The 144,179-nt window shown below is 41.3% G+C and overlaps 3 long non-coding RNA genes across 5 annotated transcripts; 1 reads left to right on the forward strand and 2 right to left on the reverse strand.

Moving 5' to 3' along the window:
• Nucleotides 1-7,006: 7,006 nt before the first annotated feature.
• Nucleotides 7,007-15,939, reverse strand: LOC125751020 (uncharacterized). Its single transcript, XR_007400487.1, has 3 exons — nucleotides 15,888-15,939; nucleotides 9,615-9,696; nucleotides 7,007-7,732 (listed from the first exon to the last, which is right to left on the reverse strand). It is a non-coding gene; the product is annotated as an uncharacterized LOC125751020 (long non-coding RNA).
• Nucleotides 15,940-20,897: 4,958 nt separating this feature from the next.
• Nucleotides 20,898-63,194, forward strand: LOC125751021 (uncharacterized). The gene is made up of 5 exons (XR_007400488.1): nucleotides 20,898-20,989; nucleotides 22,818-22,929; nucleotides 23,225-23,408; nucleotides 28,476-28,558; nucleotides 62,879-63,194. It is a non-coding gene; the product is annotated as an uncharacterized LOC125751021 (long non-coding RNA).
• LOC125751018 (uncharacterized) lies at nucleotides 52,851-62,632 on the reverse strand. 3 transcript variants are annotated; one of them, XR_007400486.1, is made up of 3 exons: nucleotides 61,562-62,632; nucleotides 54,075-61,240; nucleotides 52,851-53,294 (listed from the first exon to the last, which is right to left on the reverse strand). It is a non-coding gene; the product is annotated as an uncharacterized LOC125751018 (long non-coding RNA). The 3 variants fall into 3 exon arrangements; XR_007400484.1 differs by having other exon boundaries at nucleotides 54,075-62,632; XR_007400485.1 differs by having other exon boundaries at nucleotides 53,478-62,632.
• Nucleotides 63,195-144,179: the final 80,985 nt, after the last annotated feature.

The raw sequence follows: 144,179 nt of genomic DNA on the forward strand, positions 1-144,179 counted from the left end.
ATATTGTACGTAAGTATGTATATTGCATTGACGTTGTTTTTCTGAACTGCAAATGTTCCCGGCGGCCTGCGTCAGGAGATCTCATTCTGCCCAAAACCCATAAACAACTAAATAGCTCTGGAGCTAAATATTTATAGAGCCAGCGATGAGTAGATCAAATTAAGGGTAAGGAACATAAAAAGCCATACACAGACTTCACAATATCTGCACATACCTTTACATTTGCCGAGCCATTCCTCTCAACATACAATCAGATGTTGGTGTTTACAGCTATTTATTACCTGCAACTTGATACTGTTTAACACATTTCCAAAATAAGATATTTTTCCCAGCGCGATCAAGTTTAAGAATCTTCTTTAATGCTATAGCAGCACATTGTATCTGGGATTTGAATCATGGACCACATTTAACCAGCGGTCTGTTACTGAATAACACACAGAATATTTGCAAATGTATATGTTTTAAGCTATATTTATCTGTAGCGAAACCATAGAAGCTAGACTGAGCCCTAAACTATTTATGTGACGTCCTTCCTGTTATGAATATGGTGGCCAAAAGTAGCCCGGAATTCCAGCTGAACCACCTATTATACAATAAAATCGTTGCTGCTTTTTACACCAGTAACTTATATAAGCAGTTCTAAGTCCGAATCATTGTCATTGACCTGACAGACGTATAGAGGTGTTTCAGCGCCAGTAACAGAGTTACACGAGGCAGCTGCATAAACAATGCCTTGTCTTTTACATCACAACACGGTTACTTGTTGCACTGGGGAAGGTCAAAGATCAGGCTCCTGGTACAACTTTATTTTTCTTTGTATGAATAGATCTACAGAGGACAGTATTTGCGAAGCAGTGGTTGGACAGGTGGCACGGATTCCGCAGAAATGTGTAATGATCAATCCCTTGGTACAAAGTGCACGAATGCATGAGTGGCAAACAAGCTCTTTCCTTGTCTCCCCAGACAATGTGGAACTCCCAGGCAAACATAGAGGAATGACGGCGAGGGCTGTGTCCCACTTTCGGGACTCCATGTTCTGAAGGACACGATGTCCGTGGCCCTTGTAGGCTGCCTGCTTCGAAGGTCCACAGAATGAATCTTGGGATGGATCCTTCGCGGGCCGAGAAAAGCAGGATGCATTTGAAGGAGCCTTCGGAATGGGGCAGCCTTGTTGTGCAGCTGTCATGCATTTGTCTTTCGATGCTGCCTTAAAAGGCTGCAGTCCCTGAACTGGGACATCGCCATAGTATGCATGATGTTCTGTCCTATTTCACTATGCACCCTGTAGTTTTGTTCTATCCAGCACTGTAGCATGTTATGAGGAGAGCGTCATCGACAAAACTCCAACACTAAACCCAGAGGGACCGGGCCGACTCTACGCATCGCTGCAAACCTCTTTTTTTTAGTCCCGCCCAACAAAATGTTTTCTTTTTTTTCAATATTTGTTTCCAGGATAGCGTCTCCGGAGGAGACAAACACTCTGCTTTTCACGTAAACACAAACCGTTTGTTTACCTGGCCTGTTACACTCTCATTGCAGTAAACAAAATCTTACAAGGAAGAAAGGGCCACGAGTTAAATTTAGTCATTTCAATGGCGCCACACAATGCATATTTATTGAACAATTTAGGGCAACCTTTCCTCATTAGCCTATCACTTTTGCCTATTACAGTTGTTAAGCTCAAACTTTCTGATTTTACCAGAGGTTCTAAGGAGGCACTGGAAAGCTGCATTAAAGCTTCCAGTTTCTGCCATGACGTATGACCACATTGCCACTTCTTCTACAACAGAGTACTTCAATGTTTGTGTAACTATAAAACACGACCAAATGAGACATCATAATGCAATTTACACTCATTGCCCTATACGGAATAGCAGAACCTGTTACAAGATTTACATGACATGTATATCAGTATATACTATATACTAGTGGTTGCAGCAGATGAAGATGTCAACATCAGCTTATGGTTTGGGAATGTTGATAGACAAGCAAGATTCCAGTCCCCCCATGATTCTGAGCATTGAGCAGATACCCAGTTAGAAAATGGATGGGTGAGTATTCTTATTGTACTTTTGATGCGACCAGAATTAAATTCTGTTAAACAAAGATGTGGTCAAATGAAAGTAAAATGAAGCAAAACAAAGAACAAACAACAAAAGAACTTCAGGAAATTGTTTAACCTCCAGGTTTCAGCTGAAATAACACAGTGTAACTTCTGCAATTTGATGTTTCGTTCAGCAAAGAAAGACTATGAAGAAACAGTCATGGAAACTGCATTTCAAAATGGTATTTTTCTTCTTAGTTGCACAGTCCTTAGTAGACATTTCTACATATTTCTTCTGTGAGAAAGTGAGCTTTGCAAGCACTTATGACCTTGTTTGTTCACCTCAAAGGTGACGCTGGTTTCCAGAGAGGCTCAGCTTCAGATTTGCAGACCAAATAAAACTGGAAGCCTTTTTGTGGAGGAGAACGTGATGTGTACCTAATTATAGCACACTAACATTATTACCTGAACATCTTTCAATCATAATTAATGCTGAAAAATATTGTTTTATAATAAAGCTATGGTTTTATAAAAGCCCTATATGTGCATATACACCATATCGCCGTGAACCCATGACCTTAGAGGTATAAAGCGACTGTATTATTATTAATATTCTTATTTGTAATTTTAGTAGTTGAATAATGTTCTGGGAAGATCAGGGAAACTGGACACTTTGAAAGTTTCCATACCTTGTAAACATTCGCAGAACTAAAAATTGGTAGCTGGGAAAGCAGATAATGTAGTTGCTGAGAAGAAACTTTTGTATCATGCGGTTTTACGCCTATTGTACTTATTATTATTTATTATTGCTTAGGGGTACAACAATATCAGTCGTTCTGAGTTTTATCTTTTTCTCAGGCCAGAATGGGTTAATAATGGGCTTGTACTCCGGCTCTTTTTTGCATGTCACCCTGCTCCGCTTAGGGATTTTGGATAATTGCCTGTGTTCTTACTGTAAGTGGGATATATTCCTTTTCCTGGGTATTCTGAGTAAGCTTCCGTGACCCAGCAGTACTGTACAAACTTGCCAGGCTGTATGTTCAGGGTGTGATATTTCATAATGGCTTCTGTCTCTTTACAGAGCATGTCGAGGAACAGACTGATTTTCAGTGTCTTTCTTGAACACTTTCATGTATAGTTGGGCTCCTAGTCCCAGAGAAATGTTTTGCTGGCCAATGTGAAAGTAAAATCGCTTTTCCTTTTTCTCTCTCTCTTCTTTTGAGCCTTTTCTTTAGCTTTCCCTCCTGAACATGAGTTCTGCGCCGGGAATTCATAGGGGACTTTCCTCAACAGGACAGGAAACACCTGCACCGGACGCCTGGCTTTGCAGACTGGGGTCTGCATTTACTCTTTGCCCCCTGATTCATTTAATGCACACAGAGGAGGTCAGCTAGGGGCATAACAGACAGGGTGGGGCATTTGGCAAATGCATCTTCACACTAAGAAAGTGTAGATGGTCACTTCCTGTGTGCTCTTCCTCCTCGACGCTCTTTGCATCAGTGACAGCTGAGAAACTTTGGAGACAATGTTACGTTATAATTCTCAGATCAAGCTGGATACTTGTGATGACTGTAGCGACGCAGGGCAAAGTAATTTCATCAGAAGCACCCCCAACACCTGCGAGCCTTTCCTGTGTGCGTGTTTAAGCACGAATGACATAAATGTTTCCATGAAGACAGCATCTGCTGAAAACAGACATTGTGTACATTTGACATTGTGTGAAACAGTGTTTTGTTCAGTTTCATGTCGAATTAGTAACAAATAATGGAAGGTTCAATTGGAATAACTTGCATTTTCCTTAACACACATATACATGCAGTTAACACAATTCAGAGGCACTGATTCACTTTAACCATGTGCCTTTGTACTATTTAAGGAAACAGGAGTACATGGAGGAAAAAGTATTTTCCTTATTGTTCAGACTGTAATTATTTACAGATCTCAGCTGCAAGTATCGTGAATATTTGTTCAGTGTTGCTGTCTTTCCAGGTCTGAGAACGTAGGGAACAGCATGAGAACAGCCTGGAATGTGGCCTTCAGCTAATACTGCAAAATAGTAACATTATTACCTGAACATCTTTCAACTTAAGCACATCCAGCCTAGCAAAGTGTTGGGTTCAGAAAGGCTGCAGCCACCTGTAATTCCTCAAACCATCCCCACAGGAATGACCAATCGCTCAGCACATTATTAGGGGAGAATTTGCTGGGAACTATGAGTATGATGACTTTGCCAATGTGAAATCATTACTCAATCTACCCGGGAACGTTTGCTTCTGCAAAAAATGCCGGCACCACTTCAAGACTTCACCCCTGTCTGGGAATTTGTCCAAGACCGTTAATCCCGCGCCAGACAAAATGAACATGGGCATCCTCAACTGCTGCTGAGTGGTGCTTTGTCAGCCTTTTACGTTCTACTGGAGGTTTCAACCAGAGAGGCCTTGGAACCAGGAGAGATCCGTACAGACTTTTTATTTCCTAATGAGTTTTATCCCATTTAAAAGGAAATAGGCTCTCACTGCTGAAATGCTTAGAGAGGGGAAACGTTTTTAGGCAGCATAAATGGGAGTAATGGTATATTAAATAGAAGTATTAATTTTCCACAGGCGTAGCACGTCATCTGGCCTGACTAGCCTTCACATGTAAGATTTTCTTAAGCACCATCAGCCTCCGTGCGGTAATGCTAATTATAATACCTGCAAGGAAAGTCACTCTCAGAATGACACCAATGCACCCAGATTACGCTATTGGGCTGAAAGTAATTCTGTGCTTGTACCTCGCCTCACCGATACAGAACCTTTGACTTACAGTAAGTCTCGCCAGCAGTGAATATTGAGGAAGACTATTTATCCTCACAACAAATAACTGATAGACCCGGGAGAATGTGACGAAACACTTGGGTTTTCACCTTCCAAAGTCTGGAAATACATTTCAGGCCCCATCTCTCTTTCTTGAAAGCTGCAGGCCTGCCTGGACCTTCCACCCTCTGTCTGTCATTAATTACTTACTGAACAGTCCCTGGTTTCACCATTTTGACATAATTACTGGTTCTGCACTGCAGCTGTAATAGTAAATTTACTTCATGGAAAAAAAGGGGGGGGGGTACACACGGCTTTCAGAGTCAGAGATGAATGTGGGTATACACCTTATGGCTTTCGGAGTCAGAGATGAATGTGGGTATACACCTTATGGCTTTCGGAGTCATAGATGAATGTGGGTATACACCTTATGGCTTTCGGAGTCATAGATGAATGTGGGTATACACCTTATGGCTTTCGGAGTCATAGATGAATGTGGGTATATACTTTATGGCTTTCGGAGTCAGAGATGAATGTGGGTATACACTTTATGGCTTTCGGAGTCAGAGATGAATGTGGGTATACACCTTATGGCTTTCGGAGTCATAGATGAATGTGGGTATACACCTTATGGCTTTCGGAGTCAGAGATGAATGTGGGTATACACCTTATGGCTTTCGGAGTCAGAGATGAATGTGGGTATACACCTTATGGCTTTCGGAGTCAGAGATGAATGTGGGTATACACCTTATGGCTTTCAGAGTCATAGATGAATGTGGGTATACACCTTATGGCTTTCGGAGTCAAAGATGAATGTGGGTATACACCTTATGGCTTTCGGAGTCATAGATGAATGTGGGTATATACCTTATGGCTTTCGGAGTCAGAGATGAATGTAGGTATACACTTTATGGCTTTCGGAGTCAGAGATGAATGTGGGTATACACCTTATGGCTTTCGGAGTCATAGATGAATGTGGGTATATACCTTATGGCTTTCGGAGTCAGAGATGAATGTAGGTATACACTTTATGGCTTTCGGAGTCAGAGATGAATGTGGGTATACACCTTATGGCTTTCGGAGTCATAGATGAATGTGGGTATACACCTTATGGCTTTCGGAGTCAGAGATGAATGTGGGTATACACCTTATGGCTTTCGGAGTCATACATGAATGTGGGTATACACCTTATGGCTTTCGGAGTCATAGATGAATGTGGGTATACACCTTATGGCTTTCGGAGTCATATATGAATGTGGGTATACACCTTATGGCTTTTGGAGTCAGAGATGAATATGGGTATACACCTTATGGCTTTCGGAGTCATAGATGAATGTGGGTATACACCTTATGGCTTTCGGAGTCAGAGATGAATATGGGTATACACCTTATGGCTTTCAGAGTCAGAGATGAATGTGGGTATACACCTTATGGCTTTCGGAGTCAGAGATGAATGTGGGTATACACCTTATGGCTTTCGGAGTCAGAGATGAATGTGGGTATACACCTTATGGCTTTCGGAGTCAGAGATGAATGTGGGTATACACCTTATGGCTTTCGGAGTCAGAGATGAATATGGGTATAAACCTTATGGCTTTCGGAGTCAGAGATGAATGTGGGTATACACCTTATGGCTTTCGGAGTCAGAGATGAATGTGGGTATACACCTTATGGCTTTCGGAGTCAGAGATGAATGTGGGTATACACCTTAAGCAGTTGCAGCAGAGATTTCAGGTAGGCAGTGCTCCTTCTCCACGGAGCCGTACAGTGCTGTCAAAGGTGCACATTTTAGGGACAGATACACGGTGTGCATTTTCCTATCAGTCTTCCTCCTTTATAACAGGTTCACTAGAAAGAAGATGCTCTTGTACTTTTTATCAAGGTGATAAAAACTAAAAGTAATTTGCATTTTACAAAAGAATATCTAACATACATAGGTAAAAGGGTAAAAATGTACATGACATAATTTATCTAAATTTAAGTAAATATAAGTAAAGACTATGTGAAATGTAAGAATGAGCAGCCCATGGCCTGACTTACTAAGCTGTTAACTTGATTTTTTCAGGTTTTAATGGACTCTGTTTACAGATTAAATTGCCAATAATTAATCATCTTGCTTTTGAGCTCATCATGGAATTTAATATCACCTCTCGTCAAAGTACCAGTCCATCGATGAAAAGCCTTGTGGTTCATATCGCTTTCAGCTAATGCCTTTAGTCTACCTCAATCATGACTACTAATAGTCAAGCGTCAGTTAATACCACCTCTGATTAAATCAGTAATTAATCAGTAATTATACCAAAGCTGTTAGGTCTGCAAGATTCCATAACTTAAAAAATACTCTCATGTGCTTTTTTGGACAGTTGACGGGGTATATTTATATACACAACAATGCACATATTACACACAATTAAACACACAGACACACTTATGTTAATATTTACTAAATATATTCTACTATTATTTACTGTATAAACTAATGACTAATAACACAATAAACACAACAGGAAAAAAGACTTTTTGTTTTGATATTCTTATAATCATAATTATGAGCTTTCAACAAAGTGAAATCCGTCTCCTCTGGCCACAAATGACATTTACTTGCAAATGCCTGAAGTATAAATCTTTAAAAACACTCCTTCTCCAGTGATTCCTCTGTTACCTCCAGGTTCTCTCCGATGTCTGAAGCACAGGAATCCTCTGTCTGAAAGCAGGAGCTGAAGTACTCTACACATTGATGGCCTTTTGAAGGAGTGTGTTCCTCAGGGAAGTAGCTGCCTGCCTTGTTTGTTTTGCCAGATCAAGGTGAAGAGGACTAGCAGTATCTCTAAGGTCATCCTGAACGTTCCTCATCGCAACCAAAAACTTCTGAAAGTGTGGAAACTTTCCGGGTCTATAAAATGAAAAGCACCATAATCAAGGCTAACACTGATTCAAAGGCTGATGCAAACATTAAAAGCATCGGTATTATAAGAACTAAAAACAGACCATTTCCTGTGACGTTTATCCTCTCTGTACTGTATGCCTACTCTGTGCTGAGAACTTTTCTTTTTCACGTGTATGGCATGATATTTATGAGCCTTTCATCCTGGGAATACCTTACCTCCAAGTGAAATAATCCCCTCTCTCACCCACTGTACCACCATCTAAGCCTCAGGCGAGGATAGACGCATGGGGGTCTCCAGTCTTCACGGCAGCCTTCTTTGGGCTCTTTTCATTCTGTTACTTAATTGCTTAATGTAGAGGGAGGATTGAAGACCTCGATATGCACGGTGTTTACATGCACATACAGACAAAGAGGCAGTGTACATAAACAGCTTCGGGGCTCTGTGATTTCCCAGGGACCACCTTAGCTCCTGAAGAGCTTTCTTCTTCAGCCTGCTTTTGAGAGAGGACGCCTTACGCACACAGCGAGGGAGGTCCGCTTTCTGGGAGTGCACTGTTTCCATTTGGCTGGGTAAAAATGTTTTCAGTAAGGTGCTTGGGAATGGGTTGTTTACATTCTTGTTGCTGGGTGTGGACGTTGGTGAGGGTTTTAAATGCTCATTTTCCTAACAAAATTGTGGTTGGGGCAACCCTGCAGCTCATTTTATAGACTAGGCTGCCCTGTCAGAAAAGGTTTTATTTTTGATTTTTTTTATTTTTTATATTTTTTGGATTAGAATAAAATATTTCAGAATGCTATTAGAATGCAATGTGCACCAATTTCACTTCAAGGCATGATATATAAACTCAATGCCAAAATTAAAAAAGGCAAAAGTTTAACAGATTTTTATGAAAATAAAATCTTAGGTCAATTGTCATTCTAAAAAGAAGCAAAGCTCGCTTACTATTAGAGTACATACAGATACACAGATACTGTCTATAATTATCATCAAAGTTGGTGAAAGTCTGCAATACCCAGGCCCAAAAACACAATTTATTTATTGTTATTTTTTTAACATGCCATTTTAAACATATAATTATGCGGATGGTTTCACGTACTGTTACATAATTCCAATCATACATTTCATACATGCACAGGAAATGCCAGTCAAACCTGTTCCAAGGGAGGCTGATATCAAATGTCCAATGAAAGTAATGCATTTTTTAATTATTCTTTCTGAAGTAAGTATTTATAGAATTAAGTTTCTACCAAAGACTACTTCTGTAGATTTACTATTGTTTGACATGTACTGTAAATCAAGTGAATCACAGAACATTCATTTGAAATGGAAGGTTCATGATTCTTGTATTTAGTATATTGCAGTGTTTCCCAACCTGGCCCTCGGGGACCTACAGATAGTCCACATTTATGCTCCCTCTCAACTCCCTACCAGACAGTTCACATTTATGCTCCCTCGCAGCTCCCTACCAGACAGTCCACATTTATGCTCCCTCTCAGCTCCCTGCCAGACAGTACACATTTATGCTCCCTCTCAGCTCCCTACTAGACAGTCCACATTTATGCTCCCTCTCAGCTCCCGACCAGTCCACATTTATGCTCCCTCTCAGCTCCCTACCAGACAGTCCACATTTTTTGCTGTCTGTCAGCTCCCTACCAGACAGTCCACATTTATGCTGTCTGTCAGCTCCCTACTAGACAGTCCCCATTTATGCTCCCTCTCAGCTCCCTGCCAGTCAGTCCACATTTTTGCGGGAGCAAGGAGGGAGCAGAAAATGAGACTGCCTATGGGTCGTGGAGGACCTGATTGGGCACCGCTGGTATATAGGGTTAAACAATTTCAAGATCTGCTGCTCACTTTTTTGCAGCCATTATGTTCAGTGTCCTTTACCTGAGAAAGAGGTGCAGCCCTTTGTGGATGGTGATTCATGACTGAACAGCATGCCTCAGGCCAGTGGAATTCTTTCATAATCCTATTCCAAAACAAAAAAAAAGAATATCTTCTACATTTTTTGTAGACTCTCCACATTTTGTGCTGTGAGTGTGTATTACAAAAGAATTCTCACAAAACCTTTGCTCTTGCGGCAATCTTTGTTCCTTTTATATCGAATGAAATGTAAAAATCGAGATATTTATATGAGAAATGTCTTATAATGTGGAAATGCATCTGAGTTGCTAATTTCTGGTATGGCCTCGTTCACGGCGGTTCACACATTTCATAAATGTCTAACCAGCAAAAAAAAAACACTGGATGAAGGACGAGGATTGAATTAGAAGTATTTTTCAGAGATGAAGAATGCTTGTGTTCATACATTCTCAAGTCTAACAGGAATGCTTATGTTCATGTTGAAGCCATACAAAAAAATTGCAAGTGCTTAAAAATGTGATCTTTTGAAATGTTGAATTGCCATTTTCACTGATTATTCAGAAACTGCTAGTGACTCTATGCTTATATAGATTTATAATAAATCACACATTTTGATGGCCATTCCAACTATGACCTTCCAGCTCTGTAGCGTAATATATAAAAATGCAAGAGCTTGTTCAAAGGAAAAACCTTCAGTATGAAACGTGAATGTGTCCAACCTGGTTCAAGCCAGTGATTATTTGCACATGCAGACTTTTTTTCAGATATTATATTGCCTTTCATACTGACTGAGGGCTTGATGTGTGTTTGGAGCTTAGAAGCAATGCATGACTTTGCTTGTTTATAGATGGTGGAACTGGGATAAAACTTGCCTGATGTGTGTCGGTTACAGAATTCTGAAGGTCCAATGATTCATTAACCTCCTCCACCCCAGTGCTAAATACTCCCAATGAAAACTTGCTTGTCTGACATTAGGAATCATCTGGGCTGTTTGCTTGTCGAGATGCCACATTTGACATCACATAATACACAAACCTAATCCTAACTATGGTTATGTATCGGTCCCAACCTAACAGACGTTAAATAAATTAATTGAGATATGAAATCATTGAGAGTGGTGTGTTTTTGGACAGACACATGAATACGGCATGAATAAAACTACTTTTGTAACCCAATGGCTGTAGCTAGAACTTCTGGGCCCCCTGACAAAATGTCACCTTATGACCTCCACCCAATATTAGGTATAATTTTATTCAAAAGCCCCTGACAAGTGCTGTGTCTCCTGAATCTGACAGGGGTTCTATACCTCCCCTCCCCCGCCGGTGCCCCTGGCAGCTCGTTTTAAAATAAGACACATTCTCTTCCTAAACACACCAGGCACATTAAGAACGGACCCAGTGAGAATAATTACTGATCTGATGACGTGTTTCCAAGAAGAAAGTTACACAGAAATTATGTACTTAATTATTCATGCCAGGTTCACTGGCTGGTCACTTCAGTTCTGTAATGTGCAGCTCACACAGATACCCTCTGGGCCAGCAGGCCTGCTGTTGGATTGCCAAGAATATTCCTATCGTTGTCTCGTAAGCTTAGAGCTGTCTGTCACCCTGAGTCACTCATTGGGTTCCAGGTTTGAGCAAAGTTGAAGTGCTACATGAGAAGGTCACTGTTCTCACTTGAGGAGAGGACGCAGTATAGCTATATTCCAACCAGTGTTCATGAATCTCCTTCAGAGATTTTCGTTATGCTTTTTAATTCAAAGAATTCCTTTCTACTCATTTGCACAGATGGTCATTTTACTGGGGCAGCATCATAACCAGTGGCTCACTGGTTGGGGTTTTGGCCTCAAAGGTTTGGGTATCGCATAACACCTCCTCATGTTTGCATAGGTGTACTCCATGTAGACCAGTTTCCTCCTGCAGGCCAGAAGCACAACCTTGGTCTGTGAGTTTGTCTACCCTACAATGGGCTCATTTCACATCTAGGTTGCGCGTCTTGGCTATGCTCCCTGGGTCAGTACACAGGTTTGCCATAACTATGCACTAAACAAGCAGTATAAAAGAAGGATGGATGGCCCCTCTGAACTAGCAGTCTAGTTACAGGTCTAGTCTTTACTGCTATGTCGCCTACAACCTATTGGGTTACAGGTACAATAATAAAAATAATTCCACTGTAATTAATATAAGAACATGTTCATAGTTTAGTTCAAATACGGTCAACTTTAATACTGAAACACTATGTCCTTGCAACATGTGACATACCTCCTACTGCAGTGTAATTATAACCTTTGCCAAGGACATAGTAATTGTAGCAGAATGATTGGTATGACGGAGCCTCATTTAAGTGATGGTTGAGGATAACGATGCAGTCAGTTCAGCGGCCCTGCATGCCATGTCATACGAGTCTGTAAACCGGGGCCATTTTAAGATGAGTTTAAAGTCAGGACGGAATGTTCATACGAGACTGCGCAGCTTGCCAGGCTGGCAGTGCAGTGGTCTGCCCCGAGGGCCTGAAGGCACAGCTTTGTAAGCTCTGTGCCCTGTAGCACTGCCAGGAAGGCCCCAGTGTCCTGACTGCCCTTTAGGTCTCAAGCGGATTGTGCAAGTGTGTTTGTAGTGCAGACATGATTTGCTCAGCAAACCTTTCCGTGATCCCCCCTAATGATCTCCATGCATGCGATGCTATTCTACCGCCTTCTAGCAACATGTTGCCAAAATTATATGCTACTGCTGTTTGTTTACTCCGTGTTATGCAACTTTTGGAGCTGACTGACAGCAGATGGAGGGAAATAAGCCGTCTCCAACTCAAGGAGACAAACAACATTTATTGCGAAGGACTTGGTTGAATTTGTGGGGAAGCAACGACACCGATTTTGACATCTCCTTGATACCAGCAATTATAAGTGAAGACTGCAAGGAAGCTAACTTGTTCTCCAGCCTGTGGGAATTACACATGGTGGGATAAAATGCAATTCACCACATAATACTTAAATATGGGATCACAAAGCTGATACAGCAAAATACTGAAAGTTTTGTGAGTAGGTTAAACAGGTTGTCAGAGCATATTTTACAACTGGCAATAGCTGTGTGAACTTTTGATTTCCAAACTCCCTAATACTGGGTCAACGATACTTTACCTGGTCAAGTGTGACTAGTTTGCAGTTGCTAGCTGTCCACTGGCTCTTCCGTGTTGGTGGATTTATTATGTTAGCTTCCTGCCTGCCAGTTGCAGTGAGCAGTATCTTGTTGGCAGCTTAAGGTGCCACAAACTCATTGATCCTGCAGACCTTTTGTAAAAGTTTGTTGCCAAAATATCCGTGCAGCAGTGCATAAGAAACATACCATACAATATAAACACATTTCATTAATTTAGCCAGTTTGAGACAAAACTGTAATCTGCGTGAAGACATTTTATTACCATGGACTGGCCAAGAAACAAAAATCTCTCCTGTTTTCATGACTTGTTAGACTATTTGGTAATGTAATTACAAATAATTAGAAGAAACCTGGCTTTTTAATTTGTATCAGCACCTCTAGCTAAAAAGCAGTTTAGTATTAACTACTGCAACGCGATCTCACAAAGTCATCTTTTAAAGGTGTGGCTCGGACTGAAAGTCTGACGTTCATTCCTGGAAAAAGCCACACACGCAATTCCACGAAATATTCACTCTGAACACTGCTGCAGGGCAGCCGCTGTAATAATTAAAACTGCTGTCTTTAAAAAATGAGTTGAAATGTGTGCAGTAGTCCATCATGCAAAAATAGAAGTAAAAACATAAGGAAAGACTGCAGAATCGGCTAAGCTTCTGTGTCTGTGACCAGAAGGTTGCTGGTTCAAACCCAGCCTCGGCACGTCTCTGGGTCCTTGAGCAAGGCCCCTAACCCCCAGCTCCCAGATTTCATTCCAGGTAAGTGATGAGAAAGAGCTTTACGTTTTTAAGCTTTTCTATTGCTCTTGTCTTAAATAAAATATGATCTGGATTTGATTGTGCAAAGCATGCAGAGATCACCATTTCATATACATTATAAACCTGAGAGATTTCTAAAGAGCAGAATTTATATATTCCTCTTATAGTCACATTCAGCATTCACGAGGGCAGAAGGTAAAAAAAATGCAAAAAATGCAATAATGAACTATTATGAAAGTATAATTAGCAAGATCACTTATGGCCAGTGCTGCACTCGTATCAAGCCTTGATACTTCACCAATCTATCCCGCACAGGAAATTCAGGTTCCTGACTGTGGGACCAAATGGTCACAATCACACCCTTTTCACTTTGGACCCAAAGGTCAAAGCATTGTTGTGTTTTTCACGAATCCTGTGAAGCTTTTTTGTCTGTTTGAGCTTCCCGATTGCACTAATCACAAAGACTCATCAATAACATAGATAATTAAAAAACATGAATGAATCAAGGTGCATGTGGTTGGTTTGGAATAGAAAGAATACAGGTGAAACATCTAGAGGTTCATTGTCCGAAACCTAGACAAACATTCATACTGGGCTTGCTATGAGTTTGCTCAGACTAACTGAACTTTAAGTGCAGATATTAGTATTATTGGGGGCAGATAATAGAGGAACTGCATGTACGTGGTTATTCTGTTCCACACTGATTACATTTAGTCAGAGTTAAATTATGTAAACAAATTTCATGACCCAGTGCCCTACACTAGAGGAATTAAACATTCATGTTACAAGGAAATTTACATCACCATCTCCCCATTAATTTGTATTCATTGCCATGTGAACTACTAGCAGCCCTCTTTGCTGTGTGCTCCCAGACGCCACACAAACAACCCAACTAGCCAAATCTAGTAAGTCGCATAATGGTTTGTTTCTGCCCAAAACAGAAGTTCTCACATAGGCTTGTTCTTAATGTAAGTCAGCTAGCGGTAAACATGGATGGATATTGAAAGGAATCTGACCGATTGCAGCATCTCCACTGCTTCTGCCACAACATGAGACTGCGGGAACCATTGTATTCTGTCGCTCATATATAATAATGATATTATAGTGGAGGGGCGGCATGGTGGTGCAGTGGTTAGCACTGTTGCCTCACACCTCTGGGACCCGGGTTCGAGTCTCTGCCTAGGTCACATGTGTGGAGTTTGCATGTTCTCCCTATGTCGTCGCGGGGTTTCCTCCGGGTACTCCGGTTTCCCCCCACAGTCCAAAGACATGCTGAGGCTAATTGGACTTGCTGCATTGCCTGTAGGAGTGAATGTTGTGTGAGTGAATGGTGTGTGAGTGTGCCCTGCGATGGGCTGGTCCCCCATCCTGGGTTGTTCCCTGCCTCGTGCCCATTGCTTCCAGGATAGGCTCTGGACCCCCTGCGACCCAGAAGGATAAGCGGTTTGGAAAATGGATGGATGGATGGATGGATGGATATTATAGTGGAAGTAACATCATAGTTGTTAAAAGACAGACACGGCAGCTGCAGCAGAAGAGTGTTACTGGGTAACAGGTTGAGTGGTTATTCGTTAACAGGAGTCACTTTGGCTTTTAGCAAAAGTATTAGATCTGATTCGGGCCCTAGAGCAGAGTGGATGCTGGCTCACTGAACACAAACAGTGTTATTAAATTCAGTGACCTAACCTGCACTTATAGAAACACATGGACGTCCACCTCTGAAGTGTCAGAAATGCACAAAAATAAATATTTGTAAGTCTAATTGGGGACGAATGCTCTATACAGAACAGAACTCATTAGAAAGACAGTGAAAAACAATAGCAGAAAGTATTATAGGCTATGGAAAATGGAGACACAAGTCAGATAAACGCAAATAAAGTAAGACCACATTCATATTTACTAAATATTTACAAGATGCAGATTGCCTGTGTCAAACGTTATTCTCTTTAGGATGGAAAATTAGTTGGTGCTGTTGAACATTAATATGATCAAATTCCAGGCATCACTTCTGGGTGTCCGTATCTTAAGAATGTCCTGAGAAATTACTGAAAGAGTAATAATGCAACAATAATTAACTCATCTGCTTGTGTGGACAGACACTCCCTGACTGTGGCCGGCTTGCCTGCCGCTGCCGGTGCACAGTGAGTTTTTCCCTGCCTCATTCTGCATGTAAAACATAGGAAAATTTGCAAGCATTGAGCCATTCAGATTCTTACCATGCGTTAATGGAGGCTAATCAAGAAAATTGTTTTGGTGTTTGTTTTGTATGATTAAAAGCTAAAGACTTCCAAGTACGAACATTAGTGGATCATTCGAACAATTGCGGAAAATGATAAACAACATTATTCCTCAGATCACTTTTGTCTACTTGCCCAGTTTTATTTACTCACAAACTCCTCCTACAGCAGTCTGTTGTCCTAGATCCTCAACCTTGCACTGCTGCTGAGAGAAGCAGAGAGACTGTTGGGTGCAACTGGAGAAACTTACGTAATCATCAAGGGAGTTGAGCAGACGGCCTGTTTCCATAGCAACAAGCAGTCACGCGGCTCAGAACTGCGAGGTGGGCGCATAGGTTAGTCTGGTGATGCCCTGCGGCAACTGTATTCCTAGATCTTTACACTGCAATGCAGGTGTGCATTTTTACCTGACTGGAAGTACATGTTAACGAATACAAGCCCTCGGTCACATTGCTGGGATCTCAATCACAGGATTACGCAAGGCACGAGAAGCACTTTGTTTGTCTATCTCAGACAGTAAATACCTGAAGGTTGTACATAGTCTTTCGAAGAAATATTTTATCACTGCTCAGTATGACAGTAACCTCCAGCACACACGTGACATGACCGTTTCCGAAAGTCTTAAATATCGTTATTGCAGAGTTTTCTAAATTGCAACAGAAAAGTCTAAAAGTTATTTGGTATTTAGAAACTGCAATTACATTTTCCACTGTAATAACCGAAGTACAATATTAGACAGTCTGCTAGTACAATTTGCATTATTCCATAAAACGCTTTGCAGTCTAATAAGAAGGGAAAACAATGGACTGTCCTGGAACCCTAGTATGAAGTTTCCTCCCAAGAAGCAATGGTCTCTTTTCAGTCACCATCTCTGTATATCCGATACCTTTGATGTCACCCGGAATCCCGTGACCTTTCATGATCTTCAGTCCCTAGTACTTTCCAACCACAAAACGAGGGGAACCCGGGGATGCACTTTACTCTAAGTTACATACATTCCTTCAAACTACACAATTAAACCGATTCTGCACAATACAACACAAGCCTGATTTCAAAGAAAACAATGTGTGCTTGAAAGTAGTCAGTAGTTTAGTGGATGGGTTTAGGCAATTCTGTCAGCTAAAGATCACTGCCATTCACACACAAACACACACATACACACATGCCTGTATACATATCTTTGTGGGGACTGTCCATTCATTCCTATTGGAAAAACCTCAATTATAACAACCCTATACCTTACCCAGCTCCAACATTACCCACAAGAAACCGACCAAAATACAAGACTTGGCATATTTACTTTTTTGATTGCATTCACAGATTTTATAAAATTGAGAATATCCAAATGGGGACCTGAAAAAGGTCCCCAAAAGTTTCAGGAAGTTTCAGGTTTTACCACAAATGTGATCTATGTAACCCCCCCCCCCCACACACACACACACACACACACAAACACACACACACACACATGCACGGCTTAAAGAGCGGATCTGTGGATTGAGCCACAGCTGCCATCTGGTGTGAATGAGCGTATGTGGAGGATGCGGCCAGGGCCGTGCATTCTGCCCCCCCAGACAGACACCCCCTCGGTGAGCCTGCACATTCCTTCTGTTCTCTCTGAAAGCTAAAGTGCTGAGCTCCTTAGCAGGCTGCTTTCTCACTGGGGGCACAAATGCCCAGTTACGTTGGGGTTTCCTCTTTTGTGGCTCCCCATCGCTTCTGTTAAGTGCTTTGGGAGTCCTGAAAAATGCTATAGAAATGTAACATTCATTCATTCATTCATTCATTCATTCATTCATTCATTCATTCAGTCATTCATGCAGTCACATATTTTGCAGTAGCAGCCCCCAAAATGACTGCTGTGGACCCTCTTCAGCTGGTAATTGTTGGAGAGGATGCTGAGGAATACAACTTAAGAATCATCTCTCAAAACACAATATACCAACATGTGTGGTGCCAGGAATGCAGACCCGGACCCAGCCAAAAGCACCATTAACGACCACTGTCCCTTTTCCAGATTTTCCAGGATCATTTAACACATTCAGAAGACATTAGCCAGAACACCTGACAGAACTTTTGGCAGGTTATCTATCACCGTAAATGATGGCAGCTGTTTGGCAGCTAGTTACACACCTTAGATTGAAATGTCATCTTTGAAGTCTATAATTATTTCAGACAGTGGGATCTAAATTTAGTTTCACAGGGTGGGGCATGTTTAAAATGCACTGGAACAGTGCCGACAGCTTAGAATCTGATAATTAAGGCAGTGTCAATACAAACTGTACCCTGAACTTTCCTAATGAGGTAATCAGGGCAGGCTGAAGAATTCATGTTAAATTTTCCACTTGAGACCCAAAGCTACAGTTAACACAGTCAATGGAATGCAAAGATCTAGGCTAACAGGATGACAACTACAGTAGTAGCTTCAGGCTAATTCTCAGAAGCAGTCAATTGTTAAAACGATTCAATCATGCACTGTCAGTGGATGGTGCCATCCTGGGGCTCGGCGTGTACGACATGCAGCGCCTACTGCACAAAATAAACACTGCCGTTATCACGAGTGTAAATTCACAGTAAACACAAATGTTCTGAGCCTAATCTCTCAGGTGCTGCCTTTCTAAATATTGATTGTGTGTTCTGAGCTGTTTTTGGTATTGCGATGGTGCTAATCGAGGAAAGGTGCAAAATCCACAGTTTTGTTTGGATTGGCTTATACGCCTGGGGAGGCTGAAGGGATGTTGAGTGGCACATGGGTGTAAAATGTGGAGCAGCCGTTGCATGCTGGGATGCAGGCTAAGCGTGCGTACGAATTTGGTGTGTCTGTGAGTTGGGGGAGCAGGCGAATTAGAAGACTTTGCATTTTTACGTGGAGTTTTACGCAGTGTTCGAGAGACCCTTGACAAAATGCCCCCATTGTCTGTTCAGGCCACTTTTCAGCTGCTCAGGCATGGGGGCCTGAAACAGCACGTTGACAATAATAAACTGCAAAAAGTCCATGTTAGAAAGATGTAGTGCTGACCTTATGACATTCATTAAGCATGCATGAAGACTCCAAGCCATGTGTGACGTTAGCCTTAGGCTGCCGGAAAAGAAGATGCGACAGGAGGCAGCTGACAAAGAGTGTTACACTACAACAGTGACGAACTAAATTATGGGCTGTCAGGGCAATGGTTCTCATTCAGTTTCATTTGCAGATACTTGGACTGGCTGTGAAATTACTTCATTATTGTGCTGTCATTCTGCATACAGCAGTAAGGCAGGTAAAATTCATACGAACAAAAATATATATGAAACACTTATTTGCAAGCATAATGGTGAGTATGTAAGACGCGATGGGGATTAGTGTTCCGAGGACACTTCACCCCAGGACAGGAACATTGATCCCAATCAATAGACATGGAACAGACTTATGAGCTTGAAATAAACATATGTACATATCTGTGAGGGTCATGGCCACAGTATATCTGACAACCAGCCCCAGATAAGAAGAGTGTGACCTGAGGTGAACTACATCCAGTCAGTGCCAAAGTTCTTAATAGGACAGAGATCAGGGTTCCATGAGAGTAACATCTCTGTCTTACTGCTATTAAACATATCTGTACTTTAGACATCAGAAGAGAAAAAAAACAATATATATCTGCAGGTCGGATTTAAAAAGCATTATATATTAAAAATAAACTGAGTTCATATTTTAGCTGTCATATTATTTTACATACTACATGTACTGGAAAATGCTATAATGACAGATAGGTGAAGGTAAAGGAGGAAGAGAACGACCAGCAACAAAATGAGTGGTTATACACTATGTTATACACTATGTAATACACTGTGTAACACACTATGTAATACACTATGTAACACACTATGTTATACACTATGTAATACACTGTGTAACACACTATGTAATACACTATGTAACACACTATGTTATACACTATGTTATACACTATGTTATTCACTATGTTATACACTATGTAACACACTATGTAAGACACTATCTTATACACTATGTAACACACTATGTTATACACTATGTAATATACTATGTTATACACTATGTAACACACTATGTTAAACACTATGTTATACACTATGTAACACACTATGTTATACACTATGTAACACACTATGTAATACACTATGTTATGCACTATGTTATGCACTATGTGACACACTATGTAATACACTATGTTATACACTATGTTATACACTATGTAATACACCATGTAATACACCATGTTATACACTATGTAATACACTATGTTATGCACTATGTAATACCCTATGTAACACACTATGTAACACACTATGTAATACACTATGTTATGCACTATGTAATACACTATGTAACACACTATGTAACATACTATGTAATACACTATGCAGAAGGCACCTTACTTTATGCAACAAACAGCTTTAATAGGCTGATTGGGTGCCTATTGTTGTAATACTGATGCTTCTATATCTTGCTTGTATATCTAAAAACTGGAATATTTCATTAATCATTTGTATGTCACATGTCCTACTTATTATAAATCAATGCTTATGACTGTAATTTTACAAGGGAAGGTGAAAAATTTGATTTCCAAAAGAATGTAGCTAATAGGTTTTACGCACCTTCTGTGGTCTTTAAGATCTTGAAATGGGAAAAGCATTTCATACTAGACCTTAAGTGCTCTATATTTGGACTTCATGGCTAAAATAAAAAGCCTGAGTTTTGTGAGAGACATCTGGAATTCTGAATGTTATATAAGAGGGTGCTTTAGTTCTGGAAAAAAATGTCATTTATGAATCAGGTCAAAAATATAACACAATTCTTAAAAGCAAACACTGAGTACAAGAATTTTTTAGTCAACATTAGGTTGTTTTTCTGAAGCAAGGAGATTATCACCATTTATCCTGCAAAACATATGATTAAAAGAGAGTAAACACTGCATATACCTCTGGGGAGACGCAGGAAAGCACAAGTAAGGTTCAGTGAACATGTTTTTGTGGCTCAAAAATGGAGCCATTCAGCATTTTTTTTTTCTTTCCTGGGCAAACTGCTCCCAGCTGATTATGCAAATAAGTGACGACTGAAAGACGGCAAACATTCGGGGGGAGGAGCACATACACAGCTGTTCGCTTCAGCGCCGGCTTCATCGCTCTCTCTCCACTGCTGATGCAAGCCATCAGACAACATCCCCATCTTTTAGGCATGGGGTGGTTTCAAGAAAGGAATGTCGGATTCATTTTTGGAGGGGGAATAAAATCAGGTGTGTAGAGCAGAGCACTTCACCCTTAATCCCAGGAGTCAGCACGTCAATGGCCGCCGTATACAGCTGCAAGCCCAGGTTTGACCAGGCAGATTCCTTTATGTTTTCTTCTATCCGAAAGCCCCCAACCCTGATGGGAAGCCTGCTGGAGATCTGCCTCACATGAGAGGCCTTTGCATGACTAATTTATTTGGACTAGCTACAGAGAGCAATTAGCTGGGACAGCACACCTTGTGATTAATTTTAATGATGTTAGAAGTACCACCATTTTTTTGTATCTGCTTGTCCTTTGGAGGGTTATGGTGGTCTGGAGCTTGTCCTGGAAGCTGTGGGTGCAAGACAAGGAATCACCTAGAACAGGGTGCCGTCCCATGGCACCATGGCCCATACAACCATTCACACCTACGGGCAATTTGGTAACTCCGGTTAACTTCAGCTGATTTTTGGACTGCAGGGGGAGACCGGAGTACCTGGAGAAAACCCCAGGATGACATGGGGAGAACATGCAAACTCCACACACGTAGCCAGGGCAAAGATTCAAATCTCAGTCCCAGAGGTGTGAGGCAACAGTGCTAACCACTGCACCACTCTCTATAAAGTACCTGCAGACATTATTTTATTTTTATTTCAATGTTCCAGCTGTATTTCTGTGGTTTTGGGGTAATTATAAAGCAAAAATTATGACTATAGAATTGTCCAAAATCCTTAGTCCATCTGACTGAGTGCTTGGAGGGACACAAGCAGTACTGGTTCTATGTCTGTGACTGTACTGCTGTTTCTCACTTCCTTACGCCTAACAGACAAGGTATGAAGTATAAAGACATGAGAAAAATGCTTCTCCTCCTTTTCTGTACGAGGGCCTTTGTGTTCAGTTTATAGAGGTTCAATTACCCCTCAAGCTTTGCTGACAAATTTAGATTTCAAACTAGCATTAAAGCGTTAGAGTAAGCCGTGGTTTGTACAGTAAATCTCAAGATTATTCGTGTCAGACTCTCTGCCAGGCTGCCAAAAGGAGGATGTGCAAACACCTGCTGAAAAATTTGAAGAAAAATCGGATCCCCCTAATGTGTGTGGTGGCTGTGCTGCTCAGACAGGAAGTGAAAGGTGCCGTTTTAAACCAACGGCAACCATGGAAAGCCAGCCGGCCAAAGAATATATATGAGCAAAACCAAGAACAATTAAATAAATCGTCAATCATTTTTTGTAATGAGCAATTTTAAAGTTTTCTTTTGTCACTGTAATTACAATAGTGATATTGTTTGTTTTTAACAAAGCATAATACAAAACAAATCAGCATTGCTATGTCAGTTAAAACACAACTTCATTTATTCTTTTATTTCATTCCTGCTAATCTTTAAGTACTGTCCAATAATCACAAAAATGCTTGTTTACTATTGTGACTATTGCGACATTTTAATCCAAAAGTTCCGTCACACACCCTTTGTTACTGAATATAATACATTAAAACAAGGCGTGCAAAAAAGTTTAAATACTTTTACTGCATATTAACAGGATGACTACGTTTTTGCACATTACTCTATTTTACTATAATAATTTGGTTTTGATTTTGGGAAGTCATGTGAAAATACATACATTCTTCCATAAATTACATAATATTCTTCCAAAAAATGCATTAAGGCAGCATTAAGATACATAGCTGACCAGTCAAAAACCACCAAATACACTACAAACCTCCTTCCAAACACGTCTCCAGTACTGCATCACAGATCTATGTATATTTGTAGCAAATCATTTCTAATAGTATTATTCTCCTGACAATGGAATTGCTGTATAGGAAACAGTGAATGCCATTTCTATTTGCCTGCAGACAGTCCACTGTGGTTGGCTGTGGCCCTGGATCTGCCAAGACTGAGGCTAAAGAATCCAGCCATTTGAAACCTCTCAGCTTCCCATTGTACTCTGCTGCTCCGCACATTATGGTGACCTCATTGTCTGCAAACCACATACCAAGTCCTTTACACATGACTACTGGTCTTGGCCTAAAACGAAAGACCCTTTTGTCCTGTTCCTCTTTACGTTATTTGCCATGCAGTAGATGCACAGATGATCACAATGAAGACCTCAATAATGAGGAGCGAAACCCCAATGAGTTAGAATACAGCTACAGTCTGGGTTAACCGATGTACGACACACATACAGCAACAATAAAAATAATGCTACGAATTAATAAATATTTTTATTTCCATCCATTTTGTGCCCTCTTGTTCTATTCAGGGTCGCAGAAGGTCTGGAAGCTAAGGATGCAAGGCATGGAACGACCCAGGATGCCAGCATGTTTTTTGGGCTGTGGAGGGGAACGCAGAGGACCCGGAGGAAACCGCATGAAAACACGAGGAGAACATGCAAACTCCACATGGAGTCGTGGTGGAGACTCAAACCCTGCTTCTAGTAGTATAAGGTAATAGTGCTAGCCACCCCTGTTTTTATATACCGAACAATGGTATACCATAATTATATATCATTCAGTAAGTAAGGATTTGATGAAAATCGTCCTTCTTTGATAAACAAAAAAGACAACAGGAAGCATGTTTAGCTCCCTGTAGGCTGGTTATCAGCAGCTGAGACGGGGAGCTACAAACAGGAACTGATATCAAAGTGTGAGCAATGCAGGCAACCTAGATGCTTTATCTCCATTCAGACTAAGCTCCGCCCATGGTAAACACTTTAATAGTGTCGTGCGATCAAATTTAAAAGCATCCTCTGAAAAAATACCAACAGGCTTCAATTGTGATAAATGATAATGATAATGAAGAAACTGCATATGTCATCAACAATTATGCAAACAGTTGTACTTGGACAGAATTTTCTGCTTAGCAGGTTATTTGTGATTTCAGTTATTCAAGACTGGTGTCTTTTTTGTCATTTTTGTATGTCGAATGAAGGCAGTCTCCGGAAACCTTGAGATGACCATGTCATTTATACACCGGGGGAGTTCACTGTTTTAGCTACAAATCCGTTCATGTCAAGCTTTAAACTTTGGATGAAACCAGTCCTCTGCAGTTGCTTGGTACCTCAAATTCCCAAAGCATGTTCCAGCAGGGGTGTTTGGAGGCCTTGTTGATGCAACACATTAGCATTGCAAAAGATCAGCAATTACATCACTTCCTGTGACATGGATACATCAACCTACACCTAAAAGCAGACCCATACAGCCAAGCTTATCCGAAAGATCTTTTCTACTGTATGAATCATTTTTTGTTTTTGTTCGTTGACTAACTGATATAGTCCTGTGATTTTTCCTCGGTTTCTTCTCGCTAAGGTTTTCCATCGCTTGTCCGATGTTTATTTTGCCTTCAGCCACTGTCTCCAAGGAGATCAAAATATGGAAACAAATTACGCAAATACACAGCAAGACCCAGTCATAGTTGATGCAGAGTTTTTTTTTTAAGTGTATAGCATTCCGAAAAAAGTATAAAAACTAAGTTTATCAAATACTATATTCAAAGTAATAGGATTGTAACAAAATTATTTCCTTGAGGAAACACAAGGAGACATTAACTTGTTTCTCACTTGTCTGTTTCACACTACAATTTCTAAACAACTCTCAATGGCTTATCGATGTTTTATTTTGTTCAGCTAATAGTCTAATTATTTTTGGGGAGGATAAGTAAAGTACTTCATTGTGGAAAACAATGAAATATTGTTATAAAACTACTTCAATTCCTTGGCATAAATATGCAGGATTTTGACGTTTTCTATTTTTAGCTCGGTAGCACTTTGAAGCAGGTAACAGACGTTACAGACGGCCAACAGAGACACTCTTTTCATAAGATCCACTTCCTGTCTGGTCACTGCCTCTTACCAAGAGTTTGGTTAGGCCAGGCTGAATTAACCCATTACATCCCAGCTCTCTCTTGCTGAACTACCTTGCTTGTCATGCACATACAGTACATTACATATATGGATAAAACATAAAGACCACAGTACATATATTCCCCTTGAACCAACAGATATAGCTTCAGTGAAGCACAAGGATGGTTTTGTATCCAAATTCCTAAAGTTAAGTTGATTCAGTGGTTATGACCAGTTTTTCCATCCATTCTTGGTATCTTAATGGTATTATAACTCAGACAAAGAAATAACTGCATGCACAATGTACATTTTTACTCGTTTAATGGTTGTAGTGGAGTAATCAGGAAAATCAATTTGCAATGGCTGGATGGTTGCGGTAGCACCTTAACATGGTGCTTACATAGATAAGTAGCTACATTACAGTACTAATATGTACAATTTTGCAACTTTTTGTCTTGCACATGTTGAGTGTCTGTTTTGCATAAATATTTATTTTCCCAATAGCTCCCTCTTTTAATTTCCATTTTTTCCCCTTGTGTTTAAAATTCATATTATGAATCGGATGATTGCATAACATTTATTTTAACCCTCCTATGGTGTTGGGGTCGGCACTGACCCCTTCGTAAGCTTAAAACGCATAAAAGCGCCACATAAATTTGTCTACTGCATCAAGGCTTTTTGACTTTGTCAGGAATCTCTATTTAAACTAAATAAATAATAAAGAAAAAATCACTACGCAAGCCAGGCCCAGACACATAAGGCAGGATAACACCAGTTGAGATTATTTATAGAATTCTCTCGAGGTTTATTTTACCATTATTTATTTGTTGAAAACGAGAGGTATGCTGTCAAAAGAAAGGTCCACAAAGCCTCACCAAAGATATTAAAACCAATCCAATCATGGATAAGGAAGCCTAACAAGGTAACCAACAGGTAAGAAATAAATTTGATGATAAATTATTGTTTCTTTATGGCTGATTTAAGACACGGTTCGGCACCGACCGCTCTCACATAAGTGACAGGAACAGAGAACTACCACAGGGCAAAGCACAACTCGGAACATTTTTACCTCATGGTTGCACTCGATCGAATAACATCCTTCATTTAAACAGCAAAAATATTTATAGATCCATTACTATTGCTCTTTTTCAGACATATACTTTGATCACTGTTTTCTTTGTCCCGTTTTTGTCAGTAAATGTTGGCCAGACTCTGGCATTTCATTTATTGAAAGGAAGGGGACCCATGTGCCATTAATGGTGCATGCGCTTCCATTTTCAAGCCCAATCAAGTATAGCCTATGTTCATTTTCCAAGTTGTCATGCTTGTTTATGTTTCCTGTGATGCTTGGAGACTGAATTCTGGATTCTCGCAGTAAAGGTCATTTGAGTTCTGATTTACAAGTACTGCTCCTCTGGGACATCCCGGCTGATTCAGACTCTAAAATTAACCCGAGAAGAGGTCTGCCAGACGTGCTGCAGAATCGCCGGCTGCTGGCTGCGCTGAGAACATGCTGAAGGAATGCAGAGCAGACATCAGACAGCATTGGTGGGGGAGCACCAGGACTTAGCCTCTTACTCAGGGTGTAAACATATTATTCCCCATGGAGTCTGGAGGGAAACGGAAGTGCTTCTGTGAAGCAATAATTACTAGGTGATTTAAGGATAACCATGAAAGATATTTTTAAACTTTATTTGTTTTCTACATTTGAGACCAGACACTAAGCTTTGGACTAAACTATACAATAGGTTTTGTTTTTTTATTCTTCAGCAAAAGATTGGACCATATATACAAAGAAATCCTTTATTACACGTACTACTATGCCAGATATTAGCAGCAAAATGTATTATATGAATATATTTATTATGTCTCTAAGTTCACTAAAAGTGTTTATTCTCAGAACAGTAGTACAAGCACAGATCAGGCTCCCACACAATCCTATCAAATACTGTTACAGAACAATCTAATATTGTTTCGAATTTTATGTTTATTATTATTGTAGGCAAAGCCATTTGCTGTACCATGTGTAGAGGGCATTCAGGAATGCAATGAAGTAATTAAAGGGCCGCGTGTAGGATTCCTGCCCCTGACCTGCGTGTGTGAACTTTGCATCTTCTTGTGTTTGTGTGGCTTCCCTTTGGGTCTTCCGGTGTCCCACAGTCCAAGAGCATGTAGTTAGGTAATTTAGTGTCTCTAAATTGCCCATAATGTTGTTTTGTGAGTGTGTTTGTGCGTCCTGTGTTAGACTGGCATTACGTGCTGGGTCACCCTGCCTTCTGCCGTTCATGTTCTGCAACAGAGATGAAAGGTTATGAATGCTGGGCAGTGCAGTGGTGCAGTGATGCAGTGGTTGGCACTGTTGCCTCACACCTCTGGGAGCAGGTTTGAGTCTCCACCTTGGCTCCTTGTGCGTAGGTTAAATGTTCCTTGTGTGTTGTTGGGTTTCCTCCGGGTTTCCCTCCGATTTCCCTCCACAGTCCAAAAACAACTGGTGTCCCATCCTGGGTTGTTCCCTGCCGTGCTCCCATAGCTTCTGGGATAGGCAGCAAAATCCCTTGAGATCCTGCATAGGACAATAAGAAGACAGATGGATGGATTATGGAAGGTAGATGAAAGGTAGATATTACCTTTAGATGCAACATAATAGGACTTATCAACATAACAGGGCCTATATCAGTCTTCTTGTAACAGCTTGTTTCCCCTTTATCTGACACTAACACTTTTTGGCTGCACTCGTGTTTTAGGTGAGTCTCACGGAGAAACATAGATAGAAGTGCAAGACAAAGCAAGTAATTTGCATAGTCATATGTAAGAACAATCTTTTCCAAATGACAGATTATCCTTTACAAAGGTCCCTTAAAATGCAAGCCCTGGTTCTCTGCTAAGATGTGATACCAAACCCCGCCTCCCTCCTTCACATATAAGATAAAGGAACAGGAATTCTTCAGTAATTAGAAACCACAGATGGGCAACAGTAATGGCCTCCGCTTTTATCTTTACAAGCAATCCTAATTGTCGTGTTTGTCTTCTATTTTTGGTTCAAATGACAATGTACTGGATTTTCCCCTCCTCTCCTGAACATGTTAAATCTTGTACGGAACATTTATACCCTCTGGCTTTCACTAGAAAGCACAACCAACCAAACCCAAAGCATTTTGCCTGCATAAATAAATGATGTACCAACACCAGTAAACACATCCATGGAGCTACACGGCCGACAGAAGCTAATGCATATTTACTAGTTAGATATGTTGTCTACAGGTGTGCAGATGGACAACATTCTTGGTGCGATCGAAAACGGAAAGCACAACACACAGTTCCCTCCGGGCCCAGGTACCTACTGAGGATGTCATTCTACGCACAGGAAGGCCATAAATTGCTCTGCAGCAAACAGCAGGGTGGTATTTATCAGGCTACCATTGGAAAGCATGCATGAAGTTCCTGGAAGCAAAACAGAGCAAGATTAGTCAGAATGGTCTAGCCTGATAGATTACATCAGTGTGTGAGAGTCATTGTGAGGTAGTGGTGCAGGTACGAGACAAGCAGGATGAAAAAACCAGTTTATCGATTCTGAGTCCTCATTATAATATAGTGAAAAAATATGTCAGTAATGTTTCAAGAATGGGGGCAGCATTGTGCTCCCACATGTGTGATTAACACTCTTGCCTTGCAGCACGGGTTTCAGGACTGGAGTTCCTGCCATGTGTGAAGTTCTCCCAGTGTCCCCCAGGGATTCCCCCCACATTGTCTCTACGTGTGAGTATTACCTTACGATGGGTCGTTCACTGCCTTCTGATAGGCCTCTGGCCCCCTGCAACCCGAAATAGGAGAAGCTGTTACAGAAAATGGATGGATGCTTCTATAACAAGAAAACGGCCCTTATTCAACTTCAGCTTTTGCAACAAAAGTTACTTGATGCAGTTTTGTCTTTTCCACATTTTATTAAAACAAAAAGAGTGATGCCACTGACTCTGTGTTCCCAGAATAAGTGGGCGGGCGAAGCAGCCAAGGTTTATGAACAGTAGCCTTTGTATTGTCACATCCATATTAGCAGCATTTTATACATCAACAACATTTATTGTATTGAAGATGCCAAACACCTGCAGAACAATGCAGTTTTCTTTAGCCACCATTGCTCATGTTTGTGCTTTAAAAACTGTTTTGTTTTTAGTACTTTCTGTCTCAGTTTGCCCTCATCTCTGTAACGTGCCGTTACTGTGACATAGTGAGCTGGGAAATGGTTGTCCAGCCCTTTGTTGTTAAGGCTACTTTGCTAACTCTTACATATTTGATTGAAAATGCACATATTGGACTCGAGAAGTTAAATCATAATTCAAAAGTCTCATAGAATGCCTGGTTCTTGAAAATTTAGACTCGGTTATAATTTGGAGCTGGTTCTTAATACCCAAACCCTGCTTACGACTCGGTTCCATTCTGGCAGACAGGTCGTACGTCGAAATGGACTCTTGTCCTTTTAGTTGTGAGAATGAGACTGGGAGATGTGATTGAAACTGGGCTGCTTGCACCGCTATACAATGTGATACTTAAACACAGCAACTACCCTGCAACCCACGATAGACACTTAGTGGCATAGCGCTGTCCGCCATACGATCACTCAAAATCTATTTTTACAAACATCTACTTAATAGTTATCATACATTGCATTGGTTGTAAGTCGGGGACAATGGATATCAGTAAACAATATGCATGAATAAATTCTACACCCAGGTGCATCAATAAGACTTCATTTATTACATAATGTCACCATACAAAAAGCATGCTTTAGCTTTTGGAAACAAAGAGTAATTTATGTGGAATTCTGTCATAAAAATGTTTCACAAAGACATCCTTTTGCCAGTGAAACAGCCCTTAAGTGCTGTATGTTTGTGCATAGCAGCTGATTTCCAGCACGTCTTTAATGCGAATCGCTTCTGACAACAGAGCCTGGCAGGCAATGAAAAAAGGCACTTTCAGATTACGGGATCATTGCAGATGTCATGGGCCAATTTCGAAAGGTACTGGTTGGCCAAGGGGAATCCCAGAGCGTACTTCCTGCTTTTGTAAATCGCCGACTTAGAAGAAATCATCACTCCCTCGGTCTGTCACATGCTTTGCAGTTTGGGAGTAGCTATTGCAGGTTTGTGTTCTATTACTGACCCTGATCCCAACACGCAGCATTTTCTCTGGAAACCAAGGAAAAGGGTTTTTAAAACCGAAACAAAAGCATAAAAAACAATGACACAAAATAACTACAATCTAATCGTGTTCTTTTATTGATATAACTGAAAGCATTGAACCTCATTCAAACATGATGTTGTTTCTGTGAATACAAGTACATATATAATTACTATTTTAATTTCCATGAAAATTGGCAAAGCGTCACGATAAGGAATCTGAGCCAAGGTCTATAGACAATGGCTCTCCTTGTTTAATTTACGACAGCACTAGAAATGTTGAGGACAATAAAACTCTTGATCGTGACCTTTGAGTGGAGTCTCATAGCATAATACTGCCAATTACTAAGTAATAAACACTTCTTAGTTGCACCATTAAAAATATGCCTCCGGTAAACTGGAAAATGTGAGCACAATCCCCGACTTGGACCGTCACTTTCTGAAAAAGATCATCAATAGGGCAAATGAGGCAGTCAATCTACGATAATCCGACTGTTAATGTAGATACTCATGTTTGCGACCAATCTTACTGTATATTGCTCTATATGTGCATCAAACCACCACACAAACAGGAGAAAGATGTTCATGTGAAAACCCATACGCCGAGCTTCTGGCCCACATACCCACAAGTGTGTCAGCATAAAAATAAGCCATATTTGATTTTATATAAATACGTTTTATTTATTTACCTGCACAAAAAGACCCTGGCAAAAATGACAGCATGAGCGCAAGAACAAAATCATAAACACAGATAACAAAAACATACAAGTGTTGCATATTGCTAGGTTTTGAAGACTTTTTATTTTATGAATTTAATTAGGTTAAAACACAAATCCACACTCTAGTCAAATTATATATAATGAGGCATTTTTTTTTTTCATCCGGCAATATTGCATTTAGCATGTATTTATTTAACTGACCATTTCAGCCATTCCTGCTTGCATCTTTTATTAATTGCATCTTTACTGCCAGTTCTGTTGAGCCTAAGGCCTTTTCAGGAAAGCACTTGGCAGAAGACCGGGGACACCCTGGATGGAACGCCAGGCCATCGCACACACACGGCACATGCACAGAAGCAAACCTACACTATGGCCAACTATGAGATAAGAGGAAATGTGATAGCTGAGCATTAAAAAGTCACTAGCAGAACGTAAGCAGCTGACAACTGAAATATTTCCAGAGAGGAAAAAAGTCGGCAGTGGAAATGTGAAGCAAAGCGATTGTGAACAAACAGCACAGGCTTCTATGACAGTGTTTCACAACCCAATCTTCGAGGACCCCCAGTTAGTCCATGTTTTTGCTCTCTCCCAGCTCCGGGTAAGGAGCAAGAATGTGGACTGTCTGGCGGAGAGCTGGGAGGGAGCAAAAACGTGGACTGTCTAGCAGAGAGCTGGGAGGGAGCAAAAACATGCACTGTCTGGCAGAGAGCTGGGAGGGAGCAAAAACGTGGACTGTCTGACAGAGAGCTGGGAGGGAGCAAAAACGTGGACTGTCTGGGGCTCCCCAAGGACCGAGTTGGAAAACACTGTTGTATGAAGCTGTTTATTCTGGTCCTACGCCAGTGGTGAGAAGGTGTGGAATGAGTTACCATCCTTCCCCCTCCAGGTCCCACCTAACGGTTTGGCGGTTCCACATCAGCTGGCACTCTGACTCATACTCCAATACCTGGAACACTAATTTAGCTGCTGCACCACCTTCATGGGCTGGAAAATTTCATATACGGAGATTTCCCAGTCGAGCCGCATAAGACCATGACATACAAAGGGCCAGTGGTTTTTGGGATTTATGTTAGTGCAGAACCAGTGTAATATATACTTACATCCATGTTATGATTATTATTGTTATTATTATACAGTATTATACATTTTTATATACTTATGTAGCAGAAACTATACACATTCTTCAAAAAAAAATCCAGTTTTGTTATACCTAAATATCGCAAGCAGTACAATTACACTAGAAATCTGCTGGTTTGTTCAGACAAAAACAACAAACAAATAATTTGTTCTTGTTCAGGAATTTAAAGATGGTGGGAATATAAGCAGCAACTCGATTAAAATGAAAAATAATTTTTAAAACATACTCCAGTCAGCAGAGGTAATACTCCAATAAAAGCTTCTCATATTTATTCATTGTGCTACATATTCTATGGCAGTTAAATGACACATCATGGCTATTTAAAGGTGATTATGGATTCCGTTGGAATAGGAGGTGAATTGGTCCTTTCAGCCAGTGACTCTCAGACTGCAGTTCAAATTTCACTGTCTTTCACCCAGTAAAAATCTATTTGAGGTAAAGAAAAATAGGGCTACCTTTGTTTTCCTCCAGGGACCCGTCCAGAAATGTTAGTTTTCTGCTTACACTCCATGAGCTAAAACTGGATTCTTTTTTCAAAACTTTTATTTTTTTTCTGTTTGGGTTGGGAGGTTGAGGTGGAGGTGGGGAGGCTGGAAACTGCCTTCATGGCTGTGCACCTTCTCACAAACAACTTCCTGCTTTAATCCACTCTCATGAGACTAGGCCGTCATGTGGAGTGATGCTACACCCACCTACAAGATGTTGGTGAAGCCCAACTACTGAATAGGGATTTTTCCATGGCAACATTGTGCTAAAAATGGCCACTTACAGACTGCGCAACCCATCCAGAATGATGTAATTCAATGCTATGGTTTGTGTTGTATGTTTATTTCAAATACGTTGTTTACAACAGTGACTCTGAATGGTCTAATTATACTGGGGGATAATAATAGAACACTTCTCCCGGCTGTTTTCCAGTCCAAGGTGACTCACTGATTCCTGAAAACAATAGGATTTGTACCAGGATGCTGATGGCTTAGGGGCAGTGGAAGACAAATTGCACTAAAATAACTACACTTGCATATGCTGTGTTCTTTATGCACACAATCTTCAGCTGGAAGCCCGTTTGTCCAATCAAGTTAATGCAAACTTCCACTAACACAATTTTTTTAAATACGTGATTTCTGTAGCCTTTCCACTACACTAGACAGTGTTAATTCTATTTACCACGCTGTTAAAAAGACTCGTAAATAACAAGTACCTGCTAATGAGTCCAGCAGCCCCCTGAGATGTTGGATGGATCCATGCTGAAGGTCAGCATGATCAGCTGCTGTCCTGTTTGCGTGCTGCTATTACTGTACAGTCATTCACATTTCACCATCGCAGAAGGTCAAGCCATTAATCGTGTTTATTTGTTTACTTCTTCATTGCTTTACTTTTGCCAGTCACTTGACTGACGAAAAGCCACATTTGAAGTTAAGCAAATTGTTTGAATTTCTTTGCACACTGTACTTATATGTCTGTGCGCACATTAAGATTATGAATTTTTTAGGAGACTTACATCACACTGGTAATACCTTACTGTTGTACCCCTGATCCAAGTGGCCATATCTGTTGGGTGAAACACAGTTTTGGAGAAAAGTCCTTAGCAATGCAATATAGCTTATATACAGAATATAAGCTTTGTGGCTTCTTAAGTCTTATATTCATTACAAGTTGTGCAAACTGACCACCTGGCATAGTGGGCCAGTGGGTATATGTGCTGGAAAAATGACCCCCCCCCCCCCCCGGTTGTCGAAATGTATCACTCCACAAAAGTTATTATGGGGAATCCCCTTATTGTGTTACTGATGTACTGATAAAGAGCATTGTAAGTTGCAACTTTTAAAGCATTTTAAAGATCACATGCATATTTGCAAATCTACTCAGTGCAACTCTGTAGTGAATCTCCACTCTGTAGTCGCTTTGTCAGAACACATTGCTTTCACAATTATTCATGCCTTCTGTCTCTCCCAGTCTGGATGCACCTGGCCTTATGTGTGTGTTTCTTCCAGTAAGAAGCGGTTTTGGGCGGTTTGATCAGAAAGGAGCTTGTTTTTGTGCATACTCGGTTCCCTGCTGGAATGTCAGCAAGGCTGTGTTAAAGGTTAACGACATAACGAACTGGATCTAAGATGTAAAACGCCTTATCTTTATTTTGCAAGCTGCTGTTCTTTGGGAATATAAGCGAAACCACACGTTTCCAATTAATCGAAAACAATATCTGATTAAAGGCAGCGGACTTTGCAAGGCAGTGCAGACAAACGGTCCGTTCAAAATATGAGTCGTAGGAAATGGCTTTTTGCCAAAAAACACAGATAAGTAGTTCAAAGATACTGTTTTTGTCTGTATTATTGTTTGGGGTGCAAACATAAACACTAAACAGTAAACGACATGTAACATAATCCCTTGCTTAAAAAGGAGTTCAACTTTTTGAGTTTGATTACATTCAAGGTTATTCCAGTAGACAGCAACCTGTAGTAACCTGTGATTTTTGCTCCAAGGAATAAAAACCTTACACATACTTATATTTGTTTTGTTTTTTTACCCATAGCAATATACATGTTACCACAACCTTTTAATGGTAAAGAGATTATGGAAGATAGATGAGGGAATATATTTTATGTACTTTCATGCAGCAAAAACACGACCCTTATCACTAAGACCTTGGGCATGTATGATTTGCACGTTTTTTGTTGGTCATACTGTGAAGTGTTTGAACTGTCATTTGTTAGTGCAGTTATTTCATGGTTTGTCAACTCAGTGGTTAGTACATCAGCTGAAATAATGCGTTATCAGATCCTAAGCTGATTGCACACAGGGACATGTTTATATAAAAACAACACATCCTTAATACCTGAAAGCTAAGAAAGCTAACCTAAGTTAGTATCAGACTACATTTACACTTGCCCATTGAAAGTTTTAAGCTATAATTTTAGTAATGGTAGCGGATTATACTGGGCTTGTAGTGTATCGAAAATATATATAAAAAAATATCAGTGAAGAGTAACTTTAAGCTTGAGTCAGAAAGAAATTCTAAGTCTACTGCAACCCAGTGGCATAGGAGAGGGTTAGGGACCGTGGGGGGGGGAGGGGGCAAAATTTAAATAGAAAGGTTTGTTTATGGATGAATGAAGAAGAATTAAAACGTCGAGAGGTACATGCCCCCAAGCCAGTTGTTACAGCCAAGCTGCAGCCTTCCACTGGATAAGCAGTTCCAGAATAGGAATCTTTTTTAGCTTGTCTAAGCCATCATTCAGACCCCTCTCTGTATAACAGTTTTCATGCAGAGACAAAATGAAACGACAAGTCATCCCAGCCCTATTCGCTGGAACTCAGCACTGGATAACTGCTGTTTTGGCGGCTGGAGTTGTAAAGGTTCCTGTTTCAGATGACAACATGGCGTCTGTGCCCCCCCCCCCCTTGCGACACAGTTGCCACTGTATAGGAGCCCTCGCCTGCCCTCATCAAAAGGTGCCCACAGACAGAGCGGTAGTGGAAAGTACAGTGTCTGGGATAACAAAGCCTGAGGCCACACTGGGAAAACCGACTTAACAGGTTCCTAGGGGACACTTAAAGGGAGAGAGAAGGGGCGATTCCCAGTGCTAGTCAGGCTGCCCGAACGGCTCTGGTTTCCAAGAGACGCTGCGAGTGCAGCGGCGCGGGAACAAGGCCAACGCGACAGAGAATTTCCCTCTGATCATCGGCTGCGGTTAAGAAATGTTCTCTCTTTCTGAGTGGTGATTGTGTCTCCATAGCAACGGGTGTGTGTCTGTGTCAACAGTGAGTGCTCTGTACAGGTCATAAATAAACGCACGCAAGTCGCTAGGGTGATCACCAGTCTGCCCTGCCCCCCCTCGGTCTCGTCCATTGTCTGTCTGGCAGAAACTCTCTTAGTAGCACTCTGAGTACATATTAGTTTACATAAATAATTCTGTAACTTGCATTAATTTCCATAGCTTTCACCCCTCCCAAGAGTACAGCTTTTGAATATTGTATATATAATAGTTTACATTAACATTCTTAATTTTTTTTCAAACTATGGAAGCATTTATTCGCACTTTATGAGGGTTTTGCGCTTCTGCATTACTTCATTAAGCATGCATTTTGATACATCTATAATGCATTAAGCAGAGGGTTAATTCTGCATTTGTTTTCGTACGCAGCATGCTTTCACTTCTTTGTTGAGGTGCCCGCAAAATAGCTCCTGCCGTTTCCTAAGCTGAGCAGCTTCTGCACATGGAGAACAGCCTGTTCTTTCTCTCTTCCCCCTGTGGCTTCCGTCGCTTTAGCCACACCTGCAGATTGTGGCCTCGGGTGCCGTCATCACACGCTGACAACCCTGGTCCAATCAGCTCGCAGCCTCAGCTTTCATAGGAGGCTGGAAAAGGCAAACGCACAGCCCACACATTTACATTTGCACCCAAAAGTGAGGTCATTGCATCAGCCTATGCCATATTGAGGGTTTGAGTCACATGTGTAACTAAACAAGTTATATTTCTGACTCAAAAGTTCAACTTCATTATTCAATATAATTTTTTTGGATGGGGACCGTTGATAGAGGCTGTGGTCTGCATTTGGTTAAAGTGGCTACAAGGAGCAAGGGAAGTTCTATATTGGTAACAGTTATGTCATCCATTTTAACAAAGTGAGTCGCAAATAAGTCGTTCCTCCTACTAAGCAAAAAAAAAAAACAACTAATTTTAGAACTTCAACTTACCTGAGTATAATGTAGTTCATGACACTTATAAGATAGAGCAGGGGTGGCTAATCTTACCCGCAAAGGGCCGCTGTGTTTGCGGGTTTTTGGGGTAACCTTTAGGTCAGCTGTTCAAAGCCAGGTGTGAGGACTCTTCAGCCATTCAGCCAATCAGTCCTCTCATTAGTGGCCTAACTGGGGAGTTGCAGCGAAAACCTCCACACACACCGGCCCTTTGCGGATAAGATTGGCCACGCCTGGCAAAGAGTGTGTGTATACACCAATCCCTCTTCCCATCATTCTGTGCAGCCAGTTGCCCATGTGCCATGTAAAAATGGTCCCACCATGAGCAGGAGTGAAAGCATGCTGAAAGGTGTGAGACACTCAATCGATAGAAAGCTAGGTCACAGGACAGAGGTGTGAAATCTCTGTTGTCTTTTTAAAGACATTAAAAGTCCTTCCACACACCGTGTCTGTGTCTTGATTTATTTCACCACCTGTCTCTCATAAATACCTGTGGTTTACATTTATATTACATTAATTAATTTAGCAGAAACTTTTTTTTTTCCAAAGCAGCGTACCAGTTAGGCAGAAAGTACATTTCAAGGATGAAGCGTATACTATCCTACTGCACTACATCACCCTCAGAAAGCAGCATCAGAAGTTTCATCCAGCAGTTGTCAGAAGTTGAATCCCGACACCGGAAAGGAGGTGCAGACAATGCCCCCCCCCCACCCCCGCCTCATCCTTATGGGTCTGAAGTGCTACATTGGTCATCTCCTGAAGGAAATCTCAGGGATGAAGAAAGGCCAGCATGAAGAAGAAGCTAGCGGATGAGTGGCCACTGGCGTGGAAAAGGTGGAGTCTGAACTAGGAAGAGACAGTGGTGGCTGGAAAGAATTAGTTCAGCAGGGCAGTTGCTGCAACAAATGCAGGAGACCAAGCCAGAGGTTGGAAAAGAATGTGACTTTACAGCTGGCCTTGAAGGGCAGGGCAGTCCTGGCCTTCGCCTTGAAGCATGACCAGAGGACTGCCACCAACTGCTGGCCAGGCGACAGGCTCTTAGGCAGTTGTCTGGGCTGCACTGTATCTGACACAGCTGTTCCGGGTCCTGATGAACAGACGTCGAGAGAAAGGGCAAGCTTTTGGAACCTTGGTAGCTGACCTCCATGCCGTTATTCATCAGGACTGCTCTGATGAATCAGAGTGGGTATAGGATGATCTGCTGCTGCAGGCCTTCTTGGGGGCCCTTTCCTTCAGAGATTCTACTGCGCCATTTCCATGTCATGGATTGGCAATACAGGCACAGAGGCAGGTGGTCAAGGATAAGGACTGAGAGATGGCAGCAGTAATCGGAACCCAATTCTTTGCAAACTATTGTCAATTTAAGACTCATGCCGCTTTCTGTTGATCTACATTGCCCTTGACTTCTTAACTGGCTACAGCATGTTGGATCTCTGCAGTGGGTCCTGGCAGGTGGCCCTGGAAACTAGCTTGAAGAAGAAGATAGCGTTCACCTTAGCTTAGGGGTTGTAGGACTTCTTTGTGATGCCATTTGGACTGTGCAATGTCTCATCAACATTTCCATGTTTTATGAAACAGGTTCTGCCAATGTATTATCTACTTTGGTGCTAGTACATCCTCTGGGAATTGATCAGATGCTGGACAACCTGCATAAAGTTTTAACAGCTATACTGCAGGCCAGCCCTCATACGGACCCCCTCTAAGTGCCCTCTGCTCCAGCGGTGTTGAAATAAGTAACGTATCTGGGGTTGATCTCTGCCCTGCACCCGTAGCCTCTCGGATAGAATCTGGAACCCCTGATTAGGACAGTCAGTTACAGAAAATGGATGGATGAGTTTTGGTTCCCAGTATTGTACCTTACGATGAGGAAGCCTGACTGAGGTCATTGGTGGTCTCATCTCAAAAACAACACCAACAAGAACAACAAAATTCGACTGAGTTTAAGAAATTAGCTTTTTAGTTGACTTTTAAAAGACATTTAAAGTATAGTGTCTCTCTCCACACACTATGTCTCCATTTATTTTTCTGCATGTCTGTTCCACCCACCTCTGATGCAACAATAGCATCATGTACTATTATGGTTCAATTACATATCCTCTGTCATTTAAAATGATTATTTCTGTACAATAATATGATCCTTAACATTAACCTGACCTGCTACTCCTTATTTTAACAGAATACTTAGTCATTTAATTAGGCATGTTAGTGATGATCAAGTATCATTATTTCAAGCTTTCATTGAGTCATTTTTTGTGCTTTCTCTTTGTGCAAGAAAGGCACATTTACAGACGCAAACATATTATGCTTTATCTTTACTGTATGAGTTTCCTGTGAAAGGCCTTCCTTACTTCAGTGGAAAAACCACATCATTTGTTTACATTCTGGCAGCAACAATGAATCTGGCTGGGCGACTCAAGCTTGGCCCCGCTTTCCCAAACTGTCTCAGGTCCCCACCTGTCCTTCCCACTCGTACAATATACAACCGATATAAAAGACGCATGTCTTTGCCAATCCTTGTGAAAAGCCTAAAGAGAGCATCATATTTTTCCACGTTAAGCACAATATAAACATTATATATAAGAATAATGTAATACAAGAATTATTTGTTTAGTCATCAGTATATTGGTCCATAAAAAGTCTTATTTGTTCAGTGTGTGGCTCGGCAGATTAGATTGTCTTGTTAGTGATTGGAAGGCCACGCTTGAGCCCTTGCATGATTCCCATGTCCACCAGGGACTGACTGGCACGACTTTCTCGGGAATGTATATCGCTTTGGATAAAAGTGCCTCTGTGACAGCAGTATGCTTTATTTTTGGGAAAAGCCCACAGTTGTGAAGAACCAGGGGAAGGTTCCTGCAGCAAATTACTGCACATGTGGGCAGACCTTCTGTGAGAGGTGGTACTAAATCAGTCGCAGAGAAATGGAATCGCGAGGGAGTCTATAGTCTGTGTTTCTGCTCCAGTATTTGTGGAAAGGTGGAGGTCAGCTGAGGATGCTGTAGCACATCATGGTGGCCATGGCATGCTAATTGGGCAGGATGATGATACGGGTCATTGGATCTGGGTCTAAATTAACCAGTCATGAGAAGACAGTTACATTCTCCATGGGTACCTTAGGAACAACTAAAGTCATAATGTATGTCAGTATGAGCTGACAAGATCAATATAACAGACACCATGGAATAGCTGGTGATTTTGGAAAAAGACAATGGGGGTGTTTGTGCCTGGAGGCTGAATCAGGTGCTTTTCCTTGTTTATGTGTCTCTTTCCCCGAATTTAAGGGGGGAGCTTAGCGTTGCTGTCTTTCTCCAGTGTGCCACAGACTGCCTGTGTTCTTACTCAGACTTCAGCAGAACCGTTTTCTTTATCTGCAGTTATTCTTTTGCTTTCGTTGTTTTTCGGCCTGTAGTCTCCCCCCATGACCCTAAAAATACAAAATTCAATAATAAAGTCGGCACCCGCTTTCCGAAATTCCCCAGTTCGGTTCTTAAGCTGAGTTGGCTTTCCTACATTAGCTGCTTTTGGGAAACATACGGTGAATTTTAATACTGTACTTCAGTAAAAGAAGCAAAAGGCAGCACAATGTACTAATAAGGAATTTCAAAAGAACATTTAAGATTCTGGCAAAGAACAATAAGAATATCGTTATGTAGATCTTACCCTTAGCTACAGACACTAAAAATATTCAGCCTGTCCCACTTTTAAAAGTTTTACCATTTTGTTGCATTATGTTGCTCTTAAGTCATTGAGGAGATTGAATATAAAGAAGACCTTTCTTCAGTTGAAAATGGAAACACAATTGCACACCTGTAATAATAAAGAAAAGCTGTATCTATACACGGAGCCTTAGTGGGTGACATTACCTCACCCTTCCGGGCTGAGGGTTTGAATCCTTCCTCTGCTCCCTGAGTGGAGTTTCCATGCTATCTTTGTGTAATGAAGGATTCCTCCCATTGTCCACAGACATGCGGTTAGACTAACTCTATATTGCAGTCAATGGAAGATTGTGTGCCCTGACTGGCATACTGGCCAAGGTGGACCCATCCTTTTGTTCTATGCTGCCTGTAGCACCGCCCCCTACCCCCGAGACAGAAGGGATACATGCGTCACTTTATGGTGGAATACAATATAAGATAATTCCTCTAATTGTCATATTGCCTGGTTTCCTATGCATATAAGTTTATTATTCATTAGCCTATTAGTAGTCTAACATATCCCATTACATTTTAGTTAATGTTTTACTGAAACAAAAAATGAATACATTTAAAATGTAAAAAGGAGTCACTTGTTCATGAGACAAAGGAGATCCATCTCTGACATGAATCTGCAATTTTTTGCTTAATTTCTTAAACTCTGTGCTACATATTTCTCTATAACATATTCATCTCCCTGTTTGTTCGTTCATTTATCCTGAGATGTCATCGATATCCTCTCACCTCCCTGGTGTGTCTCCTTCTGACGTTAACATCACTCTTATGCAGAGGAAACACTGTTACATGTTAAGGGCTTTCTTCTGTCAAATGTCTGTCCTTCATTATCCATGATTTATCGCCATTGTATGTTACTATAGCTATTGTGAAATATTTGGCTTAGAGCAGACAAGGTATCTGCCTGTAATTAAATGCTGCACTTTCATTTCTCAGTCTAACAATAGGCGTGGGGGTAGGGAGCTGTCTGCCCTATTGTCTTCTCAAATTGCTTATCAAGTTTGGGAGTTATGTTGATAAACAAATGAAATATGGCCATACCTGAATGCATGCTGTTGGCATCCAAAAGAATGGTAGCAATTCTCGCAGTTCTTGGAAACCCTGAGAACAGAGTGTAAAGTGACTCAAGGATTCTTTTTGTACTTTGTTTTGTCTCTGCAACTTCTACAATAACAGAAAGGATCTTATTTAAAATGAACTGTAAATTTGGGAATTTGAGTGATTCACAGAAGATCTTGCATGTCACACACAATACTGACTTTGATAGAATCACTTTTGTTGGGGTGGAAAATAGAACCATGTGACACAGTAACGAGGTTCACACAAAAATGAGGGGGGGGCAGAAAGAGGGATCCTAAATCCTAAAAAGGAGGACACCTTGTTACAATGCATTATGCAATAATGCCGCATCATGTAATAACTCAACAAAATATGACTAATTTCCATTACATAATGCGTTATTACATAAATCGTCATTACACACCAAGTAACTACGTATTATTTAATAACACCACATTATGTGTAACAATTCGGCAAAATGTTACAAATTTGTAGACTACATCTCAGTTCCATATTGCAACATTACTCTATCATCATCATCATCACCATCATCACAATTATTATTACCATCATTCAGTTTGTTACTTTCTTCTTTTGGGCATAATGTAGAATTATTACATAATACATTATTACACACCTGTGCCCTAAAATGAGGACACCCATAAAAAGCCAGGGGAGTGGGGGGGGGAAGCGGGTTCTATCAAATACGTGCTGTACTACGGTTCCCGAGAACGGTATATATTTATCTCCTTATCTAGAGAGAATAGTTTGAATTAATTATTGCGAGAATGCCTGTTCCAGACTTCTGTAGTGTGTGTGGGTGGGGGGGTGTTTCACATTTTTGTGGAATTGAGGGTTGGAGACAATAGCGACTTGTTGACGGGGAGGGAAAAGGAGGATATGGGGGGTAGATGGAGCGGTCTGGACAGAGGGCTGGAAAGCCAAACTGTGCAGATCTGAGTGGAGGGTCGACCCATTTATTTGGCTCCTGAGGAGCATTTCAGGGGCTTAAGGGCCTTGCTAAAGGGCCCAACACGGATTTGACTATTCCGTCAAGGTTCAAACTGGTGATCACCTGATCAGAGAAACAGAGACCTAACCCACTATGCCAAACACAACCCCCTAACATGTTCGATCATGGGCTGTGGGGGCTTCACAATCTACAGCAGGCGGCAGGGTGTGTATCAGGGTCAGGCTGGAACTAGCAGGACTGAAGAGAAACAGTGCAGATCACTTTATGCAGTCAGTCATGTACAGAGAGGTGGTGTGAGCTGACAGAGGCAGCCCTGGGGCCTGTACTACGAAACGGGGTTACTGGCAAGTTACCGGGCTAACTTGTCGGATCTTGGGTAGTCTGGGCAAAAAAAAAAAGGTCTGGTCACATACTTACATATTTATTTGAAGATCAGTTTAAACAGATCTGTATTAGTTTGGTATGGTTTTCAATTTAAGAACATTTGAGTTGTGTTGGAATGTGTAGAAGTCTGACATTTTATTGTGCATTGTGGATAAATGAAATAAGATTAATATTTGAAGGTCAGAGGACTAAAAAGACAGTTGTGTTAGACTACTGAGTTGTACGCTCCGCTGAAAAGGGCATAGAACATTAACAAAGGCATGTTTATCTCCCATTCTCCCGTTGATAGATGTACTCATGGACTGATGTCATTCTGCATGGTGAGACAAGAGGTCTGTGACAGAGACCTGAGACTTAGCTGACATGCTTATGTGAGTGGAAAAAATATGTAGGGAAGATCAGTTAAAGAAAATGCTTGTACACCTACAACATATCTATGTAAACATATCCTTGTTTACTTTTTGCTGGATTTTATTACCATTAAGTTGTTGCCAGTCGAAGTCACTAGTATTATATCCCTTAGAATGTCCATGTTTAAACTTCTACAGGGGATCTTGGAGTAAAGATTCTGTCTTTTCTCTGTCAACACAGGCTGGCGGATCTGAGTCGGCAGGCTGGCCATCCAATCCACAGCTTGATGTGTTTAATTGTGGTCTTGGCTGGAGCGTGGGTTGGGGTTGGGGTTAGGGTCAGGGTCATTTCTGGGAAGCTGCAGACATTCAGGCCCAAACACCATTTACAATGAGCTTACTTCACATCCAAATGTCCTGAAAGAATCTGCCTGAAAGTAATGTTCCCACTGGAGTCCCGGATTTACATGGCAGGGAGCGTTTCATCCTTCTCAAGAGGCTTCACAAAAATCTTGCTGGTACACTTATTATAAATAGCTGTGGTAGATGACAATAAAGAGGTTTGGCAGCACACAATGCTCTGCGTGTCAGTCCTCCTGAACCCTACGCATGCTGTGCTTCATTACCAAATGCCTTTAATATTTTGATGCTGACCAACTGTTTGGTTTTCTGACAGCTAAGTCTGACTTGCATTATGCGCCCTATTAAGGCGAGGACTTTGTCAGGACCAGATGAGCGAGCTAATTTACCACCTTTATGCACTTTACATTAGAGTATAAAATAATAATTATCAAGCATATAATCTGAGTAAAAAATAAATATAAAAAAAAATCCTCAGATAATAAACACGTGTTGAAACGTCCAGGCTTATTAAAGGTTTAGTAACAGGCTGTAGCAGAGCCTTTTTGTTTTACCGAACAGCACGTACAGTACATCGGAAATTCATTTATGTTTTTAATTGTACACTAACTAGATGTTAAGTGAGGAATGTATGTAAACTGTTTAATAATGATGACATTATCGGGCAGAAAATGGCATGAAGAATCCAAAAGCTTTAGTGCAATTAATCAAAGAGCTCAATTCACATAAAGCTGAGATACCGCATTCTCGGAAAAGAGATATTCCTGTAAAATTCCAAATGAAGTGTTATTTGTCTTTTCTTCCAGTAAATCAGAATTGAAAAATACCCTAATCACTAGGATTATGTGTTCACAGGATTCCAAAGAAACTGTGCTATACTCGCAGTTTTTTTTTATGCTTCAGTGCCATTGCAATCATGCAGAGGGCGTTTAATTGGAGACAAAGAACCCACAGAGGTTGGTGAAGTGCTTTGTGGTTGAACCTGGATGATGTAAGGGAACATGTCACATCAGGATGAGCAACACTACACTACACAGCGGCTATACAATACGTGTCATACGCAGCAGCATTTCGCGACTGAAATACATTCATCAGAATTGGAAGGCAGCCTGACAAAAAAACACTGAAGTCTGTCAAGCAGGGGCATGCATGTGCTTTTTGTGTGTTATCCATTCTTGTTATTGAATCACAGAGTTATTGACTCCATGGGCTCTTAGGGTGTATTCCATTTGAACTGGGAAGTCGGAATTTCCTAGGCAGAAACGTCAACCGGAACGCCCCCTGAAGTCAGACTTCCGACTTGGAAAGTTGGAGGAAGCTCTGCATAAAATGACGTCGGAATTCAAGATGGATGCTCTGTGCATCGAGGCAGCGCGTGGCTCAGTGGGCTACGCCTGTGTGCTTGTAATCAGAAGGTCGCAGGTTCAAACCCCCATCAGCATGTCTGTGGGTCCCTGAGCGAGGCCCTTAACCCCCGGCTCCCTGGGCGCTGTGATGGGTGGCTGGCCATTACAGACAGCTTATCTGCAAAGAACAAGTTGAGGGAGGTGTAAAGACAATTCCCCCATGGAGGTTAATAAAGTGATGATTGTTATTATTGTTTTAAAAGCTGAAGTAATTAAATGTTCACACTGCACTTCTATCTTGTTTGGGTCTCAGTACTCAGTACTCAGTACACACAGTACCGTCCAATCTCTATCTATGGACATGCTGTCATGGCGTTTGTATGCACAAAATAAGATGCGATGCATTGTTATCAACTGGTATTGCTAACAATGACAATGAACCTGGCTAGAACTGGCATTTCCAGTGGCTAACTTGGCTAGTTGTACTGGAGTGCAGTTAACTCGGGTGTGATGTCATTCCAAGTGGAATGCAAAATTAAGGGCAGTTATAACAAGTAAAGCGATAACTGGATCCTCTTACTCTGTTCATGTTAGAAATATAAAAATAGGAAAAATTGTGCCAGTCTGTTAAAATAAATGCATAACTAAACTATTAATAAATATATTAATTATAATAACTGCTAGATACATTGCTGTGTATTGGGATATACAATATTGACAGCCTAACTGATTTTTTAAATATTTTAGAATCTAGAAATGTCACCTGTAAAGCTCACAGTGACCAATGATATTTATTTTTTGAATATAGATAAGAAAATGTTTAATTATAAGCATCCAATAAGCCCATGCCTGAACTTTTTTACCAATATAGTGTATGGTATTGATGCCACGTTGTTTCAGCTACACATGCATGAATAAATGATTCATAAAAGGCGTATGTGTAGTGCAGCAAATGGATGTTAATTATATAATGGCAGGTAAGGTGTCTGACATCCAAAACAGCAGGAATAAAAGCATGGCAACCTAAACCTTCAACTGTACCATATAATGGAGATTGACTTTTTTAGGACAGAACACTGTGGCTGAAGAGTCACCTGACTGTAGCCTGGTAACGAGAATCGTTCTGAAGCAGCAACACAAATTCGATAGATAAAGATTACCGCCTGTCATTTGCATGTCACACAACAAAAACTCAGGGTGTTAAAGGCAGTGTTGAAAGGCCAGGTAGTGTTCTTCTCTGTAAACCGTGCCTTGGCTTAACACAGAAAAATGATTAATCACTGGTGAGTTGTTTAAAGAAGAAATGATTTGTTGCCACTAGAACCATGCAATGGAAATTAAATTCTGATAAACATGCTGCTTCCAGCGGTTGAAAGAGTAGCTCAGTTGTTAGTCAAAGCGTTGAAATGGTGGATACATATATAAATTATGTTTTCGCCAACGTGGAGTGAATTATACACTGGCCTGCTCATTTTTAATTTTGAAAAGTGCTCATGGAACCAGTCCAGAAGATCACCGGTTGCTTCCTAGAGGTTTGTTCAACTTACTTGACTTCAGACTAAGAAGTGTCAACGAACTAGTGAAACAGTCAGACTAATGTGGTCAGGATTGCCGTAAAAAGAGTCGGAATCCAGGATGATGAGTGACAGGGAAACTAAAAACATAACTAAATTGTTCTGGGTTGGGGGCCCAAAATGATATGGTGAAATAGGACCCAAAATGTTCAACAGCACTCCTAAATGAGGTTTGGTCCCACCTTTTACCAAGATTACCAAGCAGAATCAGTCAGTGTTTGAAATGTCTTTTTAAAATCTGGCTGTATATGATGCAGTGGGAAGCAGTAGGACTTTTCCGTACAAATTAGTACTAATGAAGCATTGTAAAGTGATTTAAGTGCCTTTTTTTATTCACCTCACCAGTGTGCAACTTTCCAAATCATAACGTCAGAAACTGCAAAGTTCACAGACGTATCTTACTGCAGAATAACAGTCTGGACCCAATTAGCCTTGACCTGCTTATGGGAAACAGACAGTTATATTTAGCTCAAAGAAGTATGAAGGAAATACATTCAATGGAAAAAGTAAACCCAGACACACTGAGAAATGGAAGAGGATATAAACCCTTTCGGGATCCTAGACTGTGGTGTTACTCATCAGAGAAGTTTATATTCAAGTTATTTCTTAATCAGAAAACATGCAACAGAAGACTGAATAAGTATTACGGAAAATTATTACTGCCTCTTGGTCTTAGCAAGGTCATACTGTTTGAAATATGACACATTTCCCATTTGTGACATCTTGACTCACAATACACAACACAAAAATTACTTGATGCCGTTGTGCATGACATGGTGTCCCAACTGGGCAGCACTGTTGCCTAAAATGTCCAGGATTGTGGGTTCAGCTCCCACCTCTGCTGTATGTGCATGTGGAGTTTGCATGGTCTGCCTGTGTTGTGGACACTTCTTCTGGGTCCTCTGGACTCCTGCTAGAGTACAAGGACAGGCAGTGAGATAATTTAGTGTCTCTACATTGCCTGTGCAGTGCACAGTCCAGTGCACTGTACTGCACTGGCATCCTGTCCAGCACAGCTGGAGCCCAGCTTTGTGCCTTCAGCTTCCCTTCGCGAAGCTCCTGGTCTGATATTACCATGTTTAGCATAAGAAGTTTAGAGGTGGATGGATGGATAGATATCATAAATGCAAATCAGGTCATATTTCTGAGTTTAATCCTTAACTATACTTCCCACTCGAAACTCATTTGCCTCATGCAAATGTGCAAATGTATGGTTTGGTGTTGAAAAGACAGACGTATGTTCATGAGGTTTCAGGGGTATATTGACCAAATCACTAACCATCGCCTTCACATTTTTATGTGAATCATGAATTAATATCAGTTCATTTTAAAATAACCTTCCTCTAAGTTTATGTTAGTGGAATGCATGTTTGTTTACATGCATTGTTTACACCCATCTTATAATGTTCTTTAGTGTGTAGTGTGTTCTATCCATCCATCCATCCATTCATCCATCCATCTTCTAGCTGCTTGTCCTGGCCAGGGTTACATGGGTGGGGTACGGATTCTATTCTAGGCAGCACAGGGACAGGGCTGGGGGGGGGGGGCATCCTGGAAACGATGTCAGTCCATCACAGGCGACCCCAAGAACAGGCTAAGTATATTATCAAGGACGAGCCTGGCTCATAAAACAAATGTCTAATGACAGTAATTAGTAATTACAGTCTAAATGGTGACCTTGCCGCTTAGGTTCACTGCTAACGTTGAGGCTACTTCAGAAAACAGTCTCTCATACAGGCCGATCTGAATGTCATTCAGATCTGTATTCTGGTGAATGGTGAACATGATGAACATGAATAGTTTTCCTGAGAAAGATGCTGGCATCAAAGACAAGAGCCATTGCGATTCATCAAGAAAAAATTAACAGTTTAACCTCAGATCCTTTAAGTATTTTATCAGACCAATTTATTTCCCTTTGATGGTAACAGATTTCCCGTTCTTTCCAGTCATATCTTTGGCAGATGTGATATGCCTATAAAATCCTATAGATCTACAGGATATACATCATCAACACTATTCTTAAGCTCTGCCAAATGCGTGAAACTAAATTTACAAGTAAAATCTATGCTAAATGTTTAACAACATTGATTCAATTTGAATTGCTACTGTTCTTACAGAGTAACAAAGAAAATATTGTTATATGTTTTTATTATTGTTCATATTGTAACCCTTTAAGTACTTTATAATTATGAACTGTATTGTCACACTATCTTAGTATTTAGCATTTAGATTTTAGTTGTGAGTTCCTCGTGTGTGGATTTTGCATGTTCTCTCCATGTCCATAAAGACTTCCTCTGGGTACTTTCATTTCCTGCTAAAGTGAAAAACATCCATTCAGGTTGACTGCTTAGGCTGAATCGCCCAGAGTAGGTGAGGCGCCTTGGTGGGGCTGCTATTTCCTCCAGAGTTTCTGCTGCAGTCTTGCTTGTTTTCCTTAGAACGATTTTGCAAATGTGAACAAATGAGCAGGATCCTCTTTTTAAGAGTGTTGAGGAACCAATGAAATGTTGCTCATGTGCACCTTCCATCTCATTCAATGTAGAAAAAAACAAACAGCATGAAAATCAAACAACTGGGGCAAAGTCATCAAATAGGCCAGTTCTGAAGTGCTGGTCTGTATACAGCTAAGTAGATAATATACAGTATAGCTGCTTGGGGGTATTCATATATTCATGGAGTTTGCTGAGAAGAAGTAAGGGAAGGTGGCTTCACATTTTTAAGTAGGTATTCATGTTTTAATTGGAAAGTAGTTGGATTAGTTCCAGAAGCTGTGCGCAGGGGCAGGGGGGCATTTAAGGTGAGAGGATGACCTGTCTGTGGTTAGGCTGTGTTAGGGCATGGGGGGCAAAGTCGCATGGCCCCTGCGTGCTGGCAAAGGGAGCCAGTCACCCTCGGTTTCTTGGCTGTGGGTGAGGGGCAGCGTCCATTTGGCAGCTGGCTGAAGCGATGCTGCTTGGCCTGCAGGAGGCTAAAAGGCAGGGTACCGAAGAGCCCTTCCAGTTATCTTTGGCTGGACTCTTGCTCCAGATGTAAGGTCAGAGTACGGTCACTGGCACAGGCCCAGTCTGAAGCCTGTGAAAGCTACAAAAAAGAGAAGTTGCTGTGCGTGTTGACAGAACTGATTTGGACTCTGGGCGGAACCTTCAGAGCCCGGCTGCTCTTACGCAGCCATTCGTTCGGCTTCACGTGGGGCCCAGATGTTTTTTTTGACTTGGTAATCTGGGATTAGTTAGGATGCTGAAGAATGGATTATGACATAGCTATTATTCTCATGTTAAATATAATTAAATATGACTTTTCACTAACTCAAAATTTTAAAAACTGTGTTAAGGATTAATGACTCTAAAGATCTACCATTCATTAATTAAGAAGAATGACACATGATGATTTAATGATATATTTATCTACTGTATTTGAATGCCAAATTAGTGGTCATGAATATACACACACACACAATGCATATACACACACACAATGCATATACACACACAATGCATATACACACACACACAAGGCATATACACACACACAAGGCATATACACACACACAATGCATATACACACACACAATGCATATACACACACACACAATGCATATACACACACAAGGCATATACACACACACACAAGGCATATACACACACACAATGCATATACACACACACAATGCATATACACACACACACAATGCATATACACACACAAGGCATATACACACACACACAAGGCATATACACACACACAAGGCATATACACACACACAATGCATATACACACACACACAATGCATATACACACACACAAGGCATATACACACACACACAATGCATATACACACACACTCATTTTAGTGAGTGGTTCATTACTTTCTTCTGAATTTTTCTTATTGATGGTGTCTAATGCTGATCTTGGATAGACCTAATCTTTATATTGATTACAGGGCATTCTCGAATCTTCGGTTATGTGAATTATGACATAATTTATAATTCATAATTAATTTTCCTTTAAATTGTCATGTTATTGCCCTTAGAGGAAAAGAACAAAAATGAAAACCTTTGAGGTTGGCTTTCATGGTCTGTTGCTATTGCAATGGCTCTACACACATAGGGAATCTTTGACACGATAGTGAACTCCTTCAGCACATACGTGACATTCTGATCCTTCCTCATGCCTCGTTTGGTTCCTTCATACAAAAACCTCACACAAGATAAAAGTTCCTGACAAGCACAAAATGCATGACAGTTACTCTTCCAGTAGCACAGTGTTCCCCAACCCGGTCCACAGGGACCCACAGTCGACCCATGTTTTTGCTCCCTCTGAGCTCCCTGCTCCAATATGGAAGCAGAGTGTGGGGACTTGGGGGTGGACTCGCCTATCTCGGGGGTGGAGGTCGCTGAGGTGGTCAAAAAGCTCCTCGGTGGCCGGGCCCCGGGGGTGGACGAGATTCGCCCAGAGTTCCTCAAGGCTCTGGATGCTGCGGGGCTGTCCTGGTTGACACGCATCTGCAGCATCGCGTGGACATCGGGGGCAGTACCTCTGGACTGGCAGACCGGGGTGGTGGTCCCCCTCTTTAAGAAGGGGGACCGGAGGGTGTGCTCCAACTACAGGGGGATCACACTCCTCAACCTCCATGGTAAGGTCTATTCAGGGGTCCTGGAAAGGAGGGTCCGCCGGATTGTCGAACCTCGGATTCAGGAGGAGCAGTGTGGTTTTCGCCCTGGCCGTGGAACAGTGGACCAGCTCTATACTCTCAGCAGGGTTCTGGAGGGTTCATGGGAGTTTGCCCGACCAGTCTACATGTGTTTTGTGGACTTGGAAAAGGCATTCGACCGTGTCCCTCGTGGGGTCCTGTGGGGAGTGCTCCGGGAGTATGGGGTACCGGGCTCCCTTTTAAGGGCGGTTCGGTCCCTGTATGACCGGTGCCAGAGTTTGGTCCGCATGGGCGGCAATAAGTCGGACTCGTTCCCGGTGAGGGTTGGACTCCGTCAGGGCTGCCCTTTGTCACCGATTCTGTTCATAGTTTTTATGGACAGAATTTCTAGGCGCAGCCAGGGCGTTGAGGGCGTCCGGTTCGGTGACCTCAGGATTAGGTCTCTGCTTTTTGCAGATGATGTGGTTCTGTTGGCCTCATCGAGCCGTGACCTTCAGCTCTCGCTGGAGCAGTTCGCAGCCGAGTGCGAAGCGGCTGGGATGGGAATCAGCACCTCCAAATCCGAGACCATGGTTCTCAGCCGGAAAAGGGTAGAGTGCTCTCTCCGGGTTGGGGATGGGGTCCTCCCCCAAGTGGAGGAGTTTAAGTATCTCGGGATCTTGTTCACGAGTGGGGGAACGATGGAGCGGGAGATCGACAGGCGGATCGGTGCGGCGTCGGCAGTCATGCGGGCGCTGCATCGGTCTGTCATGGTGAAGAGAGAGCTGAGCCAAAAGGCGAAGCTCTCGATTTACCAGTCGATCTACGTTCCTACCCTCACCTATGGTCATGAGCTTTGGGTAGTGACCGAAAGAACGAGATCGCGGGTACAAGCGGCCGAAATGAGTTTCCTCCGCAGGGTGGCTGGGCTCTCCCTTAGAGATAGGGTGAGGAGCTCAGTCATTCGGGAGGGACTCAGAGTAGAGCCGCTGCTCCTCCGCATCGAGAGGAGCCAGATGAGGTGGCTCGGGCATCTGATCAGGATGCCTCCGGGACGCCTCCCTGGGGAGGTATTCCGGGCATGTCCCACTGGGAGGAGGCCCCGGGGAAGACCCAGGACACGCTGGAGAGACTATGTCTCTCGGCTGGCCTGGGAACGCCTCGGGGTCCCCCCAGAGGAGCTGGACGAAGTGGCCGGGGAGAGGGAAGTCTGGGTCTCCCTGCTGAGGCTGCTGCCCCCGCGACCCGACCCCGGATCAAGCGGGAGATGATGGATGGATGGATGGATGAGCTCCCTGCCAGAAAGTCCATGTTTTTGCTTCCTCTGAGCTCCCTGCCAGAAAGTCCATGTTTTTGCTCCCTCCCAGCTCCCTGCCAGAAAGTCCATGTTTTTGCTCCCTCCCAGCTCCCTGCCAGAAAGTCCATGTTTTTGCTCCCTCCCAGCTCCCTGCCAGAAAGTCCATGTTTTTGCTCCCTCGCAGCTCCCTGCCTGACAGTACACATTTACGGAGCTGGGAGGGAGCGAAAACGTTGACTGTTTATGGGATACTGAAGACTGGATTTGGAAACACTGCAGCAGCAGATTGCTATCTCCCAGAGGTGATGGTCCCTTAACTAAAGGGGGCTAAACTCTTATGAAAACAGAGATTAGTAGGGCTCATGTAAAGTTTTTATTTGATGTGATAGGGCACAAAGGCCCGGACAGCTGCTTGAGTAGAGAGCTGGATTATAGCTACACTATCCTGATTTGCTCTTTTGTTGTTGCTTGGTAGTGATCTGGGTTGATCCCATTTTGGACAAAAGGTCACAATACACTGTTAATCATTATGTTCATAACCGGTCAGAATTCTCAGATCCAGTTGCTTCTTGGATGTGAGAGAATGTGATTAAAATGTTGACATCTGTGGAATAGGAATTCTATGAGGCAATACATACATACATTATATTTATTTGGTGGAAGCTTTTCTCCAAAATGGCATACAGTTGAGATAGCAGGGGGCAGCAAGTCCCTGGAGTGACTGGGGAGAAGGACCCAGCAGTAAGATCACACTGCCAATCACAGGATTTGAACCTTTTGATCTCTGGAGAAGCATCCGAATCTGATGAGCCACATCTGTGAATGTTAGCCTGGACACAATGACAAGTTTGTTGTGCGTTAGAAGGTCGGTGGGATGGTCTTCAGCTGGTTGGAGATCTGCGCCCATCTCTGGAAGGTTGTGGGTTCACGTCCTCTGAGTAGTCATATAACCGCTGTACCCATGTTCAAGACCCTTGACCCTAAGTGCTCCAAGGGTGTTGGATGTAATTTGATCCTGTACGCTAACCCCAGGCCATCTATAAGTATGTGTTGCTTTGGATATTACTGTCTGCTACATCCTGCAACAGGAGAGAGGGTGATGGAAGAGCCTCTCAGCCCTACTCAGTCTTGCATATATAGCCAATACAGAACATAACTTCAAAACAAACAAATGCATAAACAAACAAGCAAACAAATGAATTAAATAAATACACTTCACTCACAAAATGGTGAAAGCTCTGATACATGCAAAGACAACTTACATTGAAGAAAAATAGCAGAAATAGCTTGGGTTGTATTTGCATGTTGTCCTGTTCACATTGTGTTACTCGATACACACCTCTGTAACATTAGCAGTGATCTCACTGTGATTTATTGTGCTTATTATTGAAGTCTTTCAGAAGGGAAAGCATTAAAGGTGTGTCAGAAGGATAGGTACATTCTTCGAATTCCACCATGAATAAGCTAAATCACGTTATATCATATTTCAGATTATGCAATGGTAGCGAAATATTGTCTCATCACATGGACACTTGGAAATTTTCGTAAAAATCGCAAGCCAAACTCTATGGAAGCTTAATTTGAGGAAAACGACCTGGCCATGGGGTTTAATGGGATGTCTCAGTATTGACTGGTTCAAACTGGTTTCAAAGTGGTTTTAGCACACACAGAGGCCCAGTCAGGCCAGAGGCTGGGGCGTATACTGAAATCTGCAGATGCTGACTTAAATGGTAAGAGACAGTCCATCATTACTGAGGTCACACAGTAATTACTTGTCATGATCCACCTGCAGCTGTTTAGGAGCCACCCTTTCGCAGTAATATGTCAAAGTTCAAGTGATCATGGTAGAGGAGCCTTACCGAGTGCAGACTGTGACACAGTGCTGTCGGCCGCTTCAGGCTGCGCTCCTGCATGAGTGACATATAGAGCTGTGATTCCAGTGAGCTCAGCACTGGCGCAGGGAGGTGCAGCACAGAGGTACAAGGTCACCAAGAGAAAGACGTACCTGTAAGGCTGAATGGAAAGCCACAGCATAAAGGGCAGTTCACTTTACCAGCAAGCGAATGTAAGATTTCACAGCTTCAGTTGGTCTAATATTCAAAATCTTTACTGTCATTTGCCATTAATATTTTATTAATTTTAAAATCCATCCATCCATCCTCCCTCCCTCTCAGGGTAGTTGGGCATCCATCCTCTAGTTCAACTTCTTTGAACTACGTAGTGCTCTTGCTTTTGGCTACAGTTCCATTTCCTCAACTACCACATTACGTTTATTTATATTATGCTCGCCAGTGACTATGTCTCACCCTCTGCAAAGAGTGCACAGTAAGGTCCAGCCTTCAGGCTGTCAATAAGCCATCCAGTTCATATCACTGAAAAAAGAGGAAAAACCCCTTGGCCCACAGCCTGAGTATCGGAAATGGGGAAGGACGCAATGATTTCTCACTCATCTTTGCTGCACTGGAAGCTCCATATTTGTCTCTTTTTGCCATCAGTGTGACTTAGTGCACAATTTGTATAACCATTGTCGTTGTGGCCGAAAAGCCATGGTTACTGTTGCCATCGTGGTTTCTTATTCAACAAATATGAGTAATACTAGGAATGACGGTGTTGCCCGTCAGTTCATAATCATTTTCTTTTTCGCTTGCGTTCTGTGATTATCTGCATTGCCACACCTTGCCTGGTTGCTCTGGCAACAGCAACAACAATTTCACAAAGGAGTTGCAAAAAAACACCAAAAATAAAAAAAAATGCTGTGCTACATAGGAGCAGCTGCGTCAAGAGGGACGCTGGCGAATTTAGCCATAATAGCACCGAAACCGAAGAACATACACATAGTTTTGTAACCTTAAAATAGCCTTACTTGTTGCTCAAAGAAGTCTTATTCATCCAGTGATATGTGATATTATCAGTTCCATATAAAAGCTGGCAGCATTGACAGCCAGTGATGGGTTTCACACATTACCAGGAATACGTAGTACGCAGAAATCACCTTGTTTCTCTAGCAAAGCAAGAAATTCGACATAACTCATTAGTCTGGAATGCAGACAAAGAATTTGTTTTTCTACACAGTCTGAAAGAGTTTATAAGGCCACAGACCTTATAGGCATGATATTGTGATGCACCTGTGAGAACCTTGAAGGATGAGATGGCTGGCAGAAACACGAAGATACGGGGCAGAATGCTCTGGGGGTGACTGGACTGCGACAGAGTATAAACAACACAGAGGGACACTAAATGAACATGTCAGCAAGGAAGACAAACTCAGGGCCCTGTGTCTCTGCCAGAGAGCCAGAATAAATGGAGTCAGGAGTTAGGATTTGCTTAGGTTTACTGGGACAAGAAAGACTAGCTTTGTGAAGTTTGTCATGTATGAGAGACAGGTGGAACCAATTGTCAGAAAGAACTCAGGTCACCTGATACGTTCCCAAATAGCCACACCCACTTTCTCACAGCACCTTCAGTAAAAATAATGCAGCCTTGTTTAGACGTTCATAACCTAAGTAAAGATTGACACATTGTTTTCCTGAGAGGTATTGCCAATGCAGAAATTCACTTTGCTACTTTTCACATCTGCCCATCTTATAGGTAGCATATCCATCTTTTGCACTTTATCATATTACCATTTTGATATATGGGCACCACAAAGAGGGCTCCGTGGGAATGGGGGAAAAATATTCCTGTGGAAGCAGCGGGAATGGAGATGATCTTTATGGTATTTCCATGGAGATGGTAACACTAATCATATTGCTTAGATACATATTGTTATATATATATACTATAATAATTATAAGTCCTTTTGTTCTGTTAAATTATTTGTTCTCACCCAACAGCACCTGGCCACAGTGCCAAGTGAGTAATTTAATTATGATATTTAAAGGCAGATATGTGCATGTTTAATTTTACACTGCACTGTTAGTGTGTTGGTGAACGCAGATTTTGCTGCATACAGGGACGGTTTAGATGGTTTATTATCCCCGTCCAGCTCTCTGCACCAAAAACTACGGAGGGACATTGAAATATACCTAATTCATAGGGCAGTTAAGTATTTAAGAGGTCAAATATAAATATGTTTGCATGAAGATACATTTGGAGTATGTATAGCCTTGGGGCTTGACCGGTTTGTTCCCTTGCCGGCTACTGCACTGACCGCAAATTCAATTGTGCTGGGAAACACCTGCTGTGACTGGCAAATTAAGGAGAACAGTGACTCCCCTGGCAAACAAAGGCATTACAATAATACAAGCAGACACTCAGATTGTGCCTGAAAGGAAAGTGAAAAATTAAATCTGAAACTCATGACTGTGCGCTGAACATACTAGCCACCAACCCAGCATGCTGCCTTGCTTATTACTGCTGTATTAACGGAGGCCTAATTCAGACATAAAATGTAAACATGCATTTTACTTGTGAGAGGGTTTTGATCTAATCAGCCAGTTATTAATTATGAAAACTTATACCCAGAGCTGCCATGGGAGGGGGGAGTTCCAAGGGCCCCTGAATGGAACATAACTGGATCGAACATAATTGGGTTGGGGGGTCACAATATGATATACTTCCATGGGGGCTAGATTCTAACTGTCTATCTACAGACATACTGAGGTAAGGATACACTGTAGGGCCATTGCTTGAGGATTAACTCACAGTGGAGAGGGGAGCAGGGGAGACTAAGCCTGAGTGAATGACCCGATAAACCACAATCTGTATTTCCAAAGATATACTGGCATATAAGAAACTGGCACAGAAAATATTAAGGACAAAAGGTGATCTGGCAAAGACAGATATTAGCATAAATATGGTCAGGACAACTAGCACGTTATTACAGTAATGTACAAATAGCTTAGCAACTCATTTCTTATTATGCTACCTACCTGTGAAACCATCATATATTGCATTAGTTTGCAAATTTGTTGTCATCAGTTTATTATGTAATATACAAATGGGCAACATGACTGGATCCAGGAAAAAAAACCATTCACACATAGAGAGTAATCTAACGGAACCTGGAGTTTATTTTGCTGTTCCTTTTCACAGGAAACACAATCTGATACCCCACCCTTCCACTTCCTCTAAAAGGGCAGTGCTCCCTCAGTTGGTCACATCGGACAACTATTGTAGAGGCTTTCAAAGTGACATTTCTAAAACAGATATACTGTAGAAGAAAGTTTGCTTATCTGAAGACAGTCTTCCGGATTTAGGTTTCTCTAGGGCAGCTAGGGAATCATTGTGAAAATTGTTTTATTTCACTTTGGGAGTAAGTATAATTGCATTCAAATTAGTTCAATGTCACCATAAAAAAATTAAAAAATCTAATGAATAAGTGTTTGTAAGATGAAGTGGTAATCTTTCAAATGCCATGTCTATTACAATCTATGAACACATTCCTATCATATTTTAATGCAATCATAAAGCATTATAATGCATTCATAAAGCATTATAAAATGGCTATACATATTTATAAAAAGGCACAACACAATATAGCCATGTTTATTATGCATTATGAATGCTGTATGAAGCTCCCATCTATAATGCACTGTAGATTCCTTCATAATGCAGTGCAAAGCTTCCTGAATTTCTATTTGACCACCATAATGCTTCATGAAAGTATCTATAGTACATTATAGATGACAGCTTCACTGGAGCCTGTGAAGTATTATAATCAACAATACTGCCCTATGACTGAAAACAGAAGATGCTCTAATGCTTTATTAATTCTTAAAGGTCCACTGATGTATAAAGCATTATATATGACAAATAAATTGTTACCGATGAAGGTTTACATGGCTCTTGGATGCAGGTGTGCGTAATTTGCTCGCTAAAATGTAGTGTGTTTCCCTTTATTGGCCTGGGCAGACTCTGCAACAGACAGTTGCAGCCAACTGTGGGCCAGATTAACGCCCCGTGTCCTGAGCAGAGCAGGCAGGGGGGCACAGGAAGGATCCTTGTCAGAGAGGTGGATGGGCTGCATCCGCAGACGGCAAAGCATGACGCTTGCTTTGCAGCCACTCCTCAATAAGGGGGGTATCACTGGAAAACTCCCACTGGCCGATTTGCTGCATGTGCACCTGTGATCAGTTACACTGACTTCCTGTGTCATAGAGGCTCCTGTAGGGAATGAGCCAGTGCAGCAAATGCACTCAGACACCCACTGTATTGCTGTGAATATCTAACCAAAACAGACCCTCACTGTCGAGATCCTACTTCACAACAATTGCAGGACTAATTCTGTAAGCTTGCTAGGCTAAGCTTTATGCTCAGAGAAATGGCATCCATCCATCCATCCATCCATCCATCCATCGATTTTGGCAAAAAAGACTCTTTCAGCTTTGGTTTTATAGTGTAGAAACAATAGTGGATTCAAGATGGGTAATACAAGGTGAAATATACAGTCAGGAAAAAAAGAACATAAACTTAATGCCATTCTCTTAAACAATAAAAATGAGAAATAATTCTGTGGTGTCCCACGTGGGTATAAGAGAAGCACTTACACTTACACTCTGTCCTTGTGCAAAGTTCAAGCTAATCTAACTTTCCCAAATAAAGAATGCTGTAGGTTATGTAACATAACACACAAGCAACAAAAAGCTATAAAAGTACTGTATGCCTTTTGTAAAACAATCTGCTAATAAACTAATTACCCCTCATTAGAAAAAGAAAAGTTGGCAGACTGATGTGGCCATGTTATGCAGGACTTATCTGCCCCGAGCTTAATTGCAGGTTCATTCCCCCCCATGAATAAGACACTTATAAAACAGTGCATTTTACTGGAATTAAGATATGATTATTTGGAAGCATGCATGACTGTAGGTTCCATCCGCAGGCGGAAATTCAAATGCTCCTTAAATTCAAATGCTTACATTGGTAACGGAGTGCTTAACAAATATCTGTCCAACCAGCCGAACAGGCACTTAGCCATGTAATAAAATTATGGTTTGAATCCCCCCAAAATGTATTTATTCCATACCAGACACGGAGCCACGTAGTAAAACTGTAGAATTGAATCTCTCCTGAAATTCCTTTCCTCCCCCCGGCTAACAAAGGTTAGGCCCCCAACCTCTCCAGGGCAGGAAAATCTCAGGGTTTCTGGGACCCCCACTAAAATGTATTTCTGGCTATGGGGCTGCACTCATTCCTACTACTTATCAAGTAAAGCATTGTGGGACCTTGAGGAAACGTGTTTGTTTTAATACAAAATATGAGGCAGATAGTTTCCCGCTCTCTGAATATGAAAGTGTTTTGCAGGAGAGCCACACTAAGCTTATTTAGAGAATTAAACAAAGATTTTTAAATATAATATCAAAGCTGCAGTCAAAGCTTTAAAAAATAAGTTTGGCTCAATCAAACCAAGACCCGACCCATAATACCATCATACAATAAAATACAGCATCAGCAAATTACTTAATTTGCACTTGACATGACATCAGGACTGATGGCACGACTAAACATTTTTATTTGTTTGTTTGACTGAACATATCTAATAACTGCACTGCCAGTACTGTAAGACCAGACAGTACACATGAGTGCTGCTTCCACAATAACAAGCAGTCGGTACGTGGAAGTGATACTGCCAACTGATAGCCAACACCCAGGTGAAGGGGAGGTAAAACCACACTGATGACTTGTTTGTCTCAGCCTGTCTGATGCTTTGGCGCCACTGGCATAAGGAACAAGGTGCAAATATCTGGCAAAACACCACAACAAAGTCATTAATCTTCCACTTTGTGGCACTGCAAAACAACACCTATGGGCTAAATAACCATATGTGCTTTTCCTAATTGTTATTTTGTCCTCAAAAACAATAATTATTGAGGTCTTCTCACTCCGAAACAATGTGAAAATCAATGCCAGGTACATTTTTATGACTACAGGCTCAGTTACACTCATGCTTCGCCAACCTGACATCGTGAGGCTCTTCCTTTGAGTGCCTCACCATGCACGGCATCTTAATCATCTACATTTGCATTCTATGCTGGACTAAGCCACATAAAGCAATATTAATCTTGATAACACCATCCTATTACTCAAGCCTAGTCCCATTTAGCATGTATATAGGTAGACTATCAGATAAATAACTTTAATGAAAGTATGCGTGTGCTGTTCATGCCAAAGAGTACCACAAATATCCAATCTTGCACAAATCATTCATATGAATTTTTTTCTTGGCTCTAACCGTATCATTAAAGTGTCTGCCGTTAATGTCTGATTTCACCCAAGTTCAGAAGAGATTGCTTCAGCTAACTGTATTTTTTTTCTTCCACGTGCTTTTAGTCACATTTGAGGTGGACCTGAAGTGAGAATAGATTGTTCTCTGTTCTCTTCAAATGCTTGTATGTATGTTTCATAAGGTATAATTTAAAAATCATCTTGACAATTTCAGTCCTGCACATACTGAAGTCATTTCCACTTGTACTTACTATGATTATAATGTTTGATAAAATGTTTTTTCATTAACAACTGCGTGCACATTTATACCAGACAGACATTTCTCTAGAGTAAATTTATGTTTAAGTACATCAGGATTAATTTAATCAGGGCATATTTCGGAACCGGACTGACATTTTGGTCACACACTTTTATCCACTAAAGTACTCGCTGTTAGCAATGAATTTTAATATATTATTGACTGGTATGTTTTAAATAGATGCATCCTGGCATTAAAAGGCCATGTAAGAACGCTGTAAGAAAAGGTCAAGCATGTAATTAATATACAGGAATGTACCGAGAAATGTAGAATTCACTCATCAAACCCTTGCCCTAACCTCTTATACATTGTTTCTGCACATTAAAGTTGAGCAGGACACAGGCTTTAGGAAAGCTGCTGGCTTTCACTTCCCGTCCCGTAATCACACAGTGGTAATTTACGCCCAGCTCATAAACCACATGCTTGTTTTTTCCTGCGGACCCAGCTGAGCCCAGATGTGCACATGACAACACTTTACCTTTTGCTGAAATCTATTTTCGGAAATCGTCAAGATGGGCCTTAGTTTCTCAGGCTGGCAGGAAGAATGTTGTGTAATTTTTGAAACTGAGAAAAAAAAAGAAAAACCTTCTAGGCCCCTATACAGCATAACTGGGCCAATGTTGTGGAGTTTTAATGATTTTAATGATCTTGTGTGAAAATACAATTCGTTGTTTTTCAGAGATCATAGAAGGTAATATTAATTATCCATCTTTATAGACAGTTATCTAACACAAGGCTGCTCGTAACCAGTCCCGGGAAATACAGGGCACAGGATGCCAATCTACCACAGAGAACACGCTCACACACAATAGGCAATTTATTAACACTAATTCACATAACTATAAACGTACCAACTCCTGTGAGAAACTGGTGTCCAGTACTTACCCATCCGTCTTCTACTGTGTAACTGCTAATTGTATTCAGGATCGCAGGGGGGTCCAGAGCTGATGCCAGTGAATACAGGCACAAGGCAGGGAACAACCCAGGATGGGGCACCAACCCATCACAAGGCACAAGGCAGGGAACAACCCAGGATGGGGCACCAACCCATCACAAGGCACAAGGCAGGGAACAACCCAGGATGGGGCACCAACCCATCACAGGGTACAAGGCAGGGAACAACCCAGGATGGGGCACCAACCCATCACAGGGCACAAGGCAGGGAACAACCCAGGATGGGGCACCAACCCATCACAGGGCACAAGGCAGGGAACAACCCAGGAGGGGGCACTAGCCAATCGCAGGGCTCTCTCAGTCTCACACACACACAATTTGGTATCTCCAATTAACCATAGCATGATTTTAGATCTATCCATCAATCAATCCATCCATCCATCCATCGATTTTCTGTAACCGCTTGTCCTATTCAGGGTCATGGGGGTCTGGAGCCTATCCCGGAGACTATGACTGCAAGAAAGGGACCCAGGATGTGGCACCAAGCCATCGTAGGGCACACTCACAGGTCAATCACACACACATTGTCTACGGGCAATTTGGTAACTACCATAAAACATTATGGTGCTAATTGATGTTTCACTATTGTATTTTACCACTACGAGGCTAAAAGTAAATAGCTTATTCGCCACCGAAACAAAAAGTAAAGCCATTCGTATATTAAGGAAGCAGGAAAAACACACATGCGTGACCAATACACAATAAGTGCAGTTTTACTGGCTTGTTTTTAAGATTTCAACATAAAAAGATGCTTTTATTTAAATGTAACAGTCTTACCAGTGATCGAGGACTATTGGTTAACACTATGTTTACACCAAGGTGAGAAACATAATAATAAAACATATTAAATAAAACATTTGAAAGAGAGAAAAGAAAACATGTCAAATTTTGCATGTATTTTATATTAAGGCAAAGAATATGTGAATATTTCTTCCAAGCCATCCACACAAGCATTGCCCTTTCGTGTGAACCTTACTGCGGAGGGACCTGATCAGCGTGCTCGGTGACATCTCTGTTTAATAATAGCTCCACAGCTTTTATACCTCTGAAAACGAGCGACTGTGTCACATGACTGCTGCTGTTAGCTAGTTCCCATCCCGCCCAGTACATGACTGAACATTTTGAGCTTTTGAGGTAACCAAGTTAACCACAACTTCCCCTATCTGTGACAACTGAACGGGCTGTTGAATGTCCTCATGCAGCACACAAGTTGTACCAATTCCCTCACTGTTTGTTTTTCTCTGTTAGATGGACACATGAAGACCACAGGGATCATCAGATTGCTTGTCTCTATGACGTTTTTGTAGAAAACACATAACAAAACCACGCATGGCTCTCTTCAGCTGGAGCTGTTAAAAAATGTGCCACAGCTCATTGCACAAAACAGAAACGAATTTTAATCAAATGGAACATGGTGTATCATGTTTAGCGTTTGCTCTGCATTTTCTTTGATGTACAATGTTTTAGCCAGTTTCAAGCTCGGCTCCTACTCTGCCACAATGTATGACTGAATGTCATGTTCTTTAGGCAAAGGAGTTCCTCCTTTTAAGATACTATGCATCTTCCCTTGCTTGCTCACCATTAAAAGAATAAGATGATATAAAAGTGTTGCTGATTTTTATTTATAACACAATGCTGCTATTTTTATTTGTTTGTTTTTTTCGTTTGTTTTTTAAGTGCAGACATTTGATTTGACCTGTTGCAAAATGCTGTAAAGCAATAGACACCATAGTGCTTTGGTAATTTCTGCTCCCCTCGGTTGATGTTACCTTTATCAACGTGAGTCGCAAATTTGGCAAAATGCATGACTTTTCTGTTTATCTATCTATATGATTTTTTTTTTAATCATAAGGAGTGCATGTCTTCTATGCCATTGAAATATTATTAGGTGATGCGAGCATCTCCTGTATCTGCTGATTGGTGGAGTCGGGCATGCTTCTGTTACCTTAGAAAAGTTGAAGGACTAAAGGCAGAAAGGTGAAGTGGACCAGCCAGTCAGAAAGAGATCAGCTTTCATGTTTTTGAGATTGCAATTTGAGAGCCTCAGAAATGTATCCAAGAAAAATTTGAACCAGAGCATTTCCTTTTTGTCCTGTAAAAGAATGTTTGCTTATCTACAGCAAAATGAGCATCTTCTAGTTTCTTGCCTATTATGACTGTTATGCAAAATGTGGCACGAGTGTGAGAAGAAAAACACTCCGCTGAGGCATTACTGATGCGTGACGCAGTTTATCCACTAGGATTTCCTGCACTACCATCTGTTGCTTAGAATGTGCTGCCAACTACTGGCTGACTGTGGACTTGCTCTTGTCCAGCACTTCAAATCCTTCCAAGGGCTCTGTGGGGTCCCAGGACGTGCTGTTCTGAGTACCAGTCAAGCATAATTAAAAACAAGACAGACATCATAACGACTTTTACACAGTAAACAAAGGGGGAGGAAGGGATGTCATTTGCAGCTACAAGCATATTTGGGGAACTGCGTGTATTTATGTGTGAGTTAGACAATAGACCCAAGGAAGGTTTTTTTTTTTTTTGACTTTTCAGTCTTAGTCAATGTAGCAAACAACATTTTTTATGCTGTTTTTTTCATAGAGTAGGTTTAATGTCAGTTAATATCAGGTATGTCAGGTAATGTCAGTTAGTGTCAGTTAATGTCTTAGAATGCACCCCTATTCTTATAATCACAAAACAACACATACTGGATACATTAAATACGTAATAACATTTGAACATACCATATAACTTCAGAAAAACACAAAAAAATACATTTATTTTTATCTTTTTGTTTCATAGTAATTTTTCAAAACGATGCTGGTTATACTGGTGTAAATATCTGCTTAAACTTTCATAACAGCAGACTTCCTGATGAGAGAGTACTTATATAATACAATAGTATAACAGTATCAAAAACAATTCATGTATAACTATTTTAACTGTTACATTGCTGTACATGTAGATACATAATTGGTGCTCGGTTCATGAGTGCAATTAATATCTAATAACAAAAGATCATTTTCCTGAACATCATAGGGCAATGACATTTCATCCATTTCGGCAACTTTTCCAAGATTATCATCTCCGTTTGAATGCTGTGATTGAACAACACTTTGTGTCCTGTGAGCCTTTAAGTGCTGCTCAATGGCGAACCCAGAAGATGCCAGTCAGGGGCGTGTGCCACGCTCTACCCACTGTGCCTGCGGAATCAATTCAGGCAGGTCACTAGTCACCACTCAGCCAGCAATATGTCAGCATGTAGCAGCTCTGTACTTCTCCATATCTGCGGCCTAAAGAAAGCTGAAGGTGGACTTGTTAGATTGCAAAAGCACAATGATTATTCAAATAAGGAGCTAAGGGTCTGATGGGCGACGCCGGCACAATAGATGTTGATGTATTGAGAATGGATCCTTACTATCCTCCACTTTTGCAGTGCTGGTTGCGCCAGTTATAATTCAGTCATTCTCAGTGTTCATACAAAAGCACAATGAGGTAACTGCTTAATTAAAGCAAAGTTTACATTCAGATCAACTGTGCTGTCAAAGAGCTACCGAATTGCCCATAGGAGTGGATGTGTGAGTGAATGGTGTGTGAGTGAATGTTGCGTGAGTGTGCCCTGCGATGGGCTGGCCCCCCATCCTGGGTTGTTCCCCGCCTTGTGCCCTGCGATGGGCTGGCCCCCCATCCTGGGTTGTTCCCTGCCTTGTGCCCTGCGATGGGCTGGCCCCCCATCCTGGGTTGTTCCCTGCCTTGTGCCCTGCGATGGGCTGGCCCCCCATCCTGGGTTGTTCCCTGCCTCGTGCCCATTGCTTCCTACTCCGCGACCCAGTAGGATAAGCGGTTTGAGAAATGGATGGATGGATGTGCTGCCAAAGCTAGTTATGCATACAGGACAGTGTGCAGCACAGCAGGCTGAGCCTCTGAACCTGCGATTGGAAGGTTGCCGGTTGGAACTTGGCTTCGGCAGAATAGTCACGTTTACGAGCCCTTGAGCAAGGCCCTTAAAGCCCAGCTCCCTGGGCCCTGCTGCAGGTGGCTGCCAAACTCGCTCTCTCACCTACATGTGTGTCAGGGAGAACAACATGGGGTTGGAAAAAAGAATTTCCCCACGGGGATCAATAAAAGTGTCGTTAAAATCATCAGCGTTACTGGAGTCTTCGGATTGGACTCCTGCTTGAAAAATTAAATGTTAAAGGAGCAGATTATGAAAACTATTTGGAGACAGAGAGCAGCGTGAGCCACCCACCCATGAGCATAGGGCTCTACCCTGCATGAATCTGGCTTAGAAAGTCTGCTTTAGAAAGTCCGGCTTAGAAAATCCCCCATAGCATGTTTGTAACGAAACAGACTGAAATGAAGCGAAGAGGAAAATGACCCAGAAAAGTCTGCCTGTTTAAGGAGGAGAGCTTGGCTTCCGTGCTGCTCCGGTCCTGGCAGGTTGCCTGGCCAGTTTGCGTGCCGCTGCAGGTGTGCTACATTTGCAAATGCAGCCTTTGGAACACTGGCTGGCGCGGCTCATTGTGATGGGGCTCCGTCTGCCTCGCCTGCCCCAGGGGCTTTTGGGAGTGGCTTGATGGGCCCTTGCACGAGGCGTCCTCTTTTGTAACATAATAATCAGCCTCAGACAGGCAGTGCCATAAACTGCAGTTATTTTTTCCAGCTCTACCACGAGGCAAAGAAAAAAAAAAACAAAATGTTCCGTACACTTGGGCACGCAAAACATGCAACAACAAAACGCTGCATTTACATCTGATAGATCAGGGTTCATGGTCCGCCATGTGTAATGAGATGTGCAGAGAGCACCAGGACTATGGCAAAGCACATCAGACGAATGAAAACGAAATTCAAAAACGCAGACTGATTTTTCAGGTATTATATTTTGACCTGCGGATTTACAACACTGATTCAGTTCACTCACAGGATAGGTCATCTGAGAAATAAGTGTTTAATTCCTCCTACTACCTTTATATTTAATTACAAGGGTTTTGGGGTCAAAATTGCGAAAACAGCAAAATCTTGAAGCCTCATTGCATGTTAACGTGGAAGTAGCTACATTCTGTCAGTTCCTAGAAGTTTTAGATTAGTATGGATGTCACAGATAGTGAGGGTGCAGAGAGACCCTGCCACCAAATGATGGTATATTGGAATTCTAATCAAGGTCCAATGGGGACTCATAAGCAGCCGACCCATGTATAAGGGATGCATGTATAAGGGATGCGTCTATAAGGGATGCGTGTATAAGGGATGCGTGTATAAGGGATGCGTGTATAAGGGATGCGTGTATAAGGGATGCGTGTATAAGGGATGCGTGTATAAGGGATGCGTGTATAAGGGATGCGTGTATAAGGGATGCGTGTATAAGGGATGCATGTATAAGGGATGCATGTATAAGGGATGCATGTATAAGGGATGCGTGTATAAGGGATGCGTGTATAAGGGATGCGTGTATAAGGGATGCATGTATAAGGGATGCTTGTATAAGGGATGCGTGTATAAGGGATGCATGTATAAGGGATGCGTGTATAAGGGATGCATGTATAAGGGATGCATGTATAACCTGCCTTGAAACTCTGGCCAGTACTACAAATGCAGGCCAGGAACATCAAGTCCCTAAGCAGAATTCCTAGCATGGCTTTCATAAGAAATTCTGAAGATCATACATGTCAAAATACTTGTTAAATTCTCATCAAACAGCTCATCCCAAGAGTGGAGGCCCTGGGCTGCCAAAGGCTGTTCGCTTTCCTCTGTCTGCTGCACTAATGATGTCTCTTTATCACATGGGGAGCAAAAGTCACAAGACTGAAGCATATTAATTGTTGTGCGGGAAAAAAAAGGGTCGAGGCTGAGAGAAACCAGGCGAACTTTTCTCTGGCGTGACAAGGAAGGGATCATTCATTAATGTTTTAAGTTACAGGACAATTATAAAATGTTCACTTATGCGTCTTTTATAATGTTATATATTTCAGCTCAATACATACAGTATGTAGAGTATTGTGCCAACTGCAAGTTGTGTTCCCTGGAAAAGAAATGCAGTCCCGTGATTGGCTGTGAGCAGGTCGGCACACTGAGGCATTACGGTCTTGCACTGACAGCATGGAAGACAAGTGAACCCAGCAGAAATTCTGATATGACAGCTGATAGCCTCCTTACAAGCGTCATAGACTTTATCTCATGTGGACTCCAGTTATACAAATGAAAGGGTGTGATGCAACCACCTGTGTAGCTTTGAAAAACAAAATGAACAACAGGAATGTAATACTGGTAATAGTAATAAAAATAATAAGAAAACAACAACAATAATAATGATGATAATGATGATGATTGATTATGATAAAAATGCATCCATAATTGTCCTAACGCGAACATTGTGGTGTATGTGTACACACACGAAAGAATATTTTATTTTGTATAACTTTTTAATATGCAAAATGTTATTGGTTGACCTCTGACCTGTACTGTAATTGGATGAGGTGGGTTGGTACATGGTATCTGCGCTAACAGGGCGAGGGAGAGAGGACTGCAGAGAAGTTGCGTGGAGAGTAGTTAGTGCCTGAATTAGTGATTTGCAAAGTAATGAAGGGACTGCTTGTTCCAAGCCTGTGGCTCAGGGTAATTACTTCTCATTCGAAGTCGATGCATGACACAAGAAAAATGTTACTTTAAGCCAATCTGGCAGTCCTTTTAAAAAATATATATTTTTAAAATTTTATAATTTTTTTTTTAAACCCAAGACCTTGACAGGCTTTACTGGGGCATTGAAAATTATTCTGTCTGAAAATTGATGTCTTGCATAATGTTAGACTGAAGGCTCCATTACTTGGGATTTGGCTTTTTAAAATGACGATAGACTTGATTTAAATGCTTCTTTGGCGTGATAATATCAGCTTGCCTGAAAGGTCTTTTAGTCTTAGTCTTTAGGTCAAAATTGTAGGTCTGATTATGGTGATACTATGACATTCGTTATATTGTACAAAACAAATAATAGTAAATTTATGTAAAATAAAGAAATGAATTTCAAGCGGTTTTATGCTTGTCGGTGCCGTGCTTATTAGTGTGCATTGTGCACTGTACCATAGTTGCCGCAGGTACTGTAAGCACTGTACTGTATGGCAGAATGACCATCCCAGCCTCACATGCATCTCTCAGTCTCATTCATATACATAAAATGAAATTCACTTAATCCTGTTCTGACATTTATCCAAGTCGATGTGAGAACAGAACCGAGTCGTATGTCCGGGACAGTCTGTAGAATGAGTTGGGCTAAAACCCACTTGTTATAGCAGATGGTTATAATCATCCATCCATCCATTCATCCATCCATCATAGGGCTATGGTGAGTCAGGATCCTATCCCAGAAAGTACCGAGCATGAGGACACTCACGGTCACACACTGAGACGGTCACACGCACAGCCAGGAACGGGAATGCGAGGTGTGACAGGACTTCCCACTCAGCAGCTACGTCAGTCTGCATGTGAACTGTAGAAATATTAGGCAGTCAAAGAAAAGGATCTTTAAATTGTCTTCATATTGGTGCTAAAGTGTAATATTCTGCCTATCAAAGTGTGTTAGCTGAGCCATTTCAAACCCTCTCCCAAAATCACCCAAGGATTTGTACCTACTATCCAATAGACCTATTTTTTGACTAATGGATTATTTAACTAGATTAATTTATTGGTTGATCGGTTAATCAATTAATTAATCGAGCTGACCATGAAATATCATGAGTACATGGAACGGCTGAGGTGCCCCTTAGGGCAGATTTGGGGGCTGAAGCAGTGTTCTTCCAGCCAGCCAAGTAGGTAACTTTCTGCAGAATACAAGAAATTTTTCTCACACCATAAAGTCTTGCTATCCTAGACACAGATGCAGCAGTGAGACCATGAGACAGTGTGATGGACCAACAATTTGTTCTCTTTTGAGCTCTGATATGTCTCCCATTATGAGGTGCAGATTGCAATATTTTATGTACAGCTCTGCTATTGACCGTTCACACTCCGCTCTTACTAATGGAACATCCAGTCAGTGACAACTGGCCACCAAGCCGCACAGCTATAGGCATGCAGCCTCAAACAGCATCACGGCCTCTTTTTCACTTTCATTGTATATTGCTAAGTATTGTGTGATTCTTACCATTAACTCTAAACCGCAAATCCTGTGCTGATACATGTAAATATAAATTGTAACCGATTACATTACCCTGTAAGCGAAATACATAAGATATAGCAGCAAGCATCATACACAGAAATGGGAACAAGCAATGGATCACAATAAGTAAATTTAGGGGAATTCCCAGTTTCCTAACTCGCCCCGGGCTCATTACAGTGGAAATTCCAATACTTTTCAAAATCTTGTTTTTTATGTTATTGTGAAACGGTTTTGTTGGGAAACAAAGCGCGAGATATAAAATGATTCATGGCTATTAGATGTGGCTGCACTGTGAGGTACACGGCAAAGCTAAAGCCAAGGGAACCTTTATAAACATTTATTATCATAGCAGAGTTACCTGTGTAGAGAGATGTATGATGGGATTTATGTGGACATTATGGGTGAGACTGCCTCAGGGATATGTTACACGCAATCCCTCGGGGTTAAGAACATCTCACTTATGGACAACTCATACTTACGAGCAGACTGTCATAAAGCATATTATAAAAAAGAATTAGGTTAAATATGATCTTTCGTAATAAGAAATGCGTGCGCTTTGTGACACTTGTGAGAACGTTGCACTACTTCAGCGCTTTGTCAGCTTGAGGCACAGTACAGCAGCCTGTGTTCTCACTTTTAATCTTCTTCTAATTATTATTAATATTTTTCTGACTTTCCTGCAAATTCAGAAACAGACTTATGGAAGGGACCTTGTTCGTAACTCCCTGTACTTGTGTACACATGTATTTATTTTTATGCCATGCTTATATTTCAATAACAAGCTAATTGTTTGCTGACTGTGATTCAAACAGTGCACTCTGTCAAAGGAAAAATGTGTACTGATATGGAGACCTGTCAAAGAAAACATCACGGGGAGTCTCTGGAAGACCATGTGGCTCTTCCCAGCACAGACTAAACTCCATCATTAAATTAATTGGTTTAAAATTTGCTTGGGCAAAGTTTAATTTAGCATACTGTAACAGGCCAAAAGAATTCAAATGCTATCATTCACTTAGACTGGAATAACCCATTTAAGCATGAATAATACTTCCAAACACCACCTGTATAATTGAGATGGTTTCCTCAATTCTACAACACGTACATTTGGATGCTGTCCCAAAATAGACCATGATATTGGTCTCTTTATATGTTTTTAAATCAAGATACTTTATACGTTGATCAGACATCAAAGGCTGAATGTCAAAAAACAAAATGCTGAATGAAACTGATCCAAAAGTCAGCTAATTCATCATAGATATTACATTCATTTACTTATCAGATATTTTCATTCAGAGAGACCCACTCTAGAGAAAGCAATGTAAGCCAGTCCCTGGAGGAGTTAGGGTTAAAGGCCTTGCTCAGTGGCAGAATGCAAATATGACAGCTGGTCTTCCGATCACTGGGGCAGTAAGAGCTCTAACCTGCTGAGCAGCACCTGTCAGGATCTTTTTGATACTCCCAATAAAAAATTATAAAATACATAAAAGGATGCATTGTGACTCAGTGGGTAGCACTTTTACCTTATACCTCCAGGGCTACTGCTTCAAATCCTCCCTCTGTTCTGTGGGTGTGGTGCTTACATGTTCTTCTTGTCTTGCATGGATTTCCCCGACGTTCACTGGCTTCCTCACGCAGTCCTACGACATACAGTTGGGCTGTCCTTTGAGTGTGCTTGCATATGACTGTCTTCAAGAGAGAACACCAGCCTCGACCCTGTGCTGCCTGGGATAGAGTCCAGGACCCCCCAGGACCCCACCGGGATTTGTGGTTTAAAGATGGATGACAATCGATGCTGTTTTTCTCTCACTATAAAAGACTGTAATATGATGCAGGCTACCCTGTTGTTTTCAAGCTAGAATGTACTTCGCATAAGTGGCACAGTGGTACAGTGGTTAGCACTGTTGCCTCAGACTTCGGGGACTATGGGGTCTCCACCATGGTGTGGAGATGGCATCTTCTCGTTCTCCTTGTGTCGTCGTGGGGTTTCCCCTGGATACTCTGATTTCCAGGGCAATTGGAGTGACCACATTGAATTTGTGTGGGTTTGCATAGATCACACTTGGGGACCGAAATGTTGGCGGCCATTTGGATAACCTCAGTTTTATAAAAATCTGTGAATGCAGTCAAAAAGTAAAAATACCAAAAGTCTCGTATTTTGTTTGGTTACTTATGGTTAAGGTCAGGGCTGGATAGTGGTTAAGGTTGTGATAGTTGGGATTAAGATTTTCCGCATAGAAATGAATGGAGTCCCCACAAAGATATAATTACAATCCCGTGTGTATGTGTGTGTGTGTGTGCGTGTGCACGAGTGAGTGGTATGTCAGTGTGCCCTCTGATGTACTGGAGCCCTCATCCTGGGGTTCTCCCTGTCTTGAATTTAAAAATGCATATTCTCTCTGAGCATATTCATTTTAGAAATAGCACATCATAATGCAACTGAAACAAGAGTGTTTATAACACTTCGATTGTAAAACAAGTAAAGCATTTGCAAAATGTGTCCTGCATATTCAGAACAAACTGTACTCAGTTACCTCATCATAAAAGACTTTTTACAAATAAGCAGGTCCGTATGTAACTGGACTTCATATGTCTGTAATGGTTCTTAACTGGATTGCATTCCATTCATCCCTTAAAGTTAAATACCAATTAATATTGCATACAGCTGTTTGTCCAGACTGGGCTTGAGAAGGTGCTTATATAAACGATTCAGCCATGCAGCAGAGCAGTGTGTTTGCACAATGACTTATCATGCATCAAAATGACTTCCAAGCTGTTTGAATCAGAACTAAGGATCGTGTAAGTGAGCAGCTGTTGTCAGAATTATCCAAACAAGACTGAGAGGGAACATCGAACACTGAACAGGCCACTCAGCTATGAATTCACATTAATTTTGGATCTGATTCAATTTACACTAAAATTTCAAACAAACTCTGAAAACCATGCATTGACAAAGAATGTGCAATGGATTGTCATTATTAATGGAAAAATACAGGACATATGTTACTGTTTAGCTGTTTTATGATAGGCATGAACTTTTTAAATGTTCTTTATGTCAATGACAAAGCATTGTTTTTTGTTTTGTCCTCCAACAATGTCAAAGTTAGCATGGGGAATATGGAATGAGTAATACAAAGAGCTGGTTGAAAAGGCAGACCAGTGCAGTGTTACATTCCATCATTTAGCTATTGTACAACACAGCTCTCTATTGAGATGGAGTGTTTGTTTGTATTTGTTCTAAAATTATTTTCTAATTTCAAAATGAATATCCGTCCAATGATCCTGAGCGGGAAAACAGGATATAAGGGGTGGCCAGTCCCCCTCCCCAGGTAAATAAGTGGCTACCCCTGTTGCCACCCCTCACCGAAATATAAAAATTAAATATGGAGCATTTCATTCTGTAAACCAGAGCTGCTAAACCCGTCGATCAGTCAGTCATGGCCTGTGCCCAACTTGATCGCAAGATGAGTAATAGATAATGCTACCGATCAGCAAAATGTACTGTCCCCCCCCAGTCAGTGAAATATACAGTACCAAGGGGAACACCTCACCCCTCGCCCCCCTTCCCCAGCAAAATATACTGAGGGGGACCCCACCCTCGTTGGAAAAATATTACTCCATTGCCACCGAATAAAATTACTGGGTCTAGTCTCGTCACTCCATGCAGTGCATTAAAAAGTTCATCAGTGTTAGATATAGTGCATCTCAAATGGGACCTGCTGAAAACAGCTCAGTCAGACTAAGGTGGATGATATCTGATACCTTATGGGAATACGCTGTTCTGCTCCCCATAACCTCACAATGCTGGTCCTTTGAGTCTTTATGTGCTTGTTTTTCAAGTCTTGACAGTTCAGAGAAGAAGTACTTTAAATTGCCACTGTGAGCAGCATGTCATTACACACCACTGTACGTGTGGAGGAACATGTTTGCGGCACATAAGCTCGCGCTGTTTGTCGGATTAATCTTGGTAAACCCATGGACTGGTGTTAAAACAAACAAAAAATACATACAAACAAATAAATCGCACACAGAGAAAGGGAACACAAATTTTGTTTTCAGTATGTGAAATCATATGGAACCAGTGCGTCATAGATGTACCTTCTTCATGGTTCCTTGCTTGTATCTAACATCAAATCTTCTATCTTGTCAGTGAGGAATAAACTGCTGGCATTCTGAGTTCACTTTGCCTTCTTCTTTTTACCTCAGATGACCCTCTTGTGCTCGGGCAAGGTGTACGTGCACAACAGGAGCAGTGCACAGCACATGATACTTTACCTGTCTGTGGTACAGGTACAATGCGTGATGTAAACATGGAACCACAGTGGAACCTTTTGCTGTGTGTTTGAAAATGACAAGACAAGAGAGTTCAGAAAATGAAGTTTACTGTTAGGCACAGTACGAGTAAAAAGTTTGGATAGACGTGCTTTTAATGCATTTGTCGCTTTCTTGGATGTTTTTCTCCTTAAAAGTACCCTTTCACCTTCACAGAAAAAGGCCTCAAGGAGATGAAGTAACACATATCAAATACTGCAACCAGCAAGAAAAGTGCTCAACATCTCAACGTTTTCTTGAATTTCAGATTCTTCACAATAGCCCCCTCTTGCTTCGATGACAGCATTACAAACTCCTGGCATTCTTTCAACCATCTTCCAGACGTGGCCACCTGGAATGCTCCTCCAACAGCCCTAAAGGAGTTTCCACAAGTTCTGGGCACAAGTTGACTACCTCACTCGTACTCTTTGATCCAACTCATCCCAAAGCAGCTTTGTAGGGTCTAGGTGGGGGGGATTGTGGGGGCCAGGTCGTCTGTCACAGCACTTCATCTCTTTCCTTGTTTACAAGACAAGACTTACCACGCAACCTTACGTTGTGCTTAGGGATGCCATCTTGTTGAAAAAATTCAAATAAATATGAAAAACTGTTGAAATGAGAATGATATGTAATTGAAATATGATTGAAATATGTAATTATTTTGACAAGTAATACCTGCCACTGAGAAGAAATCAGGGGACAGATATGTCCAATTCTGTACTCTGTACTCTGTCTCCCCCTCCTGGAAATGTAGGCAACACACACACTTTTATGAGATACTGTTGTTATACAAGTATGAATATAGGTACAGAGAGAATCTTTTTTCCATGTTTCATTTTTTTAACCAATGAGACATACAAAGGAACAAATTCATATGCAAGAAATATGGTTTTTAAGTGCAGGGCAGGGGTCAACCCTAAGGCAAATTCCAAAGGGCATTTTGATCCATGCAGTTTTTACCATAAATGTGCTAATTCTTTTTTTTGGTTTTTGGAGATAAGGGTCTTGCTCAAGGTACCAACACTGACTACTTACTCACTTATGATCCTCTGCTGGGTCAGGGTATTCAAACCCAAGACCTTCCAGAGACAGGCATAGATTTCTAATCCATATACTGTACTGTATATGTATGCCACACAATGAATGTACTTCATTCATTCATTCATTATTCAGATTTATTTGTTTGTTTAATAACACATTTATCACTTTACTCTTTGGTTAACTTTAATCTGAATAACATAATAATAAGAAAGGTTGAGTGTGTGGAGGGGGTGGCATGGTGGTGCAGTGGTTAGCACTGTTGCCTCACACCTCTGGGACCCGGGTTCGAGTCTCCGCCTGGGTCACATGTGTGTGGAGTTTGCATGTTCTCCCCGTGTCGTCGTGGGGTTTCCTCCGGGTACTCCGGTTTCCCCCCACAGTCCAAAAACATGCTGAGGCTAATTGGACTTGCTGAATTGCCTGTAGGTGTGCATGTGTGAGTGAATGGTGTGTGAGTGTGCCCTGCGATGGGCTGGCCCCCCATCCTGGGTTGTTCCCTGCCTCGTGCCCATTGATTCCGGGATAGGCTCCAGACCCCCCGCAACCCAATAGGATAAGCGGTTTGGAAAATGGATGGATGGATGGAAGAAAGGTTGATGAGGTTAAACCATCCATCCATTTTCCAAATTGCTTATCCTACTGGGTCGCGGGGGGTCCGGAGCCTATCCTGGAAGCAATGGGAACGAGGCAGGGAACAACCCAGGATGGGGGGCCAGCCCATCGCAGGGCACACTCACACACCATTCACTCACACAGGCACATCTGTGGGTAATTTAGTAACTCCAATTAGCCTCAGCATGTCTTTGGACTGTGGGGGGAAACCGGAGTACCCGGAGGAAACCCCACGACGACATGGGGAGAACATGCAAACTCCACACACATGTAACCCAGGCGGAGACTCGAACCCGGGTCCCAGAGGTGTGAGGCAACAGTGCTAAGCACTGCACCACCATGCCGCCCCATCCATCCATCCATCCATCCATCCAATTTCCAACTACTAATTCAGTTTAGGAATAAGGCTGCCTAGACCCTATAACATTTCCTCATGGAGGTTCGTTCCCTGTCGAGAGACAGCAGTTTCGGTGTGGACGCCAACCTCTGTACTTTTGTCAGGGTTTAGGTAGCTTACTAGGCTAATTATGGGAACTTAGTTTAGGGATGGCAAGGGATTAGGACGATTTTTGATCATTTCTTTTCTTTAGTGCAGCCCATTTCCCCTTCCTTAGAAGCAGCCACCCCTCACCAAAAGATAAAAAGCTATATATAAAGATAGATGCACCTTATTCTTGCACTCTCTTCCACTTTATTCCACTTTCTCCAGCATGTTTGCACAGTCTGTCAATAATAAAATGTAAAAACGGTGTTGTTTAGGTGTGTTTGTTCACCCTCGCAGCATGAGGTAAACCTACTAACAAGTTTTCCTCAAATCTAGACCTGGGGTTGTAACTTTTGTCACTCTTATTTCGAATGATGGACTGTCCTGCAGTGGTCACATCCTGCAGTGGTCACATCCTGCAGTGGTTCATCCCAGTGAAAACCAGTGGTGAGACCAGAAAAAAGGTCCAGGATTATACAACCTTTCACAGTTGAAGCGAGGGAATTTTTTTCTGTGGAAAGGTGCAGTAAACTAATTGGTAATTACAGGAAGTATACTGAGGCCCTTATTCCTGAGAGGAAATGTGCAAAAAGTATTTTTTCTTGGGAGACAAATTTCTGCAAGGTGATTGATTTTTTTACTACTTCTTAAAATCCAGAATTAAGCATAAACCAGATGGCCATATTAAATTTGTGTCCGCATGCTGTAATATTGGGCACCACAGTGGTCAGCGCTGTTGTTTCACACCTCTGGGTCTTAGGTTCGAGTCTCTGCCGTGGCTCCATGTGTGTGGAGTTTGCATGTTTGCATGTTTGCATGTTTGCATGTTTGCATGTTTGCATCCATCCATCCAGCTGCATGCTGCATGTCCTCCTGTCATCATAGGGTTTCGTCCGGATACTCTGGTTCCCCTCAGGTGTAAATGGTGTGTGAGTGATGGGTTGGTACCCCATCCAGAGTTGTTCCCTGCCTTGCGCTTGTAGCCTCTGGGATAGGTTCCAGACCTCCCCCAACCTCAGGACCCCAAATAGGACAAACAGGTACAGATAATGGATCGATACTGTGCCAAGGTGTTAAATCATGCCAAATGCTGGCATTAATGTCCTGGGGGGTGATGTTTGTGTGATGTATGAGTAGTGGATGGCGCACTGGCATAAACAGGTGGAGTAAACCGGCAGAATGACCAATTACACCAATTTCGATTTTCATCAATTATCCTGAATGGTACACATGGTCGGCATCAACACTAAATATACCAGAAGGCAGCTGAAAACTAAAAATAAATAAACTAACCCACCTCTGCAGCTATAACAGTTCTATAGTTAGATGTTTCAAAGCAGCAGCTTTCATCACTAAAAGCTAATATTAGACAAATTCATTACTTGCCGTTCAGTTAGGCAATATGAACACTGACTCACAGTGAGACACCTGTCAGCGAAAGATCATGTCTAAAACGCACCAGTCGCCTGCCACCTAAGCCTTTCAGATGTCCTTTAATCACTAAAAGTCATTTTAAAGCAGTAATGTCACAGGTGCAAATGCATGACGTAGCACATACCTGTACGAACCAATGACCAATTGGTGATGTGTGGGTAGACGTACGCAATCTACCCCCCTCACTCCAACCACATGAGGCTTTAAGTTGAAAAGCTGTGCCTGTGATCAGGTACCAGTTAAAAAAAAAGCAACTAGATAACTAAACCTATTAGTTCAACACTGGCATGAACTGGGTGTTGGGCAGGGTCATGGGGTCCAGTGGCGGTGGGGCATCTGTAAGTAAAGAAAGATTTACTGATCTTGAATTTTCCGATGATGCTGTGATCTTCGTGGAGTCAATGGAGGCTCTGATCGGGGCACTTGAGAGACTGAGCTATGAGTCTGAGTGTCTGGGCTTGCGAGTGTCCAGGATAAAAACCATGATCCAGGCATTTAATGACTGCTTGGTCAAAACCATTAGCAGTGTGTCTGAGAGAATGTCGAGAGGTTCAGTTACTTCAGCCGTGACATTCGTGTCTCTGGTGACTCTTCCTATGAAGTCAATAGACAGGTCACTGGAAAGGGGTGGTTCTCCTGAGATCTTTGCAAGAGGAGGAAGGTCCACGTCTTTAGTGTCCTGGTGCTCCTTGTCTTGTTGAATGGCTGCAAAACATGAATGCTACCCAGTGACCTGGGAGGAAGACTAGACTCCTTTGGTATTATTTCTCTTTGAAGAATCCTTGGGTATCACTGATTCGACTGTGAGTTGAATGAGCGGTTGCTCAGATAGTGCAGAAGGAGGCACATTAGCTGCACTGTGAGGGAGCGTCAGTTACGGCACTGCGGTCATGTGGCACGTTTCCCTGAGGGTGATCCAGCTCACAGGATCCTCACTGCTGGAGTCCTGAATGAGGCACATTAGCTGCACTGTGAGGGAGCGTCAGTTACGGCACTGCGGTCATGTGGCACGTTTCCCTGAGGGTGATCCGGCTCACAGGATCCTCACTGCTGGAGTCCTGAATGAGGCACATTAGCTGCACTGTGAGGGAGCGTCAGTTACGGCACTGCGGTCATGTGGCACGTTTCCCTGAGGGTGATCCGGCTCACAGGACCCTCATTGCTGAGGACCCAAACGGCAGGACCGGGCCAAGGGGACGCCTTAATTTCTGGCTGCGGCAGATAAATCACCTTTTCTGGAGGGTGGGACTGGGCCACATGTTGACCTGGAAGGTTGCCAACTGGGACCCCAGTGCTGGATGCAGCAATGTGCTGTACCAGTGCATACTCTGCAGCCTGACCTGACCTCTGTTGGTAGGTATTTTTAAGTTTTCTGCAGCTGCTCATAGAATTCCTATTATACCTAAAATACTAATGAAGTACATTCTAGGATGGTATATCCTACACACTACAAATATATGCTGAAGAGATAAGAAGACATAGTCACTAGTCAGTGAATGTCTTGGTGATTTGTATTTGGTTTTGGTTTCGCTCCTTGTGCCTCTGCTTGTGTTTTTACCTGCCTGTAATTCCCCAGTGTTAGACTCTGTGTCCCTGTTCCTTGGTTAGTTCTTAGTTGCCCTGTTTAGTTCCTTTGAGTATATTAGCTTCACCTGTTGCCTGCCCTTGTCTGTTTGCCTGATTTCTCGTTGTCCTGCACCCTCCCCAATTAGTTAATTGCCTGTCTCATTCCTGCTCGTCATTACCCCGTTCAGTTTTTGTGTGTAAGTTCCTGCCTGAGTTTAGTTCCCAGTGGTTCGACGTCAGTGTAGTTTTGAATGTTCTGTTGTTTGTGGCCTGCCGGCCTGCCTTCACCTGTTACTGTAAATTAGTTTTTGCTTATGCCTTTAATTCCGACCCCTCAAGGTCTGTTTTTGTTTTCGTAGTGTTTTCAGTTTTCATTTCAATGAACATTTGTTTCGTGAAGCCACAAGTAGGTTGTCCATCATTTCAGCCCACATCCTGCCTCGCCATCGCGGTGCCATGACAGTATGTAAAGCAAACACATTTTTCATTAGTACTGAGCAGGGAGAAGGACAAAATTGCCTACTTTTAGGATCAAGCAGTATCAGACTGTTGATTAATAAATGGGCATGAGATGCTGCTTGAAGTTGTTTATTATATGTGGCTCTTTCTGCGTCTCCTGCTTCTCACATTCAGTTCATTTAGTGCCTGGATTCAAGGGTACCTGTGGTGTGATTGAAGAGAGATTACTTTGAAAATGAGCTCAATGTAGTGTGTGGCACAAACAGACAATCAGAGTGAGCTCACATCTTCTAGGCATCAACAACAGTCCTTCATTAGACAAGCTTTATTTTGCCGATTGAATTCTCTTCTACACTGGAATCAATTTATTGATCGTCCCAAACATAAAACTCAGAAACGCTGCTATGAATCAAATCAGAATGATGTTGTAATATTTTGTTTATGTGTGAACAGAAAGGCAAGGGAACAAGAGAAGAGAGCAAAACTTTAAATAACAATTTGGACTGCTTTAAGAAAAGAACTCCCATCCACCATTTTCTGTAACTTCTTGTCCTATTCATGGTTGCAGGGGGGCCTATGGGCACAAGGCAGGGAACGACCCAGGATGGGGCGCCAACCCATCACAGGGCACAAGGCAGGGAACGACCCAGGATGGAGCGCCAACCCATCACAGGGCACAAGGCAGGGAACAACCCAGGATGGGTCACCAACCCATCACAGGGCACAATGATATAAGTTAATTACTGTATATCATTGTGGGGACTCTCCATTCATTTCTATGGGAAAAACTCTATTCCAATATGAGTAACTTAACCCCTACCCAGCCCTAACCTTAACTATAAGTAACCAAACTAAATATGAGACTTTTGGCCTTTTTAGTTTTTTGATTGCGTTCACAGCTGTTTGAGGGGCCCTGAAAAATGGCCCCCACAACATCAAAGAACATTTGGTCCCTTAAACATTGGAAAGTTAAAAATTTCTGAAGAGGTAGCATACATTAAGCTAAGAGGTACATGGCAGATCAAAGCTGAAGTAATGATATTTCGCTGAGGCATCTTGCAGTAATGTAATGAGGAATGTGTTACAGTAACACATACAGTATGAACCCTCTGGTCACCCTGCATTTTTAGTCAGTATGTCATGCTAAATGTAGTACGACTAATTCCTCAATCAAATCATCAAATCATTACATGAAGGTGTCTGACAAAAGGACCACTGAATTGAATTCTGCCAGGCTCTCCAGTTTCATCAAAAGTTTGACATGAGATTACATTAGGGGCAAATCGTGTGTCTCGCGGTGAATGCCAGACACTACAGAGCTCTGCCTACCGCAATCATCGGATCTAGCTCTGCCACTTCCACCTTGTCTGCACTCTGTATATGTATACCTCCATGTAATCACGTGCTTGCAGCAGGATCACATGTAACTTATTTTGGAATTTACCCGGAAACAACAAATGCTGTTTCCTGATTGGCTGGTAGGTGGCTATTAACCCTGTATAACAGCTATGAACTCGGTGGAAACCTCCACTCTGTATGCCTCCGCATTGTCCATTAATTCTATAAAAGGGGACACCTTGGTGGGCGTCATCTATTACCTCTCAGCATGAGAAGCACAAGGTGCGACGTGTGGACTGGTTGAAATGCGAGTGTCTCATGGTCCATGCGTGTGACTTGAGAGCCCTGATTCTCTCTGGTCAGTAATGACTTTTTGGATGCTACATTGTTGATGACCACATTGCTTTATATGGGAGAGACAGTTGATCTTGGAAGAGATCAGATATTTTTTTTTTGGCAAAAGCATTGAGTGTTTGTACAAGACCAGCTGGACCAAAAAAAGTGCCGAGTAGGCAATTTATAAAACCAAGCTAAGATTTGGAGGCAGAACAAGTAACTGAAGTTTGTAAACCAAAAAAGCAAGTCACATGAGATAAATGAAAATGTATTTAATGACACTGTTGAGCAGATGATATGCAAAAATATCTAAACACTTTCTGTAATACCGACTGCAATTTCACGGTTAGGCACGGGCACTCCTGGGTACACCCATCCAGCGATACAGTACAGTAAGACGATAGTCTGACAGGTGTGTGTGTGTGTGTGTGTGTGTGGTTAGATCAATCAGAGGAGAAGTGCTACTGAGAGGCAAATTGATTTTTTCTTTCTCTTTCTTCATTTGGTCTTAGTGATGCCATGCATCATTTAAAAGCTGATAAAAGATAATGTCGTTGATTTCGCTGTGAGATTCTGTCACACAGTGAATTGTTGTGGGACTAAGACACTCATGCTATAATTTCTGGTTCCGCTTTTGTCTGATACATGGAATTTATAAACCATTCAAGGTGCACTGCATAAATATTGTATGTTTTTGTGAATCAATATATAGATTTCAATATATATGAATATATAAATAAATCTGTATGCTATTTTCTAGACATTTGCAATTTTGACACTAAATATTTTGAGTGTTAAGGGCATTATCACAAAGAAATTTTTTTGCAAAGCAAAATTGCATATGCTTTGGGAACACATGATTGGGAATTAAGATACTTGCACACATACTAATCCTGAGCAATTGAAACACTTCGTTATAATTCAACACAGCAGCAGTAACCATTTTCATCTCCAAACATAGTTAGACTTGATGTATGATAGATGCATGCCCTCCTGAAGACCAATTTATTTCAGCAGGGGGAACAGAGCGGGAATCAAAGAGCTAAAATCAATAAGTTCTTTATTGATGGTGCTTGCCAAATAAAGTTGGCATTTACCTGTTTAACAGATCTCTCAAAACATCACAGTGAGTAAACTCCAATTCCGTGGTGTCAGTGTTACACTTCAGAAAGGTCAAGGGGGATAAAAGTGGAAACTATGTAACATTTCTAGCCCTTAATCAAATTATGTGCCTCATTTATGTCTTTTTATGTTCAGCAGTGGAACAACATGTCTTTGAAAATGGTGGGAAAGACAAGGACCATATCTCATGCACTTTGAGGAGAAAATGTCACGGCGATCGTCCTGAAAAACCAAATCGGCAGCGAAAGACGTTCATGTAAATGTACACGTGGAACCTGAAGACTTGGTCTTGATTTATAAGAAAGGTCATGGAAAGGATCAGCTTGATAAAGCTCTAGGAACTTTTGGCTGGTGTCTGCCAACAGACAATTTCCTGTCTGGCAAGGTGATGTTCCTCCAGCACCAAATCCACCCCCCAGCCCACAGCATAAACTTTGCTTCAAAGTCTATCTTCTCCATGCTAACATGCTGAGATTTCATCAGACGGCCCAAAGGACGTGTTTCGCGGGGCAGGATCAATAGCTCCGGTTCTGTGTACAAAACCGAGGTGACAGGCGCAGTTGTGAGAAGCGAGAGCATGACCTTTGAAAACACAATTTAAAACATCTCCCACCTGCACTAAGTTAACTTTGACACCATGCTGGGCTTGTGCTCCCAGATCATTTATTTTCCTGGACAGTACCAATTGGGAGAGAGAGTTGATTTTAGTAAACAAACTCAGGACCATCAATTTTCAGCACAGTTCTTTTATGTGTCACAGCTTCTGTTTGTTTTCCTTGAGTTCAGATCTTCCTAAGGTTGCTTTTTTTGAGGGTGGTAGTTGTGTTTGGGGAATATGGAGACAGTGAAGATCATTGAACACTTTTTAGTTACAGCCTAGAGACACATACACAGTGTGTGGAGGAGATAAGCTGTCTTGGTTGTACAATTACACTGCCGATCTGACAAGAAATCTTTGTTTTTCAGGTGAAGTCATTTGGTTTCTGCTCTCTTTTGACAGTGTGAAGCAGTTTCTTGGGAAATCAGCCTGTTTTTCTGTTATAAAACTGTTTTCCGGATAAGGAAGTCATAAACATTTTAAATACATATCCAGTGAAATTTATTTTACAGAAAAATATGGATTTCATCCAACAAAAGGTGAACCTCTGGAAAAAATTTCAGGGGTCCGTTGCAAAATATTCAAGATCATATTCAAGGTCATTCCAATCTGTAATGCATATCTACTGTAATCTTAGCACTAATAACAAGAGGGACTAAAAGGTTTATTGTATATTGCAGAATACATGGAACATTAAATCCTACTGGAATCTATGAAAAGATTTTTGTTCTACAGAAAGGCGACTGTTAAGAAACTTGAGTATGACCAGATCTTTTAAGAATGAACACAAGCTTGTTCATACCATGCTAGAATACAAAATTGCTTGTTGTCTAGTGGCTTTGATTTGTATATCTCTGAGTTGAGAACCATAGCACTGAAACAGCACATGTAAAAGTAGTATTCTGTTTACATTGTAACTTTGTTTTGAAGCACACGGAGGATCACGATTCCCCTCTTTGCAGATGAGAAAGTATTCTCAGCCTCGGCGGAGAGCTGCTCTCTTGGTTCCGTCTTTTATCTATAGAATGTTATCAGCTGCTCATAGGTATGAAGAGCCAGAATCCTTCCAAATAAAACAGCAAAGCTTTTAAAATGGCAAAAGGCAAAGAGCTTTTTCTTTCTCTCTCTTCTGCCTCTTGCTTGCAGGCATCTGCCACAGAGCACTGACAGGAAAGAGGCATGGAGCCCGGGACACTATCCGGAAAAATAAAAATCCGTGAATCAGCAAACCTCACATTCCGGTTACGATCTACCTCTCTACCTCTCTACTCCCACTCATATCACTGATATAACAAAGAGGTTTTACTGTATATTGCATGGGCGTCGCCTCCATTAGATCTGAGGGGGACGTGTCCCTCATACATTTGATAATTATTCCTTTCGACCCCCCCACATTTAACATAAAATATTAGTTTTATGCCAGTGTGTCCCCCCCCGCATTCAAAATGGTTCTGACACCCCTGGTATATTGATTTCTGGTCCACACATTTACATGTACTCTTAGATTACTTTGTCTCCATCCCCTCACCACAACCTTGACCAGGATAAGCTCTTATAAGATATATGGATGGATATATGCGTTCTATAGATTTCAGAGGTATTTTTCTTAAAGAATTATATATTATATCCATTAGGGGGCACTGTGTACCACAAAATGCCTTGTAACAACTGTTTGTCCTCCGATTGATGTGGATCTTTCTTTCCAAGGACAAAAAAGAAGGAAAAAAAATGCTGCATTGAATTTAGGACAAACACATCTAGTCACTAGAAAGAAAGATTCATGAATCTACAACCCCCCAGCCAGCTATAAAGGCAGAGATATTTATTAACGATAGTTTAAGAAATTTCTCTTGTCATTTGGTAACCTCAATTATGTGCTGATTTGATAAATAGTTTCTACAGGCAGAACACACATTCTATTTGTCATTCTTAAAATTTCCATGCGATGCATTTGCTATGAAAATTAGCTTATAAAGAAGCACTATTCTAGAGGGCTTTCAAATTATTCATCTGATCTACATTCTTATTTTTATACCTGTGGCTCTTGAAATGAGTCCATGTAATTAGAATTATAGAAACATATCGTCTGTTATAAATTTTATGAACCTATACACCAGTTATTTACAGTGACAGTTAATACAATCAACCCAGGAACAAAGAACTTCACATCTGTCTCATGAGCTGAGTTTTTATTCTTATTTTTCCGAAAAATCTTGGTATCCAAGGTGCACATCCATAGAGATTCATTATAGTGCAGTTTCTATGCTTATTATTTAACTGTTCATGTAACACCTTAGAACTTGAATTCCTTATTCAGAAGAAATTGAATCAGATACATTGAACCGGACACTCTTGATACAACGTTTCATGTTTAACAGCACATACATGTTGATCGTCAAGTTAAGTCAAATGGTGCTTTATTTTCACACCAACCGTATTCAGTACACTGCATATAATGATGCAAAGTAACGTTTCATGGATCACTTATGATTAAAGTGCTCAGATAGATAGGATGAGTGCAGAGGCAAAAAGGATAAATAAATATTAAAACTGTTAACTGATTCATAATGTAAATGTAACTGATAATACATGAATTTAAAGCTGATCATACGAGTTGGTGCAAAGCCCTTTTTCAAATACCGACATCGGTTTCTGTGGACACATACAAATTAATGACGAAAAGAATATACAGTTCTTTCTGTAGCAAGAAAAGTTTCTCTTGCAATATTATTTTTTGTTAAAAATGTCATGTTTCGGCCCTAAACATGTAATTCACTTTAAATATTGAATGAACACTACAAAATAGTTTTTTTTTTCTTTACTTTGTCTTTACCGACATGGCTGAAATTTATTCAGGTCTAATTCAATATGTTCGAGAAGACCTTCAGTGTCTTCTTTGGCGAGCAACAGCGAGGGTCAAGCTAACCCTGAACCACCTCTTGGACGAGGTGAAATCCACGGCAGCTTTGTGTGGGAGAGCATGCCTGCGACCGCCTACTCAGCACAACAGTATCACAAGGAGACACCCCCGTCTATGAGCAAGTGAAGACGGCATTCATTTCTTAAACTGTTCATTAGCCATCTCCCAAAGGAAGAAGCAAATTGTCCTTGGATTTCACAAGAAAATTAAACTTGTTCTTAAGCCACCTTAAGGACCTCAAAGGCATACCCCCCCCTTTTTGGTGCAACACTAGCCCAGCTGAATTAACATCCCATAAAACTGGTCAATTACTCCCAGCAGTTAGCTAGCCGTAGACGGTGACCTTTTGCGCTCACGTAACTGCAGAACTTTTCTGTGCCGACCTTAAAACACTTTTGCACTTGGCCTTAACCCATTACAAAGTGCTGGATTTTGTTCTCCTATGGGAGGAATTTGTACGTTATTATTTTGGTTGGGTTATTTAAGTTCCTCATAACAGTACAAATAGGGCTGTATTTAAGCAATATTTTTTGGAATCAATCGTAACTTTTATTTCACATAAGTTGCTATATTAAGCTTCCTCTAGTGAACTCTCCCTACAAAAATGCCTGTGCATTGGGAAAGTCATTACAGTGATGGATCTCCATAGCCAGCCAGCGATGTATCATCCCCCAGTGAAGCCATTTGATTTCATTTAGACGCATTGTAGAAGTGCTGCAGCTTAGCAATTGTGTGTAATAGTGAATAATTATTGGCCTGAGCTGGAAGGCGCATGGTTGGAGTTCAACTTTAAAAGAGTTACACTGGTCTCCCCGTCGATATGAGGTGAATGTGAAGACTTGTGAAACACTGCAGCACCAACTGTTTCCTCAATAGAGCAGGTTTGTACATCAAGTATAACACCAGGGTACTGCTGTTTCCTAGTAGGGTTAATAACAGTTATTATTATCGTGGCTGTTGTTGTTGGTATTAGGTACCAAGTTGATGTGACAATGACGTGCATCCTGGTAACCATACTGTAGAAGTTGTACCTGTATGCCTCCGGAATGTTCTTTTACTGCTATGTATACTTTTAAATGCTAAAGTACAGAGGAAACCATGTCCTAAACCTACAATCAGAGGTGGAAAGTTCAGCTCCAGAAAGTGAAAGTCCAGACCAAGATTTTGTTTGAACCAATCAGCCGATAACTCTGTGACTGTGACACTCTGTACTCAGATGGTTGGTTGAAACAAAATCTTGTTCTGGATTTTTACTTTCTGAACCTGAACTATCCATTACTGCATTTAAGTAAATTCAAATATGAGCTGAATCAGGGTGTTTTAAGCTGTTTAATTGGATTTAATATTTCATAGGAAAGTATCGTATGTGTGGTACAAGAAAAGGTCAAATGGTGGTTATGTACTGCTGCTGGACCCATAACTTTGTTAGAACATCAGAGTTGGGGTAGGAGACAGGGTACATGTATGGTACCCGACATTCACGCATATAATGTGGCACACATGTTTTCAGACTCTCATGCTCGCACAAGAAATCTTACGACAAATCTACATCATTCCATTATAAACCTAAACTTAGCTACAGCAAAAGTGTGGGGTAGTTTGCAAACCCTACCGACTCTTTGCAAGGTCATAAAACTGTTACATACATGTGAATGCTTGTACATGTGTGTGCAAACTCGTCTTGAATTGAAAATTTCACTCAGCCAGCTGACCAAAGCTGGCAACCCCGTACATGTGAGTCTTAGTAAAATATGTTGCTGCTGCACTTGGTTTGGGGGCGGCATTGTGGTGCAGTGGGTAGCATTGCTGCATCTCACCCCTGGCACTAGCATTCAAGTCCTCGCCACAGCTTCATGTGTGCGGAGTTTGCATGTTCTCCCCATGACGTCATTGGGTTTCCTCTGGGTACTCCGGTTTTCCCCCACAGTCCAAAAAAGGTGCTAAGGTGAATTAGAGTTACCAAATTGCCTGTAGCTGTGGATGTGTGTGTGAGTTTGCCCTGCACTGGGTTGCCACCCCATCTTGGATTGTTCAATGCCTTGTGCCCACAGCATCCGGGATTGACTCCGGACCCTATGTGGCCTTGAATAGGATAAACAGTTACAAAAGATGGATGGATAGATACACTTTACTGACAGTATAAACAATGCTGAACAACAAAGAAAGCAAGCATATCAGAAGGACTAATTCTTCTTTGACATTTTAGCCGTGGTGAACTGACAATCACAACAATGCTGAGCAGAGAAGTGTCCACATAGCGGATATGTGCTTTTCCTTTGAGTCCCAGAATGCACATTCGGGGAGACTGATGAGCGCACATTACAAGCACAATCTTATTCATCAGCATGCCGAGATCTGGACATTTGCATTGTGGTAAATGATCGGATAATGATGGTAAATGAGGCAGTTTGTTAAAGCGATGGGATTTTGTAAGATCCGCAAGAGCGGCCGCTGGGGGAAAAATAAATTCCACCTAAGCAAGACAGAATGTGTTGTTTCAGCTAAAGGGTTTTGAAAGGATTCAGTGTCTATCTAAACATCAACATAGGTTTCAAGAAGCTTTTTGTGCGGCAAATTCAGAAATTGTTGGACTTTTACTGTCCTGCTGGCATTCTCTGGCACCTCATGTGCTAGAAGAATAAAGCTGATGGGAATAGCATGATTGAAAGATGGTTTAGTTGATGTGGTGCTTTGAAGCAGGCTTATACAGACAGTGATGCCATGTCATTTTCTTTTCATTTAAAATCAAGCCCTTAAAGGCCTTCAAGCGACTGTCGGTGGACATTGCTTTTTTTGCCAAGGTGTTAGAAAAAAAGTATAGAGAAGAAGGGAGACAATCTATCCTTAAGGATGATGCGTCACGATCAATCTCTCACCAATGAGAAGCATCTCTGGAGAGTGGCTGGCAGGTGTGCGCTGGTCCATTCATCTGGAACAACAAGAAAGACAAACATAAAAAAAGGAAAAATAACAAGAGCAGCATATGGAAAAAAATACATATAGGACATAAAATGAAGAATGAGAGGCAGGACACAGCAGGGAGATTTTTTGCTGCTAAATTTGCCTTTAGCATCATTACTTAGAATTACCTTTAGCTCCCTTTAAAAATACCGGCCCGGCTCTGAGCAGGACCTACTTTCAATTTGCTGCCCTGTGTTCTTGAATCGGTATTTTTATTGAAGTTGCCCTTCGGTTTGACCTCATTTATGGCTCTTGGGCATTTTGTACATTAGGATCATGTTTCCACTCTGTCACGTTTGCCTGAGTCTAAAGACATTTAGTGCTTTTGACCTGTCTTTGTATGACAGCCCTTTAAGATCAGCAAAATCGCTTGTCGCTCTTCGCTGAACTCGCTTCAATGCAGCATTATTCGTTTCAGAAGTGTGGCGACCAAAGTTGTACACAGGAAACTTGCAGTCCTCTCTTCAGTCTGCTAATCTTAAGCTGTAGAGACTTACAAATGTATTCAGTCGGTTTCTTCTATTGGCTACTACACTGGATGTGGGATTGGCAGTATGATTTGAAATAAAATGTATAGGAAAACTGTCAAGATTCTTACAGAATAGACAATACAGATTTCTAGGTACCACGTTAGATTCACTCAAACACCAGCTGATAGGTAATTACTATATGTTAATTTTCGTGACTTATTAATCATTAATGCGTTTATTATTAATATGAGAAAAATGGCATAATATAATACAAAGTATCAAATCCATTAAATTAACGAAGTATTTTGGAGTTCCTCAAATACATATACCCCTGTTGTTGGCTTTAAAGTATGATTTCCTGGTTTCCACCAAAATTGAAGCAAGCTTAATATGCTTGATCCCTTTTGATGCCATGAGAACCCATGTGAAATTTGACAGTGGTATTACGTTAATCTCATTGGATAAACCACTATTTTTTTGGATGGCAGCAGGACAATTCCACTGAAGTTTTATATCGAAAGTTTTACGTAACATAGCTGTTATTTCTTGTAAAGGATTTGTAGCGTGTACTTCTATAATTGCTAAACCAATTATATTTGCATTGAATTTCACCTCATTTCTGTTCATCCTTCTATTCCAGTGTGTCCCACTCCAGTCCCCGGGGACCCAGACATGTCGACTGTCTGGCTGGGAGCTGGGAGGCAGCAAAGGCGTGGACTGCCTACAGGTACCAGAGGACCAGAGTGCAAAATACTGTCCTAGTCCATAATCATACCTCGGCCTCCCCTGGCCTCCCCTGGCCTCCCTGGGCCAGCCCCGGCCTCCCCTGGCCTCCCTGGGCCAGCCCCGGCCTCCCCTGGCCTCCCCTGGCCTCCCTGGGCCAGCCTCGGCCTCCCCTGGCCTCCCCTGGCCTCCCTGGGCCACTGGCCAGCACTGCTGGCATAAGCCAGCCAGTTTCCTCCACTCTGATTTTGTGGGCTTTGCTAAGGCCAATTAGGGGCGTGCTCCTGGAAGAGCGGCAATTATTCTTCCCTGCGACACGTGCAGCTCCTGACTTTGCCCCATTTTTGGTTCGTAGTGTCTCTTTGTGAGAGCCGGGGGTGCCATCACCCCACATCCCTTTGTGAGCTTCGCTGAGCTGCCTGTCTGGGAATCCCTGTGTGGCAGTTATGTGGAGGCGGGCTGGAGTAGAGCTGGACATGGGTAATAAAAGCATATAATGAGGGCAAGGCCAGATGAATCAAATGAGGTTTATTGGTTTGTGATAACATTTTCTCATCTTGTACCCCCAGCTATGGAACTTGGCCTCTACTCAATTATAAAGAGCAGCATAATTGCGGGTAGATGTCTGCTGAACCTCATTGTAAGGTAACAATGACAGCTAATAATTCCCGTTTGGTATGATGGATTCCTTACGTCTTTCTCTTTAGATAAAATGTATTCTGATCTAAGAGATGAAACTCTCTTTCATATCATCGGGTCACATTTCAAAAGGCTCTGACTGTGGTGCCCACATCCAACGTCCCATCAAACACTTGTGGAATTGTGGTTTTAGCAGGAACCAAAATGTGAAGCTGCTTAAATGAGAGCCTCCCTTTGGATTCAGAGCTAACCTCCTTTTAAGCTCCCTAAGAGCAGCTATGGTGATGTTAACAGTAACAGACAATGGATGTTTCAGGCTCACAGTTGCCCAGAGCCCGGATTCCTCTTCATATATTTGTGCTGCAGCAAAGGATGCCCCCATCATGCATTTATATTAACCAACGAGTACGACATTTTAATACAATCTCCATTTTACAAGATACAAGATACTTTATTCATCACATACATGGTTATACAAGTACAACATGTAGTGAAATGTACCCTGAATGACCCTTAGACTGTGCAAGACAAAAATGGAATTTGAGTGAAGCAACACAGTTACAGTACAATAACCAAAGTTACAGTAACTAATGAAGATATATACACAATACGGTACAGAATAATATACAGCAGTAAAGAAGCCGCTCTAATATACAAAATAATCACAGTTAAAAACTGTACATGTGCATGTGATGCTAGAACTGCGACAATGCCACTCACAGTCAACACAGACAAAACCTACAGAAAATGAAAGTTATAATTTGATACCACAGAATGATTTTCTAATATCTGAGATTTTTTATACTTATTTAAAAACCTCGCCTTCAAATTTCCATCAAGGCTTATCAACCATTAACAAAAATTAACAAAGTGTAGACTAAGAAGAGGCACTTCCTGTCAGCCGGAAACGACCGGAATGTCTCCGTTACTCCGGAGCAACCGTCCAAGGCCCAGAATCATTCTTTTCATGTCATCCGTACTCAAATTATTCTCCATTTTTATCTCATCCCATGCCATCAAATAACAGGACAGTTATGCAGTTCATTTCTTTCATTGTGGCTTCAGCCTTTCAGTCTATTTTTGCCTACAGCCATATTATATGTAAGTTTTAGCCACATAACACCAAACTCCAAGAAAGCGTCTGGCCTTGGCAACAAGTCCCAAAAAAATGCTTCTATATACAATAAATGTGGTAATGCATATATAGCCTTCGGAGTTCAAACTCCAAAGCTGTTATATAGTTCTGTCACAGGAACTCATCCTCCAGTTCCGCTAACTTGTTGAGGCGCCGCATTTATTTGATGGTGTTACAACTTTTGGTGATTTTTCTTTCTTTTGTTGTTTTTTGGTGGCAAAACGCAGCGTAATTTGTCACCTCAGAGTCTACCCGTCAATGTGCTGCATTCTCTCCAAACCCACATCCTCCTGATCCATGTCCAGCTGAAATAATTGTTTTGCTGCTCACACTAATTTGGTGCTGCTGGCTCTGAAGCCTAAGGCTGGGGCATTGCTGACAGATGCAGGAGGTAGGTTGTCCACAGGACCGCAAGACAGAAAGCTTCCAAGACCCAGATAAGAAGACTGAGCCTAAATAAGGTATAACCACCTTGAAGGTATAAGCGAGGAAGCAGCAAACACCCTGTCACACCTCAGCTGAAATAAATTGATACTTGCCCCGTGCACTGGGGCCACTAATTGTATTTTCTTTTACTGGGTCGTTTTTTTTCAGGCTTCATCAGTCTTATATGACATCCCTAAAACGACAGTAGTACTTGTTGCCACCCCAACATGCAGTTGGGTCAGCGCCTCTTTCCGCTTGTGCTGGCAGTCCCGTTCAAACAAAAGTGACGGTTCATTAAGTTTTAAATGGAGGGGGGTAAAGCAAGTTCCCCTGTTATTTTTCAACGTGGTCGTAAACTATTGGGGTTTTCGTCTGGAGGGAGAGGATGCCCCCAGGATGCCGGTGCGGCCCACTCATCATCGCTGCCGGCTGTGTCCGGAAAGCTCTGATATTATAACATCGAACATGACTGCTCTAGAGGACACAAACATAATGCTGAATGGGAGATACGTGTGAGCATTCTGAAATGCGCTATATAAAACCAGATTTATATACAGACATGGAGAGGTAAGACCCCTGCTACAACACCATCATTTATTTTACTCTATTTTATTTAACAGGGACAATGGACAATTAGTAACTGTCCCAGAGTTAGATAAAAGCTAAATTTCATCTGTAGTCAGGTAATATTAAGACAAGCAAATATTGCAATCATGACATACTTCTGAGTGTGTTCTTACGAGGCCGAAATAATTGTGTGCGGTGTTTTCGGTGTATAAATAAAGTCAACAGAGAAAAAAATAAAGAACATGAACAGTTTAATGCGTCTGTTTCCCTGGCTGTTGAAGTTAAGAGTCTGATACATTAGAGATCTGGAAGCGATAAAAAATTGAGGAAACATTAGAGGACATTGCATGAAAAAACACATGATGCAAAAGAATCATCATGCAAAGCGTAGTGAACTCAGAATCCATTAACATCTCATGCACAGAACAATGCGACTGCTTATTTTTGGAAGCAGGTCAGCAGAGTATTAGATTATTAACAAAACCTCCCTACTTATATGTTGCGATGGAGATTCAAATGTAATTATACTTGTATTCGACTATATCTAGCCTGTCACGTTCCGTTATCGATTCAGGGGACAGCTGCACAATTGTCACTTTTCGAAATGGGCATAAGTGACATTTTATGTCACCCCAAATCACTTCCCCTCACATCGTCAGATTTTAAATGTCAAAGCAGAGCTGGGTAAATAAGAACACTCAAATTCTGTGACCGCTAATGGGATGTGAGGACATTTGCTATCCTGACATTTTAGGTTAGTGCTCATACAATTATTTCTAAATGTTTTCTGGCTAAGTTATATAATTGAAGATAATGTGCGAGAACTATGCAGTTTGGAGTACTGCTCAATCACACCGACCCAGCGAGGGAGAGACGTAAGGAGAGAGAGTGTCTGAGTGAGTGAAAGAGAGAGAGAGAGAGAGAGAGAGAGCAGGAAGGAAAATGAGAGATAGAGTCATACACAGGAAGAAAAATTACCGTCGTCGCACAGAGGGACAGTGGTAAATGGTGCGTCATTTTGCTGTAATTTTCAAATCGTCAAGTGGAAACAAAATTAGATTAAGAGCGCACTTTAAAAAAGACCCACTAAACATCACTATTAATTACCTACCTGTCAAGAACACACACACAAAAAAAAGATTATTTATTTTTGCTGCAAAGGATGAAATAATGGCTGGTGGATTTTATTTCTAGAGTCATTTCTCACGGGTGGACTTGAAAAAAGATGAGGGTAAGACGTGGATTTTTGTTCAAAGGACACTAATGTCTACATTATTATCAAGGCAATAAATGACTGGACATGAGTTATGGGGACCAGAGTGCGGAACATATCACAGGGCATTGCCATTTACTGTCAACTTTAATGGACGGGGATCATATTGCTGTACACTGAAACATCAGCCTTCCTGAAAGCGCATTCAGCTATTAAGCACTGCATTCCTTTTTGTGTCAAAAGCACGGACAATGCGTCACATCCATTACTATTAGGCATCTCTGAAATTCTGCAAAAATTTGCAATAATAACAACAACAATAATAATCATACCAAATGCAGCACCATTGTTAATGTAAAAATAGATGTCTGATGTCCAAGGGGAGGCTGAGTGGTGAGCTGCACAGCCTGCAGGTTCTCTTGCATGTTTTTAATGAGTTTCCTTTGCCTGCTCTGGGTTCCTCCCACAGCTCCAGAAGACGTGGTGTCACTAAATTGGCCCTGCTGTTGTATGTCTCTGGGTGACTGAGTGTCTGCATGGTGATGCTGTGTGACGGACCGGCATCCTGTCCAGGGAGCAGACCTCCAAACTCTCCTGCCATCCTTTACTGCATAGCTGAGAGCATCTTTTTCGTATGTCTGCCTGGAAATAAATCTTAGTACCTTACATTTGTTAAGGTCCTTGTTAAATTTGCCACGTCCAGACAGTGATTTTTGCATAGAACTTTACTGAGATTTACGTGTCAATAAAAGGACGATAAATATGAAATGATCGAATACAATATCAGTATTGCAATCATTTTGGTTTTGATAACTGCTGACTACCATATATTTGAACTGTAAAATACTAATGTAGGCCAGTGATACTTCTGGGGCATTGAGCACAGGGGCAGCAAACTATAAAGCTGATTCCAACGAATTGGTGAAACAATCCTGGGAATCTCTGAAATGAATAAAAATCTCCCGCTAGCTTCCTTGTCGGCTTAAAAGTCTCCCTTTTAGTGAGAGCAAAGCTTATTGGCTCGGCCCTTGTGCTGCTATATGGGGGACATGGTCCCACCTGCTGGCATTCAGAGAGGCTGCTGACTGATGGAAGGTATAGTGCCATGAAGGTTAGACTCTCTGAAGTTGGAGCACATTGGAGAGAGTTGGGGGGGGGGGGTTGGAGGGGGGCGGCACTGTTACCTCTCAGACGGCTCACTGTCTCTTACTGGCAGCTTGTCATTTATCACAGCTGAGCAGAGCCATCAGGTGAGAACGTGATTAATTCGACTTTACCATTTTCAGAAATAAGCCCTATAAATCACTGTGGGGCTCGTCGTTCGAGTTCCTGTTTCAGGCCATGTGACAAATCTTTGGCACATCCCGAGTCGCTTCACCGGGTGAAAACAGGTCCCGCTAAATACATCGGTGGAAAGCCGGGGATGACCGCGTAAGTGACATTCAATAAACGGGCCCAGGATTAATAACCTGCAACATTTGATGGCCAGAATATTCTGAAAAGGAAAAAAAATACAGCAACAACCTTGCTTGTGCATGAGAGCTGATAAACAGAAATGCTCCTCTTCCAATCTTACTTTGATGTGCTGGCCTGCTTCATGGGGAATCAAATTTAACATGCCGATGATTTGGGGACTTATCTGTGTAAAGCCACTGTGCTGTTTATTTATTCCGGGGGAGGGGCCCGAGTCCATGAGCGTGCAGTGACCGCTGGCCACACATGACCAAGCCGTTTGCATTCCGGATAATTTACTTGTTAGTCGTTTGAGAAATAGCATGATATGACAAATTGCTGGACCAGAATGTTAATTTGCTCACCAAAGGGACATTTTTAATCTGCAAACATAAAAATGAAAAATAAAACATCTTTTAACAAGAATTTAACTGATATAGCAGAGGTGTAAGACAGGGTATGAATTAAGTTGTCAGGGGGATACAAAAATACACGTCTAATGGCAGAAATATGCACAAAAATACTTGTTTCTTAGCAACTTCTGAAGGATCTGCAAATCCACGTTCCCTCGATGTGGAGGTCGCTGTGGCCTCACTGGGGAGCAAACGCCACCCACTCCAGCCCCTTGACCCGTTCAGCTATGTCCACATCAATGTACACAGTGAAGCCAATCGATTATTAGCCTGTCGCTCAGTATTACCTTTGACAGAAATCCACAGGTCTGCCTCCGAAAGCCTCTGCTTAAAAGGGGACTTCAAATCACATTAGTCGCATGCAAAGAAATGCGGGTGGAAGGGGCAGGACAACGGAAGATCGCAAAGAGTGTTTACATTCCAGTGTGTCTGCTGGATCACAACCACATTCATACACAAAGAGGGACTTCAGTCATTTTTTACACTTTCAAGAATGCTTGTTTTTTTGTGTCAGCAATGGATGAATTTCAACAAAAAAAAGTGATATTTACTTGATATTGATGTCTGGATTTCTAACGAATTTAAGGATACCTTGCAGCCAGTACAATACAATCTGCTTTAAAATGTATATATTGTTCTGTGGGAGCAGCTCATGAGACAAATCTGTTATATCAAGATTACATCTAAAGGGGAAGTTTAGTTTTGACAATTTATCCATTAGAATTTGTGCAGAAACAGTTTTTATGTATTGTAGTTTTTTCCAGAATTTACAAACAGAAAAACTTAATGGGGAAAAAACACACGTGCAGAGTTCATCCCAGTGGGTGTATCTGGTGAGTAATTATTGAGATATGACAACTGAAACCCACACCAACTTAAAGGACTCTGTCTCAGGAGCCAGTGTTACCAGTCGGGCAATAAATTAATTTCTTCTGCATTTGGAGCATCTCCACACTTGGAGACTCATTCCTGTCACCTACTTGGAAAGAAATCAAAATGTGACAATCATTTTATAATTGAAGGGTGCCCTAGATAAACAGAATAACCCACATTTTCATTTATTTTTTGTCAACCCCATTTTGACATCACAGGACACAGGACAATCATCTTGAGACAGATCCACTTTCATTACTGATTTGAAGAAGAAAGTACTAAAAATGAACTGACCCACATCTTTCCTGGGCTTCAATTAGACTGACGTGCTGCAAATCAGCATTGCAGGGGTATAGTGCATTCTGGAGGTATCGTTCCAATATTTTTTTGAGATAAACAATAGGGATGGAGTCAACAGTCAGTCCCAGGTGATATTACTTACAGGATTCTAGGTTTTGATGTTCCTGCGGTCACTCGGTGTGACCCAACCTATATTATGTTCTCATTTTGTTTTCAACTCATTTTGAATGCTGAGATATAGACACTGTCAAGACCTGTTTCTTATATGCTGAATGCAGAGTGTATCTGCCCTCTGCTAAGGCCATGGGAGCACGCAGAAGCAGAAGCTTACTGGATAGCAGTCACGCTTTCTGGCAGCATGCAGGCAAAGCCTTCCTATGAAAATGCGTATCCAATGCAGGGCCTACACAGGCACTTTATCCTGGGCCTGTGGAAGGCCACCCACAAACATCCACTGAAAGACAGGACACAGATATGGGAGGATGCTGGAGCTGACAAGCAGTGGGATGTGAGTGAAAGAGGAAGAAGAAAGAAAAAACAGGCATGTGAGTGATCGTCCATCCCTCGTGCTTCTCACCAACAAGCTATCTGTAAGCTTCTGTCTACTCGTTAATTCAGTGTCATTTGTCGTTTCTCCAGGGGAGCGATCAATGGCAGCATCGGAGGCAGGACACTGGTGAACTCATAAAACCTATTAAAGGAAGCCGTTCGCCTGTGCTGTCACTAGGCCCTGATTAATACCGCTGACTGCTGTAAACTGCCATGACGGTCTGCTCTCTCTAACCACTTTATTGTTTACTCCTGTCTGATGCCAGAACTGCAGAAAACCGTGTGAGGATTGAATATTATACCCACAGAATCCAGCCTTATTTTTCAGAGGATGTGTGTGCTTCTCCGTTCTCTTCATCGAAGCTTTACTTTCTGGTTTAAGAAATAATGGGCTGATGAAATCAATCTAAAGTGAAAAAACTGGCGTCATAAGATTGTGCTGATAATATTTCGTTCGATTGAATCGTTATTGGCGACTAAGAAACTTAATTAAAAACTGCAGCGTCTCCAAATATTCCAATCACATGAATAAATATACTGATCCCTTTTCTGACTTCCATGCTTGTGATTACAAACATGTAATAATAAGGCTGTGTGTACTGTACACGTGCCCAAGCAGATGTTAGGGTTAGGGTAAAATTAAAAACAAAAATATCTTCAGTCTGAAATAAACTCTTGTCGAAAACATAAAGGCAAAATGAGAGAGGAACTAACAAGTAACATACCATCCTGTGCCAGCTTTTGATTTCAAAGTATATTTGTATTTTATGTTATAAAACATAGCATATCTTAATGGCTTTAATTCATATTGCAATCCTACCCTGAAGGTTCCCAAATCAAACTTATTTTCAGGATTTAGATTCTGCAAACATCAGAGAAAAAAATCAACACAAATAAGGAATCTCAGATAAGAGAAACATCACACATTTCACAACGGAACACATTATAAGTAAAGGCAGCTCTACCGAAACTGCAGGGACACAAATTAACCAAATCCTATTAATCTTCTGTGAGAAAGGAGCTGACATTTTGTTCTCTAGTTAAACAAGCCACCAAATGAAATGCTGGATTGCTGCAGTAATTAACAATTATCTAGGGCTGGTGTGACAGAGGCGCAGATGTAATTGCATTATTGCCTTTATGCTTAGCTATGCTAATTTAGAGACACTAAATCTAAGAATAGCGTAAATCGCTTTCATTTGCCGGTGTGCGCGTTATGGGTTTTCGACTTTCTCTGAACTTCAGCTGTTCAGCTGGTTCCAAATGGCACTGCATGCTGAGATTTAAACAGGATTAGCATATCCATTTAAATGATCTGTCTGTGTAATTATGAGTCACTTCCCAATGTTATGTTAAGCCCTACAGTACGTGTTAATTACATCACTCTGACCCCCTCTGTCATTATTTACTTTTAAAAGAATGCAATTTCCACTGGAAAATCTAAATGTAGTGTTGATTTTCATTCTGGAGAATATTAATTATAGGCCTTTCCTATGCCAGTTTGCAAAGATCACAGCTTAAGAGCCATCTGAGTAATTTCTATCATTCGTGCCAAAGCCCAGTTCAACCCTTACATTTTGTCTTGGTACCTTGCAGAGTAACCAAATCCAGAAGTACCTATGACATCGCTTTCCAAGTCCAGGTCAGCGAATAGCCCTTTTTTTTCAAAGGTACAATGACAACACACCTCTCTTTTGTGATGAAATAAAAAAAAAAAAACTTCCCATTTAGCTTTTGTCACCTTCCATGCCTGTGACAGACAATAATCAGATTGCTGGGACAGTGTAGCGGCACAATCCTCCCGAAAGCGCAGTTTCACAGTCGATCTTATACGCCAGTGAAAGGACCTTTTGTCAGCGAGGTGCTCAAAGTGAATCAGTCCCACTGTGTATGAAAGACATATTCTGTGCTAATGGAACTTAAAAGTGCTACAGACTTTAAATACAAAAAGAGTTTCTTTTTCCTGAAGCAAGATGTGCAAATTTATAAATAAAAAAGGCGTAAAGCATTACAAATAGCAGGTCCCTCAGAGGAGAAAAGGCGCTTTTAGGTAGTTCATCTGCCCAACAGATGGCAGTATCGTCATCTTTTCTGATGTAACTTCTTCCTGCTGCAGTGAAAGATGCTCCTTGAAAAACAGATGCAGTATAAAGCAGAGATTTTTCTTTTATTTTTTTTACATTGGCCATTGACTTGACTACTGTCTCCTGTCCTCACCGTTTTCTCAGCTAGCACATCGCGTTCTTTCAGCATTTATATTTGTACAGGGATTGTATTAGTGTTGTGTGGTATTATAGCACATGTAGGGGAAACGCGAAGGGATGCCTTTGTTGTCTTGGGAACGCGAGAGAGATCTTGTTCATTGCATTTGAACATATCCGAACATCAAGGAAAGAAGTTTTTTATAAAATAAAAGTAAAATTAAACATGAAAATATTATGCAATTATAAAATTTTAATTACGATTAAATTGTATGTTGCCAAATTTATATTAATAATAGCCTGTAAACATACAAATAATATAAGGTTCTATAAACTTATAGTACTTAAATGCAGCATTTGATACTAGAGTAAAGCACAAACAAGTGAAAATTATAGGCATCCTAAAATTACTACGTGTCCAAAATATGTGGCATATTTCCAAGACAGGTTCACACTGCCAGTTTGGTTCTACAACAGAGACTGTGGGTGAGTGTAAAGGCCTTTCCACTGTGTGCCATACCATGCTAGCACCAGTACAGCTATTAGAACTTCACCACCTACTCCTCCACAATAACAATGCAGAAGAAAAGTATCATTAAGCTATCACCTCCAGGACTGAGGTACTTGGTCACTCAAAATGGAATGTATCTTCCAATCACTTATCCTGGGGGGGGGTGTCACAGAGATCCAGGGCCTACACTGAAGGCAGAGAGCAGAAGGCGGAGGTGCACCATGGATAGGATGCCATTCTGTTGCAGGTCTTAGACATGATCGCACATTATGGATGATTTCAGGACGCGCATTTGGACTGCAAGAGGAAACCAGACTACCTGGAGAGAACAAACACACTCCACACAGACAGAATGGAGATGAGATTTGGACGGCCAACTCTGGAGTTGTCAGGAAAAAGTGCTATATGCCATCTGACAACGAACTCTTTAAGTCCTCGGTATTTTGCTTGTAGCTGCAGCCAGTAAGTCAAGCCAAGCAAAGGTCATCTGTAGAGAAGCCTACAATCAAAGATAAGTGTCTCAAAATGCTCAGGGAATGTTGAAACACAGTGGGAAGATGATGGTAGGGTATTAGTATCAAGCATGGTATTTAAAAAAAGTTCACAAGGTGAAATTTGAGTCTGGTGATATGAGGCAGTATAGCTTTAGTCAGCTACATTGTTCGTGTTTGTTACATGGGCAGTTTTGCTACAATCGCTCTGGAAATTGGTGCATCCAAATAAATGGATTACGTCACAATCTAGACTTCAATTTTGGCCAACGGTAGCTGTACGCTCTGCGCGACACCGTCTGTTCCAGCCGAAAATGCTATTGCCAGCAAGCTAGCTACTGTATATTGATAATGGTGGATCTTTTTAGTTTCAAGCTACAAGAACAGCTGCCAGCCCCTGTTTCACACATACATCTTTGTCAGACAAGTGTCCCAGTTTTCCCCAAAAATGCAGGTGAAAGTTGGGTAGTGATAGGTAGTGGTGGGTAGTGATGGGTAGTGGTGGGTAGTGGTGGGTAGTGCTGGGTAGTGGTGGGTAGTGATGGGTAGTGGTGGGTAGTGGTGGGTAGTGATAGGTAGTGGTGGGTAGTGATGGGTAGTGGTGGGTAGTGATGGGTAGTGATGGGTAGTGGTGGGTAGTGATGGGTAGTGATGGCTTAAAGGAGATTATTAAAATCCTTTAATAATTCCAGGAAAAATTAAAGAAAATATAGACAAAATTATTTCAGAATTGCTTCATTTTAAATTTTGATTACACATTCCAAGGAGAAATTTTTCTACCTGCATCAAAATTAAAAACAAAAAAAATGAACATATTTTGAACATGCTGTACACTTTTACTGATTTCTCCAGATAGGTACTAAATGTTAATGAAAACATTTCAATTTAATTTCTGTACTCAAGAGAACAACAGCCAGAGCACTTCGGGGACTGTTTGCTCGCAAGTCCAGTTCCTTAATCACCAGGCTACCTGCTAACCTGACCCTTCCTTATTCTTGATTTAAAATCCTCCAGTGATTCACTGTCCTATTAGCCTTAATAATCAAGCTTCAGCAAATTACCTACCATTCTGTTCTGTTCTATTCATGCAGATTTTTTTCTTCCATAGAGACTCTCTTCACCCACTTAAAAGAACTGCGGTCCCTGAAAGTCGTGCAGAGTGTACAGCAAGTGTGGTCTTGTGTGGTTGTCTTGCCGTATGTCTCCTACGGTGAGGAGAGTTTAAAGCCAGATGGGAGCCAGAGCGTTGCTCTGCTGTAATAACACAGCCTCAGAGGGTGTCCAGGGCCCACTGCTTGCCTACTTGGACCTCATGCTGCCAGAGCTAGGAGGGGGTGGACCGGGAGGGGCTGGGTTAGGGGCAGCTCTACTCGGTTCAGTTAATTGCCTCAGTGACTCTTCCTGCACACACCAGGGCAGGCCGAACTCCTCTTGTGGTCTGGGTGCTCTGCTGAATTGGATGGTGAAGAGAGAATCAGCCAGGACCACTTTAGAGAAATGTTGTTATTAAGAAGGCTTTTAGTGGGTGTCGGGTTTCTCACATGCAGTGATTGAGCCTCTCCAGAAGTCACCCCGACGGCAGTGATCTCTGGTCATCTGAGCTCCACAAGATGCATACAGCCCTTGGAGAGCAAAAGGGATGAACCTCTTGTCTGGCCTTTGCTGTAATGTGCTGGCATTGCCATTACATCACTGCAATAGTGAACTTGCAGTTATTTAAAAAAAACAAAGCAAGAACAGCGGCCTGAGCACGTCGCATGAGATGAGATGCGGACGCTGCAATGGAGCAACGGAGCAAGAGGGTTCAGATGTTCGAATTAAAAGGTGCACTTTAAATGTCGCAGAAGCCAGCACTTGGTGTGGACTGGCAGCGTGGATGCAGCAGATGGCTGGGAAGTCACCCATCTCAGAGGGCATGTCACCTGGCTATGGGTCATGCAGGCAGACCGCAATATAATTGTCAGCTCCCCAGCGAATGAAACAAAAGACACGAAAGGGGTGGGATGTGATGTTAATTGACAACTGCAAGTAACAAATAAAGCCAGTAGCCCTTATGGCCAGACCGCACACCTATTAATTAGCTGTCCGAAATGCAGTACTTGAAAAACAACAAATGACAGCATTCTGCAGGAGTGAGAGACACACATCAAGGGGCAGCTTGTGAATATCAACTGTTTCATCTCGCCAGCTGTGAAATAAACGGCAATGGGGCTTGAAGTAACATGGCACGACACGACGCGCTGGGTAATGGGACGAGCAGCCTTCGTCAGTGAGGGTGAAATGGAGTGCGGCGTTATTACTCACCATGGTGCTCAGCTACTGTCACGCTGTCGCGCTCAAACCATTTTCAGGAACCGACATCTGATGTCACCTGTTTCGTCTGAGGCTCAGTGAGGACAGAACCTGGATCGCCTGTGTCACCAAAGTAGGGGAATGCTTCCAGATTAGCTTGAGAACTTTGAAGGCTTAGTGTGAGAATCCCATCAGTTGGAACAGCATATGGAATTATGTGACACTGGGATTAGAGAAAGAATTGCTCTTTATTAAGGTATGGAAAAACATGAGTAAGGATGGAATACTACTCTAAAGCAAATGCAAATAATCAGTCAAACAGGATAACAAGCTGTAAGAACAAACAGTAACACTTTACTTGAAGCTGTATTACAGATACCTTCATAATGCTTTATAATGGTTGATAAGAATTAATAAAGCATTACAGCATCTTCTATTGACAGTGGTTATAATGCTTCATAAACTCCAAAAAAGCTCTCGTCTGTAATGCACCATTAAAACTGTCATAAGGCATTGTAATGGTTAGTATAAGAATTAAGGTTGCTTTGTACTGCATTATGAAGGTATCTGTAATGCATTATACTGTAGATGAGAGCCACATAAAGCACTCATAATACATAATAAACAGGCATTTAATGTTATGCCTTTTTATACATACTGTATTCATAGACATCTTTAGGATGCTTTATGAACGCATTATAATGTATTATGAATGTGGTCACATATTTTTATGGACGTGGCATTTATAGAAAGTGTCACCAAACAAACTTTATCAAAAGTGGGTGCAAGAATTGGAATAACATACTTTCATACCGGAACACTTAAAAAATGTGAAAATACTGTTTTCTAATAATATATTAGTTTTGTTTGTGAACTTTTTAGTATTATTACGTTACAATATTTTTTCAAATCTAAAACATGTTGAGTTGCTGCTCTCACACAATCTTTGAAAGAAGTCCAAGAAGAGGTTCTAAAATATTGTCAGTACTCAATTAAAAGATATGAGAATGCAAAAGGTCAACTGTCACATATGACCATAATAAAGACTGACAGTGACTTAAAGAAGGAATCAGACTTCAGCAAAGGTCAGACTTCAGCATCAGGTACCTCGTGCATGAGCAGTATTTCTTCTTACTGCATTTTATTGCTTTCAGTGGATCAAAGGCATGTTTTTTTAAGAAAGAAAAAAGAGATTTTCCTGTGTGTGTGAACGGAGACACTCCACACATTGAATTATTTAAATAGTAACCAAGCAACCATTCAAGGGCCAGCTGGTTTTATTATGATTATTATGGTCAAATAGTCATTGTCAGTTGCAATAAAAGAATGTGACAAGCAAGTAAACACTAAAAGGTAAAAATTCTTTTTAATACATAAAGATGGATACTTTTAATGTAAAAGAATAACTCTGGGAATTGAAAATGTTGTTGCCTTAATTTCCTTCACTTTGCATCCCCGGAGGAGTGTAGGAGTCAGATGCAATCTCTGTCGTACTAGAAAAGTCTACATCTACATAACATGTAGAAGGACATCTTTTCTTTCCTGCAAAAAAATTCTTAATTAGCTCAAGCAGAGACACAGCAGCTTCCTCCTTTGAGTGCTTCCACCCTACAACAGGCCAACCATCAAAGCAGTAATCTCCCCGAGTAACTTAAGAAGGAGCACTGGGCTGAGAATTTTACCTCCTTTATCTTAGATAAATCCATTCAATATGCAAACCCTCATCTATTATCTGAACCACACTTCTTCACATTGAAACCAAACTTGATTCTCACGGAGCTATGCTCATGAAAACTTTATTCACAAGCTTGTGATTAAACACCGGGCCCTACTACTTACACAGTGCGAAAAAACAGACGTCTTCTCTGATCTGGCAGGAACGTCTGGCCTTTATTCACATTTACTCTGCTCTACAAAGATAGGAAACAGCTCAAGGTGGGCAGTCTGCTGAAGTTTTCAGAAGGTAGTTTGAGCTTAAAACATACAAGCAAGAAGTAATAGAGGTGGGGACAGAAAGAGATGTGTTTCTGTGATAACATCAGGGGGAGGTTAGAAGATCAAAGTCTTTTTGACAGTTTTACAATACTCTGCACTGTGACTGATCCACCATGACATCGGTCCACTTGTATGTAAAACTAAGCTATGGGGTGGGAAGCCCCAAAGTAAGAAGGCCCTTCTTTCCATTAATGTTCTTTGTCGCGCTTGCATTTGACCTTGGACAGCGGGTGTCGTCAGGCCATGGGTAATCTGATGCGGAACGGGAAGCAAAAAATTCTAACATGGCTGTTGCCACTGCTTCTGATGGTCATGCTCATCCGATCGATGGAGTATGCATTTAGAGGTCCCTCAGGTGTTAGATGCCCCTAATGCGCTGCTCCAGTCGCCCTCAGCTTGGCAAGCTTGTGCCACTGGACTGCAGATGCCGGGCAAAATTATGAGAGCCGCCCGGGTTGTATATGTATGCATGCAATAGTCCCCCCATATCCATGGACCATGAACCATCCATGGATGTGTAAAGTTTAATTGACACATTATGCCCAGTAAGACATTAACAACATCAAATGCAGTAATAATAAAGTACATTGTATATAGTGATTCAGTACTCTATAGTACTGTTCTCTCTCAAATAAAATGGATTCTGACATTTGAGGTTATTTACATTACAGTTTATTTACATTGAGGTTTATTTATATTTACATTGAGGTTATTTACATTACATTACATTACAGTTCTTAGACTTTAATGAGAAAAAATGATTTATTAAAAAATATCTTCGCCTACTGCGGGTAGCCACTGGCTTGAACCCTGTACTTGCTTGGCGCGAGGTTTGAAATTTGTGAAGTTTCTGGAAATTTACTTTTTTTTTCGATGTGTTGTAAACCACGGTTACTGAAACCGTGGATACTGGAACCACGGATACCGAAACCGCGGATACTGAAACCACAGTTACTGAAACCGCGGATACTGGAACCACGGATACCGAAACCGAGGATACTGAAACCACGGTTACTGAAACCGCGGATACTGGAACCACGGATACCGAAACCGCGGATACTGAAACCACGGTTACTGAAACCGTGGATACTGGAACCACGGATACCGAAACCGCGGATACTGAAACCACGGTTACTGAAACCGCGAATACTGAAACCACGGATACCGAAACCACGGATACTGAAATCGTGGATATAGCAGCCCCACGGTAGCCTTATATCACCTCTGAAAAACCCTAATGGGTCAAATGTCAAGGACGGCATGAAGGGAACATGGAAATATTTTGTGTTCAACAATGAAAAAAAAGACAATTACTTTCAAAAGAAATGAAAGCACAGATGCTAAGGATGTCATTTATTTATGTTGGCCTTCAGATAGATTGCTTGATGCTGGCTGCTATAAAATCTTCACTGTGCTCTTATCCATCTCTGAACAAACCATACCTCACTGAGAAATCAAACTAAACCTTAACACAAATGCAGAAGATGTATTTGAGGTGAAGTGTCTGAGTGTCTGAGTGAGTGAGTGAGTGAGTGAGTTTGTGTGATTGTGTGTACGGTACCTACAGTATGTAATATGTGCAAGTGTTAATCTGCACGTCAGCCTGAGAATTAGGGGTAAATCAAGGCTGTACGGCATACAGTACCTCTAAAAGAAATAACTTTGACATTTATGTTGCCATGCAGGTGCGTCTTTGCAATCCTACATTTCTTGAATCCTTTATTTATAATTCTATTCCCACTTATGTGAGGAAAAAGGCATGATAAACATGTTTTTCAAGTAAATATTACGTGGCCTTTGCTGGTAAAAAATTAGAACTCCGGCAGTACCACAAGTCAAACAGTCATCTGCAAATGCATAGAGATATTTTGCTTGATTTAAGAAAACGCAGAGATTTCCGTACCTTGTTTATAAATTAAATATGAGCTGGAGGGGAGAAAATGTAGGGTAACTTTGCAAGCAGACATTTCTCAGCTGTCAAGGGGCGAGTTACATGAAAAGCCGTTTCTTCCCGAGTCTGTTGTGCTAGTTATTGTTTTTATTTATTTATTTTTGGAAACAATTTCAATGTATCGTTATTCAATGTGATATGATACATTTTAATTGATAGTTTATTAACTGGAAAACAAGATTAAGGACAAAAACTGTGCCATATTGAATGTTGAAAAAGCCAATTGAAAATGCCAATTTGATTGCCAGTCCTGGTATGCATGTTTTTCACACAAAATAACCTTGCTGTGATTAAATAGGATTAATTAATAATCCGAGAGTAATCTATACTCAGTCCTATTTATCAGAAAATTAAGTTATTAAATCATCCCCAGTATTACCACATTCCCGGAATACCACTTCATCAACCGTTATTATTCTTGTAATGACAAGACACTTTTATAAAACAATAACTTTTGATCATCGTTTTTGGTAACTCTGTAGGCTACAGTTTCTTCCATCCATCCATTTTCCAAACCGCTTATCCTATTGGGTCGCGGGGGGTCCGGAGCCTATCCCGGAAGCAATGGGCACAAGGCAGGGAACAACCCTGGATGGGGGGCCAGCCCATCGCAGGGCACACTCACACACCATTCACGCTCATCTATGGGCAATTTAGCAACTCCAATTAGCCTCAGCATGTTTTTGGACTGTGGGGGGAAACCGGAGCACCCGGAGGAAACCCCACGACGACATGGGGAGAACATACAAACTCCACACACATGTAACCCAGGCGGAGACTCGAACCTGGGTCCCAGAGGTGTGAGGCGACAGTGCTAACCACTGCACCACCATGCTGCCCCCGCTACAGTTTCTTCTCATGTTGAAATGTGTACGGCTGACATGCACAGGTGTTGCCGGGTAAAGCTACTGACTAATGTTGCTCAGGCAGTTTCCCATTGATACTGAGCGACAGCCTTCTATGTGAAAAACCTCAGCAGTGGGCAACTTTTTGCTATCATCCAGATCCACATGAGTTGTCCTTTGTCTCACCTAGTTGGCAATTGCCCAGTAACATTGATCAAGAAGTTGTCCTTTATATCATCAGCTTCTGGCTGGGAAAAAGGCAGGGAAATAATGACTGCAAGCCGTTAATAAATGTAAGCCATTTAGAGGTAAATGGCAAACCTCGGGAAAATGATGCTTAATGAAAGTAGGCGTTTTGCAGTCACATTTGCCATAGCTATACTGAGGCAGAACGGCTAAACTTCACAGCATTTTTAAAATAACACAAAACACACACAAAAAAATACATGCATCATTATAAATTTTAAATAAACATAGATTTAACGTAGACATAGAACATAAATTTAACGTAGACCAAGAACTGTTCGCTGGCGGATGCTTGATAAATTTAAGCCGAAATATAAAACCACTGCTACTGTACAGTGGTGAGTGAGGAACAAATTGCATTAAAAGGCAGACAAACTGTTGAGGCAGTGTAAGCTCACACCATATCAAATGTGATAGTTTTCCTGTCCAAAACCATTATCCTTGTTATTACCCAAACAGGCCTGTCTGGAGAGAAATGTAAATAAAAATGTGAAGAAAGTAAAATAGAATCATTCTTCAGAGATGTATGTATTTTATCAAATTCCAAATGGATTTTAAATAGCCCTTCCAACCACAAAATTCAAACCAGCAGGCATTTCATATATACAGGTTTCTGTTCTGAGCAGAGGGGTTGTTCCTTGGGTGAGTATAGGCCAATTTAGGATTAAAGTTTATATTTAACAAGGCAGCACAGAGGCAGATTGTGCATTCAGGGGTAACTTCCCCTTGATTATGCATGCCTGTCAATTTTATTTTTCCAGGGCATTTGAGTCCCACAAAAGTTAGTTTAAGCCTTTATCAAGCTTGTATTTCATGGAATACAGACACTATTGTTTATTAACCCAAAACCAAGACCCCAGAGTGTGTCTTGCGTGTGATAAGACTTAGCTGGTAGACGACATATTCCGTTGAAACTGTTAATGCATGCAAGATGGTCAAAACCTATTTGAATTTCATTATCCCTCCTTCATGACTGACATTTCCAAGTAAAGTTTTTTGAAACATTCAAAATTATGATGTTTCATCCTGGATTCCTCACTGCAATCAGATTCTTGAAGTGCCACAATAAGAAAGAGAGACACTATGTTTAAGGCTCTCATTTCAGTGGCAGCCCTCCTGAATCTTATCAGGACGTATTGATGTATGACACTGCCTTGGAGTTCTCATATTTAAGCTAATGGTTCTTGGCTTTGTTTCAAAACAAGTGGGATGACACAAGGGGGCTCAACATGGACGAACCGAATTACACCGATCAGCAAAAGCTGTAAATGCATAGTTGTCATTGAATGTATTTAATAAATGCAGAGGTGATATGCCTTTATTTGTTCCATTTATTACTCCTTTTTACGCGCAGACCTTGTTAATATGTGAGATGAATTGGATAGCCCTAAGCTCCCGGAAGTACTGAAAATACTGATGTCATTACATTCTTATTGATAGACTTAACAAATAAACAAACAAACAAATAAATAAATAAATGTACACCACACCTGTCATGCCCTGCTCGTCCGATCCTCCCGTGTGCCACGCCCCCTCGCTACCTCGTGTGGAATCCCCATGTTACCAGCTGTTTCTCATTGTTCTTAATTAGTCTTGTATATGTCAGTCCGCGTTAAAGTACGTTTCCCCAGTCTAGTCATTATCGTGTTGTAGCTCTTTGTGTAGCTCTTTGTGTAGCTCTTTACCATCATTCCTGCGTGTGCTTCCCAATCCGAGTGCTGCGACAACATCACGAATGACTGACATGACATGCATGGGTGTTCTCTGCCTTATGCCTCCCTGTGCTCATTAAATGGCATAGAATATGGAGGGGTGGGTGGATGGGTGGATGGATCAGGTGCTACTTTTGCCGTTAAGTAAATATTATTTCACAGTAAAATATGATAAAGATAAACCATGTAACTTTTGTACTATTTATTAAGACATTGTGTCACATTATGTGATCATTGTTACACAGTGCTTGTTGCACAATGGCAAAAGAAATCTGTGCACAGTGTCCATGTGGCGCATAGGAAAACAGAGAGAATCCAGTGAAATAATCTGAAGTTGTGCACTGCAAGGCAGACTGTGAGCCTCTGAAGCAGCACTGCACCTCAATTTCAAATTTGCATTAGTTGGGCAAGAGTGCATTAGTTGGGCAACCCAGGGTTGTATAGAGAAACATGTTCTGCAATTAGCGCCAGCCCAGCTCCCTGTCCCCCCCCCCCGGATGAACCGATAACGTGAAACTGCAGTGGAACAGCTAACACCTGTTAATTGGATTGTTTCGCTTTTAACCTCCTGCTTCTGAAGGCGACTCTGCTGACAGCAGTAATGAATGCTGGTGAGCAGGACTCATTTGCATCTGCAAATCTCAGGCACACGTGCTTTTGCATGACACCGGCTTTCCGCAACTTCGCCCTGGTTACATGTATTTATCACCTGTGTGCCTTTCTCCCACTCAGAATATTAGTTATCCGAAGCAGTAATGATTGGGCTAATTTATGGAGTCAAAGAATTGTTTTTTCTCCACAGACCGTGCAATTTTTCACACCTTAAAAAAACCCTCCCTTTTCATTGGATGCCCAATGCCCACCCAGACCAGCAGTTTTATTTTATTCATTTTTTTATAAGCCAGAAAGAATCGATACACACAACTGAGAGAGACAAGCTCAACTGTGCTTATTTGCTGCTACCATATTCCTTCCTTTTACACCCAAAGAGAAACTTTACCTGGTGATCTGGGCATGTTAGCCTCCTCCAACTGTTAATTGGTTGCTCAAAACGTTTTTGAAATGTTGCAGCAATGCCATGGAACAGCAGAGATCATTTGTCTACATGCCCTTGGCTCAAGGCACTTGGCTGAAGACGTTCACGACACAAAATTCATGACTTGGCATTTTACAGAATGTTCCTTATAGCCAACAATGGGTCAGTGGCTGAGTTATTTTTGGCGACATTCTGACGGCGTTTGGTATATTAAAATCACCCATTTTCAACATTAAATATGATTCATAGCTTAAAGTCTACATACTGATTGATTAGAAGAACAGAATGATGCCTCCATATGACAATGAACCTACCTGAACGGCATGTTTTACAGGTTATAATTATATTATTGCTGTTTTCTCCTAGTAAATGCAGTATTTTTAAAAGATACCAATACGTAAAATAATAGAGTACATAAAATGGATGGATGGTTAAATCCCCGTTAACATTTTATTTATTTATTTTTATTAATTTCCAGATCTACTCTTAATTTTCAGAGGTTCCTCAGGAAACAAACAAACAAGCAAACAACCACATTAATAAATAAAAGCATTGATTTTTCAATATGCATTAATATTATGTTTGCATCCACACCGATCGTTAACATTGTAGAATAACTTGTCGCATATGCAAGTTCCTTTTGGGTGGATGTGTGTCCATGAAATTTAACATATAAAAACACAGAGTAAAAGGGCCTGTCATATCACAGGAACAGTTACATTATATTTATATATCAGACACCTCGGCCCAAAGCAGCATACAAGTGATGAAAGCTTGGGGTCAGACAGTACCCCGTAGCACAAGAGCAGTTTAGGCCAAGGGCCTCGTTGTTCGAGGGCGTGACGGCAAGATGATTATTCTGCCAGCCACTGGATTTGAACCCATGACCTCCGAAACAAAGGCAGAGATTCTATAACCCCACTCACTCAGATGCTGAGAACAAAAGGAACAGAAGCAAAGGAACAAAACAAGGAGAAAGGTGGACGTTTAATTCATGCGAGGTCTTTCATCTACAGAGAATAACAGGCTGTTTCTGTGCTACGTTTTACTTGTTAATCACATATGCAGATTGACCAGCTCAAACCACAAGCCATTATTTATTTTTTTTCTCTCTGAGGTGAAACAATTTCATCTGCAAAAAAATGTCTATATCGCGTAACATAGCAATTAATCCAAGAGTGAGAGTGCCTTTTGCCATTGCACGTTACCATTGGAGACCAAAGTATGGAGACCACAGAGGGGCTCACCCCTGCTCTGCAGACCCCCAGACTGAAATGCTAAGGGATCCATATCTAAGAATATTTTAAACCTTCCTCTTATGTTTGAGAACCTTTGGGTGACACTGGACTGGAGATTTTTATACAAAGAGAGCACATCAGCTTGTTCAAACTGTACGCTTGTCACCTTGCGAGAGGCGCGGAGGATGGAATTTGGGCAGCAAATACACAAAGTGACAGAATATTGATTTAGTTTCCCTGGCTGGGAGAAAGACTAACGTGTTTGCACATGTGTGCAGGAGTTTGTTTGTGTGCATATATGGCTGCGTCAATAGCTGCAAAAGAAGGTGGACAGAAGAGATGTAATTCTATATTGTTGGTTTGTAATTTTATTTTAAATTTAATGTGAAAGATTGAATAACGATGGGCTGGTGTCCCAGCTTGGGGGCGGCATGGTGGTGCAGTGGTTGGCACTGTTGCCTCACACCTCTGGGACCCGGGTTCAAGTCTCTGCTTGGGTTACATGTGTGTGGAGTTTGCATGTTCTCCCCATGTCGTCGTGGGGTTTCCTCCGGGTACTCCGATTTCCCCCCACAGTCCAAAGACATGCTGAGGCTAATTGGAGTTGCTAAATTGCCCATAGGTGTGCATGTGAGAGTGAATGGTGTGTGAGTGTGCCCTGTGATGGGCTGGCCCCCAATCCTGGGTTGTTCCCTGCCTCGTGCCCATTGCTTTCTGGATAGGCTCCGGACCCCCCGCGACCCAGTAGGATAAGCAATTTGGAAAATGGATGGTGTCCCATCCTGGGTAATTCCCTGCTTTGCAACTATTATGTCAAGGAGAAGGACAGGATCTGCATAACCCCGCATAGGACAAGTAGGTAAAGAAAATGAATGAATGGATGAATGAATGAATGGATGAATATTGAATAGGATTATAAAATGAATAAGAATCAACATCCACATTTATCGATTAGATGGCTCGATGGAAGATGGATGGATGTGATAATACTGTAGTTAAATACAAAGTAACAATGTATCTGTTATAAAATATAGATATCACTGTAATGTTCTTTAGTTATGTGCAGGTACAGACTGGTTAAATTTAACATTCAAATACACAATTTAACCATAAGCACCAGCTATGTATTTTATCTGCCTGTACAATCGGGTGTGTGGATCAGTGTCATTCAATGACACTGTGGATTCAATGTCGTTATAAACATGCATGAGATATATTTTAGCTTTTATTTCTTTGATCACATACAAAGGAGATAATGTGCGAGATTCACAGGGACTTTTTCATCAGTGCATGAGCTTTTTTTAGAGGTTCAATAAGAAAAGATCTGGCTGTTAAAAGTGAACAAGACCGAAAGATTTAACTATTAGCAGAGGATTTATAATAATAGAATGTGTTAGTTCTCTGTTTTGAATCTTTGAGTTCCTATTGAGCTGTTGATGTTTCTAAATAGGAAGCCACCCCTAATGCAAACTGAGTATGAAATAGATAAAAATGCAAAACAACTGTTCTGAACATCTTCGAATAAATGTCCATATAAGGTGGGTTCAAAGTAAATAACATGTGATGATTTTGTTCGTTTCTGCATTCAGCTTTGAGACTAATGCTTCTGCCAGCTGAGTGGTGGACAACAGGAACTCATTACAGATGACTCTTCCTCCTGGGCGCCCTGTGCTCTGGATGTTCATTTTCACTTCCCATTTGTTTCATAACAAATGGAAGTTCAAAGCCCAACTGGGAGACGATGCCATTAAAGCCCCTCCCCCGCTTAGCCCCCCGCCCTGAGTCTTTAGCGTGTTGAAGCACCAGGTTGGCACTGTGAGACCTTCCAGCTGCTCTGCCCCAGCGTCCCCATGTACTCCACCTCACTTGAGAGAACCAAAATCTAAATTTCCCAAAATGCAAAAAAGAGTAATTTCTTTCTTCACCACAATAGTACCTCATCATCTGATAGAGGTGACTGTTCCCATCTAAATCAATATGATAAATGCACATGCACGAGTGACATTAAAAAAAGGGATTTGAATCCTGTGTGTGTGTGTGTGTGTGCGAGTGTGTGGATTAGCTTTATATTAATTTGTGGGGTCCACCATATTGTAATAAAAACCATTTTTTTTGACATTGTAGGGACCATTTTTTGTAAAAAAAAAAACATGCTAAAACTTGTTTAGTTACTTTTACTGTGTGTGTGTGGTCATGTATATTACATTATGGGGACCAACTGCCCATACAATTTGATAAAAACCTATTATTTTGACCTTTTTTATACAAATATGTGACTGCAATCTGTAAGGACATAAAACTTATAGGTCCTGCAGGCCCCAACTCTGATCAGCCTGCATCAGTCCATCTCAGAGCTCCAAGAAAAGGATCCACTGGCCCAGGCAAGATTGGACTCCATGCATCAAACCATCCCTTTTAAGGAAGGCAAAGCCCTGCCGGCTCCTGAGAATAACTGGAGCAATACAGAAAAAGCAAGACCTTTCACCCCCTGGAGTGGCCAGAGTTCCACAGTCAATCCACAGAACAACAGCTGTCAGTCCCCAGACAGAGACACCTTTTCCACTAGAAATAGGATAACTCACCACACATAGATGTTAGGGACAAATACACACATGTTTGGTCTCGTTTGAATAGGCATGAGACGGCGAGTGTTATACACTCAGATTTAAGGCAGTATAGTTTTCCCTAAGAGAACTATAGAAACTTCGGCTAAACCCACCAAACTGAGAGAGCCTCTCACATGGCAGAACAAGGGAATTACGACCACCCCCTAAAGTGATCTGATTGGCTGAGGACTTGAGAATCAAGGCCAACAATGCCCCTAAAATTAACCGTTGACCGAAATTGGTCAGTCTTCAGAGACATGCCATCACCTGGTTTGGATACTTAAGGAAGGGCCTCAGAAGGATTCGGGGAGTCACTCTGTAATCAGAGCTCCCACAGAGAACTGCGTGAAAGTCCATCTGTAGTCAGATACTTTCCGCAGAACTTTGTGCACTCTCAGCTGAGGAATGTGATTGTTTAATATTGTATTTGTCCAAATGTATTTACAAGTATGTGGCCACATGTCAATAATTATATATTGTAATATGTTTAATAAATGTTGTCTTGATTACTTCATGACTGTCTGATTTGCTAACTTCTTTATAAACTTTCCAGATTGGGCTTCTATCCTGATTAGGACTAAAGTGGTAAATACTATCTTGCAGCCTCTGGGTTAAATCCCCTTTATCCGGGTCCCAAACTCGACTGCCCAAGTTAAGTTAGGTGGATACCAAAACCGCACCTCTGGAGTTCGCACACGCTCAGTTACGGGCCGACTTAACCTCTGAGGTCAACACATGCTGATGAAAGGTACCGGTCTACCCTCTGAGGGGCGTACACACTATGTTCCTAGGCACCGGGCATAGTCCCTGAGACGCTCACATGGTAAGACAATGGGCGGCATCGGCGGAGTCCCTGAGACGAGCCCAAAGTAAAACCTCGTACAAACTACCGCAACAAAAGGTGCGCCGTCACAGCCGCTGAGGTTGACACATGTTATGATATGGGCTGCCCCCGGCTGAGCCTCTGAGGTGGACGTACGTGTGGTTCGGGTAAACATCGGCTTAATCTCCGAGGCACCCACATGCTCAGTAATTGGCAGACACTGAGCCTTTGGGGAATTATATAGGTCGAGGGACCCGAATAATCAGAGGCTGACATTGTCTTAAATGGTGGCGGTTTCCGTACCTCTAAGACAAACCCTGTGGGATGAGCCCACGGATCGCCCTGTCGGCCGAGGCGAATCTGGCGGATTCCTTCGTCAGGGGTAAACTAGAGTTGGTAATCTAAAGGAGAGTCCCGAAGTAATCTGAACAACATAAACGTCATGACTACAATATACTTAAATAAGGTTATTAATAAAATGGAGTCAGATATGTGTCTAAAAGAATATCTTGTATATTGAAAAGGGTAAGTAATTCCCAGGAGCGCTTGGAAGGACCAACACGCATTCACAGCCTTCGGCTGCGCCATTGGATTCCGCCATTGGGCCAGTGGGCGGCTCCCTACAAATCAAAAAGCTAAAGTTTTGAATTGAGTCCCCACAAAGAAATAGCTACCTAATGGAGTTTATATGTTCCAGCGATATGTGCTTTTTTTTAAATCCAGGTACTGCAGCTTCCTGATACAGGCCAAAGACATGCAGGCAAACATACTGGAGTATTTAAATCCCCTATAATGTATGACAGTGTGCATGTGCTTTCTGATTGGCTAGCATCGTGTCCAGGGTGTACCGGCACCCTGGGATTGACTCCAGCAGCCCCCCCGCCCCAACCTTGACCATTGTTAAGCAGTTGGGTGATTAAGTTAATAATGAAATAAACTAACCAAAGGCACAAACTGTCTGTTTTTACCTTACCTAACTATTCCTCCACATTTGCTCACTGCAAAGAAAAAGATAAAAAAAAACCTTTGAAGTTTATGTTCTAACAAGGTTAATCTTCAGGATCTTTGTCATTGTGACAATAGAGTTGTCAGCCTATTTTAAAAATCTAAATTGATCCCTGATCCCTTAACTACCTCGCTAATAGAAAAATCTCAAGGACTCTGGGGAGAAGAAAAAGCAGGCTGATTAGATTGTCTTCATTTACTTAACTTCGTGTTAATGTTTCAATTAGAGAGTCCTGAGGCCAGCGTAGGGTTAAAATTGGAACTGGGGAGAATTAGTCCCTCTGATGAATAGGAGGAAATGAGGATTTTTATCTCCTGTGTACAGCAGATATCTCTTTCATACAGTTCATCACTGCCACTTCCACCCTCATTTGTGTCAGTGCCATTCAAATGGACTGTCTGCAAAGTTCTGCCACACTGTGTCGGAGGCGTCAGCCCAGTCGTGTGTGTGTGTGTGTGTGTGTGTGTGTGTGTGTGTGTGTGTGTGTGCCGCATTCCACTATGGAGCAGGCATTCATCAGCCCATCCACACCTCCGGCATCTCCTGCTCCCCTACACCCTGCCCGCCTCGCGCTCCCTCAGCCTCCATCATGAGGGGGCAGGGACGCCGCGGCTTATTAAAAACCTATCAATACCCAGCACTGCCACGGCAGTAATGGCCAGGAATCCCTTTCGGTCGAGTCCCGGCTTTAGTCTCCATTTCCGGCTAATGAGAGTCATCCCTCAGCATCTCTTTGGGCTAAATCACCTTTATTTGTATCTGCCTGCTCGCGCTGTTGGTAATTTATGGTGGCCTGTACGATGGGAGACATATTATGAGGCCTGGAGGGCTGTGTTTACGGGGTGGTTCAGTGGCGTGATGGGCCCACAGCGAGTCCTTAATTGTTCTCTGCAGGAATCCCGACGATAAAAGGGAGCATCGCCGCTGATGAGGTGTTGTTTTCCGGCAGTTTAGCTTCAACACTAAATTTCCTGAAAGACAACCTTGAAGCCATGACCTGAAGACCCAGGGAGGCCCAGATCTCAGGGACACGGCTTGGCTATCGCCCCCTCGATCAGGTGACTATGCGAATGCTTTCTTGATTCCGTGTGGACAGTAAAAAGCGTATTCATGCTATCTTCTCAAACTAAAGCAGGCATCATCTTAGAGCGATATTCGGGTCGTGACAGATTGTGGAGTAATCAAATAAAACAGATTAACAGAGTGGAAACGTATCTGAGCTTTAGAAAAAAAAAAGCTGGCAACATTTACATATTTAAATGAATTGTAAATTACAATAAATAATAATTAGTGGACACCTGGTACTGCAGTTGATTTTGCATTGCAAATGTCTTAATTCCATAATAAGGAACTTTTCATGAAAGCAATTCAGATTTCCAGATTTATTTATTGAATTTCATATATGAATTCAGCAGCATTATCTAGGCTCACTTAAGACTGAATTCACAAATCCTGAAGCAGCAAAGCCAAAAAGGAAAATAAGTTCAGCTGTTTCGTCTGCCTACCGGTTCGGTCTGTAGCTGCACCTTCAGGGTAGATCTGCTCTGCTCAAGAAGAACCAGTTGCTAGTCAACAGTCTCCATCTGGAAGTGAATGATCGGGCTGTAGGACGCTCAGTCCACAGCTGCATAGGCAGATGAATAGTTGGGTACAACATGGAGATATATATTCACGGACATTCCAAGATCAAAGCAGGTATCATCTTAGAGCAATAATATATATATATATATTTAATATGTATTTTTGCTGTATCTCTTATATTAATAGTCTGAGCAAAGTTTTGTCTGGACTTTTGTCTGGTACTTATGTCCAGTAAAATTGCCACGGGTACGGACTGACACTTGCAAATCTTCCGCCAGAATGCTGGGAGAGTTACATTAGCTAGTGAGAATGGCGTCGTGTAATTCAGCAAAATGAGGGCCAGTAGCTAAGCGAAATTATGCGACATTAAAAATTTAAAGGTAAAGATTGGCACACGGTTCTGAGACAAGATGGGTGTGTTGTTGAGGATAGCTGTAACAGACTTCAAGGTCTGTAATTGAATCAGCAACGATGACTCTCTGGTAGAGGAGAGCTTGTGTGTGTGTGTGTGTGTGTGTGTGTGTGGGGGGGGGGGGGTAGGGGGGGTAACAGAAGTATGTGATGATTAAAACAGGCTAGAATTACAGGTTGCCAGGTCTCCATAGTCTGTTTGCAATAACCACTACCAACAAGCAGCCATTGTAGTCATCAGCTGTCATAGAACTGCCACAGCCGAGGGGCTAGACTAAGGCAGAAATTCTGGCAAGAAATACAGTCATTTATATGCAGTCTAAAAATGCATGCAATGCAATTCCACTGGCAGATGCTAGTTATATATCTATATTTGCAAAAAAGCTAAGTGATGCACCTCAATTACATACAAAGTACAAAATTCTCTATCTCTACTTATTCTGCAAGTGACACTAAGGTTAGCTTTCGCTTCTGATATGAACTGGTGCGTTACCCTAAAACATGGATTAAAGTTGGTAAAATTAACGTGCTTGTATTACAAACGCGTGACACGTCCCCAGAGTCTCTCGTTTGATGAGGAAAGGCCGATGAGCTCAAGACACTGGGCAGGAAACAGCAGGGGGCAGCATTGCGCCACAAGGCTGTCATCAGAAGTTGCGGTTGAACTCAACAGGAGCCAAGAAATGGCTCTTGTCTGGGCAGTGATGAAGTTAGCAATCTATCAGTCACGACACATTAGCAGTATGAATGTGGAAAACAGGTTAAGCTGACATTGCGCGTCAGCTTACTGAGATATATTCTGTAACATCGCTGGCTTGTCCTCCGGAATTCCATGGTCGCTACGCAGTCTGTCTGTTTTATTTAATACTGCATAATGAGATGGTGGGAGAGCAGTTTACCGACTCTCTGTTACCCTGCATGGTTACACCAAATATCATATGCACATGAGGAAAAAAAAGATTTAAAACAGGGTTACATTGAGGTTCACTTATCATTTATATTATAAGAAATTAACAGGATCAACAATAAACACAATCCAGTCAGGTTATATTATTATTACTGTATATATTAAAATACAACAGGATCAAACTAAAAAAAAACATTGATTGGTATATTCAGGTATTCTAGCCTACACATAAATGTAACAAGACCTTGCTGACGATCGACAGATTTTACTTAAACATAGCATTTTGTTTCCAGGCACTGTAATAGGCACTACATTTGTCAAGTGTTGTTGGGAAAATGTATTTAATTACAGTTAAAGTGCCAAGATCTAAGCATTTCGGTTCGACACAATCCAACACGGGGCTCCCAGAATGCTCTGGGTGTATTTGAAAGCCTTCTATAGATAAAGTATGTGGCGCAATGACTGCTGCGGAGATCACAAATCCGATCTCAAGGATGTAAACTCGCCAAAAGCATTAATGAATCCCCAAATGGAGTGTTTGGGCATGAATGCTGATGAGGCCTTTCACAGCACTTCCTTGGGGCCCGATGTACCCCAGTGAATGTCACACAAAGGAACGGATGAAACGTGCACATACACATTCATCGCTCCCCGAGACAGGCAGCCTCAAGAAAAAAAAAAAAAAATGATTCCACTTTTATTGACCCATATATCCAATTTGCATAAGGGATTTATGGATGTCAGAAATCAACTTTACAGACCATGAGAGATAAATATTATACTGTATGTCTGTTCAGATATATTTACCTTATTTTCCATGCTCAGTCTGCTTTCTTACAGTTTAAGTTATTAAAATACAATTTACTGCCACATTATGCATCAGTTTTATAAATTTAAATATCTGAAAGATCTGATAAAAATGTATCCTGCGGTCATTAGGTTTGTATGAATTCCTGAGCAAACGGATTATCATCAGTTGGAACTCGTTAGTGCTTGGAGCTGAGATGTTAGGTCTCCTTGTGTTTCAGAAAGGAAGGTTTGGGAGACGCATGACCTTGATGTGAGTTTCTGACCCCCGTTTCCTTGACAGCAGCCACACGCCCACACCCAGCCCCCCCCAAATTTGCCCTTGACAAGTCCCTGGCGAAACCTGGCAGTGTCCGGGGTCGGGAGGGTGGTGCTGTCTCACTAACACAGGAAGGTACGCGAGCACACATACAGATGAATAGGTCGCTCACTGGGCCACTATTTATCTGATAGCAGACGAATCTGGGTAATCAAAAAGACAATTGAGGGAAAGTACCTTTACACAAGCAATCTGTTAGGTCTATTCGAGGCGGCATGGCCTTCTGGAAACTGCAACAAATGAGTGATGATGGACAAGCAAATTGTTCCAGTTCAAAGTAAACATGGTGAGAACAATGATGACAAATGAGGGGCAATTGTCCAGCTACACGGAGTGCATGTGTGTAGTAGCGTGTGTGTGTGTGTGTGTGTGTGGATTACGTTATATTACATTGTGGGGACCAAATGTCTCCCACAATGTAATAAAGACCTATTTTTTTCAAGCCCTCACAAAGATCTGTGAAGTAAAAATGCCAATAGTCCAGCATTTTGCTTGGTTACTTATGGTTAAGGTTAAAGCTGGGTGGGGGTTAAGGTCGTCATGCTGGGATTAGAGTTTTCCCCATATAAATGAATGGAGAGTCCCCACAAAGATATAATCACAAACCTGCGTGTGTGTGTGTGTGTGTTTGTCTGTTTGTGTGTGTGTGTGGGGGGGGGGTGGGGGGGGTGGATGCTCGGCTGACGCTGACATTCTTGAGAATAGATTGCAAGTCATTGAGTGATTGAGATTTCCAATCACATCTAATGCACTCATGGATACTTTGAGAGTTCAATCCACTGGCCGAGACATGATCTCTCAGCACATTTAATTCCCTTAAAAAAGCTTTAAGGAATATGAGATAATAAATTACATTGCATGAGGTAAATGCATAATGATTTAATGGGGAGATCACTGCTATTATTGCTCTCTGGTCTATTATTTCATTTAGGCAGATAATTAAATTTAATTATTCAGCTTTTGTCCTGTAATCTGATTTCTTCTGGATTCCTCATGTAAATTGTCTGGATGCATTTCCAAATCTAGCATTCTGTGACCACACCTGACCCCAGGTTCATGGTCCCGGTTGATAATGCAATTTGCTGTACAAATCCAGGAAGTCACTACTCCAGTCTCAAAGCGCATAATTTGCGGAGCACAGCTGCAACCACAGGCGCATATTCAGCCGCATGCATAGGAGAAACACAATGCAGGAGAGCAGCTACCAGATTCCATAATGAAATGAATGGATGAGAAATTAAATATTAACCAATAAGTGTACAGGATGGAATATGGGAAGGTAATTAGCAGCGGAACCTCTGTCAAAGCTGGCCCTGAATGTGTGCCTTGTAAAGTGAATACATCCCAAGTGAAAATTCATAGCAGTTATTATAGAAAAACCATCAAGTTGTTAGAGCTGTCAGGCATTTGGCTTTAAAATATTTAATAGAGCCTTTTACAGCTTTAGGGTGTTCCATAACAAGAAATGTCCCTTGAAGGTTGCAGTGGCTTCCAGCTAGGTAGCTCTGGGGACATGCTAATATCCAAAAGATAATGAGAAATTACTTATCAAACCTGCGGCATCAGTCACCAGCCTCCCATTTCAGTCCAATTTTACATGTCACAACTTAATTCCGAAGAGGCAGAGGGTTTCAGACAGTAATTTCCGATCCCCCAGGAACATGGAAGAATAACTTCATTCTAGCACAAAAATTAGATGTGAGCTGAGATATACTGTTATGCTCTGCAGAGAGATGTTACTTTGCATATTTCTTTCCCCAAGCTTCAAATTGCGCTGCTTTAAATCTGATTGGGTCAATATGCTCTTCCTTTTATTGTTTCGTACTTCATGTTTTTCCCCCTGTGAGTTACTCATATGCAGCCGTTTTGTCGGTCCTTCCCCTGATCCTTCCCATCCCTTGCCGTTCTCTCGTCTTGCTGATCTTTACAAACACAGACTCCACCTCGCATCCATCGCTAGATCCCTGATTAATGGGCTTCAACTTGGAGGCAACATGTCTTTGCTTTGAAGCTGGAGATCCATATTTTCTATAAAGGCAGTGAGCGGTGGGAAGACAGAGGAGGGCATATGGGCCCAGACAGGATGCAGGAAGGCTGACATTTCTCCTGCTCTCTCAGATGCTTCAGTTCAATCAGTCTGCGCCACAGAAGCTGTAGTGGAACACCTTTGAAACCAGAGTGCCCAATAGTCTTGACTGTGAACGATTTCTTTTAAAGATCCAAGCTGTCACGATTACACAAGGCATACACTCTCTGATTTGTCTTGCATCCACTATTAATGCAACCATCTGGTAATGCAGAAATACCGATGCAGCATCCAACAAAAATACTGGGATTGGAGATCATTAATATCCTTTAAACCCCCAGAAACACGTAAAAACTTGAAGTGAACATCATGATAAATATAAAAGTTACAGAGAAATGAAATAAATGTTGCAGCTATTGTATTTTTGTCAAGATGAAATGTACATGTTGCCTTCAGTAATGCACACAATTGCACAGCATTTTTAATATCTTGCTCTCCAGCTGGATATAAAAAAAGAAATTTAAACAGTGAGCAATTTTTACGGTAACTTAATTTAAACTGTCATTAAAATTAACATCTTTAGCATTAAATCAGAGAATAAAAATGCAAACCATCCATCTTTCTTTTGGGAATTAAATAATACAGGGTTGCAAGTCTATGGCAGAGGAATTTGAGGCGTTCCAGGTACCTGTAGAAGTATGATGGTGCCCAAAAGTGATAAACATTCTTTTGAAATGGAAAATCCTTCAGTTCATTGTAAAAACTGGACAATGTCTCACTGGAGATCAAAAGGTGAACTCAGTGATTGGTTTGTTGTAATGATTTAAGTTACTGAACTGATGTTCCAATAAAGAAAATCGGAACATTACATTATATTATAATAATTTTAATATTACAGCATTACATGAAACGAATGGTTATTTATCTACTGCAGTTGAGGTTAACTACAACAAAGAAAATTCCCTTTGGGAAATCAATAAAATTTTATCTTCAATCCAGCTATCTTCAATGAGTAGATCCTCATCAAGTTTACTACCTGTCACCCCATAAGAACTAACATTGCGTTATAATATTGTTTGCATCACATATTGTACAGCAAGTTACTCTACAATCCTTCAGTGAGACAACAGCAGAGATCTTTTAGGGGTGTTAGAATTCCAAGTGTATGGAATTACTGGTTTCTCTTCATTTGATATAAATGCTAAAGAACAGGAAATCGGCCATTTTGTGAAAGTTTACATATATTGCAAGTTGATACTGTTTTGGTCAAAAACTATAAAAGGAAAAGGAAAATACTAAAAAAACACATTTCTAACAGATTTCCAATATAAACGTACAGACAAGTTCACACAAATTCATAGTAAAAAAAAAAAAATTCAACTCTAGTGCAAAATTGGCAATAATATATTAGGTGACAATGAGCAGGCAGACATTAACTGCAGGATAGATAAATGTAGGAGCTGCTAAATTGTGCAGTGTTTCATTTGCACTTAATTGTGTCAGTCAGAGAGTATCTTGAACCCGCACTCATGTTAAGAGTTATTAGCATGCTTGTCATTATATTCTTAATATTAATATGCATTGATATTTTCTTCTTTTTCAATGACCGCTAGTAGAAACAGCACTTCCGCGGTACATTAAACTGCTGTCAGCTTTTCTGGTTTGACGGCCGGATCATTAAGGAACTAAACAGCTTCACCGGCAGCCGGGCAGCTTCAGATTTCAGTCTTTCACAGTGCCGAGGGAATCTTTCCTTCCCTGTACTGTCATATTGCAGTTTTATCCTAAATCCCTGCCATGTTCCAAAAGACCTGGAAACATCACGCTTTGCACCACGTTGCCTAAGACATGTACATCTTAGCACACTGCTGAAATGTCCCCTCCCCCCCCCCCCCCCCCCCACCACCATCCTGACTCCTCATTATTAGTAGATTAAATTGCATGGTGATTCACACATGCAAATTAATTATGTTTAATAGCATCTTAAGGCTAAAGACTACTTAGACTGAGCTAAGACAGTCATTGAGGGCCATGTTTCTTATGTCCAATAGCAAGAAGAAAAGGGTCATTTAAATATTTTCATCTCTGGATGTCCATCTTAGAAACAAGACTCTATTTAATATTCCTTCACACCGTAGTTCAGGTACATTTTGCAGAAGCTGTAGGCTGCTGATTTTAATCCTTTCAATCCTTTTCCTATTCAGGCATTTCAATTAATAACAGAGTAAACCAGAATTAGATTTAATCAAGATTTATTTATAAAACAGGCCAGTTTAGATAGTTCTGGGCCCTGTTACTTATGCCCAGAAGGTCATAAGGTCCAATTCCGTGACTGGCAAAGTAAGTACATCACCGTTGGACCCTTGAACAAGGCACCCAACTGCATTGGGGATGCTGTTTGACCATCCTGTCTGAGCCTCACCTGCCGCTTTGAAAAATGCATCTGCTAAATAAATAGCTGTAATATTGTAGTGAGTGTGTGTCAGTCACATGCTCATAATGTTATCAGGGTGTAATCGGCTTGGGGGGGGGGGGGGGGGGGGCTATCTCCAATAATCCAGTTGCCAGGATTGTGACGTAGTTTAAGGACTATAAAAGGGGCTGAAAACATTTAAACAAGTTTTCAGTCCTTCAGAGGGGTGTTTTTGTGTGCCCCCCCGCCACTCTGTGAGGCGTGGTCTACAGACAAAACTTTAGTCCATTAATCCAGTTCATTCATGTTTAAGTGGCATTTCTTTTATTTAAGAGACTCCTCAGATGTTACAATATCTTGAACTTTAGCTTAATTGACTGTGTGAAATGGTACTAATGTAGCTAGCATCCTTGACTAACTCCAGATCAAAGACAGCACTTAATTGGGGATTTGACCAGCGGTAGTTGTGTGTACATATGAGAGAATGTAAGTTGGGAAAGAATGTCACACCTCAGCCCCTTTTCTTCTTATTTTTATTATTTCTGTTAAGAATTTCAAAAGAAATCTTTGGAAATTTTTCTCACTCTACATATTGTACTTAAATAAAATGATGCTTATATCTAGATATTAGATTTCTGATGTGCAAAACCACAGGTCTTTAAAATTGCTCTGAAAAAAAAACTGCTTTTCTAGGGCTCCATGGTGAGAAAATTACACAATAACAATATGTAGTATGGACTGTGTCTTCATCATAGTCAGAACCAGGCAGTTCTGCAGGATACAGCATTTATAGCTGATGGATGCATGCAAACTTTCCATCCTTACTGCTCTTCAGCAGGCCGCCACTGCAGTTATTGAACCAGGATGGCAGATCACCGAAAGCACATCGCACCAGTGCTATGAAATGCCACAGGAACATAGGTCAGTATGTACAACACAGCCATGACTGTTTCTATCCTTCTTTCTGTAAATCTATCATTCATGACGATTTATAAGCCAAATTGCATTATACATTTTAAATCCAATAATTCATTTGGCCATTAAATATTTAGGTGACTCGAACGGCATTGCATTGAACCTTTTCCTAAATCGATAGAATAAATCAATACTTCCTCTGTTGACCGTGTTAAGAGCTACTGATTTGTAGTCATGCTCAGACCACGCACTCTGGGTGAGGCTGAGCTTCTCCCCCGCCACCCCCCTGCCTGTGAATTATGACCCCTCCCTCCGGCTCAGTGGCTTGTAGAAAGCATAGTGCTTCAGCTCCTTCTTGGTTCACCGCTGCCCATGAGTAGGAGAGGGTGGTGGGGGTGGGTATTGCTCTGGCTAAAGGGACTGTATTGTTCTGGTGGAAATATAACAGGCTGCATTTGATAAGCTAGTTTCTCTCTAAGAGAATAATGCAGGTAGACTTGAGATCGTGAGCGAACAGGCCGGCTCTTGCCTTTGTGACATCGTAAAGATCGCTATGCAAAGAATATACGGTCTGGAGAGGCAACACTGAGCCGAAGAAAAAAAAACAAAGTACTGTATGTGTCCCGTATGTTATAGAAAACATCTGACCTTGAGTGAGTGCAAAGCTGTTTCACTTGCAAAGTTTTTGACTTTTTATTAGTCAGACAATAGCAGATGTGGCTAAAGCAGTACAAAGTGGGCATTCATTCCTCTTTTTTCTGAAGGCAATTTACTACGGGGGTTGGGTGCTGGTCTGTTTTTACCGTTATAACCGTGGGCTTTATTATTGAGTCTCCCCAGGAGCCAGTGCTCACAAAGTCAGGTAATTATCTTGAAATGTTACATTTGCATTTTTCCCCAGACAAGATAAGAAAGGTTTTTCAAAACAAGAATAAAGCCAAACAAACACATATTCACACAAACGCCAGACGCACTGTGAACTGACTCCTGTGCTTTAAAGACAAACATTTAAGCATCTGCAAGTGTATACATTCCATTGATCACATCCAGACTACAAAATAATGAGAACAACAGGCAGTGTCAACGATGGCTTCAAACAATCACTTAAACAACTGGCTTAAAAAACAAAAAATAACTTTAAAAGACGACCGCAGTTGTTTCTTGTCAGCTTGAATCTGTTCTAATCATCGTCACTGTTCCATTTCTAACAATCTGATTTCTCATATCCCAAGTTCCGTGATGTGAGGTTGCGCGGATGTGAGGAGGTGTAACTCCTTTATTTGGAATACCTCTAATAATAATAAATTATAATAAAACACATCCCTCAGTCACTATTCTATTTCAGTAAACTACCTAGACAACACAAGTATTGTGTCATATTTCGTCTTTAAAAAGTAATAATACATTCATTAATATGTTCTCAGAACACATTTTTACACAGTAATATGAAAAAGTGCAAATGATGCTTAGTTGCCCCTGGATTTGCAATATCTTGATGTAAAACAAATAGAAACATTTAGAAAGGTCAGCAAACAGCTAATTTTAGTGGCACCTCCAAAGTGATTAGTTGCAGAGATCACATGATTATACTCATATTAAGAACGTATTAAAGTGTACTAATGTAACTATTTTTCAGACTGCTCATATAAATAAAGCCTAAAAGAACCACCTTATTAACAAATTTAGAGGCAGGCTGTCGATCTGCAAGTCCTGTTTACATTATTGTCTAAAACATTGCCGTCGGTCCAGAAAAGACAGTTCAATTATAAATGACACTCAGAACCACAGCGGTACTACGGTAATTAGTGGGGTAATTGCTGATAACATACAACTTAATTCATGTGTCCTGTACTAATGGGTTTAACAATATAAATGAGTGTGAATATAACTGCATTACTTATTGGTCAAAGTTGTTGCATAACTGGTATGATATCTAGCACGCTGATAGATGTGGTGGTATTTATAAGCAAACCATGTACAACAGGAAAACTGGAAATAAAAAAAAATGAATGGAAAGACGATACACCCATACTGTCATACCCGGCCCGTCCGCTCCTCCTGTGTGCCACGCCCCCTGCTTACCCACGTGTGTTTCCCGGATTGTACCCAGCTGTGTCTGCTTATTTTCAATCAGTCCTGTGTATTTCAGTCCGTGTCTTACCCGAGTCCTTGGTCCGTCATTGATGTCAGTTAGCGTCCTATGTTTCCTGCACCCTGTCATTCGAGTAAACTCCCGTTTTGCCCCGCATTCGCCTGTTCGCTTGCTTTTTCCACACCTGCCAGCACGATCGCCGCTTGCCTCCGCGACCGATCGTGACCCATACCAGTAGTCAGACAAAAGACAGCAAAGCAACATTTGCTATCTTCTTATAAATAATCAGCTCTCTAAAATTCACAGAGTGTGACAATCCCAAAGATCGCTAAATGCAAGAGCCCATGAGTGACTTGATTAAAATCTAATTATTTTCTCTCATTAACTCGGGGGGGGGGGGGGGGGGGATTGCCCGTGCAACGTAGTGTAATGGCACGAATGTGTTCAATCTGATATTTGCATTAGAATTAAACAATTAGGATCGGAGGAATTGACCATCATTAATACTATTCCGGTTAAATTAATTTCTTACCTGCGATCTGATTAGATTAATTTCGTGCCACTGCATGCTTTTCCTCTGCTTTGCCATAAGCCTCCCCGTATGTAAATACATGCCTACTTTTAATTTGGAATTAAATTAAAAAGAATGGTGAAATAAAAGAGGTAGCTGGCTAATTTGAGAAAACTCATGCATCGTTTTATTTTACAGAATAAAGGACCTGGGCATCACAGATGTACCTGAATTGAGTTCTTTAAAAAAAAACAACAACAACAAAAGAGTCTCTCCGTAACTGAACGGGGAATACCCAGACAAATCTGTCTCGATCTCTGTGTGCGGCGAAAGAAAAAGCTTTGATTACAGAATCATTGCTCCTCCTTTTTTTTCCCTGGGGAAAATGTTTCAGTCTATTGCCAACAAGAAGTTTGCCACCCAAGGGGACATAATGGCTCATGTCTCAGGGGGGAGTCCCACAATTTCATCCTGAGCCTTAAGAGCAGAGCAGAGCAGAGCAGAGGGGTTCTCTGTCAAGCCAAAGCATGGCTGGGTCTCTGCCTGGTGAGCACAGGTGGGCTCAGCTGTCTACCGGGAGTGACATTTTCCTGGGGGATTATGAAACCTACATACTGGGGAAAAGTCGTAGGCAGTCAAAGGAAACGTTTAAAGCTATTTATCTTGGTAGTAAATATCAATTTGGCCCAAACAAAAGTCAAAGTAGCATAAAGAATAAAACAACATACAAAACAGAATATATGCACATTAAGAGTAACACAATAAAACAAAAACAAATAGTTACTGGTATTTCGTGGACTGCCAGTAAGAACACGGCTTCAGTTCCCCGAGCTGTCCTCGGGGCGCCCCAGCCATTCCATGTATTTGAACAATTTTATCACAGCCTAACTTAATTCATTAATTTAAATGGTTTAAAAAGTCAATGAGATATAGATTAGCCACAGCAGGTGTGCTAGTGGTCAAGTCAGATATATATATGTGTGTATTGGGTAGTTGCTGACGATACTGGGGTGACGTTATGAAAGGGCTAAAATGGCCAAGCGGACACACTTTGACAGACATAATGGCATAATGGTTGGAGTTTTACACCAACAAGAAGAGCTTCATTACCTATGACTGCCTCTCTAAGACACAGTACTGTACATAACACTGATAATAATCAAACTACAAATAAATGACGTCAGATGAAATGTGCAGAACAGTGATTTTTGTGTAATAAGACTAAAATTCATATCTATGATTGCGAGAATATTCATCTAGTATGGTAATACGTAAAGTTTATAATTTCTTGTGAGAGAAGTAATTAAGAGGTTTTAAATGGAAAAAAAAATACATTTTTATTTCATTATTCCGAAATCCGTCCTTGTACATATTTTATTTTTCCATTGCCGTCGACAAAAAAAGGAAATTAGGGGAAGAAGGTGACTCTGTCGTTTAAAATCTAGCTTTTGAAATCGGGGATGACTAAGTGAGGTGGAAAAAAAAAGTTTGCATCACTTTTGGTAGCAATCAAGCCATTTTTAGTCCTTTCAGTTCTTAAGATTCACACAAATCCACTGAAGAGTATCTGACAACTCATATGGTAGAATTTGTAAATGACCGACTATTCCTCATGGAGTAATTAAGGATAACAACTCATCCAAATCCAAGTAATTAAGCAACATTTCACAATAGGGCTCTTTGTAACGAGGACTGCTGAATGAAAAATACACAATGAACACCAAAAGCGATCATACCATCAGCACCAGATGTTCGAAGGGTGTATTCACATCTCAGATACATTTATTCAGGAAGGTAATATTAGCTAAAGTGATTCGGATATAAAAGCCTTTGAAAATAAGACTTTTCTTTTGATAAAGACGACGTGAAGCTTGAGAGACATTTCAGTTAAATATGATAGATAAATTTTCACAAGATCTTCAAAAGTCTCTCAAAAATCTTTTGTCGCTTAGATCTGACTTTACATGAGAGAAGTATGAATAACAGGTGTATAAATGTATGGAAGTGATTGCAGTCATAATGAGAGTCATTACATTTATAAAGAAAGCAAAAATAATTACTTAGCACAGGCAGAATGTGCAAAATGGAGACACAGTGTTGTTTTTTGTCCTTTCTTTTTTGTACTGTGTTTAATTTTTTTATTCTAAGAACATTTTTAAGACAGAGTGGCAGCTTGGCAGATGCAATCAGACAGGTTCAGTGTTTGAAATGTGTCTTTAATAACTCCTATTATCAAGAAGTTAATGTAGTCATTACAGAGCTCTCTATGTACATTTGTATTAATTCAGACAAATATTTTTAAATATATATATTTTATAGTCCTTCCTTTGGATTGTCCATATGTACATTTTTACATCTACTGGACAAAGGTGTTACCTGAAGCATAAGTTCATTGTTTGGCATTCTAATGGTTGAAAATGGAATACAGACGCTCCTCTACTTACCAACTTTAAACTTACGAACTTAAAGACACAGGAATGAAGAGGACTATAAGTCCAATATGTGTTCACTGGGCTCCCGTTTCCTGCCCGCAACATAAATTTTTTTTTCCTGCATGTCGATTCCGCCTCGTACGAATCCTGGCCACTGTTCCCGCTGCACATCAGTGTAGCGTGCGTACTCCCACCATCCTAGTCTTCTGTACTTGCGTATACCCTTAAATTATGTTGAATACCGACTTACGAACATTTCAAGTTACGAACAGCAGTACGGAACGTATCTAATTCGTACGTAGAGGAGTGTCTGTATTCATATTCATAATTACACAGAACACAAGAACACTAAGAAGGTTTTTCTTTTTTTCACAGTAGTTAATTATTCAAACTGGTGCCCAAAATATGGGGTTAGTGAATATGGGGTCAGCTATTAAACATCTATCTGCTGCATATCCTGATATACTGTAACATCTTTATATGGTTTAAAATATTTTAGGCTTACAACAGAAATATTTTTCATTCTAATATGTTTACTCTTTCATTATTGTTTGCATGCAAATTCAGGAGTGAAGAATAACTGTGTTCAACACAGTGTTGATAAATTTAATTTTTTATATATTTATTAAACTTTCCCTATGTGTATTATTTGTATAATGTGTTGAGGGTATTTATTGGAATACCAGTTAGCAAGAATGTATTGCATGCAAAGAAAATAATGCTAGTATCACTGAAACTGTTTTTTAATTCGCTTTTTTTTTACCAGCATATGTGCATTAATGCCTCATGTTGTGGACCTGAAATAATTCACAGGTCATCTGAAAGTCCTATGACAGATGACACTAAAAAGCAAATGTTGGGGTTTATCTTTAGTAAAGCACTTCTGCATTGATCAACCTCTTTCATCCCATTCAAGGTCACACATCCACATGTGGTAAAAAAAATCCTCCTTTGAATGAAAATCAATATTGTTACTGCTTTACACTGTTCAAGCATGTGCGTTAGGAAGTGGAGAGCATTGAAATCAGAGAAAAAAGTTACCATCTTTGCAATGCGTGTTCAAGTGGATGATCTATATGACAGCTGCAAACATATAATTGCCTTTAAACGGGAACAGCCTGGAAAGCTATTCTTCTAATTAAAATAAACATTTCAATCTTAAACCAATTAAGGTTAAGAAGTAAAAGTTATTTCCCAGAAGTTATTTGGAAAAAAAGTGTTGCCTACTGCAACAAATATCCATTTGCCAACTCATTAAATAGCAGGTTTAGCTCTTAAAAACCTGAATCCGGATTGATAGGGTCACCCATTTAACCTTCACAGCGACATCTCATGAGCTGCCTCCAACCTAACATGCATTGAATCTTAAATTTCCCTAAAACATTCTCAAACATATTAAGCTTCCTATTAAAAATTTTAATTGGAATGGACTCCAATTACAATAAAAGTTGCCCCTCTGCTCGAACCCCCAGAAATGGCCACACGAAAAACGTGCCATTCTTCATCATGTAAAATATCACACATCAAAGATATGTGATACATTTCAGTTTTGACAGTCAAGTTTGTTTGCAGATACCTTTGAAATTATCGCTTCTAATGTAGCCTGTGCCACATTAATGCCATTATCAACTGCAAGAGGAGCTTCAATCTATAAGCGTGCCAAGCAATTCATTCTGCTGGCATAACTTTATTAAATGACCACTTTTATCCTACGCAGATGGGAAGAAATGACACTGTAATCCATATTAAATAACAATAATATCATAATGTATGTCACAGTACAGATTTGTGGTTTTCAAGCAATGCCTAAATATTATTAAATTGCGACTTTCAAGACAAATTAAGAACTCATATTTGAGTTCAGGATATGTTTGAGTTCAAGTCGCAGTGAACTTGAGTTCATTTGCAGATTGTTTAATTAAATTCATTTGCAGATAGCAATTAGTAGTCCATGCAAAATTTAGTATGATATTTCTCCAGTGATATTTTCTAATTTTGTGTTCACGTATTCAGGTGCATGGTTGGCTCAGCATAAAACAACCCAATGTTTAGATGGACTAGTGTAATGCCCAAAATAAATCTCAATTAATACAAGACAACTGACATATCAATCAAATGATAGTTGCCTTAGAATTGAGCGGAATTAGAGCTCACTACCACAGACAAGTGTACTAAAGCTCATGGATAATTTGCCCATCTTTCAGATCCTGCTGCCAGGTTCAAAATAAAGAGCAAAATACACTATACAGTCAGAAATATGTAGACACCAGCTTGACCAACATAACTGATCTGCACTATGAGAGCTTATACTGTTCTGGAAAGGCTTTCCATTAGAGCAGTGGTTCTCAAACTCGGTCCTCGGGACCCACTGCCCTGCTTGTTTTCCAGCTATCCCTGCCCCACACACAAGTCCCAGCTGTCTTTCAGCTTCTGATTGACTGAACACAGCTGATCCAGGTAATCAGCAGTGTGTAGGGCAGGGATAGCAGGAAAACAAGCAGGGCAGTGGGTCTCGAGGAACCACTGCATTAGATGGTGTTGCATTCCTGGTGGCTGCTGGTATGTCTACTGCCATCCAGGTTGGGTAGTGATATTAGGTCCCTTTCCACACAACTGAACTTGCTCCCGAATGATTCTGCTGCATATTGTCTAAGTTGCCCTTCATGTCTGCTTATGTGTGCATGACTGTGTGTCCTGCGGTGGACTGGGATCCTGTCTAGGGTGTCCCCTTACTTTCGCTTTTTGCTTCCTGGGTAAGACTTCAAGCTCTCTGCTGGTTAAGCAGTTAAGAACAATGGATGGATGGTAATAATTTTCATAAAAATTTTCCCAGTTATTAGCTTTAAACTGCTAATATTGTTAATAATATTAGTGCCCTGCAAAATTATTATTAATCTTGTTAATTTCGTGTTGCAGAAAAAATTAATTTCCCAGTATTGAATCCAGTTTGGTGCAAATCTAAACGCGTCAGAGGCTATAAAACTTAATTTCTGATTAAGAAGCAGGAACAGAAACACAAATATATGCTAAGTATCTCACGACTGCTTTTAATTATGGGCTGTTTTATGAGCTATATCCTATTTTAATTTTGTAAGAAAACACAACCGCTACATATTTTGTAATAATGCATTTTTAATTGAAATTCAAGCTTTTAAGTCTGAAGGCTGCCAGAAGTAAAGGGGAAAAAATGCCTTAATTTTTTAATCCGTATCAGTTGCACCATGTGGAAAGAGCAACGGATGGATTATTGAGAAGAAAAAAAATGCACTTATAAATAAATGGTGAAGGATAATCTAAATCCATTTGTTCCAGTTAAAACGAATTTTTCTAAAGCTTAATTTTTTTTTGGAAAATTCTTCACAAGCTCACCATCAGAGAAATGAACTGCAAGGTAAGATCACAGACAATGCTCGGGACCCTTGTCGACCTCCTCGACAAGAACCACATTGTCTTCAATATGCAGCATTAGTAACTTGGTCCTGCACTGTATTACAGTGAACTGATTTGCACGTGCACCATAAAGCTGTCAACCAAGCTGTGGGTTTATTGCACCAGACTTCGCCAGCTCATTCTGAATGCTGCTGTACCTCCACACACTTTCAGATCTCTCCTCTCCTGGTCTCCGACATTAGCTACGAAGTGGATCTAGTTCACAACCTTTCCACTGCAGATCATGATTGTCTAGGGAAGAATATGATCATATTTACATGATACATCAAACCCCTTTAACACTGTATGTTCACATAAAATTATTTTTATTTCCGACCTGTCCTCATGTGGCCAAGAGATTTTGAACAGCAAAATTCTATACTACAGAACACCAGTTAAGGAAATTAACATTAACATTTAATGATATTCTGGACTCATCAAGAAGCAACTTTAAAATTATGCTTAATAGGTTTTGCATCTTTGTAAAAACTGAGGTATTAATCGGAGTTTCTCTAATCATTTCTATACGTCTCCTAGTTTTAACTAAACACTTTAATTCCAGACATGACTGCTGGGTACGATTTGTTTCAGGCTAATTAAGCGATATCCACAGACACAGTATGAAATCAGTTTGATTGCATTTCAGGGACTGCAGAGCAGCTACAGACTGGCACAATCGTAGCATGTTTGGTCAGTTTAGCTCAGGGACTGACACCCGCTTGGTGTGTCTGATTGATTCAACTCAGAGGCTGCAGGGTACTTGTCAGTGTGTTTGATCAAGTCAGCTCAGGGACTGATGTTACTCGGTGTGTCTGACTGACTCAACTCAGAGGCTGCAAGGGGACTTGTCAGTGTGTTTGATCAAGTCAGCTCATGGCCTCACAAAGTACAGAATGTCTGATAGACTCAATTCAGAGGCTGCAAGGCAGTCTAAATTATGTAAAAGCTCACCTGCGGTTTAACCGAACTAAATGACTAGTCAGCAAGCTAGAATCATTATCTGGTAATGCTCTGTGCTGTTATGCTAATACTCTAGTGTGTACTAATCCAGGTCAGGAATTGTAGTAACGTTACTACTTAGGAAACTACTTTTGGAAATATGGTAATTTTGGAAAATCGGAAATAGTCTTGTTTGCTGGGCAGAAATATCACATCAATTGCAATTCAATAAATAACAATTAAAAAGACAGATCTATCTGAAGTGACCGCTAACTACCTATGTAGTTATACAGAGTAATACAGAGAGCACACACAGATCTGTCTGCTGAATGCTAAACATTCAATACCATGCAGGAGCTCAAGCAAGAGTGGCTCCAGTGCCCCCCCCCCTTAAATAACAGACCATGTGATCAAATACTTGGTGAAAAAAAGAAAAGTTAACAATGGGACTATAACCATCCTGGCAGCAATTTCTGCATTATTTTTCGCTTATGAAGGAGGCATAAAGGAACAGAATTCAGAATGTCGGCCTTGTGAGTCATTGCTCATATGCAGAGTAATTCCATGAGCATCGACTCGTCACAGCCAATTTGGCAATTCTGCTTGAGGTGAAATACGATGCAGATGCAAAGAATTCCCGGGTCACGGGCTCCTGTCAGAGCCAACTTGGCAATTCTCTGTAGGGTGAGACAAGATGCAGGCCCAAAGGGATCCCGGGTCCCGTGTTCCTGTCAGGGCCAGGAGCATGATACAGTCATAGCTGTCATCTGTATGATTTTCTTGGTGTTTTGTTTTCACTAGGACATATAGCAAGGACACAGGGCACATCCATCGATAAGCCAAAACATTATGACCCCATGTAAAACAAATAATGTTGACTGTCTTGTAAAAACTGTGCGTGTGTCTAGGTCTGGCATATATTAGATGGCTAGCTAACATTCAGTAATCCTAGTTGAAATATTGCATGCAGAAGAAATGGGCAGAGATAAAGATCTGAGTGACTTTGACAAGGACCTAATCATTAAGGTCCGAGAACTGGGTTATCTATAAAAGGGCCAGGCTTGTGGAGTGCTCAAGGTCAGCCTCTGAGGGTGGTCTGAGCAGGGAAAAACCACAAGCTGCTGTTAGGCTGTTGGGCAGCCAAATTTCATCAATATGAGATGTGAATGAAGGCTAACTCAGGTTGTAGAATTTAGTGAATTTAGTACATACCGACAGAAGAGGTAATGTGGCACAAATGGCAGATAGCTGTGAGGATGATCATAGGAGTAATGTATCATGATACATAGTATGAGGATTTATGCACGGAAAAGGTGGACATTTGCGCTGCTTCAGGTGAGGTGGGCAGGTTTTAATTTGGGAGAATCCAAACTAAAGTTCGACAGGCCACAGCAAATCCAGCGATAGCAAGACTAGGATCCGAAACATAAGGTAAGCCTTAGTCGAGGGCGATGGACTGTCGATGAGGGCTGTTCAGCAGAGGGGCATGACGGACACGGTGCTCTGTAGGCTGGCAGAGGTCGGGCAATGCATGTTGTCAGGTAAGAGGGCAGGACAGGTCTTTTGGTCTGAAGGTAAGCTTGGGTTAGAAGACAAGTAGGTAAACAGGTAGACAGAGAAACAGAAGCACTTGAACTCCCAGGAAATCCTGGAAGATCTTGCGCCAACCTGATGTGTCAGACTGACTGAAGTAGGCAAGATAATTAATGTACTGTCAGCCGGGGGAAGGTATGGCCGCCAAAGCAGAAACACCTGCAAGGGAAACTGCAAACAGAATGGGACTCCAAACATGAGAAGATAGAGAGAGAGAGACTGGTATTCCCTAGGAGGCGTGGGCATTGCGATGAGGATTCCCTGTGATGTCACTGGGGGGATCTCCGAGGCCAATCCCTGACACATGGTGCATGGAACCCCGATTCATATGGGGCTATGTAGCCATGGATCAGACTTGTTGGTCCAACACATCCCACCTGCTTGACATGTACCCAGCCGTCCACATGATGGAACAGAAAATGTTATCCATCGGACTAGATGAACTTCTTCTGTTGCACCGAGGTCCAGGTCCGACACTTGTGTGACTGGCCTGTAGCTACTGTATGTAGCCCCACACACAACAGGGTCTGATGACTTATGTGTTGTGATACATTGCTCCTGTGATCATCACTCTCAGTAGGTACTTATTATGGTTAACCAACAGCACCCCACTTTCCGTTGCCATTTAGCAGATGCTATGACCCAGCCTGTTAATTTAATTCTCATACTCATGGTTATTCTTCTGTTTTTATGTGTAAATCAGTGCCCTACAATTTATCAAGGATTATCTACCTGCGTTTTAAACTTTTACCACTCCCACGTGCATGGAGACGCTTTGCTGTCTTTTACATATATGTTAATTGCCGCTGTTGAAGTGATTGGTCTGTCCCTGGCGCAGGGTCATTAGTGATTCTGCTCTATGCGCGGTGCCCATTCCCTCCCAGAGGATCATCCCCTGCTCTCAAGGTGTGAAAGCTTTTTGAAATGACTTAGAATGCATTGTGTGAATAGTTGCATTACGGTACCTATATTATATTATCTTCATCTGAAAAAAACACACCTTTGAAATAATTTTTATTCCCATAGTGTCATCATAAAAATATCAATATGTTCCAAGCACTGGAGATGACTGATGAAGTAACTTAAATGGAAAAATTGTTGTCTCCTGACCCCCCCCCCCTTCAAAATGGGTGACCCCACCCTTCCACATCATTGCGTACTTGTAGTGATGTCATTTGCCTGTTACTTAATTGGTGCTGTGTTCATAAATATTAACACATTTCTTCAATGCTGACTTCCAAGCATTTTTGATGCTTTCATCCATATTGTGAGTTAAGGCTTAGAAATGTGTTGAAAGCTGCCCACCCTGCTTGGGAAATACTTACTCAGACATTTGCATGTTATATTGCACTAATGTGTACAGTTTAGTATAAACTACTATTCAATAAATATAATAGTCCCCTCAAAAGTAGCTCGGCATTGAATTATATTTTAAGTCGACTTTCAGTTCTGTTTATTTGGCAGGCATATTTGTCGTAAGTGAAATAGAGTAGCAGTGAGTAGATAATACATAACAACTGTCAAGGGCTTCCGATGAGTGACCACACACATAGAAATTGATTCTGGACCAGATCTGGTTGCGTCTCCTTCAATGCAGGCACCGGTGACATCCGGGCAGGAGAGTCTGTAGCAGAATTTGTCCAGAGTTCTAAATGATTACAGTTGGTTTACGTTTGCTCTGAAGATCATTTGCCTGATCATATACGTGTGATCAGTCACTTATCAGATGTGCAGCTGGTGCCCAAAGAATCTGAGGGACAGCCGGCCCATATAGCAAAAGGAATCTGAATTGGATTCGGGACAAATGTTGTTCAATGTGTCCGATTCAGACTCGTCTTGTTAGTTGGGCAGTTAACGAGTGCAAGGTAGCCGTGGGAACAAAAGTAGCACAAACATTGCTTAGAACCAAAGGTAAATGTAGAAATAGCAAAGTCCATTGGCAAAAAGGCAATAAATAGGAGAATCTGGCGAGTGTGAAGCAGAACCATTAAAATGGAACAGCCAATGAAGACCTAGAGTATGACTCTGGTGAAGGTCAGTGAATGAGCTTAGATGAGGTTTTCCTGCAGAATTGCTGTGTCTTAAGGCATCTTTGTGGTGGAGGAGCCCTGCAGGAACGACTTCTAGTATGAGATTGTTTTTCATGCAGTGGAGGATTGACCAGGCAATGTTTTCTGATTACTGTAATAGTGGGATGAAACATGGGCAGGTAGGTAGCTGCCATTCCATTAACAGCTCTGGCAGCAAGGAACAAATACCTGAACTTGAAGCTATAGAGAGCCAGTGGAGGGAGACATGGGCAGGTAGAACATGAATGTATAGTTCTGATTGCATAGCAGACACCCTGCTGCATGTAGAAATATCTGCAGTAGATCCGCAGAACATGCTGAAAGCTATACCATTTATAGGCAGTTTATACTGCATCTAACTACCAAACCAAGCTATACTACATTGTATGAAGACACAGAGCCTGTTAGCACAAAGTGGATGAGTTATCGGTTATACTTTATACCTGTTAACTGCTTTAACAATATCTTTTTTCACATTTTTTGTATTTTTTTTCTTATTATTCATCTCTTTTTATTCTTAATATGTCTCATGATTTGCATTTAAAACCAGTTCCTCAAAATGATTAATCCTGAACAAGTTAATAAATTTGAATAAAGGCTAGCAATTATCATTTCATTAATCACTTCATAATTAGGGCCTATGACTTAATTGTTACATTAAGCTTCAATATTCAGTGGGAGTTCAAGAAAAAAGGAAATCATTAGTCATATTAAGTTAACACAAAATGTACAGCTTCCCTAATAATAGATCTAATTATCTGAGGGTGTACTAGAGGTATGATAAACTTGATAGAGGAAGGTCGTCAAAGGGATGCTAATGCAGCCTCTTCCATGATCTCATAAGTATGGCTAGAGATGAGCATTTAATCACAGGAAAATGAGTAGGACTGAAAATGCACCTTAAAAATCATTAAACAGAGCAAAACGTCAAGCTTAAGTCAAGTTCTTGTAAATAGTGTGGTTTTAATAAACAGAGGTACAACCATAGTCAGATATAAATTATTGAACAAGTTAATATATTAGGATAATATATAATCTGAGACCTACAGTTGAAAAGAATATGCAGCCACCCCTGACCTAACGTCCTATTCAGTAACGTCAAATGGTACTTAAAACCCATAACTAAATTTACGGAGAGATGTTAACGGACATACTGGATGTTAGATGATGCATTTTGCTGCATGTGTGGCATGTGGCAAGAACCAAGACCAAAACCTATCGCACAGCCAATGCGGAGGGTTAGTTAAATGTGTGTATTATTGTTTTTTATTTGATACAGTATGTTTGACCTTCCCCTACAGTATAATGACTGAAATACATCCAGATTAACTTAGGTCCTCACTTCTGAGATGAAACCTGGATGCTTTCAACAGAAAAAATAGCATCAAATTTATTCAGTGAAGCGTTAAATAAATTTTCATAACACCTCTAACCTCACCCTTGGAGTCTAGAGAAGTCAAGCTGGGCTTTATCCAAAGAAATCCATCCATCTTCCCATCATTTACCCTGGTCAGGGTCCAGGGTCCTGGAGCCTCTTCTGGGGAGCACAGGGCACAAGGCTGGGCTAGAGATGTCAGGCAGATTCACGTCTTTGCACTGTGGGGGGGAACCCATGCATTACAGGGAGAACAGGCACGGAACCCTGACAGCGAAGGACGTGAGGCGTCAGTGGCTACTGTGCATCCCTCAACGGCAAAGTAACATCGCATTTATCTATTTCTATTTATTTATTTGTTTATTTTTGAGGTTTTCCCTGTGAAATTAGGTGTTAAAAACTAAGAAGGTCACCATGGCTATAACGTAAATGATATGGAAAATGGAGGGATATAAAGATTTAAAAAACAATAATCCAAAAAGTGTATATATATATATATATATACACACAGTATATCAGTCATATATTCTGCTACTACAGGATTAGATGGATATATGGATAAAGAGATCAAGAAATAAAATTTTAAAAAGCTTGCAAAAAGCAGCCGGTAAACGTGACTGGATGACCAGGGTGCAAAGCAAAGCAAAGTCTTTAGTGATACATTTAAAATCACAAGTGACAAGTATAACATGGGTCTAAACTGTAGCCAATTTAAAAATTCATTCATGCTCCCATGAGCTAAAATTTAACTACAGGCTTCTTTGGGGTTTGTTTGGAGGTCTGTATGATGCTTACATGAGCATAAAAAATGGATGTTGGCAAATGTCCTTTAGTTAAATTCATGGTTTATTGTATTGGCCTAGATGGCTGTACTTACTCTGCTGATTCTTTGCTTGTTCTCTTTTATAGCAAGCACTACTTATAATGTTATAATAATTATTATTTATATGTTGGAATTCTGATGTTTTACACGTTATAATTTTGCAATGGGTATATGGAAACGAATATAACTGACATCTTAATCTGGACAAAGAGAATTTTGGTTAGTTGATATGAAAGGTGAATAGCCCAAACCATAGCAAGAGAGAGGCAATCGGCTACTACCTGTGGACTGTGTTTTCCTGCTGCATGTTCGATGTCTGTGGTGAACTGCGAATGAAAAGCCAAGCAATGCCAGACTGACCATGTCTCCGAAGACATGAGCATTGCAAAGGTCAGGGACTTGTGGTCTATGAAAACTGTGAATGGCCAAGCTTCTAGGAGGAAAAGTACCAAATCACCAGATACAAGGCATGGAGTTCCAGATTGAAAGTGCTATATTTCCTCTCTGCAGGATGCACCTACCAGCTGCAAAAGGCCAACGGCTAACACGACCCCTTGACCTGCCGCTGAAATAGAGCCCCCACAGCGAAATCAGAAGTGCCAGTGCTTCGTGCCACGGGGGTGTCTGGTAAGGGATCTATGAGTGCGGCTTTAGTAGATGAGAAAGCCTTGGACATGTCATATGTCCTAGAGATGTCATGTCTGGCAGGCTTACCCTTGAGGACTCCAAAGAGGGGTTGCTTAAGGTGGGCAGCCTACAATTTAACGATGATAAAAATTGACCATTTCTAAAAAGTCCTATAGAACTCTGAATAGGAGAGAAGGTGGCATTTCTACAACTGGCTCAACTTTTCGACGGCCATATCCTTAGTGATATGGTAGCTTAAGAATTCAATTACATGCAACCCAAACTGACATTTCATTGGAATGTTCATGCATGTGGCAGAAAAGAAATTGGAAGTGATCTGCTTGGAGGTGCTGGAATATCAACCAGGTAGTCGAAGCCACGCAGCAAATCACACAATACTGTGTCCATCAGCCGCTGGAAAGTTCGGCAGCATTTTTCCAACCAAACAGCATCCAGAGGAATTTGATATGACTGAATGGTGTAATGGCAGCAGCCTCTGTAACATCCTGGAGATGGGCAGGTACCTGGTGGTGGCCTGTTAAACAAGCTGATAAATCATGTATGTATGGGATGGGGTCAGGTATGGTGATGACATTCAGGTGGCTATAATCGCTACAGGATCCTCTGTTTCCATTAGTTTGGGTAATAGTTGGAGAGATGAAACCCGTGGTTTATTAGAACAACAGTCAACCATTCTATGGCACCAAACCCAGCTTTGGCTAAGGAGAGTTTCCAGACATCGCCGAGCTTTTTGCACAGGTAATAGTGCATAGTGGAAATGAAATGTTCCATGCCATCCCCGAAAGTGGGAATAGCACTGCTATTAGCGGCCTCCAGGGCAGGGCATTCCTCCGCGAGTGAGTGTCTAAACTGGAAGCTGATAAAACACTCACCTGAGCTCCCGTGTCACAAAATAAATGGTGGCCAGAGAGAGAGAGACTATGATGAAAAGCAAGCCATTAGGTCGGCAGACACTCACTGCTGTAGATGGGCGGCCAGTCTATTTCCTGACTTCTCAAAATTACATGGTAGCTGACACGTTGCGAAGTACTTCGTGCTAAAACACAAACCAGAAGATCTAGGGCACAGGGATACCATGGCCATTGTCATGAAAGCTGTGTAGGAATCTAAATTAACAGTAGGTGCTACCACTGAGGGAGTGGGCATGGTGGGAAAACCAGCATTTTTTTTCTGTCGCAGAAAAATGTATATGTCTCCTTAGTCAATTGACGGAAATCTTTAAAAAATGGAGAATTAGCTAAGGGCAACTGTACTTCATCTGGAAGCTGTGGCAAGAGGAGTTCCCTTAAAATGAAACACAGATGGTGATTACCAAGCAGAGCCAGCATACGATCCATCACCTCTGAAGGTTTATAGCCCTCAGGCCCCGGGAGGGAAAGGAGTTGGTGGGCACACTCAGGCTCAGACAAACTGAAAGTATCTTTAAAACAATTTTTTGAAGTTGAGTATTTGTCTTTATCTGGGGAGCAGAATCACTGTCCTCGTTGAAGTGGCGCTCGTGAGACGTGCGACTACATAGTAATAATTAGCATCTTCTGAGGTAAAATCCTAGAGAGAAACAGGAGAGCCAATTTTTTCCCCAAATCTCAGGCAGTTTAAGGGCAACTACACTGGCTACCTTGTTTATTGAACTCGGGAAATTGCCACAATAACAGGGGGCCACCAGCACGGGGAGAATGCTGCTCCTTTATCCAATCCAACAACAACTCCAATAAACTTCAGTCGCAGCACAAATCATGTAATAACATTCCCAACATGCACAGCAAATACACTCCAAGGAAACAACACAATCAGGAGAAGAACCACACAGGACTACCTCCAGTTTTCCGTGAATTAAACATTATTGTGAGCGGGTGTCCGGCTCACACCAGGGGAGATATAGCTTGTGAGATCAGGCAGATTCCTTCACTGCATGTCAGTAATTGCATTGTAAATAATCTTCTCATAAGCATTATTATATAATGTATGTGGAATTAATTGTAATTAGGGCTGTGAAAGTTAACGTGTTAATGGGTACCATTAATTAAACATAATGATGCATTATTATTTGATTGCATTAACATGCTGTATTTTGATACTCAAAGGGGAGAATGGTATGAGCAAAGGTATTTAACTGAAACCAAAGGTATTCATTCCTGGTTGTGAACAGCATAACAGTTTCTTGTCGTGGTGTTGAACACAGTCCCAGAATTCACAGCTAAAATAATATCATTCAGTTAGTGTCTCA

This window comes from Brienomyrus brachyistius, chromosome 10, assembly GCF_023856365.1.
Source record: "Brienomyrus brachyistius isolate T26 chromosome 10, BBRACH_0.4, whole genome shotgun sequence".
Classification (NCBI taxonomy): domain Eukaryota; kingdom Metazoa; phylum Chordata; class Actinopteri; order Osteoglossiformes; family Mormyridae; genus Brienomyrus; species Brienomyrus brachyistius.